The sequence below is a fragment of the Gigantopelta aegis genome, chromosome 15 (genome assembly GCF_016097555.1).
Source record: "Gigantopelta aegis isolate Gae_Host chromosome 15, Gae_host_genome, whole genome shotgun sequence".
Taxonomy (NCBI): Eukaryota; Metazoa; Mollusca; class Gastropoda; order Neomphalida; family Peltospiridae; genus Gigantopelta; species Gigantopelta aegis.
In genome coordinates, this window is record NC_054713.1 from 43,317,607 (window position 1) to 43,461,785 (window position 144,179).

Below are 144,179 nucleotides of genomic sequence, written 5' to 3' on the forward strand. Positions count from 1 at the left end.
TGCTGCAGTGCTAATCGAAAAGAGTAGCCCATGAAGTGGCGACAGCGGGTTTCCTCTCTCAATATCTGCGTGGTCCTTAACCATGTCTGACGATATAACCGTAAATAAAATGAGTTGAGTGCGTCGTTAAATAAAACATTTCCTTCCTTCCTCAGATCGTCCCATAATAGTCGTAGTTTGTGAGTCGACAAAATAGCGTGCCACAATAATTGCTTACATGATAGACTGGTTCACAATTGAATATACCCATAACGACGCATCATTCGTGTAACACATGTATCTTGTTAATTTCCGAATGCTGAAATTAATATTGAGCTTCTACGGAGACGAGCCAAATAATATCAGAGGGCGGGCTTCCAATAATGGTTTCGAATAAACTAGCGTTTAATACAGCCATCTGTTAGGGTAAACGTTAAAATACTTATAATAGGAAATAAAAAACATACATTTTGGGGCGGAACTCCCAATTCTCCCGTCGAACCCCCCCCCCCCCCCCCCCCCCCCCCCCGCCCAGCTACGGGCCTGCCAAGCTACATGCATTGGCGTAGCCACGATTTTATATTGGGTGCAGTAACCCACTATTATGGGGGTGGGGGCACACTATATATGGTTTTATAAAAACTAAATTAATACAGTAATTAAAAAACGTTTGATTGGGGGTATTGCCCCCGTGCACATACACACACCCGCCCAACCCCCCAACCCCGCTACGCCTCCCCCTCGCTACGTCAATGGCTATGTGGATATATCGCATTATTTTCCTCAATGGAGCGGTACTCTTTTACGCGGAGGATCCCACCTCCCCGGTTACGGGCCAGCAAACCACTCACGTAGCAAGGATTTTATACTGGGAGGCCAACATTTTATAAAATGTAATACAGTAATTTAAAAAAAGAAAAGAAAAAAAAGAGGTCTCATTGGGGCCCATTTCCCCTGTGTCCCCTCCCTCCCCTTGCTACGCCACTGCAGCAAACAACCCATGGTCCCTGACAGCATGGGCGTACATTGGGGGGGGGGGGTTCGATGGGTTCGACCGAACCCCCCTGAAATCGCTTTTTTATAATTTAATATATCTGACATTGATATCTGACATTATTATATTTACTCAACATAGAAATATATGCCCAATATCTCTGCAATCTATTTTGGAACCTTTTCAAAATCCTATGTACGCCCATGGACAGTCAGCCCAGATAGCTGAAGTGTGTGCCCAGAACAGCGTGCTGGAACTTTAATTGGATATAAGCCTGAAACAAAATTAAAAGAAAAGAAAGAAGAAAAAAAAAAAGAAAGAAGAAAAACAAATTGTAAATATAACAGTTTATTCTAATGCACGGGAAGTAATTCTTGTAACCGAATTCGGGGGAAACATGGGACGCAACTCTTGTTTGGTGCCAAAGACTTAAGAGTTGTCATATCTCTACAGAATATCGGTTCCAGAGAAGAAGGAAAAAATGGCGGACGAAAACAGCTTCTGGTTTCTAAGGAATGATAACCGTAAATGATGACATGTTCACGTCAGGCCGATAGCGTTGAGCTGTTTGCAGAACCCAGACCGCGATCCGCCCTTACTACATGGTAAGGCCAATTAAAGCAACTCTGTTGTGACGGTGGGGTTTTTTTACGGTTTTAACGTAGGCGTTTAGTTTAGTATCTGAAGTGCTGTGTAAACTTCGTTGTCTCAAGTTAAAGGTTAAAATCGGCTTCGTTGGTGTTGTTGTTAAGCCATCGAACATAAGGCTGGTAGGTACAGGGTTCGTAGCCCGGTACCGGCTCCCACCCAGAGCGAGTTTTAAAGACTCAATGGGTAGGTGTAAGACCTAACACCCTCTTCTTTCTCCCTTCTCTCTCCCTATTTTCTCTCAGTAACCAACTAATAACTAATCCACTGTCCTGGACAGACAGGCCATGCAGAAAGCTGAGATGTGTGCCCAGGACAGCGTGCTTGAACCTTAATTGGATGTAAGCACAAAAATAAGTAAAAGAAAACAAAAGGTTAAGTCATATGCTTGACAACTTTGAGTAAAAAGTAATTCAGCAATCAGGTCTGTAGGGACGGGGGATGGGGTTGGGGTGGTGGCACTGCACACATACACATACTTGAAGACAAAAATGTACGAGGCTGGTTTTTGGGGGGAGGGGATTATGGGGGAGTGTCTGCTGGGTTCATTTTCAAACACACACACACACACACACGCACACACATACCCGTAGTCCAGACCTAACTAATTTAGTCTACTGGTAAATGTAGTAGGCGAATGTCAGGCATGCCTGTAGGAATTTTCACAGAGCTGGTGAGCAAAGTTTATAGAGTTCATCAAGTTATTCTCGCTCAAATAATATATTGAACAAAAAATTTGCTTGTGCAACCCCAAAGCCCTCCCCATGCATATGTGCCTGAAAGCTCCTACTAACAATAGCTAAAGTGAAGTGCCTTATGGTTGTTATAAATAAAAGATCATCGGTAAATCGGTAATTGTTCCTCTAAGTGTATGTTCAGATTTATCATATTTTGTTTTTTATAGGGGTGGGGCATAGCCCAGTGGTAAAGCGCAAATGCCTGATGTGCAGTCGGTCTAGGATCGATCCTCGTCGGTGAGCCCATTTGGCTGTTTCTCGTTTCAGCCAGTGCATTACGATTGGTGTATCAAAGGCTTTGGTATGTGCTATCCTGTCAGTAGGATGGTACATATACTAATGGAAAAATGTAACAGATTTCCTCTCTATGACTGTCAAAATTACCATATGTTTGACATCCAATAGCCGATGATTAATAAATCAATGTGCTCTAGTGGTGTCATTAAATAAACGTTTTGTTTTTTATTTTGCTATTAAAATGATTTTAACACTCCTGCTGGTCATCTAATGTGTGTCTAATTCAATATTTGTCTTAGTAATGTTTCAACTGTTTATTTCCGCATTCCTCTGCTTGTCACTGGCCTCGGTGGTGTCGTGGTTAGGCCATCGGTCTACAGGCTGGTAGGTACTGGGTTCGGATCCCAGTCGAGGCATGGAATTTTTAATCCAGATACCGACTCCAAACCCTGAGTGAGTGCTACGCAAGGCTCAATGGGTAGGTGTAAACCACTTGCACCGACCAGTGATCCATAACTGGTTCAACAAAGGCCATGGTTTGTGCTATCCTGCCTGTGGGAAGCGCAAATAAAAGATCCCTTGCTGCTAATCGGAAAGAGTAGCCCATGTAGTGGCGAGAGCGGGTTTCCTCTCAAAATCTGTGTGGTCCTTAACCATATGTCTGACGCCATATAACCGTAAATAAAATGTGTTGAGTGCATCGTTAAATAAAACATTTCTTTCTTTCTTTTTCCTCTGCTTGTCCTACAACGTAATAGGATTATGTCCTATCATTAAATCTCATCATATAGCAGGAAAATATAAGCATTGGCTTATTTCGATTCTGACAAATAAAGCAGGAATGTACAAGTGTTATGGATGTTATTATGTAATAAAACAACATTTCAGGCAATATCAGGTTCTATGGACCGAAAAACATTGGTATTGATATAGTGTACATCTGACGCATGTCGTGTCATTCGCTGTGACTGGTCAAGCGTTGTTAATCCTCGGCCACGTTCATTCCAGTAATGCTAGAAATTACTCGTTATTACTTTCATTCTAATATAACAACATGTTATCAACTACTTAATAATATCACTATTCTAATAAACCATACAACTGTTTTGTTTAAATTTTATTACCAGAAGTAGTAGTAGTATATATCAAAATATTACGATTAGAACAGAGTGTATAATTCAGAATATTTCCGATTAAATGCAGAACATGTCAGAACATTAGGAAATAAACTGATAAATATTCATTTTGCCTATTTTTATGAAACTTCTCCCCTTTCTTCTAGGAAGGGAAAAGTCATTTCTCCTACTTTTTCAATTCTAGATTAAATTAGGGGCTGTATATTATAGAAATATTGCTTCATTTGGTGAAGAAGCATTTATTTGTTATATACATATACATGTATAATTTTATACCTGACTAACATTTATTAAATAGGTGGTGAAAAATCGCCAGCTTCCGCCTGTTGGTAACATCCCTGGTATAATATTTTTCAAGTGTTCAAAATCAGTCCATGTACCTTTAACTGACTGGATGTTCGAATTTAAAAAAAAAGAAGTTTGTTTTGTTTAATGACACCACTAAAGCACATTAATCTATTAATCATCAACAAACGGATGTCAAACATTTGGTAATTTTGACATTTAGTCTTATAGAGGAAACCCACTACAGTTTTTCATTAGTAGCAAGGGATCTTTTATATGCACCATCCCACAGACAGGATAACACATATCATGGCCTTTGATATACCAGTCATGGTGCACTGGCTGGAGCGAGAAATAGCCCAATGGGCCCACCAACAGGGATCAATTCCAGACCGACCATTCATCAAACGAACGCTTAACCATTGGGCTACGTCGTGCCCAAACTTTGAATTTAAATTTCTGTAACTGACAGGTGAACAGAACTACGATTCATATCACACACAGTGTGCCCTGTAATATGAAAGAAAGAAAGAAATGGTTTATTTAATGATGCACTCAACACATTTTATTTACGGTTATATGGCATCAGACATATGGTTAAGGACGACACAGATATTGAGACAGGAAACCCACAGTCGCCACTTCATGGGCTACTCTTTTTGATTAGCAGCAAGGGATCTTTTATATGCACCATCCCACAGACAGGGTAGTACATACTACGGTCTTTGATACACCAGTCGTGGTGCACTGGCTGGAACGAGAAATAGCCCAATGGGCTCACCGACATGGATTGATCCCAGACTGACCGTGCATCGAGCGAGCACTTAACCACTCGGCTACATCTCGCTCCCTTGATGCACTGTTTGTCTGGGATCAATCCCCATTGGTGGGCCCAATGCATCACAACTGGTATGTCAGATGCTGTGGTATAACCGTAAATAAAATGTGTTGAGTGCATTGTTAAATAAACCATTTCCATGTCCATTTCCATGTCTGTTGGCTTGAAATAGAGGCACTCAAAAAACTAAAATCATTCCATTTTTAATACATAGCAAGTGGAATAGAAATTCACCTGCCAAATCCACCAAAACAAATTGCAGGTTATTTTTGAAAAGACAGATGTATGCAACACCTGCAATTAAGAAAACGTCCACAGCTAAAAAGGTTCCGCGGAGAATGAAAAGGTCTATAGCAATCTCCACGGCATTGCCAATTGCCGCGGGCAATTTCAGGGGTTGTGTATGCATGTCCTACTATCTGATCTGCTATTTAGCTTGTGATTCTGTGACATTTTAATTCCATAATGCTATATGAATTACATCTCAGAGGTCCTAATCGTGCACACATCATCGCAAACCCTCCCCTCTTTTATTTCAGGAGGCCATAAATTATTTGTTTGTTTAAATTTTAACAGAACGTATTTCTTTTGACCTGCTATTTCTTTATACACCCGTCTTTGTCAGGTCTTGAAATTTAAAGATTTATTCTTCTTCCATACAACAGGGGGTGGGACGTAGCCCAGTGGTAAAGCGCTCGTTCGATGTGCGGTCAGTCTGCTATTAAGTATATATTCGAGAGCAGCCCAGTTGTCTGTAGGGGGTTCCTGTGTAGCTGTGGACAAATTGTTTCAATAACAGAATGCCAGACACCAAATAGCTGCTGTTTAAAATGTCACTGCCCCAATTACCTCGTGCCCCACGGTTCTTCACGCGACTGTAGACCAATCTCTGCCACTGAAATACATAGCTTTCCCCTTCTAATGATTGATTTCCTCCGAAACTCACTCACACTTCGATGTTCATTAACATAATAGTTGTCGGAAGTTGTTGGATACAACCGGCCTTGTTAGTGTAGTGGTTACGCCATTGGAGATATATGTAAGACTGGTAGGTACTGGGTTCGTATCCTGGCACCAGCTCCCACCCAGCTGGAGTGAACTTAACGACTTATTGGGTAGGCAGGGTACAAACTTCAGAATCTGTTACCTGTGACAATTTTAAAATGTTTTTGTCATGGGCAATTTTTAAATGTTTTTGCCACGTGCAATTTTTAAATGTTTTTGCCACGGGCAAAATACTCACCGATGGCTATGTTGAGCTTGGGTATGGCACTTTTAAATCGATCACTTTTGCAACAGATATAAAAACCAAAAACAGTCCCTTCAACCAATGGCAGTCATTTTTATCCATCGGCATAAAAGCTGCCACAGGTAAAGTGCCTGACCAACAGCAATTCATATTGTAACTACGGCAACTGCCGTCGGTGCCATTGTTAACTTTGAGCCTTGTGTAGGTGTAAGGTCACTACACTGACGTCTCTCTCACTAACCAACTAACAACTAATCCACTGTCCTGGACAGACAGGGCAGGATTTAGCTCAGTCGGTTGATAGCTCATTTGAGGTGCTTACGTCGCAGGATCGAACCACCTCAGTGGATCTATTCAGCTTTTTCTTCTTGTTCCAACCAGTGCACCACAACTGGACAATTAAGGCCATGGTATGTGTTTTCCTGTCTGTAGGAAAATGCATATAAAAGATCCCTTGCTGCATTAGAAAAAATGTAGCGGGTTTCCTCTGATGACTACAAGTCAGAATTACCAAATCAATTAATCAATGTGCTCCAGTGGTGTTGTTAAACAAAACAAAACTTTTTTTGGCACACAGGACAGATAGCTGAGGTATGTTTACAGAAAAGTGTGTTTTAACCTAATTGGATATATAAGCATGAAAATAACTTGATGAATGAATGTTTGGGGGGGGGGGGGGTTGTTTTGGTTTTTTAACCCACTTCCCCCTTTTCCTTTTTACTCCTTTGAATTCCATCTCATTTCATCCCGATCTGTCAACTCCTATCTTGAAATGAATTAAATTAATGTTAATTACTACATACCGGCCTCGGTGGTGTCGTGGCTAAGCCATCAGACATAAAGCTGGTAGGTACAGGGTTCATTTCCCAGTACCAGCTCCCACCCAGAGCGAGTTTTAATGATTCAATGGGTAGGTGTAAGACCACTACACCCTCATTTTTCTCACTAATAACTAACAACGATATTAAACCTGCTGTCCTATACAGACATGCCAGATAGCTGATGTGTGTTTCCCAGAAAAGGAAAAGAAAGAAGTGTTTTATTTAACAACGCACTCAACACATTTTATTTACGGTTATATGGCGTCAGACATATGGTTAAGAACCACACAGATTTTGAGAGGAAAGGATAGCACAAACCATGGCCTTTGTTGAACCAGTTATGGATCACTGGTCGATGCAAGTGGTTTACATCTACCCACTGAGCCTTGCGGAGCACTCACTCAGGGTTTGGAGTCGGTATCTGGATTAAAAATCCCATGCCTCGACTTGGATCCGAACCCAGTACTTACCAGCCTGTAGACAGATGGCCTGCCACGACGCCACCGAGGCCGGTCCCCAGAAAAGGGTGCTTCAATTTAATTGGATATTAGCACAAAAAAAACTTAATGTATAGATGATACTAAATGTAGCAGGTGTAATTTTTTGTGAATTTATAAATGTTATAAAATTTGTGACTGTTATACAATTGATAAATTCACCAAAAACAACAAACAATTCTTATAATAACTGTTTTAATGTAAGGTAAGTTTAAAAGAATTGATGTAAACATATTACAAATATAAATTTTAATTACATGTATTTAAATTGTATACAAAGAAGGAACTTGTTTGAAGGGGAAGATGTTGTGACAATTTTTTGCTGGCAGATTTTTACTCTTAGTTTGTTTTGTTTAATAACACCACTAGAGCACATTGATTTATTAAACATTGGCTGTTTTGACATATAATCTTAGAGAGAAAACCTGCTACATTTTTCCATTAGTAGCAAGGGATCCCACAGACAGGATAGTACATACCACGGCCTTTGATATACCAGTGGTAGTGCATTTGCTGGAACAAGAAATAGCCAAATGGGTCCACCAACGGGGATCGATCTCGGACCGACCGCGCATTAAATGAATGCTTTACTACTGGGCTACATCCCACCCTTATTATCCAGGTGCTTAAGGCCAGATCTCAATTTTTGAAAAATTTAAACAAGCGCTAGCTAAGGTGCGAAAACCCCCACAAGTTGCTATATTAATCCAGGTTTACGGCAGTGTACTTTAAAATTTTCAGAGCTGTCATTAGGCAAGTCATTGTTTCCTGTTGTTTTGGGGGGTTATGGGGGGGGGGGGGGGGGTCAGAAGGACTAAAGTTTTGTGAACTGATATCACTAAGTTTATTTGTTCACTGCTGTGGAAGGAAGGAAGGAAATGTTTTATTTAGCGATGCACTCAACACATTTTATTTATGGTTATATGGCGTCGGACATATGGTTAAGGACCACACAGATATTGAGAGAGGAAACCCGCTGTCACCACTTCATGGGCTATTCTTTTCGATTAACAGCAAGGGATCTTTTATGGGCACCATACCACAGACTTGATAGTACACACCAGCTGTGGAGCACTGGCTGGAACGAGAAATAACCCAATGGTTCCACCGATGGGGATCGAACTGCGCATCAAACGAACACTTTAGCACTGGGCTACATCCCACCCCCTATTTTAGAGGAAACCCATAACACATGTATCGTAATGTTATGGTTATGATCACTGTTTGTGGATTCCAATATGGATTTGTGTGATGTGACACAATATAAATATCATTAGTGGTATGTTACTAAATCACATGTATTATTTGGTTTGTAGTTCACTGTTGTGGTTTCAGCTATGAATTTACAGCATATATTATCACTGGTGTACAAAGAGGTGTGGGGTGGGGGGGGGGGGGGGGGGGGGGTGGCATGTGACCCTTTTTCTTGATCCAATAGCAGCAGCAATGCTTTATATATACATTTTATATATATGTATGTATGTATGTATGTATGTTTGTATAAACATGTATGTATGTATCATTATGTATGTATGTATGTATGTATGTATGTATGTATGTATGTATGTATGAATATCTATATATTGTATGTATGTCGAGGTTGACTGTTACATACATAGATATTAACTCACTGGCACAATGGATAATTAACTCCTGTCTGGCCTCACATGCTGTAGCTGGGACTCGAACCTGTGGCACTGAATCACCCGCAAATTGCAGACTAACCACGATGCACTCTGAGATATTCAGACTTTCATCCATATATATCCATGTGTGTTGTGTGTGTCTGTACGTACACGCACACACACACACAACACTTTTTTGCACCTTCATACATCACTGTATTATCATTATGTTACTGAAATGGATATATTATTTGGTTTCTAGTTGAAATTCACTGTGTGGATTAATTCAGCTATGGATTTGTGTGATGTCATATAATATGAATATCATTAGTGATATGTTACTAAATCAAATATATCATGTGGTTTGTAGTTTACTGTTGTGGATTCATGCAGCTATGATGTTTTTGTGTACCGATTGTGATGTTGTACGGTATAAATATCATCACTGATATGTTACTAAAATGGAGATATTAATTGTTGTTTGGTTTGTAGTTCACTGAACATGGATTCACTTATGAATTTTTGTGTACCAATTGTGATGTCACACAGCATAAATATCATCATATGTTACAAACAGTACCATATCAGTAAAAATGTTTTATTTGGTTCGTAGTTGAAATTCGCTGTTGTGGATTCAGATATGGATTTGTGTAATGTAGTACAGTATAAATATCATATGTTACAAACAGTACCATATCAGTAACAATGTATTATTTGGTTCGTAGTTGAAATTCATTGTTGTGGACTCAGATATGGATTTGTGTAATGTAGTACAGTATAAATATCATTACTGTTATGCTACTAAAGTGGATAATATTACAGTAAAGTACTTTTATAATGAACACGCTTACAACAAAATACAAGTTAGAATGAACTGATTGTAAAGTCCCGATCCCCCCCCCCCCCCCCCCATAGTATTAATACATTTTAATGTACAGAACGAACTATGTATAGCAAATTAACTGTTAAAACGAACCAATTTTTTGGGTCAAAATTGTGAATTTCAGTGTAAATTAGTACATGTACAGCGAACCAATCATAATTTTTTTGTATTTTATCAATCAGTAGCATTATAACAGCAATGCATCAGAAACGACTATACTGATAACATAAGTCAGATAACGTCCGCGTGTATGTACATGTATGTAACAGCATCCACAAAACACGGTAGTCGATATTGATGGTTTATTTTCCAGGGTTCAACATAAAAGCCCTATAAAAAATAAAATAGTATACAATATTAACATTGCAGAATAATAAACAATGTTTTAGTTTGTAACAATAACAAACATGTCATGGTACATAAATGAACTTACGTCCATTGTTATTGACCTTATTTCATTTATATAATATGGCATACATAATATAACATACATAAAAGAACATGCATATAATATATCCATTATAGTAATCTTTTGAAGAATGTTATCATGTGTTTTTCACCTACCAGGTATATGGACCTGGGCTTCCAATAAGTCAAGACGGTCAATTCTGTTAGCAATATTCTTTCTTTCACCTGCATATTAAAAATACATATCTTAAAATCAAATATCAAAACAATACTACAATACAATAAAAACCTGCAAGTACATTGGTTACAAAACCATGATAATTCAAACCACCGTAAATGTCGTCTAAATGAAAACACATTTCCTAACAATCCAAAACCCCAAAAATGGTTATTAAAATACCTACAGTACAGGTAAACAATGAAAATAGTGCATATCATAGATATTAAATAATTATAACCATGTTTTAGTTGATCGTTAAAGATAACCTACAGTAAACGTCAATACATACATACCAATACTAAATTTAATATTATACAAAAACTCATACCATGAACTATAAATACTATTAATTCAATCAAAACTCACCAACCTGACGACAACCCGATCCTCTAACACTCAGTGATAAGTGACAACATTTTCCCCAACACACCCGTCTATTTATTCAACTTTACACAACAGACAAATCGTGTGCATGCAACAAGCTGCAGTGCTACGTGTTTGTGCAGTTAGTGTTATCTATGTTGTACGCTTTTGTACCCGATAGTGCAATCAACAAATCGTATTTTCTAAATTTACATTATACTTTAGTTGCACTCAACATATTACTAAAACATTAAACAAAATAAAACTATGTACATATATAACCCTCCCCCATAATAAAACCATCTACCACATATATATTTACGTAGTAGATTGGCATCAATTAAGAGAGTAATGTATTGAACAATTAACCGTCTGTTCTCACTTCACTGCTGTTGTTCGCTGTTTAAGTCACTATAGCTTCTGTTACATTTCACCGGTATCCCACAAGAAGACTGACACATGCAACTCACCTGCATCTTATCAATCACCAGCATTAACAGCAATGCATCCAAAACAACTGCACTGATAAGTCCAATCAGATAACACCCGCTTGTCTTTTCGTAGGAGATTGGTATCTATTAATGGATTAATGTATTGAGCAATTATCCATCTGTTCTCACTTCACTGCTATTGTGTGCTTGTTTAAAGGTAGGGTCAACTCAAACAAGAGCCTTATGTGTTGGAAAGATGCATACCCGGACCACCAACACATACTGACACTTTAGCAAATGAAAAACGCGTAATTTTAGAGTTAATAAAAAAAAACCTTGATTATTCCTGCTAACTGGGGGCAGCCATTTTGTTTCGTTTTTGTGACGTCTGGTGGGATAGCTTGGGGCGAAGTGACGTCAGCTCCTGACGAACTCCTGTATGTAAAGTGTAAACAAAAGCAGTAATTTTCGACAAGGCGCTTCTCTTTGATTAACCTGACTTGTAAAACAGCATAAATGACGTAATAATATAGTAAACTATTTAACTAAATATATTTTAAGTTGCATTAATGGAACAAAATGGAGTTATAGTATTTTTCTCTGTTAAATAATCCAAAGAAAAATGTACACTATTAGACCTATTGATATGCTACGTTGGAGCAAAAACGACAACCCATGATACCCAAGTGATAATTTTCTTTTTCTTTGGGACTACGTAATTGGTCAGTTCTGTGGTTTTAGATGGAATAGTCTACTTAATCAATAGTTTTACAGAACTATTTACAGTAATACATTATAATTTTAGGGGCGACAGGTAATATTCCACAATACCGGTATGTATTTTTGTGTCTAGACAGCGTCAGTTAATTGGCTTGTCTGGTTACCAATCAAATACCAATTAGGAATCACAGGTAGAAGCGACTAACGGCATAGACCAATTAACTAAGAAAACACTCCGTGTATCATTTCAGTACGTATGTTAATGCATGGGCAAAACATTGTTAATTGTTTCGACTTGTTGTGTAGCCACTTTGACAATGGTATTTTATTTTGTATTGAAAAATAATATATGTATACATTGATATACTTATTGCTGGCTTACTGGGATGTGTATTATTACAGAACATTGCAATGCATGACTATTTATCATCCCACAAAAACCAGGTAGATTGTGTTTCTCTAGTTCTAAGGCTCATTCCTGATGTTACGCGTTAAGTATTACGTAACTACCAGCTCGCCAGAGGGCGTACTCACTGAGAAGGTACAAAATGGATGCGCCCGTTATATATAATAGCCATCACATTCAACCGTTTTATTAATTAACTATACGATTATACGTATTGATATTAAGCAATAATGTGCATTATATATCGTTGAATATGCATACCAGGCCAAATGCCTTAATTGTCCTCTCCTTTAAGTGTTGGTATCCAACAATAAGATTAACAAAGGCAACTCACTATATAGTCATTGTAATTAGCAGTAAATAATCGGATATTTTGTTTTTAAGGTAGGTAACACAAATATTATGAAATGTTGAACAATTTTCAGTCGGGCCAGGACATAGCCCAGTGGTACAGCGCTCGCTTGATGCGCAGTCGTTCTGGGATCGATCCCCGTCAGTGGGCCCATTGGGCTATTTTTCGTTCCAGCCAGTGCTCCACAACTGGTGTAGCAACGGCCGTGGTATGTACTATCCTGTCTGGGATGGTGCATATAAAAGATCCCTTGCTGCTAATCGAAAAGAGTAGCCCATGAAGTGGCGACAGCGGGTTTCCTCTCTCATTATCTGTATGGTCCTTAACCATATGTCTGACGCCATATAACCATAAATAAAATGTGTTGAGTGCGTCGTTAAATAAAACATACGCAATCATGACTGACAACAAATTATCACGCAATCATGACTGACAACAAATTATCACGTAAGAGAAAAGCACTTGATCTAGATACGCAATCATGACTGACAACAAATTATCACGTAAGAGAAAAGCACTTGATCTAGATACGCAATCATGACTGACAACAAATTATCACGATATGCAATCACGTAAATTATCACGTAAGAGAAAAGCACTTGATCTAGATACGCAATCATGACTGACAACAAATTATCACGTAAGAGAAAAGCACTTGATCTAGATACGCAATCATGACTGACAACAAACTATCACATAAGAGAAAAGCACTTGATCTAGATATGAAAAACCCACCCTACTAATTATTGTGTTTATGGTGTTTAAATTTGAAAAATCAAAAATGGCCGACTTCCTGAATGAAAATGGCGAACTTCTGTAAATGTGTACAACGAAGTACTGCTATAACGAACCGATGTTCCTGGTCCCTAGCAGTTCGCTATAAGAGTACTCTACTGCAGTTGGTTTGTATTTTCATTGTTGTGGATTCAGCTGTGGATTTGTGTAATGTTGTACAGTATAAATATCATTGCTATTATGTGACTAAAGGGGATGTATTCATTGGTTTGTATTTTCATTGTTGTCGATTCAGCTGTGGATTTTTGTAATGTTGTACAGTATAAATATCATTGCTGTTATGTGACTAAAGGGGATGTATTCATTGGTTTGTATTTTCATTGTTGTGGATTCAGCTGTGGATTTTTGTAATGTTGTACAGTATAAATATCATTGCTGTTATGTGACTAAAGGGGATGTATTCATTGGTTTGTATTTTCATTGTTGTCGATTCAGCTGTGGATTTGTGTAATGTTGTACAGTATAAATATCACTGCTGTTATGTGACTAAAGGGGATGAATTCATTGGTTTGTATTTTCACTGTTGTGGATTCAGCTGTGGATTTGTGTAATGTTGTACAGTATAAATATCATTGCTGTTATGTGACTAAAGGGGATGTATTCATTGGTTTGTATTTTCACTGTTGTGGATTCAGCTGTGGATTTGTGTAATGTTGTACAGTATAAATATCATTGCTGTTATGTGACTAAAGGGGATGTATTCATTGGTTTGTATTTTCATTGTTGTGGATTCAGCTGTGAATTTGTATATACCGAATGTGATGTCATACAGTATAAGTATTACACTGATAATGTAATACTAAAGTGGATGTCTTGTTTGGTTTCTAGTTCACTGTTGCGGATTCAGCTATGAATTTGTGTATACCGAATGTGATGTCATACAGTATAAATATCACACTGATAATGTAATACTAAAGTGGATGTCTTGTTTGGTTTCTAGTTCACTGTTGCGGATTCAGCTATGTTCGCTCTTCCCATGAAGCAGGTATGCAGTGTTGTCATATTTCTGTCAGTCGGTAGTCTGTGTGTACATCCGTCCAGACAAACATTTTTGCACCTTTACATGTACCTATGTCATCACCTGAGCATTGTCACCTATGTATTGTTACCTGAGCATTGTCACCTGAGCATTGTCACCTATGTATTGTTACCTGAGCATTGGTACCTATATATTGTTACCTGTACCCTGTTACCTGAGCATTGTTATCTATATATTGTCACCTGTACCCTGTTACCTGAGCATTGTTACCTATATATTGTCACCTGTACCCTGTTACCTGAGCATTGTTATCTATATATTGTCACCTGTACCCTGTTACCTGAGCATTGTTATCTATATATTGTCACCTGTACCCTGTTACCTGCGCATTGTTACCTATATATTGTCACCTGTACCCTGTTACCTGAGCATTGTTACCTATATATTGTCACCTGTACCCTGTTACCTGAGCATTGTTACCTATATATTGTCACCTGTACCCTGTTACCTGAGCATTGTTATCTATATATTGTCACCTGTACCCTGTTACCTGAGCATTGTTATCTATATATTGTCACCTGTACCCTGTTACCTGAGCATTGTTATCTATATATTGTCACCTGTACCCTGTTACCTGAGCATTGTTATCTATATATATTGTCACCTGTACCCTGATACCTGAGCATTGTTATCTATATATTGACACCTGTACCTTGTTACCTGAGCATTGTTATGTATATATTGTCACCTGTACCCTGTTACCTTAGCATTGTTATCTATATACTGTCACCTGTACCCTGTTACCTGCGCATTTTTACCTATATATTGTCACCTGTACCCTGTTACCTGAGCATTGTTATCTATATATTGTCACCTGTACCCTGTTACCTGCGCATTTTTACCTATATATTGTCACCTGTACCCTGTTACCTGAGCATTGTTATTTATATATATTGTCACCTGTACCCTGTTACCTGAGCATTGTTATCTATATATTGTCACCTGTACCCTGTTACCTGAGCATTATTACCTATATATAACGGCCTCGGTGGCGTCGTGGTTAGGCCATCGGTCTACATGCTGGTAGGTACTGGGTTCAGATCCCAGTCGAGACATGGGATTTTTAATCCAGATACCGACTCCAAAACCTGAGTGAATGTTCCGCAAGGCTTAATGGGTAGGTGTAAACCACTTGCATCGACCAGTGATCCATAACTGGTTCAACAAAGGCCATGGTTTGTACTATCCTGCCTGTGGTCCCCTGCTGCCTGTCATAAAAGGGTAGCCTATGTGGCGACAGCGGGTTTTCTCTAAAAAACAGTGTCAAAATGACCATATGTTTGACGTCCAATAGCCGATGATAAGATAAAAAAAATCAATGTGCTCTAGTGGCGTCGTTAAATAAAAACAAACTTTACAAACTTTTTTGTTACCTATATATTGTCACCTGTACCCTGTTACCTGCGCATTGTTATCTATATATTGTCACCTGTACCCTGTTACCTGCGCATTGTTACCTATATATTCTCACCTGTACCCTGTTACCTGAGCATTGTTATCTATATATTGTCACCTGTACCCTGTTACCTGAGCATTGTTATCTATATATTGTCACCTGTACCCTGTTACCTGAGCATTGTTATCTATATATTGTCACCTGTACCCTGTTACCTGAGCATTGTTATCTATATATTGTCACCTGTACCCTGTTACCTGCGCATTGTTACCTATATATTGTCACCTGTACCCTGTTACCTGAGCATTGTTATCTATATATTGTCACCTGTAACCTGTTACCTGAGCATTGTTATCTATATATTGTTACCTGAGCATTGTTACATATATATTGTCACCTGTACCTTGTTACCTGAGCATTGTTATCTATATATTGTCACCTGTACCCTGTTACCTGAGCATTGTTATCTATATATTGTCACCTGTACCCTGTTACCTGAGCATTGTTATCTATATATTGTCAGCTGTACCCTGTTATCTGAGCATTGTTATCTATATATTGTCAGCTGTACCCTGTTACCTGAGCATTGTTATCTATATATTGACACCTGTACCTTGTTACCTGAGCATTGTTACGTATATATTGTCACCTGTACCCTGTTACCTGAGCATTGTTATCTATATATTGTAACCTGTACCCTGTTACCTGCACATTGTTATCTATATATTGTCACCTGTAACCTGTTACCTGAGCATTGTTATCTATATATTGTCACCTGTACCGTGTTACCTGAGCATTGTTATCTATATATTGTCACCTGTACCCTGTTACCTGAGCATTGTTATCTATATATTGTCACCTGTACCTTGTTACCTGAGCATCGTTATCTATATATTGTCACCTGTACCCTGTTACCTGAGAATTGTTATATATATATATTGACACCTGTACCTTGTTACCTGAGCATTGTTATCTATATATTGTCACCTGTACCTTGTTACCTTAGCATTGTTTCCTATATATTGTCACCTGTACCCTGTTACCTGTGCATTGTTACCTATATATTGTCACCTGTACCCTGTTACCTGAGCATTGTTATCTATATATTGTCACCTGTACCCTGTTACCTGAGCATTGTTATCCATCTATTCCTAATCTATATTATACTGTTTTTATCTACCCACTAATCTATCCATCCATCCATCCATCCATCCATCCTTTAATTCATCCATCCATTCATCCATCCATCCATCCATCCATCCATCCATCCATCCACCCATTCATTCATTCATTCATTCATTCATCCATCCATCCATCCATCCATCCCATCTATCCATCCATCCATCCATCCATCCATCCATCCATCCATCCTTCCATCCATCCATCCATCCATCCATCCATCCATCCTTTAATTCATCCATCCATTCATTCATCCATCCCATCTATTATTCCATCTATCCCTATCTATATTATACTGTTTTTATCTACCCACTAATCCATCCATCCATCCATCCATCATTTGTCACTGCATCCATCCATCTATCTATCCATAGTCTATACTATTCTGTACCATTTCCATTCTTGCATCAATCCTACATTTATCCATCCATCCATTCATTTCATTCATCCATCCATCCATCCATCCATCCATCCATCCATCCTTTAATTCATTCATCCATTCATTCATCCATCCATCTATCCATTCATTCATTCATTCATCCATCCCATCCATCCATCCATCCATCCATCCTTCCATCCATCCATCCATCCATCTATCCTTTAATTCATCCATCCATTCATTCATCCATCCCATCTATCATTCCATCTATCCCTAATCTATATTATACTGTTTTCATCTACCCACTAATCCATCCATCCATCCATCCATCCATCCATCCATCCATCCATCCATCCATCCATCCATCCATCCATCCATCCATCCATCCATCCTTCCATCCATCCATCCATCCTTTAATTCATCCATCCATTCATTCATCCATCCCATCTATCATTCCATCTATCCCTAATCTATGTTATACTGTTTTTATCTACCCACTAATCCATCCATCCATCCATCCATCCATCATTCTGTCACTGCATCCATCCATCTATCTATCCATAGTCTATACTATTCTGTCTTGCATCCATCCTTTATCCATCCATCCATTCATTTCATTCATCCATCCATCCATCCATCCATCCATCCATCCTTTCCATCATCCATTCATTCATCCATCCATTCATTCATTCCATCTATCCATTCATTCATTCATTCATCCATCCCATCCATCCATCCATCCATCCATCCTTCCATCCATCCATCCATCCATCTATCCTTTAATTCATCCATCCATTCATTCATCCATCCCATCTATCATTCCATCTATCCCTAATCTATATTATACTGTTTTCATACCCACTAATCCATCCATCCATCCATTCATCCATCATCCATCCATCCATCCTCCATTCATCCATCCTTTAATTCATCCATCCATCCATTCATCCATCCATCTATCATTCCATCCTATGTTATACTGTTTTTTAATCCATCCATCCATCCATCCATCCATCCATCCATCCATCTATCTATCCAGTCTATACTATTCTGTACCATCCATCATCCATCCATCCATTCATCCATCATCCATCATCCATCTATTCATTAGTTCATCCTTCCATCAATCCTACATTTATCCATCCATCCATCCATCCATTTCATTCATCCATCCATCCATCCATCCATCCTTTAATTCATCCATCCATTCATTCATCCATCCATCCATCCATTCATTCATTCATCCATCCATCCATCCATCCATCCCTATCCATCCATATATTCCATCCATTCCTTTAATTCATCCATCCATTCATTTTTTATCATTCCACCCATCTATATTATATTGTTTTTATCTACCCACTAATCCATCCATCCATCCATCCATCCATCCATCCATCCATCCATCCATCTATCCATCCATCCATCCTTCCATCCATCCATCCATCCATCCTTTAATTCATCCATCCATTCATTCATCCATCCCATCTATCATTCCATCTATCCCTAATCTATGTTATACTGTTTTTATCTACCCACTAATCCATCCATCCATCCATCCATCATTCTGTCACTGCATCCATCCATCTATCTATCCATAGTCTATACTATTCTGTACCATTTCCATCTGTGTATCACTCATCCAGCCATCCATTCATCCATCATCCATCATCCATCTATTCATTAGTTCATCCTTCCATCAATCCTACATTTATCCATCCATCCATCCTTCCATCCATCCATCCATCCATCCTTTAATTCATCCATCCATTCATTCATCTATCCCATCTATCATTCCATCTATCCCTAATCTATATTATATTGTTTTTATCTACCCACTAATCCATCCATCCATCCATCCATCATTCTGTCACTGCATCCATCCATCTATATCCATAGTCTATACTATTCTGTACCATTTCCATCTGTGTATCACTCATCCATCCATCCATTCATCCATCATCCATCATCCATCTATTCATTAGTTCATCCTTCCATCAATCCTACATTTATCCATCCATTCATCCTTCCATCCATCCATCCATCCATCCATCCATCCTTTAATTCATCCATCCATTCATTCATCCATCCCATCTATCATTCCATCTATCTCTAATCTATATTATACTGTTTTTATCTACGCACTAATCCATCCATCCATCCTTCCATCCATACATCCATCCATCCTTTTAATTCATCCATCCATTCATTCATCCATCCCATCTATCATTCCATCTATCCCTAATCTATATTATAATGTTTTTATCTACCCACTAATCCATCCATCCATCCATCCATCCATCATTCTGTCACTGCATCCATCCATCTATCTATCCATAGTCTATACTATTCTGTACCATTTCCATCTGTGTATCACTCATCCATCCATCCATTCATCCATCATCCATCATACATCTATTCATTAGTTCATCCTTCCATCAATCCTACATTTATCCATCCATCCATCCATCTATCCATCCATCCATTTCATTCATCCATCCATCCATCCATCCATTCATCCATTCATCCATCATCCATCTATTCATTAGTTTATCCTTCCATCAATTCTACATTTATAAATCCATCCATCTATCCATCCATTCATCCAATCATCCATCAATCAATCCACCCATCCATCCCTCTATCCAATATCCCTCCCTCCTTCCACCTACCCTCCATCCATCCATCCATTCACCCACCCACCCTCCATCCATCCACCCACCCATCCATCCATCCATCAACCCATCCATCCATCCATCCTTTAATTCATCCATCCATCCATCCACACACCATCCGTCCATCCATCCATCCATCCATCCATCCATCCATCCATCCATCCATCCATCCATCCATCCATCCATCCACCATCCATCCATCCATCCATCCATCCAATCATCCATTCATCCATTAGTAAATGTATGTGACACATTTTCAACCAGGACAAATTAAATCAATACCAAGTGAACACTTTTAAGTGTTACTACATTGACACACTTCTCCTCCAAACAATTAGGACAATAATTATGTTCCTGTCGGTGCAGTGCACCCAGTCTGCGTAGATCATTTAGAGATGTGGGGCGACATTGTGTCACCACATCTCCCATTGATCCGTGGGGACGTGTCTGTGACAGGAGCTGGCTCAATGGTACATTGTGCTGGACACAAATCAATATTAGGTGATCAGGGACACGAATAGCAAATCGTCTTTTTAGCACGCTCTTATAACCTCTTTTTTTTCTTTCTCTTTCTCTTTCATAAAAAAAAGAAGAAATACCACCATGGGAATATATGGCTTCATTTAAAGTGACAGACTTTTTTTATAGAAATGTGTATTTTTCTCTATTTGCAGCATTTCTTATCAGTGAAATAAGACATTGCTTAGACATTTTCTTTCTCTCTCTCTCTGTCAGTAGACCAGTCATTTTAATGGTTAAAAAAGCTGTAATAATCAAAAATATCATTACACTGTGGTTTTACATAATTATATAAATAATATTTTCATATACTTACCTTTTATGACGCCCAATAGCCGATGTGTATTTTTGTGCTGGGATGTCGTTAAACATTCCTTCCTTCATTCATTCATTAATAATTGGGTCAGTGGTTTTAATGGTTAAAAAAAAAAAGCTGTAACTGCCAAAAATATTTTCGACTGTTTAATAAAGACCAATGGTTTTAATGGGGGGTTTTAATGGGTTGTGATTACGACGTCATCGATTCAAAACCAGTGTAACATTAGTGTGTGAAGCACCCACAAGCAGGGACAGATTCAGTAGAAAGAAAAAGAAAGAAATGTTTTATTTAACGACGCACTCAACACATTTTATTTACGGTTATATGACGTCAGACATATGGTTAAGGACCACACAGATTTTGAGAGGAAACCTGCTGTCGCCACTACATGGGCTACTCTTTCCGATTAGCAGCAAGGGATCTTTTATTTGCGCTTCCCACAGACAGGATAGCACAAACCATGGCCTTTGTTGAACCAGTTATGGATCACTGGTCTGTGCAAGTGGTTTACACCTACCCATTGAGCCTTGCGGAACACTCACTCAGTGTTTGGAGTCGGTATCTGGATTTAAAATCCCATGCCTCGAACTGGGATCCGAACCCAGTACCTACCAGCCTATAGACCGATGGCCTAACCACGACGCCACCAAGGCCAGTAGATTCGTGGGGGATTGTATGTCATTCACCTAACATGTTAAAGGATGTCAGTATAGCTGTAATAGTCAAAAATATTTTCCACTTCTTAATAACTAAGTCAGTGGTTTTATTGCTTTAAAAAAGGGGGGGGGGGGGGCCAGGACGAAAACACTCGCTTGATGCGCAGTCGGTTTGGGATCAATCCCTGTCAGTGGGCCCATTGGTATATTTTTCATTCCAGCCAGTGCACCACGATTGGTATATCAAAGGTCGTGGTATGTGCTGTCCTGTCTGTGGGTCCCTCGTTATTAATGGAAAGATTTAGTGGCTTTCCTCTAAGACTACATGTGTATACATCCAGTAGCCAATGATTAATAAATTAATCTGATCTAGTGGTGTCGTTAAACAAAACAAACTTTATTGGTAAAAAAAAAGCTGTGAAAACCAAAACTATTTTCCACTGCCTAGGGGATTGTATTTAAAAGCTGTTTGCAGACATTAATGGTATTTGACAGGTTATTATCTGCATTCACAAACTGGATTTGTCTGGCCGATCTATTGGGATTCGTAATTACAGAACGTGTGACTTCACATTTAATACTCACAGACACTGTCGGATTACGGGGGGGGGGGGGGATCTAGCTCAGTTGGTAACATATGCAAACGAGAGGGGGGGGGGGGGGAAGGTGGGACAAATGTACATCCATCCTTCCCAGTGCTGGAGCAGACCTTCAAATTCAGGCAAAAACGATAGAGATACATTGTATTCAGGTAAAATGAGCTGGCCTGAAACCTTATCACCATGTACATATGTATTAACCATGGTTCTACTTACAGTTATAGTAGTTGTAAATATCCATGTAAAAATGCACAGTGATTCATTTGCCTGTTTGGCAGTAAAGCTAATATGAATTAATGTTGTTATCCAGATTCAGGCATTTTTGTTTAATTTGGATAAAAATCAGCTTTCCACACCCTTTACCTCCCCCTTTACCCCTCCCCTTTTACTAGCCAAGTGCTTAAATGTCTAAACTACCATAAATATAAAATCAATAATTGTTTCTCCAATATACCAATTAGAAATGAAGTTCAGATATTTATATTAAATGATCAACCACGGTGGTTCTTTCTGAATATTTAATCCTCATGCAGATCAATGGTTTTTGTAGCAAATGTCTTATAAAACATGACAAAACAGCTGTGTCAACTGCTCATGCAGATCAATGGTTTTTGTAGCAAATGTCTTATAAAACATGACAAAACAGCTGTGTCAACTGCTCATGTAGGAGTTTTACAAATCAATAATTACATGTATATATACAGAGCTTGTTATCAGTCAATATTAAAGTTGGCTTTGTTTAACGACACACCACTAGAGCACATTGATTTAGTAATCATCAGCTATTGCAGGCATCGCAATAAGTCGAGAACGGTCAATCAGGTTACCGGGAGGTTACCATATGTAAGAAAAGTAGGAACTTAAACCAGGCAATGCATTTTGGATTTTTCGCTTTTCATTTTCTTGTAAGGAATTGCATCGACGTTCACGCGCACTTGTTCATTTACAAGCAATTTTGGCAATCTGCATTTAAGCAGCGCCCACTAGATAAATTTACTTACACATTTTGTTTTCTCGTACGAAATTGCACCGATGTTCGTGTGCACTTGCAAGTACTTTCGGCAATCCGCGTTTAAGCAGTGCCCACTAGCTAAATTTACTTCCGGATTTCGTTTTTCGTACCTATGTGGTAACCTACAGGTTACCAGGCTATATTTTGTGGTAATCTGTAAATGGGTTACCAGACACAATGCTTATTTCGATGCCTGCTATTGGATGTCAAACATTTGGTTGTTTCGATATATAGTCTTAGAGAAAAAACCAGCTACATTTTTCCATCAGTAGTAAGGGATTTTTTATATGCACCATCATATAGACAGGATAGCACACACCACGGCCTTTGATATACCAGTCGTGGTGCACTTGCTGGATTGAGCAGTCGATATTAAATTACATGTGCATATGACTGATATGAGCATATTATAATTTGAAACAATGACCATGACTGAATTTGTGTCAACTGCTCATGCAGGAATTTTTACAAATCAATAATTACATGTATGTATACATGGCTTGTTAACAATCAATAGTAAACTGCAGGGCAGTATGACTGAGTTTATTATAATGTGATACAAAAACCAGGATCGAATCTGTCAACTGCTCTTGTAAGAGTTTTACAAATCAATAATTACATGTATATATACATGCATAGCTTATTACCAATCTTTATTATCCATATCGTTCAACATAACCGAGTTAATAATAATCATATGAAGCACACGTGTAATAACAAGTGTAATGTCGTAATTTTTGGAAGCAACGTCATTAACATGACATTGCTTCTCCAGTCCTAGCTCAAACAGTGCATTTGAAATATGATGTCATTTGGTCGTCTCCTTGTAGTTGTGGCTGAAACATTTTGAGTTGGAACTTGTTATTCATAAAGAATATGGATAATAAAGAAATTATTACACTTGCGTATGAGTCGTACTGATTTTACGAAACTCGTGTCAGGATTCATGTATTACCTTCGCTTTCGCTCGGGCAATGCAAAAATCCTGACACTCGTTTCGTAAAATCAGTACGACACACAAGCTCGTATAATAATCTCTATATATTAACTTATATGTTTATATGACTGAGTGTATTATAATGTGATACAATGACCATGATTGAATCTGTGTCAACTGCTGTTGCGAGAGTTTTACAAATCAATAAATGCATATATAAAGCCAATATTACCAGTAAATGTAAAACTACGTTTGTATGACTGAGCTAATTTTAATTAAATACAATGATCATGACTGATAGATTTTACAAATCAACAGAGACAGTGTATCCTAGCAGCAGTAACATCAACACCAATGGCATATGGTGACCTGGGCTAAATGTTTTCAGGAACAAGGCAGATGTTGCCTTCAGGGTACTAGGTACTAAGTCAAGTTGGAGGGTCACGAAGGCAATTGGTGTCAAGCATGTTTGGTTACTAAAAATCAAGATAAAAAAAAACCTTTTGCAAATTGTTTTGCTTAATTGTTATATCTTTCACAAATGTTTCTTATTTTCTGATATTTAAGAAGACACATATACAACAAGGGAAGGGAATGTTTTATTTAACGATGCACTCCACACATTTTATTTACGGTTATATGGTGTCGGACATATGGTTAAGGACCACACAGATATTGAGGAGAGGAAACCTGCTGTTGCCACTTCATGGAATACTTTATTTGATTAGCAGCAAGGGATCGTTTATGTGCACCATCCCACAACAGGATAGTACATACCATGGCCTTTGTTACACTAGTTGTGGAACACTGGCTGGAAAGAGAAATAGCCCAATGGGTCCACTGACGGGGATCGATCCTAGACTGACTGCACATCAAGCGCGATATCGGATGTACAGAAATGGATAATCTAAACAATAAAATCTAAGTAATGTCTAATGTTGAATACAGCTTTAATAGCAAAAAATACACCATGTAGTGTTTAAAGACTAGGTTCTGCCACTGTGAAAACACACCATGTAGTGTTTAAAGACTAGGTTCTGCCACTGTGAAAACACACCATGTAGTGTTTAAAGACTAGGTTCTGTCACTTTGAAAACACACCATGTAGTGTTTAAAGAGTAGGTTCTGCCACTTTGAAAACACACCATGTAGTGTTTAAAGACTAGGTTCTGTCACTTTGAAAACACACCATGTAGTGTTTAAAGAGTAGGTTCTGCCACTTTGAAAACACACCATGTAGTGTTTAAAGACTAGGTTCTGTCACTTGCAAAACACACCATGTAGTGTTTAAAGACTAGGTTCTGTCACTTGCAAAACACACCATGTAGTGTTTAAAGACTAGGTTCTGCCACTTGCAAAACACACCATGTAGTGTTTAAAGACTAGGTTCTGCCACTTGGAAAACACACCATGTAGTGTTTAAAGACTAGGTTCTGTCACTTGCAAAACACACCATGTAGTGTTTAAAGACTAGGTTCTGTCACTTGCAAAACACACCATGTAGTGTTTAAAGACTAGGTTCTGCCACTTGGAAAACACACCATGTAGTGTTTAAAGACTAGGTTCTGCCACTGTGAAAACACACCATGTAGTGTTTAAAGACTAGGTTCTGTCACTTGCAAAACACACCATGTAGTGTTTAAAGACTAGGTTCTGTCACTTGCAAAACACACCATGTAGTGTTTAAAGACTAGGTTCTGTCACTTGCAAAACACACCATGTAGTGTTTAAAGAGTAGGTTCTGCCACTTGCAAAACACACCATGTAGTGTTTAAAGACTAGGTTCTGCCACTTGCAAAACACACCATGTAGTGTTTAAAGACTAGGTTCTGTCACTTCGAAAACACACCATGTAGTGTTTAAAGACTAGGTTCTGCCACTTCGAAAACACACCATGTAGTGTTTAAAGAGTAGGTTCTGCCACTTCGAAAACACACCATGTAGTGTTTAAAGAGTAGGTTCTGCCACTTCGAAAACACACCATGTAGTGTTTAAAGAGTAGGTTCTGCCACTTCGAAAACACACCATGTAGTGTTTAAAGACTAGGTTCTGCCACTTCGAAAACACACCATGTAGTGTTTAAAGAGTAGGTTCTGCCACTTTGAAAACACACCGACACCATATAACCATAAATAAAATTTGTTGAGTGCATCGTTAAATAAAACTGTTCCTTTAAAAACACCAGTATTCCAGGCTTATAGGAATGACATTAGGAGTGGTTGGGATTTTGTTATTGATGCCGTGGTAAAATTTAAACTCTGAGCAAAATAAAAATGTTATACAAATTAGTAGAAAAAGGTTGCCTTAGCAACACTAGCATCAGTGACACGTTTCAAAATTGTAGGTAACCGGACGACATTTCAGGTAAAGTTTACCTAGGTAACTGACTGCATGGCTACATGCATGTTTGCGACACCGCAGAGTTTCCTCTGGTTCATGAGATATATTCTGTCCTTCGTGTCCGAGTTGCTTGGGTCAAAGGATCGAACCCAATCAGTGCACCCATGTGCTATTGTGGTGTCATTAAAAAAAAAAACGTTTTAACTTTCGTTTTCATTGTACTCTGTTAGTGGCTGAACAGTGTGCTGGGGTGTCATTAAGCAAACATTCCTTTCCTTTTTTTTTAATTACATTGTCTTATGCTAGATAACGATACCTGATAACTTCTGGTTAAACAATGTGCTGGGGTGTCATTGAGCAAACATTCCTTTCCTTTCTTCTCTAACACAATGTTAGATACTGATACATATTAACTACTGGTTAAACAATGTGCTGGGGTGTCATTGAGCAAACATTCCTTTCCTTTCTTCTCTAACACAATGTTAGATACTGATACATATTAACTACTGGTTAAACAATGTGCTGGGGTGTCATTGAGCAAACATTCCTTTCCTTTCTTCTCTAACACAATGTTAAATACTGATACATATTAACTACTGGTTAAACAATGTGCTGGGGTGTCATTGAGCAAACATTCCTTTCCTTTCTTCTCTAATCATGTACCCTGTTTTTGACACCTATAAGCCATTGATTAAACATTGTGCTTGCTTGAGATGCTTGCATCGCAGGATCAAACCACCTGAGTAGATCCATTCCACTGATTGGGTTTTTTCTCGTTCCAACCAGTGTATCATAACTGGTCAAAGGTTGTGGTATGTGCTTTCCTGTCTGTAGGAAAGTGCATATAAAAGATCCCTTGCTGCATTAGGAAAAATGTAGCATGTTTCCTCTGATGACTACGTGTCAGAATTACCAAATGTTTGACATCCAATAGCCGATGATTAATATAATTAATCAATGTGCTCCAGTGGTATCGTTAAACAAAAATAAACCAACATTAAATTGTGTTCTTTTGTACAGTGGCAAATAACAGACAAATTGCTGTTGAAAGATTCTAAATTATTTTCTTCTTCTGACCGTGAATATTATAACATCTACTTGTACTAGAATCGAGAAACAAATATTGCTTTATTTTCCTTTTTCACATGCCCATTGGTGAGAACATTTTTGGTAACACATATGGTTAACACATATATGTGTGATACCAATTTCAAGACATACAACTGGCTGCACCTAGGCTAGTAGGTGATGACCAAGTCGCCAGTGCCATACCATCCAATGAAAAAAGTATGATTGAAATAGATTAATACACTGTGACTGATATAGTGAACCTGACATTAATTTATCTGTGACGTGTAAGTCAGCTACAAACAGAAAAGACATTTAAACTGGCTTAAAACCTGGGCTCAAGTTCACTAAAATCGTAAGCCTAGTTTTGCACGTAAACGTAAATCTACGACTAAACCACAATTCTTATTACGGTTATAGTACAACATAATATATAGTTAGAAGTACACATATTTCATTTCATTTCGTCTTTAAAATGCTCCATTTTCCTTAATGATGTAAGTTTCTTTGTGAAATAGATACCAAACACATGTAAATGTATGCCCAGTATAACTGCTAGTCGCAGACATAAACTTACGATGTTTAGTGAAACAGATACCAAACATGTGTAAACATATGCCCGGTATAACTGCTAGTCGCAGACGTAAACTTACGATGTTTAGTGAAACAGATACCAAACACTTGTAAATGTATGCCCAGTATAACTGCTAGTCGCAGACGTAAACTTACGATGTTTAGTGAAACAGATACCAAACACTTGTAAATGTATGCCCAGTATAACTGCTAGATGCAGACGTAAATTTACGATGTTTAGTGAAATAGATGCCAAACACATGTAAACGCATGACCGGTATAACTGCTAGATGCAGACGTAAACTTATGATGTTTAGTGAAATTGGCCCCTGGTCTGTTAGATACCATATGGTTAAAAATATCTTGGTACATATCAAATTTATACGCCCCACTAGAATGCCAAGTCATTGTGTGACATCATCAATTGGCACACTACAACATTACGGGAACATTCGCCAAACAAGATGAGTGATAAGATCGATTATGTGTAATATATAGGATATTAAACTCGCTACCATTTCTTATCATGTTTATGTCCCTCATGAAACAATTTTCATTGTCACTCGCTAAAGTTTATGACAATTAAAAATTAGTTCACTCGGGACATAAGCATGATACGAAATGGAAGCTTGTTTGATATCGGATATTACTATCCTATAAATCTTACAACTCGAGAATGTTAGCTCCGCTTACACAGTGAGGTCTACAAACAGACAGGACAGCACATACCATGGTCATGGTGCACTGTCTGGCATGAGAAATAGTCTAGTGTGTCTATAGTATGGACAGGATCGATCCTAGACTGACCTCGCGTCAGCCAAGCGCTTTACCTCTAAGCTATATAGATATCTCACCCAGTTCATGTGGACAGTGGCATCGTACTGACAAATGTGTACTGGAGTCTATTATGTAGTGGGGAATGTACGAGGAGGTGTAGATTGGTGAACAATAATCTTTCGTGAATATACAATTCCGAGTGCATTTTCCAACTTGATCCATTATTGAGTTTTAAAAATTTATGTGACTACTAAATTAACTTCTGTTTTACCTTTTCTTAATGCAAATTTTGCTTAAAATAGCCAAAAATATTTACCAAACTAATAACCCAAACCGATAGGATCCTTTCAGACTTAACCTGAATGATTCAGTTAGGAAATCCTCAGCAGTGTCTAGCTGATGCACGTGCTAAAGTTAAACATGTAATATCTGATTTCCGATTTAGTTTCCGACAATCTTCACTGTGTTCCACCAGAATATGTTGCTGTGATTAGTATTAGGTTTAAAAGGCTTAAATTACATGTTTATTTGATGATGCAGATGTTTAGCCTCCTGCGTTAAAACGTTGTACTTGTTTGCAATGTACAAGTTCTGTCAGTAATGGATTTGAATCCCTGACCTGAAAAGTTCAAATTCCATTGTTTCAAAGGTATTGTTGTTTGTTTGGGTTTTGTTTGTTTTTGTTGGGGGGGTTTTGGGGGGTGGGGGGTTCGTTGGGTTGTTTTGGGGTTTTTTTTAAAATGCCATAAACATTTAACACAGACAAAAACATTTTTAGTTTTTTTGGACATTACAAACATGGATGATGATGAGATGAATGGTGAAGTATGGGCCTACTTGACAGGTCCGTGCTCCACGCTTGCTGTCAGTTGAGCTATCTCGGTATCACCCGAGCCCGGGGTACATGGAACCTGCAGTGCATGCTGGGTAATTGTCCCCCATGTGGGGTCATACACTCGGGGGAGACACCCATAATCTCTCCCGTGAAATGGGTGAAACTCGGTGTATGTGGCCTTATACCTACCCATTGAGCCTAGCGGTTATTTCTTGTTCCAGCCAGTGCACCAAGACTGGTGGGTCAAAGGCCATGGTATGTACTGAAAAAAAAGACTACATGTCAAAACTACCAATTGTTTGACATCCACCAGCCTATGATTATAATTAATAAATCAATGTGCTCTAGTGGTGTCATTTAACAAAACAAACTGTAACTTTTTTGTCTTCATGAAAAGGTCAGGTCATAGGGTTTAATGTGCAGATACAGAACAAGCTGTTGTAGCGCACACCTGTCATGGGTGCAGGTGTCGACCTAAGCCAGCTCCTCCGTCCAGTACAGGAAAGGGTTGGGGTGGGTGGGAGAAGGGACAGCCTGCATTGGTAAATACAAGCGAGCACCAGCAGGCTGACCGGGGTCAGTATGGGCTCTGGGGCATTTTGGTGCTATTACATTTTCAATGTCCCATTGGATTAAGTCAAAAATTAAAGGATTGCACAGTTTTCATTAGGTAATTTTGGCACATAATTTGGAACGGTTCATAGCGAGAGAGAGAGAGAGAGAAAAAAAGAGGAGCTATTGAGTAATTTTGATTTAGTTTGCCGAATAGTAGTTCATACTGGAACCTTGCCTATTGTGGGTCGTCGTTGTTGGACTCCCGTTGTTGCCCCCTCATTTAGCTCTTCGAAGGGCTTGATCAGTTGGGTAATCAGCCAGATGAACATAATTTCTTTTCATTAATTATAATTATTTTCATGCTTATATTCAATTAAGATTGAGGCATGTTGACCTCAGAATACATCTCAGTCAGTGATTAATAAATCAGTGTGCTCAAACAAGGCCAGGTGTCATTTAACAAAACAAACTTCTACTTCATCTGAACAATGGCATGGTCCTGGGAAATGTGTGTTTACCGCCTCTAAGTTACTCCCATGATACTGACCACCTTGGTGTGTAGACAGAGGCATCAGAATCAGAGGGGGGAGGGGTATCATGTTGCAAGCTGGTGTGTTTCTACACTGACCAGCTGGCCTATTTCCCTATGTTTATTGAATTAATACAGTCATACCTGCTGATTCAGACATCTCTCTTTCATTTCATTTCAACTTATTTTCATGCTTATATCCAATTAAGGTTCAAGCACGCTGTTCTGGGCACACACCTCAGCTATCTGGGCTGTCTGTCCAGGACAGTGGGTTAATTATTGGTTGGTTAGTGGTTAGTGAGAAAGAAGAGGGTGTAGCTGTCTTACATCTACCCATTGAGCCCTTAAGAACTCACTCTGGGTTGGAGCTGGTATCCAGGCTGCGAACCCTGTACCTACCAGCCTGTAGTCTGATGGCTTAATCACGATGCCACTGAGGCCGGTAGTCAGTAGTTAATTGTGATTGGTAACTTTGAAATACTCCCAGATGTGTTGGGGTGGGCATAGCCCAATGGTAAAGTGCTGTCTTCATGCATGGTTGGTCTAGGATCGATCCCACGTCGGTGGGCACATTGGGCTATTTCTCGTTCCACCAAGTGCTCTACAACTGGTATATCAAAGGCCGTGGTATGTACTATCTTGTCTGTGGGATGGTGCATATAAAAGATCCCTTGCTGCTAATCGAAAAGAGTAGCCCATGAAGTGGCGACAGCGGGTTTCTTTTCTCATTATCTATAGTCCTTATAACCACATGTTCAACTCCATATAAGCCTCAATAAAATGTATTGAGTTGGTCACTGGCATAGAAAGTGTGGGGGGGGGGGGGGGCACTTTTCAGATATTTTGCTTTATATTTGCTTTATAATAGTTAAAAGTGTGTAAATATAGAAGTGTGGGCCCCCCCCCCCCCCCCCCCCACACACACACACTTTTTGGTACCTTCCTACGCCACTGGGGTTGGTCATCATTAAATAAAATCATTCTTTATTTCTTTCTCAGTCTGTCGGATGATGCATATAAAAGATCCCTTGTTACTAATGGAAAAATATAGCAGGTTTCCTCTCTAAGATGCTATGTCAAAATTACCAAATGTTTGACATACAGTGGTCAATAATTAATAAATCAGTGTGCTCTGGTGGTGTCTTTAAGCAAAACAAACTAACTGTTTCTCAGAGGTGTCTGTTTAATCCATGTTGAACTATATATACACATATGTATATGTGACGTATATGTGACGTATATGTGACGTATATGTGACGTGTAATATATTGAAATATTCCACCTCATGTTCATTCATCTTGTGAGAATTGTATGGATATACATACATACACATCAGTCTGCCAAGTGGGAAGTTCTTTGTGCTGTTTCTTTTATGTCACTTGTCACATACCAAGTGATTTTTTGTGATTTTAAAAAATAATGGATGATGTGACTTCTGATGGTAACAAGGTAGCGGTGGAGGTAATAGTTTATTTATTTTACAGGAATTATTTATTTTACAGGAAACTTTTTTTTACAGAATTTTTAGTTTTTTACAGGAATTATTTATTTTACAGGATTTTAATTTTTTTTACAGTAATTCTTTATTTTACAGGAATTTTTCTTTGCAGAAAAAAACTAAGAAATGTTTTATTTAATCATGATGCACTAAACACATTTTAATTACGGTTATGTGATGTCAAATATAATGGTTACGGACACCACATATATTGTGTATGTCCACAGTAGTGGAGGTAATAATTATTTTATTTCACAGGAATTTGTCTTTCTCTATAGAAAGAAACAAAGAAATGTTTCATTTAATGATGCATTAAACACATTTTAATTATGGTTATATGATGTCACAGGGGACAGTATTTTAAAATCTTAGGTAACCGGAAGTCAGTTCACATGAATTTTACTTAGGTAACTGATTGTTCGGTTACATGAATATAGTTCTTGATACCGATGAGTTAGGCCTACCTAATCTTAAAACACTTGAACTACGGTTCTGTGCTACACTGGTTGTTCAAATGTATTTAGAAACATATTTGATTTTCACTTTCATTACTGATATATGGTACTTTTAATTTTAGAATGTAATTGTTCACCATGTAACCGATTGGTAGTTCTTATGAATTTAAAGTTGTGTAACCGACACGTGAACAGAACAGCGGTTCTCGTGAAATATTGTGCCGTGCATCAATACAAATAATGAAAGAGGAAACCCATGCCACCACACCATGGGCCACTCTTTTCGATTAGCAACAACTCACACACAGGACAGGACATACCATGGCCTCTGTTGAACCAGTTATGGAGCACTGGCTGGAATAAGAAATAGCCCCAATGGGCCCACCAACAGGGATCGACCCCTAAACCAATTGCTCATCAAGCGAGTGCTTTACCACTGGGCTATGTCCTAAAATCATGTTTCCTAGGAATTTGGTTCTTTATTTTGCAGATCTGTATGATACGCGGGAATTTGTTATTTTTTGTTTTCAATCCATGATTATACTCTTTCTTAGGAATAGACGTGTATGTCTCTTTCTACAGATACACACCAGTTGGTCAGAACATCATTTGTTATTATTGATAACACATACTTGTTAACACATATAGGTGCACCTTGGTGATGACCAGGTCACCAATGTCGTACCATCTCATGAAAAACAAAAGGTGGTGGAATCGATTATTCTGTGACATACACGTTAACCTAAAATTGACTTGTCTGTGATGCACAAGTTAACTATAAGCATTAGGTTTTTGTTGGAAAAGGCATTTAATTTCTGTGAATTTTTGGTACTAGATATGCAGTCACATTTTACAAGAATGTTAGATTCTCTTAAAACGGTAATTTTGATACTTTTCATGGATTTGTTTTTCTTTATATAGCACATCTACATGTATGATACATTTTTACAGCAATTTGTTTCTTTTTATAATAGTTTCATAATCATATTTTACAGAAAAACTCTTTAATGGAATTTACTTTATAGTGAGATATAATCCTCTTTTTTGGGGCTAACAGAATTTGGTAGTTTATATAATAACATTTTATTAGAATTTGGTTATTTATAGTAAATCTACATGTATAATAATATTTTACAGGAATCTTTTTTATTACATAGAAGATCTATAATCATATTTTACAGGAATTTGGTTCTTTATACAAATACATGTATATATTTTTTTTACAGAAGGAAATGTTTTTATTAAACAACGCACTTAATACATTTCATTTACAGTTATATGGCGTCAGACATATGGTTAAGGACCACACAGATATTGAGAGAGGAAACTGACGCCATATAACCGTAAATAAAATGTGTTGAGTGCATCGTTAAACAAAACATTTCCTTCCTTCCTTCTGTCAGTAGTGAGCCCTGATAAATATATAAAATGACTGTTATTTAATGAGGCACCTTTTATCAGACAGGACAGCTGTACAGTCCACTTATATTAATTACTATAGGAGTGGTGTTCTTAGTACTGTGATGTGCAGTTAGAATGTGTAGAGCTGCTTGGCTAATATTCACTGGCGTTTGAAGTCGGGGACAGCAGCAATGGTTTTTATGTATTTATACATGTATTTGTATATATATATATATATATATGTGTGTGTGTATGTGTCCACCCACCTCCTCCCCCACTTTGTAGCAGCAGCAATGGTTTTTATATATTTATACATGTATTTATATATATATGTGTGTGTGTTTGTGTGTGTGTGTGTGTGTGTGTGTGTGTGACCACCCACCTCCTCTCCCACTTTGTAGCAGCAGCACTGGTTTTTATATATTTATACATGTATTTATATATATGTGTGTGTGTGTGTGACCACCCACCTCCTCCCCCACTTTGTAGCAGCAGCAATGGTTTTTATATATTTATACATGTATTTATATATATGTGTGTGTGTGTGTGTGTGTGACCACCCACCTCCTCCCCCACTTTGTAGCAGCAGCACTGGTTTTTATATATTTATACATGTATTTATATATATATATGTGTGTGTGTGTGTGACCACCCACCTCCTCCCCCACTTTGTAGCAGCAGCACTGGTTTTTATATATTTATACATGTATTTATATATATATGTGTGTGTGTGTGTGACCACCCACCTCCTCCCCCACTTTGTAGCAGCAGCAATGGTTTTTATATATTTATACATGTATTTATATATATATATGTGTGTGTGTGTGACCACCCACCTCCTCTCCCACTTTGTAGCAGCAGCACTGGTTTTTATATATTTATACATGTATTTATATATATGTGTGTGTGTGTGTGTGTGACCACCCACCTCCTCCCCCACTTTGTAGCAGCAGCACTGGTTTTTATATATTTATACATGTATTTATATATATGTGTGTGTGTGTGTGTGACCACCCACCTCCTCTCCCACTTTGTAGCAGCAGCACTGGTTTTTATATATTTATACATGTATTTATATATATATGTGTGTGTATGTGTGACCACCCACCTCCTCCCCCACTTTGTAGCAGCAGCAATGGTTTTTATATATTTATACATGTATTTATATATATATATGTGTGTGTGTGTGACCACCCACCTCCTCCCCCACTTTGTAGCAGCAGCACTGGTTTTTATATATTTATACATGTATTTATATATATGTGTGTGTGTGTGTGTGTGACCACCCACCTCCTCCCCCACTTTGTAGCAGCAGCACTGGTTTTTATATATTTATACATGTATTTATATATATGTGTGTGTGTGTATGTGTGACCACCCACCTCCTCTCCCACTTTGTAGCAGCAGCACTGGTTTTTATATATTTATACATGTATTTATTATATATATGTGTGTGTGTGTGTGACCACCCACCTCCTCCCCCACTTTGTAGCAGCAGCAATGGTTTTTATATATTTATACATGTATTTATATATATATATGTGTGTATGTGTGACCACCCACCTCCTCTCCCACTTTGTAGCAGCAGCAATGGTTTTTATATATTTATACATGTATTTATATATATGTGTGTGTGTGTGTGTGTGACCACCCACCTCCTCCCCCACTTTGTAGCAGCAGCAATGGTTTTTATATATTTATACATGTATTTATATATATGTGTGTGTGTGTATGTGTGACCACCCACCTCCTCCCCCACTTTGTAGCAGCAGCACTGGTTTTTATATATTTATACATGTATTTATATATATGTGTGTGTGTGTGTGTGACCACCCACCTCCTCCCCCACTTTGTAGCAGCAGCAATGGTTTTTATATATTTATACATGTATTTATATATATGTGTGTGTGTGTGTGTGACCACCCACCTCCTCCCCCACTTTGTAGCAGCAGCAATGGTTTTTATATATTTATACATGTATTTATATATATATATGTGTGTGTGTGTGTGTGTGACCACCCACCTCCTCCCCCACTTTGTAGCAGCAGCAATGGTTTTTATATATTTATACATGTATTTATATATATATGTGTGTGTGTGTGTGACCACCCACCTCCTCCCCCACTTTGTAGCAGCAGCAATGGTTTTTATATATTTATACATGTATTTATATATATATATGTGTGTGTATGTGACCACCCACCTCCTCCCCCACTTTGTAGCAGCAGCAATGGTTTTTATATATTTATACATGTATTTATATATATGTGTGTGTGTGTGTGTGTGACCACCCACCTCCTCCCCCACTTTGTAGCAGCAGCAATGGTTTTTATATATTTATACATGTATTTATATATATGTGTGTGTGTGTGTGTGACCACCCACCCCCTCCCCCACTTTGTGTGGTGTGTGTGTGTGTGTGTGTGTGTGTGTGTGTATGTGACCACCCACCCCCTCCCCCACTTTGTAGCAGCAGCGATGGTTTTTATATATTTATACATGTATTTATATATATACTAAACCCACCTCCTCCCCCAAAGAAACGCAGGTTCTCATTAAATTGGATATAAAATGTGTGACCAAAAAACAAAACGTTTTTAATATTTATACATGTATTTCAATATTGTGTGTTTGGTGACCACCCACCTCCTCCCCCACTTCGTAGCAGCACATTGGTTTTTATATATTTTTGATGTATTTATTTATATATGTGTTTGTGTGTCATAACCACCCACCTCCTCCCCCACTTTGTAGCAGCAGCAATGGTTTTTATATATTTATACATGTATTTATATGTATATAGTGTGTGTGTGTGTGTGTGACCACCCACCTCCTCCCCCACTTTGTAGCAGCAGCAATGGTTTTTATATATTTATACATGTATTTATATAATGTGTGTGGGTGTGTGTGACCATTCATGGACCAATGCTGCCTCCAGCGCCTGGCATATTCTGTATTTATGTCCGCGAGCCTGAAGGCGACCACCCACCTCATCCCCCACGTTTGTATAGCAGCAATGGCCATTTATACATGTATTTATATATATAATGTGTGTGTATGCCACGGCCACACCTCCTCTCCCACTTTGTAGCAGCAGCACTGTGTTGCCCTGGCATGTGTATATATATATGTGTGTGTGGACCACCCACCTCCTCCCCCACTTTGTAGCAGCAGCAATTGTTTTTATATATTTATACATGTGTGTGTGTATGTGTGACCATCCACCTCCTCCCCCACTTTGTAGCAGCAGCAATGGTTTTTATATATTTATACATGTATTTATATATATATATGTGTGTGTATGTGTGACCACCCACCTCCTCTCCCACTTTGTAGCAGCAGCACTGGTTTTTATATATTTATACATGTATTTATATATCATGTTTGTGTGACCACGGCTCCTCCCCCACTTTGTAGCAGCAGCAATGGTTTTTATATATTTATACATGTATTTATATATATGTGTGTGTGTGTGTGTGTGACCACCCACCTCCTCCCCCACTTTGTAGCAGCAGCAATGGTTTTTATATATTTATACATGTATTTATATATATATGTGTGTGTGTGTGTAACCACCCACCTCCTCCCCCACTTTGTAGCAGCAGCAATGGTTTTTATATATTTATACATGTATTTTATATATATATATGTGTGTGTGTGTAACCACCCACCTCCTCCCCCACTTTGTAGCAGCAGCAATGGTTTTTATATATTTATACATGTATTTATATATATATATATGTGTGTGTATGTGTGACCACCCACCTCCTCCCCCACTTTGTAGCAGCAGCAATGGTTTTTATATATTTATACATGTATTTATATATATATATATGTGTGTGTGTGTGTGTGACCACCCACCTCCTCCCCCACTTTGTAGCAGCAGCAATGGTTTTTATATATTTATACATGTATTTATATATATGTGTGTGTGTGTGTGTGTGACCACCCACCTCCTCCCCCACTTTGTAGCAGCAGCAATGGTTTTTATATATTTATACATGTATTTATATATATATATGTGTATGTGTGACCACCCACCTCCTCCCCCACTTTGTAGCAGCAGCAATGGTTTTTATATATTTATACATGTATTTATATATATATATGTGTGTGTATGTGTGACCACCCACCTCCTCTCCCACTTTGTAGCAGCAGCACTGGTTTTTATATATTTATACATGTATTTATATATATATGTGTGTGTGTGACCACCCACCTCCTCCCCCACTTTGTAGCAGCAGCAATGGTTTTTATATATTTATACATGTATTTATATATATATGTGTGTGTGTGACCACCCACCTCCTCCCCCACTTTGTAGCAGCAGCAATTGTTTTTATATATTTATACATGTATTTATATATATATGTGTGTGTATGTGTGACCATCCACCTCCTCCCCCACTTTGTAGCAGCAGCAATGGTTTTTATATATTTATACATGTATTTATATATATGTGTGTGTGTGTGTATGTGTGACCACCCACCTCCTCTCCCACTTTGTAGCAGCAGCACTGGTTTTTATATATTTATACATGTATTTATATATATGTGTGTGTGTGTGTGTGTGACCACCCACCTCCTCCCCCACTTTGTAGCAGCAGCAATGGTTTTTATATATTTATACATGTATTTATATATGTGTGTGTGTGTGTGTGTTTGTGTGTGTGTGTGTGTGTGTGTGTGTGTGTGTGTGTGTGTGTGTATGTGACCACCCACCCCCTCCCCCACTTTGTAGCAGCAGCAATGGTTTTTATATATTTATACATGTATTTATATATATATATATGTGTGTGTATGTGTGACCATCCACCTCCTCCCCCACTTTGTAGCAGCAGCAATGGTTTTTATATATTTATACATGTATTTATATATATATATGTGTGTGTATGTGTGACCACCCACCTCCTCCCCCACTTTGTAGCAGCAACAATGGTTTTTATATATTTATACATGTATTTATATATATATGTGTGTGTGTGACCACCCACCTCCTCTCCCACTTTGTAGCAGCAGCAATGGTTTTTATATATTTATACATGTATTTATATATATATGTGTGTGTGTGTATGTGTGACCACCCACCTCCTCTCCCACTTTGTAGCAGCAGCAATGGTTTTTATATATTTATACATGTATTTATATATATGTGTGTGTGTGTGTGTGTGACCACCCACCTCCTCTCCCACTTTGTAGCAGCAGCAATGGTTTTTATATATTTATACATGTATTTATATATATATGTGTGTGTGTGTATGTGTGACCACCCACCTCCTCTCCCACTTTGTAGCAGCAACAATGGTTTTTATATATTTATACATGTATTTATATATATATGTGTGTGTGTGTATGTGTGACCACCCACCTCCTCTCCCACTTTGTAGCAGCAGCAATGGTTTTTATATATTTATACATGTATTTATATATATATGTGTGTGTGTGTATGTGTGACCACCCACCTCCTCCCCCACTTTGTAGTAGCAGCAATGGTTTTTATATATTTATACATGTATTTATATATATGTGTGTGTGTGTGTGTGTGTGACCACCCACCTCCTCCCCCACTTTGTAGTAGCAGCAATGGTTTTTATATATTTATACATGTATTTATATATATGTGTGTGTGTGTGTTTGTGACCACCCACCTCCTCCCCCACTTTGTAGCAGCAACAATGGTTTTTATATATTTATACATGTATTTATATATATATATATGTGTGTGTGTGTGTGACCACCCACCTCCTCCCCCACTTTGTAGTAGCAGCAATGGTTTTTATATATTTATACATGTATTTATATATATGTTTGTGTTTGTGACCACCCACCTCCTCCCCCACTTTGTAGTAGCAGCAATGGTTTTTATATATTTATACATGTATTTATATATATGTGTGTGTGTGTGTGTGTGACCACCCACCTCCTCCCCCACTTTGTAGCAGCAGCAATGGTTTTTATATATTTATACATGTATTTATATATATATATATATCAGGGTTGAAAATTAGCAGTCGCCTGGTCTCCCATGGCGACCTTTATTGGCTATGGGTGTTTAAGAATTTTACAAAGGTAGTCCGTTAGGCGACCATTGATATTAGGGTCTGGCGAGTATGGTACCAGTTGAAAAACAAAGACACTGAAACTGAATTGAATGTGACAAAACACATCATGTCTGTTTTGGCGCGAACTACAGCAGCAGAAGACAGAACATGCTATATATTTTAACAGCACCAGCTTCTGTGGCTTTGGGCTGGGTCTTCTAAAAATAGAGCTCAAAACGTATTGAAGACATTGCATGCATTTTTTAAATCTAAAAGTCATCGGTTTATTAGAATGGACTAGAGCCAGCCACTATTTGACAATTGTTATTCAATGTTATGGTAAAAAGGAATCATATTTAATTAGCTTACATTATTCTGGGACAAAATCAAAATCTCTCTTTTAGTTTTAACTCACACTAACATGAGCTCATGCGCATATACACAAATAACAATGACCTTTCCACTACAGCCCAGAGATTATTCCAAAGGTCAATAGACCGCTTTCACATTCCCATTGCGCATGTGTGCGAAGGGTACCGTCGCTTGCCGAATTGGATGGTATCGAGATTATATACAAATTGGGGGGCATGATCGACAGTTGTCATGAGTGTCGTGAGTAGCTTCATAGGAGCTGTGAATCTCTAATGACTAATGTACATATTTCGTATAAGATGTTAAAATGGCTGCGAAAAACGGTCTACTAATGCAGTGAAACATTAACTTAGATGAAGTTTCTGGAGCTGCCTGTCAAGGGTATTTTAACAACACAAAATTAAAAGATTCATACAATAAAATTAACTTTAGTGGAATGTGTTTGCTACTTTTAACAATTAGAATTATAGTTAAATATTCACGCGGATTTATCAGTGATGTTTAATTCTCCATATGTATCAGTATTTAAAATTTAATAAAATATGCCTCCCCTTCCCCCTAAAAAACAACAACAAAACCCCTAACTCACATAGACCTTTATCACAGCTCTATTTTCCCCTTATCGTTTCATTAAAAAAAGACAGTCATACAACTACTAATTAAGGTTAGGCCTACATGTCTATCTACAAATTATTTATGTATTTATTTACATATTTATTTATCTTATTTTATTTATTATTTTATTTTATTTTATTTTCACTATCATTTATATCAGATACATACAACTTCACTTGAAATAATATCTGATATTTACAAAGTTTTAAAACATATATGAGCTGTCACACGCGAAAACCTACAACTTAGCATGACATCAGAAACCGAGTAAACGCAGCTCAAATTTGACGTCGCATGTAAATGCTGAAGTAAAAGTTGACATGCTGTTTGCGTTGTTTGTTTTGAAGAATTTAGAAGATGATATCTTCTTTACATGAAAATCAGTTTGAAGTAAACATATATATGTATATACAATAGTGTTTGGTTACTATTTTGTATTTTGTACCTGAGAACATTGGTCAAGATCGTTAGTGATACCATCAGTACTTTGATACACATTTACAAGAATAGGGTGAAGTCCTATATATCGATATGGCCCCGTTCCACGAAGCGATCTTAGCCCTAAGAAGATCGCTTCGTACATAAATAATTATTAGTAATCATGAAAGTAATCGCTGATTACGATTACATTAGCAATGTAATCAATTACGATTGCGACTACATGACATTCTCAAACAATGTAATCGATTACAATCAATTACGATTATTGATTACGATTACTCCATCTCTAATATATATATAGAACCCAACAATGAGATGATGCCGGTTACACTCGAGAATAATACACAAACTTTTGTTGCGAAATATATGTTAACAAGTTCCATTAAGTTGTGGTATGTATGTAAAATGGCCTGGTCACAGGGCCACGACAAGAAACGGTTTGTTTTCAGTCTTAACCAATGTATTTATAATAAATGATACATGGCATATTTCTCACATCCCACAAACAGGATAGCATACACGACGTCCTTTGATGGATCATTGGTTGGGACGGGAAATAATCAAACGGGCCCACTGAGGAGGATCGAACCTTCAGCAAATGGAACCTCAGACAGACATTCTTGCTACGTTATCCCGGTCATTTGGGGATAAGGACTTGTATATGTAAAATCCAATTTTTTTTTTCATTTGAGCGGAACTCTCAATCCTGCATGGGGGAATCGTCCGATACCCCAATCCCTTACTGGCTACGGACCTGACATGGTACTTATTATGTTTGCTTCAAACATTCAAACAAAGTACCTTATGACTGCGCAAAATAAACCCTCATGAGTTTATAATAAAGAGACCATCCTGAGTTTGTAGCTATATTATCAAGCTGTCTAATCTGTTATAAATAAAACTTACATCTTTCTTAGGTTAAATAATCTTGCTTCGAATTTAAATAGCTGTATATGCAATACAGTTACATTTTTGACCATTCTCGGGTCGGTAGCAACCGAGACGTCGGAGGGGGGGACTATAGCCCCACTTTTATAAACCCGGTTTAAAATATGAATTTTGCCCTCCCCCCCCCCCCCACCAACTAGACATGTGTCCCTCCACTACAAATTATGCCTCCTCCCCTCCCCTCCCCCAACTCCAGATATCGTTCCTACGGGCCTGATTCTAATGTTTTATATACCATAGCTCAAATTTCATATGTATCATTTAATTTTATTCCAAATACCGAACAAAATTTTAAATAACTTGGTGAAAAGAAATCCCGACAAGAATCCTGAATGTATTTATCTGTATAATGCTTTATAAATATTTAAATCATGTTAAATACAATAAAATATCTGCATACATACACACACGCACACATTAATATTATTTCAGCCTATATCCAATATTTATTGTGTATGAATCCGAACCGATGGTTTGTCGGGCGTTAACAACCAAATATTTTTTATTTCGTGATAAGCAATAATTCACAAATGTCTCCAATAAGTCTTGTTGGATGTCGACAGAATGTTCAGGTTCCCTACTAACAGAATAATTAATCGTGGAGATATTCACTTTCCTGTTGCATGGCCTCCCATTGTCTATGCCCCCCAACTTGTCCACAGGTCTATTTTTGTGAGATCTCACGTGGGTTCGCGGTTTGCTTCCTCAAGTTACCCCGCAATGGGCACATGCGCAGTGGAATGTGAAAGAGGTCTATTAACTGATTGTCGTTGTCGATATTGTTTTAAATTTAAGCGATTTGCATTAAATAAGAACATATCAGATCTAAAGTCTTGACACCAAGACTTACATAATGACATAACTGTCCAAATGTACCGGCCTCGGTGGCGTCGTGGTTAGGCCATCAGTCTACAGGCTGGTAGGTACTGGGTTCGGATCCCAGTCGAGGCATGGGATTTTTAATCCAGATACCGACTCCAAACCCTGAGTGAATGCTCCGCAAGGCTCAATGGGTAGGTGTAAACCACTTGCACCGACCAGTGATCCATAACTGGTTCAACAAAGGCCATGGTTTGTGCTATCCTGCCTGTGGGAAGCGCAAATAAAAGATCCCTGGCTGCTAATCGGAAAGAGTAGCCCGTGTAGTGGCAACAGCGGGTTTCCTCTCAAAGTCTGTGTGGTCCTTAACCATATGTCTGATGCCATATAACCGTAAATAAAATGTGTTGAGTGTGTTGTTAAATAAAACATTTCTTTCTTTCTTAACTGTCCAAATATTACTGCAATAAACAATAAGTACACCATTATGCTAAGTAATATAATAACTAAGTACATCGTATATTTTGGTAAAATATTGTTTTTGGTTTTTTTACAGATTTCTTTTTCTTATAATATTTATTTATCAGTAGCCTACTACTGTAGCATTTACAATATCCAGATTAAACGCACACGTGTGCGTGCTTCGTCCATTCCCGAGGAAATCCGACAATGGAGATTGTACCCCTTCTTGCATCGCCACAAAGAGGACTGCCACCCCAAGACTAGTTCTACCTTTATTCTCTTTGTAGTGCATTATTTGTTTTTACTTCAGAGACAATGCAAGTCAAACTATATACCTTGGCAGTTCCAGCATTTTGTTTTCACCCCTGTATTAAAAATGAGATTTAATCATCATAATTTAATGGTAATTTGTAAAGAATTATTTTTATTTATACTGGATTTCTTTCCTCTTTTTTCCCCAAAAATATTATTTGAATTGGTATGGGTTTAAAACTTAATAACCTATTTTTATATGAATTTTGCCCCCCCCCCCCCCCCCCACCAACTAGACATGTGTCCCTCCACTACAAATTATGCCTCCTCCCCTCCCCTCCCCCAACTCCAGATATCGTTCCTACGGGCCTGATTCTAATGTTTTATATACCATAGCTCAAATTTCATATGTATCATTTAATTTTATTCCAAATACCGAACAAAATTTTAAATAACTTGGTGAAAAGAAATCCCGACAAGAATCCTGAATGTATTTATCTGTATAATGCTTTATAAATATTTAAATCATGTTAAATACAATAAAATATCTGCATACATACACACACGCACACATTAATATTATTTCAGCCTATATCCAATATTTATTGTGTATGAATCCGAACCGATGGTTTGTCGGGCGTTAACAACCAAATATTTTTTATTTCGTGATAAGCAATAATTCACAAATGTCTCCAATAAGTCTTGTTGGATGTCGACAGAATGTTCAGGTTCCCTACTAACAGAATAATTAATCGTGGAGATATTCACTTTCCTGTTGCATGGCCTCCCATTGTCTATGCCCCCCAACTTGTCCACAGGTCTATTTTTGTGAGATCTCGCGTGGGTTCGCGGTTTGCTTCCTCAAGTTACCCCGCAATGGGCACATGCGCAGTGGAATGTGAAAGAGGTCTATTAACTGATTGTCGTTGTCGATATTGTTTTAAATTTAAGCGATTTGCATTAAATAAGAACATATCAGATCTAAAGTCTTGACACCAAGACTTACATAATGACATAACTGTCCAAATGTACCGGCCTCGGTGGCGTCGTGGTTAGGCCATCAGTCTACAGGCTGGTAGGTACTGGGTTCGGATCCCAGTCGAGGCATGGGATTTTTAATCCAGATACCGACTCCAAACCCTGAGTGAATGCTCCGCAAGGCTCAATGGGTAGGTGTAAACCACTTGCACCGACCAGTGATCCATAACTGGTTCAACAAAGGCCATGGTTTGTGCTATCCTGCCTGTGGGAAGCGCAAATAAAAGATCCCTGGCTGCTAATCGGAAAGAGTAGCCCGTGTAGTGGCAACAGCGGGTTTCCTCTCAAAGTCTGTGTGGTCCTTAACCATATGTCTGATGCCATATAACCGTAAATAAAATGTGTTGAGTGTGTTGTTAAATAAAACATTTCTTTCTTTCTTAACTGTCCAAATATTACTGCAATAAACAATAAGTACACCATTATGCTAAGTAATATAATAACTAAGTACATCGTATATTTTGGTAAAATATTGTTTTTGGGTTTTTTACAGATTTCTTTTTCTTATAATATTTATTTATCAGTAGCCTACTACTGTAGCATTTACAATATCCAGATTAAACGCACACGTGTGCGTGCTTCGTCCATTCCCGAGGAAATCCGACAATGGAGATTGTACCCCTTCTTGCATCGCCACAAAGAGGACTGCCACCCCAAGACTAGTTCTACCTTTATTCTCTTTGTAGTGCATTATTTGTTTTTACTTCAGAGACAATGCAAGTCAAACTATATACCTTGGCAGTTCCAGCATTTTGTTTTCACCCCTGTATTAAAAATGAGATTTAATCATCATAATTTAATGGTAATTTGTAAAGAATTATTTTTATTTATACTGGATTTCTTTCCTCTTTTTTCCCCAAAAATATTATTTGAATTGGTATGGGTTTAAAACTTAATAACCTATTTTTATATGAATTTTGCCCTCCCCCCCCCCCCACCAACTAGACATGTGTCCCTCCACTACAAATTATGCCTCCTCCCCTCCCCTCCCCCAACTCCAGATATCGTTCCTACGGGCCTGATTCTAATGTTTTATATACCATAGCTCAAATTTCATATGTATCATTTAATTTTATTCCAAATACCGAACAAAATTTTAAATAACTTGGTGAAAAGAAATCCCGACAAGAATCCTGAATGTATTTATCTGTATAATGCTTTATAAATATTTAAATCATGTTAAATACAATAAAATATCTGCATACATACACACACGCACACATTAATATTATTTCAGCCTATATCCAATATTTATTGTGTATGAATCCGAACCGATGGTTTGTCGGGCGTTAACAACCAAATATTTTTTATTTCGTGATAAGCAATAATTCACAAATGTCTCCAATAAGTCTTGTTGGATGTCGACAGAATGTTCAGGTTCCCTACTAACAGAATAATTAATCGTGGAGATATTCACTTTCCTGTTGCATGGCCTCCCATTGTCTATGCCCCCCAACTTGTCCACAGGTCTATTTTTGTGAGATCTCGCGTGGGTTCGCGGTTTGCTTCCTCAAGTTACCCCGCAATGGGCACATGCGCAGTGGAATGTGAAAGAGGTCTATTAACTGATTGTCGTTGTCGATATTGTTTTAAATTTAAGCGATTTGCATTAAATAAGAACATATCAGATCTAAAGTCTTGACACCAAGACTTACATAATGACATAACTGTCCAAATGTACCGGCCTCGGTGGCGTCGTGGTTAGGCCATCAGTCTACAGGCTGGTAGGTACTGGGTTCGGATCCCAGTCGAGGCATGGGATTTTTAATCCAGATACCGACTCCAAACCCTGAGTGAATGCTCCGCAAGGCTCAATGGGTAGGTGTAAACCACTTGCACCGACCAGTGATCCATAACTGGTTCAACAAAGGCCATGGTTTGTGCTATCCTGCCTGTGGGAAGCGCAAATAAAAGATCCCTGGCTGCTAATCGGAAAGAGTAGCCCGTGTAGTGGCAACAGCGGGTTTCCTCTCAAAGTCTGTGTGGTCCTTAACCATATGTCTGATGCCATATAACCGTAAATAAAATGTGTTGAGTGTGTTGTTAAATAAAACATTTCTTTCTTTCTTAACTGTCCAAATATTACTGCAATAAACAATAAGTACACCATTATGCTAAGTAATATAATAACTAAGTACATCGTATATTTTGGTAAAATATTGTTTTTGGTTTTTTTACAGATTTCTTTTTCTTATAATATTTATTTATCAGTAGCCTACTACTGTAGCATTTACAATATCCAGATTAAACGCACACGTGTGCGTGCTTCGTCCATTCCCGAGGAAATCCGACAATGGAGATTGTACCCCTTCTTGCATCGCCACAAAGAGGACTGCCACCCCAAGACTAGTTCTACCTTTATTCTCTTTGTAGTGCATTATTTGTTTTTACTTCAGAGACAATGCAAGTCAAACTATATACCTTGGCAGTTCCAGCATTTTGTTTTCACCCCTGTATTAAAAATGAGATTTAATCATCATAATTTAATGGTAATTTGTAAAGAATTATTTTTATTTATACTGGATTTCTTTCCTCTTTTTTCCCCAAAAATATTATTTGAATTGGTATGGGTTTAAAACTTAATAACCTATTTTTATATGAATTTTAACTGTATTCATTATGAAGTTGTATGCCAATTCACCGGTTTCCTTTTGAAGGAAACAGACTATATATGGTGAGCACATGATTATTATTCAACAAAGAATATTGTAGTTTTGATTTTGGCTGTGCATTATAATTACAATGTGATAATTGGAGGGCTAGTTGAATTTGAGAAGGGCCAGTAAGATTTTTCTTCAACTGGCCCTGCTGGCGAGCATATATATATATATATATATATATATATATATATATATATATATATATACACATATATATAATATATATATATACACACACACACACACACACATATATATATATATATATATATATATATATATATATATATACACACACACACACAAAATGTATATATATATATATATATATATATATATATATATACACACACACACAAAATGTATATATATATATATATATATATATATGTGTGTGTGTGTGTGTGTGCCCACCCACCCCCCACTTTGTAGCAGCAGTGATGGTTTTTATGTATTTATACATGTATTTATATATATATGTATGTGTGGATGTGCCCTCCCGGTCCACTTTTTGGCACCTTCCTACGCCCATGATATTTAATGAGCGTTCTTCATTTTATCAAACAGGGCAGCTAGTACATTCCATTTATATTAATTGCTGTTGGACTGGCAGATAATATAATCACCAGTTTTATTAATGTGCAATTTTAGAGTGTGTAGGGCTGTTTGACTATTATTCAATGATGCTTTTTCATTTTATCAGACAGGGCAGTGAATACCACTTACATTAATTGCTATAGAAGTGGTAAATATTCAGTCACCTGCAGTGTTATTGCTCTGTAGTCAGAGTGTGTAGGACTGCTTAATGAACTTTCTTCATTTTATCAGACAGGGCAGTACATACCACTTACATTAATTGCTATTTGAGTTGTAGATATTCAAAGTCGCGCATGTTATTAATGTGTAGTCAGAATGTAGAACTTCTTAATGAACATTTTATCAGACAGGGCAGCACATACCACTTACATTATAGTTAGAACGTGTAGGACTGCTTCACTACTATTTAATGAGCGTCCTTCATTTTATATGACAGGGCAGTACATACCAATTAAATTAATTGTTTTAGGAGTGGTGGATATTCAGTCACCTGCAGTGTTATTAATATGTAGTCAGAGTATGCAGGGCTGCTTAATGATCATATCCTTCATTTTATCGGACAGGGCAGTACATACCACATACATGAATTGCTATTTGAGTGGTAGATATTCAGTCACCAGTGTTCTTATCTCTGTGATGTGCAGTCTGGACATGTAGAGTGGCTAGACTACAATTTAATTATCATCCTTCTTTTTATCAGACAGGGCAGTACATACCACTTACATTAATTGTTATTAGAGTGGTTGATATTCAAAGTCACCCATGTTATTAGCTCTGTAATGTGCAGTCGCCATGTGTAGGGCTGCTTGACTGTTATTTAATGATCATCCTTCATTTTATCAGACAGGGCAGTACATACCACTTACATTAATTGCTATATTTGAGTTGTAGATATTCAAAGTCACCTGTGTTATTAGCTCTGTAATGTGCAGTCGCCATGTGTAGGGCTGCTTGACTGTTATTTAATGAGTTTCCTGCTATACGGACGACCATAGATTGAACGTATTGATTTTTCTACAAACTCCGCTCATTGTTTGAACTGTACTTCGCTCTAGTCCATCAACCCAGCCATACATACAAGCCGGCAGTCGCACCAGCGGACGATCGCAGGAAAAAAAACTGTTGATCTCGTTTGCCTCTCACTTTATCAGCGAATCATTTATTCTAAACAATGCTGTGTCTGCTAATATTCATTCTCCATCTTTCTGGACATCAGTAGAAGCTATAGGGCTTCATTTCACCATCATGTTCTGACCAGGGGTGAAGGTCGCTGAAGAGTTACTGTTTTGATGGAATTTCTGTGTGTTCCTGGTATGTAATTCTGTATGTGCTGCAGAAAGCAGAGACATCTGGTGGGAAGAATGGAATGAAGAGCGAGTAACTCGGTCAAGGTTTTTTTTTGTTTTTGTTTTTCTCCAAGAAAAACTACATAACAATTTTTAGCGTCCTTGATGTCTGTGCATGGATAGAGAGATATATCGGGGATGGTCTGATATTGGTTGATATCAGCATTCGATGTCAGATACGCAGATGATTTGGAAGTTATAAAGTGAAGCTGAAGTGTCGCTTTCTAGTCGTTCTATTTGTGGACACAGTTTCTATCTATTTTCACTGAACGGCTTTCTTACATCTGCACAAAATGGACATGCCGGTAATTAGGTTTATATATTTTTTAATATAATTTTATTTATTTATTTATTCGGTGTATGTGAATTGTATGTAATATTTGTTTGACTCCCAACAGTCGACCTTGTTTTGACAGCCAATAGTTAAAGGGACAGACCCTAGTTTTTAAACACTACGGCATATTTTTCACTATTAGAGCCGTTTATGATCACTGAAATCAAACATTACTTATATTTTATTGGTTAGATTATCCATTTCCATAGAACCGAAGTGTTTCTGGTCATCCTGTTTTTTTTAATATCACAACATGCATTTTTCATGTTTTTAAAACTGGACATGCGTCTAAGAAGTAGCGGTTATTGATTCGAGTTCTAGGTTATTTTTAAGGATATTTTCCGGTTTTAACGGTACAGACTCTTGTTTCACTCTGTTGTAACTTTAACCCAAGTGTGTTACAGGTTTGTAGAGATTAACTAAGCTTAGTATCCATTTTTACGAGTTGAGACTAGGCTCTGCATCTTTAATGTGCCTATATTGTAATGTGCTGAGGTCGATCTTGTTAAAGCGACCGACCCTAGATTTCAAACACTACAGTGTATTTGTCACTTTTACATCCATGTTTGATCATTGGAAATTAACATTCTATTATTTAGCTTATCCATTTCTGTACATCCAAAGTGTTTCTGGTCATTCTCATGTTTGTATTACCAAGAAACACATTTTCCATAATTCGAAAACCGCACATACATCTGAGAAGTAACTGGTATGGAAACAAGCGGGTATTTCACCATTTCAACGTCACAGACTCTTGTTTCTCTCTATTGTAACATTATCCAGATGTGTTACAGGTTTGTAGATTAACCAAACATGGTGTCTGGTTTCATGGGCTGAAACTAGAATCGGTGACTTTGAAGCTTCATTCATTCAATATTGATGGGCAAGATGTAGCCCAGTGGTAAAGCGCTCGCTTGATGCATGGTCGGTTTGAGATCAATCCCTGTCTGGGCTCATTGGGCTGTTTCTCGCTCCAGCCAGTGCATCACGACTGGTACATCAATGGTTATGGTATGTGCAATCCTGTCTGTGGGATGTTGCATATAAAAGATCCCTTGCTGCTAATCGAAAAGAGTAGCCCCTGAAGTGGCGACAGCGGGTTTCCTCCCTCAGTATCTGTGTGATCCTTAACCATATGTCCGATGCCATATAAGCGTAAATAAAATGTGTTGAGTGCGTCGTTAAATAACACATTTCCTTCATTCATTCTTGCCGGTCTGTATATGTTTTATGTTGATATTTTTACCATAACCCATAACCTGGTTTCTTGACTAACAGCACAGATAGCTATAATGAATGCACAGTGTTCTAGAACCAGCCTTGGTGGGTTGGTGCAAGGCAAATATGCTGATTTCTCTCACTAACAACTAACAGCTAACCCACTGTCCTGGACAGAACAAGAAGAAATTTATTTTGTTTAACGACACCACTAGAGCATATCGATTAATTAATCATCAGTTATTGGATGTCAAACATTTGGTAATTCTGACACATAGTCATCAGAGGAAACCTGCTACATGTTTCCTAATGAAGCAAAGGATCTTTTATATGCACTTTTCCACAGACAGGAAAACACATTCCATGGCCTTTGTCCAGTTGTGGTGCACTGGTTTGAATGAGAAAAAAACCAAGCAGCTGAATGGATCCACTGAGGTGGTTCGATCCTGCGACACAAGCACCTCAAGTGAGCACTCAACCGACTGAGCTAGATCCCGCCCATTAACAACTAACAACGAAGCCACTGTCTTGGACAGACAGCCCAAATAGCTGAGGTGTGTACCCAGGACTGCGTGCCTGAACCATAACTGGATATAAGCATGGAAATAAGTTGAAATGAATGAAATGATGCTTAAATCTCAAATGGAGAGAAGCCTGGAAATGAAGTTAACATGAATGAATGACTTTGTTAGCTTATTAGGGGCAAGATCTAACTCAGTCAGTAACCAGCCTCGGTGGTTTCGTGGTTAAGCCATCAGACATAAGGCTGGTAGGCCTCCCACCCAGAGCGAGTGTTAACGACCACTACACCCTCTTCTCTCTCACTAACAACTTACTACTAACAACTAACCCACTGTCCTGGACAGATAGCCCAGATAGCTGAGGTGTGTGCCCAGGAGAGCGTGCTTGAACCTTAATTGGAAATAAGTACGAAAATAAGTTGAAATAAAATGAAATGAAAATCAGTCGGTAGAGAGTTCATCTGAGTGAAACCATTCTCTTGGTGGGGTTTTTTCATCCCAACAAATATACACAATTCTGTGGTATGTGCTGTCCTGTCTGTTGGAAAGTACTCATAAAAGATCCCTTGCTATACTGATAAAACAAGAATTACTCAGTATGTCTGACATCCAATAACTGATGATTATACTAGATCAATATGCTCTTAGTGGTATCATTAAAGCAAACAAACTTTAACATTAACATTTTGTTGGTTATTGAGGAACACTCTTGTGTCTAAATGAAGCTCATCATTAGTTTAGGTTGGTTGGTAACACAGGTCTGTCGAGTACTCCAGGGAATTGGTTTTCACAACAAATATCAATTATTCAACACTGACATTTCCGCATCTATGCAATAAAATCTGTCACATTTGTAGGCAGTTTTCTTTCGGAGATTTTGTTTTTTTATTTATTTATTTAATTATATTTTTATTTATTTATTTATTTATCTATCTATTTTCCGTTTATTTATTTACTTATTTATTTACTTTCTGTTTATTTATTTATTCATTTATTTATTCATTTATTTTCTGTTTATTTATTTAGTTAGTTATTTAGTTATTTATATGTATTTATTTATTTTTATTATTATTTTTTTGTATTAATTTTTGCCTGTATCTAAGATATTTTTGTTTTACTTTTTTTTTTTTTTTCTTTTTTACCATTATGCAAAATAATATTTTAAATTAGCTAGAGCTTTGTTTTTGTTTAATGATAATTTTGACATATAGTCTTAGAGAAGAAACCAGCTGCATTTTTCCATTAGTAGCAAGTGATCTTTTATATGCACCATCCCACAGATGTATAACCATAAATAAAATGTGTTGAGTGCATCATTAAATAAAACATTTCCTTCCTTCCTAGTTAAAATGTCAAACACAGTGCTGTTTGTTAATTGTTTTGTCTGCCGAAAGTGTTTATAAAAGATTCCTTACGTATCGCACATGTGCCATGTTTCCATAGAGACGGAGGATTTAGCCCAGTCGGTAGAGCACTCGCCTGAAGTGCTTGGATTGTAGGACTGAACCTCGTCAGTGGACCCTTTGGGCTTTTTCCCATCCCAACCAAGGTCTCCGGAAAGATCCCTTGCTGACAAAATGTTGCAGATTTCCTCTGAAGACTATGTGAGCAGGACGTAGCACAGTGGTAAAATACTCGCTTGATGCACGGTTGGTTTAGGATCGATCCCCATCAGTGGGCCCATTGGGCTGTTTCTCATTCCAGTCAGTACACCACGACTGGTATATCAAAAGCCATGATATGTGCTGTCCTGTCTGTGGGATGGTGCATGTAAAAGATCCCTTGCTACTAATGGAAAAAAGTAGTGGGTTTCCTCTTTAAGATGATATGTCAAATCACCAAATGTTTGACATCTAATAGCCAATAAGGACATAAGGTTGGTAGGTACTGGATTCGTAGCTCGGTACCAGCTCCCACCCAGAGCAAGTTTTAACAACTCAGTGGGTAGGTGTAAGACCACTACACCCTCTTTTTTTCTCACTGACCATTAACAACTAACCCACTGTCCTGGACAAACAGCCCAGATAGCTGAGGTGTGTGTTCAGGACAGCGTGCTTGAATCTTAATTGGATATAAGCATGAAAAATAAGTTGAAATGAATTACACATACATGATGGCACCCCCACCCCACCCCACCCCTTGGTGTCTCAGACCAATACATTCCCCCAATAGTCCAATAGTGATGATTGATTAATAAATCAGTGTGCTCTAGTAAAACTGTGTCCTGGACAGACAGCCCAGATAGCTGAGTTGTGTGTGCCCAGGACAGCATGCTTGAACCTTAATTGGATATAAGTAAGTAAGTTGAAATGAAATGAAATGATTCTGACAATTTCCCTGAAGTCTGTCAGCAGTGTGTAGGTCTGAGTTGCCTGTGTGTTTGGACTTGGAAATATTGTCACACTTCTGTTGTGTAATATTGATTTATTGGCTTCAAATTAGGCTAGGAAAGAGTGTTCATTCTGTTACAGATCTGTAACGGTCATTGTCTCTTAAATAGTGCATAGCCTTATGTCAGAGAATGTTTGGTGTTTTCTTACACAAATGCTTGCTCTAGTGTTCGTGTGACTTAACTGAGAAAACAAAGTATCATGATGTATCCTTTTGCCTATCTTTCCATTCTTTTATCCATCCATCCAATGTATATTTATATGATTACACTTTTAAATGTACAAACTTTTTTCTGTCTGTCCATCCATCTGTCCATCCATCCATCCATTCATCCATTTATCCATTTATCCATTTAATGTATTTTTCTTATTTTTTTATACTTTCAAATATTATGACAAATGTACAGAGGACAGGTTCATCCATTCATCCATCCATCCATCAGTCCATCCATCTGTCCATCAGTCCATTCATCTATTCATCACTCCTTTCATTCATCTATCAGTCCAATCATCCATCCCATCCATCCTTCCATTTATTCATCCTTCTATCCATCCATCCTTCCATAAATCTATCCATCCTTCCATCTGTCCATCCATCCATCCATTCATTCAATCCACCCTTCCTCCAGCCATCTATCCATCCATCCATCCATCCATCCTTCCATAAATCTATCCATCCTTCCATCTATCCATCCATCCATCCATCCATCCATCCTTTCATTTATCCATCAGTCCACCTATCTTTCCAACCATCTATCCATCTTATCATTCCATCCATCCATCCATCCATCCATCCATCCATCCATTCATTCATCCATCCATCCATCCATCCATTCATTCCACCCATCCTCCAGCCATCTATCTATCCATCCATCCTTTTATTTATCCATCAGTCCACCCATCCTTCAAACCATCCATCCATCTATCCATTCATTCATCCATCCAATCCACCCATCCTTCTAACCATCCATCCATCCATCCATCTATCCATCCATCCACGTATCAATCCATCCATTCATCCATCCATCCATCTATCCATCCATCCATCCATCCATCCAATCCACCCATCCTCCAGCCATCTATCTATCCATCCATCCATCCATTCATCTATCCATCAGTCCACCCATCCTTCCAACCATCTATCCATCTATCCATCCATCTATCCATCCATTCATCCATCCAATCCACCCATCCTTCCAACCATCTATCCATTCATCCATTCATCCATCCATCCATCCATCCATCCATCCATTCATCCATCTATTCATCCTTCCATCCTATTTACTAATACCATTATATAATTCCACTTATATCCATGCGTCTATCTAGCCATTTATCCCTCTCTTCATCTATCCCTCCCTCCCTCCATCCGTCCCTCCATCCATAAGATATACTAATAATCTATAAATCTTATTCCAGATGTTAAACCAGTGTTATAAGCTCTGTCCAACCATCCCTCCATCCATCCTTCCATCCATCCATCCATCCTTGAGATATGCTAATAATCTATAACTCTACTTCCAGATGTCAGGCCAGTGTTATAAGCTCTGTCCCTCCATCCCTCCCTCCATCCCTCCATCCCTCCATCCATCCATCCATCCATGAGTTATACTAATAATCTATAAATCTACTTCCAGATGTCAGGCCAGCGTTATAAGCGGACGAATTTTGAGGATGACGACATGTCAAATGGCGGCACGCCCCCTCCCATCGACTTCAACCCCAGCATCATGTTCAAGGGGGGTCTGACGTCATGGCAACGCCGCACACTGCTGGAGCGAGCTCTCATCGTCGTCCTCATCATCGTCGGCATCTGTCTGATCGTCCTGGCAACACTCGTGGCTGTCAAGGAGAAGAAAACAGGTAGGGTGTCAGATCTAGCTGTAGGTGAGCCGAATAGGAGCTACCTTTCAACAGTCTAATTCACAATTTACCAGTAGCACCCCTTTCTCTTTCGAAGAACCGATAAAAAATGCACCAAAATTACTTCAAGAAATTTGCACACATTTTTAACCTTTTGACTCAATCTTACGGGATGTTCCACATTTAATAGCACCAAAAATGCCCCTCTTCCCACCCACCCCAAAACTGTCCTAGACGGAGGAGCCAGCCCAGGCCAATAACTGCACCCAGGACAGGCGTGCGCTACAACAGCTTGTTCTGTATCTGCATGTTAAACCCTATGTTCTGTGACCTGAAAACATTTCACCAAATTATTATCTATGAAAGTAAAAAACATTGCAGAAGCTAGCAATTATTTTTTACCAAAATATCAATAAAAAAGAAAGGAAAGTATAAAAACTGTCTGTTGCTTTTTTTTATGTTCATCAGGGTATGAAAAAAAAAAAAATTCATCCGCAAAGTGTGAATTGGCGAAGAATACTTACTTGGAAACATATACTAACAATGACACTAAAAGTTATTTTTAATTAATTTTTCTTTTTGGTTCTTAAACAATAACGCTCAGTGAGACAAACTACCAGTATAAAATGATGTCATCAGATATGACGTTCCCTGACAACGTTATTGTTATGCTCATCAAAAAATAAACAAACTCACATTGCTATGACTGGACCAATGGAATGACGTTAAATTGTAAGGAACGTAATGGAAATTTAATTACTTAACGATGCACAACAGATTTAATTGTGGTTATATGGTTAAGGACCACACAAATATTGAGAGAGGAAACCCACTGCCGTCGTGCTATGGGCTACTCTTTCCAATTACAGCAAGGGATCTTTTATTTGCAGCATCAGACAGGATAGTGCATACCACAGCCTTTGTTACACCACTCGCTCCAGCCAGTACACCATGACTGGTACATCAACGGCTGTGGTATGTGCTATCCTGTCTGTGGGATGGTGCATATAAAAGATCCCTTGCTGTTAATCAAAAAGAGTAGCCCATGAAGTGGTGACAGCGGGTTTCCTCCCTCAATATCTGTGTGGTCCTTAACCATGTGTTGTTAAATAAACTATTTCCTCCCTTTCTTCCTTGTTACACCAATTATGGGGATCGATCCTTGACTGTGCATGCATTAGGCGAGCTCTTTACCAATGGGCTATGTCAATCCATCCTTGACTGTGCATGCATTAGGCGAGCTCTTTACCAATGGGCTATGTCAATCCATCCTTGACTGTGCATGCATTAGGCGAGCTCTTTACCAATGGGCTATGTCAGTCCATCCTTGACTGTGCATGCATTAGGCGAGCTCTTTACCAATGGGCTATGTCAGTCCATCCTTGACTGTGCATGCATTAGGCGAGCTCTTTACCAATGGGCTATGTCAATTATAGGGATCGATCCTTGACTGTGCATGCATTAGGCGAGCTCTTTACCAATGGGCTATGTCAATTATGGGGATCGATCCTTGACTGTGCATGCATTAGGTGAGCTCTTTACCAATGGGCTATGTCAATTATGGGGATCCATCCTTGACTGTGCATGCATTAGGCGAGCTCTTTACCAATGGGCTATGTCAATCCATCCTTGACTGTGCATGCATTAGGCAAGCTCTTTACCAATGGGCTATGTCAATCCATCCTTGACTGTGCATGCATTAGGCGAGCTCTTTACCAATGGACTATGTCAATTATGGGGATCGATCCTTGACTGTGCATCATACGGCGAGCTCTTTACCAATGGGCTATGTCAATTATGGGGATCGATCCTTGACTGTGCATCATACGGCGAGCTCTTTACCAATGGGCTATGTCAATTATGGGGATCGATCCTTGACTGTGCATCATACGGCGAGCTCTTTACCAATGGGCTATGTCAATTATGGGGATCGATCCTTGACTGTGCATCATACGGCGAGCTCTTTACCAATGGGCTATGTCAATTATGGGGATCGATCCTTGACTGTGCATCATACGGCGAGCTCTTTACCAATGGGCTATGTCAATTATGGGGATCGATCCTTGACTGTGCATCATACGGCGAGCTCTTTACCAATGGGCTATGTCAATTATGGGGATCGATCATTGACTGTGCATGCATTAGGCGAGCTCTTTACCAATGGGCTATGTCAATTATGGGGATCGATCCTTGACTGTGCATCATACGGCGAGCTCTTTACCAATGGGCTATGTCAATTATGGGGATCGATCCTTGACTGTGCATCATACGGCGAGCTCTTTACCAATGGGCTATGTCAATTATGGGGATCGATCCTTGACTGTGCATCATACGGCGAGCTCTTTACCAATGGGCTATGTCAATTATGGGGATCGATCCTTGACTGTGCATCATACGGCGAGCTCTTTACCAATGGGCTATGTCAATTATGGGGATCGATCCTTGACTGTGCATCATACGGCGAGCTCTTTACCAATGGGCTATGTCTATTATGGGGATCGATCATTGACTGTGCATCATACGGCGAGCTCTTTACCAATGGGCTATGTCAATTATGGGGATCGATCCTTGACTGTGCATCATACGGCGAGCTCTTTACCAATGGGCTATGTCAATTATGGGGATCGATCCTTGACTGTGCATCATACGGCGAGCTCTTTACCAATGGGCTATGTCAATTATGGGGATCGATCCTTGACTGTGCATCATACGGCGAGCTCTTTACCAATGGGCTATGTCAATTATGGGGATCGATCCTTGACTGTGCATCATACGGCGAGCTCTTTACCAATGGGCTATGTCAATTATGGGGATCGATCCTTGACTGTGCATCATACGGCGAGCTCTTTACCAATGGGCTATGTCAATTATGGGGATCGATCCTTGACTGTGCATCATACGGCGAGCTCTTTACCAATGGGCTATGTCAATTATGGGGATCGATCCTTGACTGTGCATCATACGGCGAGCTCTTTACCAATGGGCTATGTCAATTATGGGGATCGATCCTTGACTGTGCATCATACGGCGAGCTCTTTACCAATGGGCTATGTCAATTATGGGGATCGATCCTTGACTGTGCATCATACGGCGAGCTCTTTACCAATGGGCTATGTCAATTATGGGGATCGATCCTTGACTGTGCATCATACGGCGAGCTCTTTACCAATGGGCTATGTCAATTATGGGGATCGATCCTTGACTGTGCATCATACGGCGAGCTCTTTACCAATGGGCTATGTCAATTATGGGGATCGATCCTTGACTGTGCATCATACGGCGAGCTCTTTACCAATGGGCTATGTCAATTATGGGGATCGATCCTTGACTGTGCATCATACGGCGAGCTCTTTACCAATGGGCTATGTCAATTATGGGGATCGATCCTTGACTGTGCATCATACGGCGAGCTCTTTACCAATGGGCTATGTCAATTATGGGGATCGATCCTTGACTGTGCATCATACGGCGAGCTCTTTACCAATGGGCTATGTCAATTATGGGGATCGATCCTTGACTGTGCATCATACGGCGAGCTCTTTACCAATGGGCTATGTCAATTATGGGGATCGATCCTTGACTGTGCATCATACGGCGAGCTCTTTACCAATGGGCTATGTCAATTATGGGGATCGATCCTTGACTGTGCATCATACGGCGAGCTCTTTACCAATGGGCTATGTCAATTATGGGGATCGATCCTTGACTGTGCATCATACGGCGAGCTCTTTACCAATGGGCTATGTCAATTATGGGGATCGATCCTTGACTGTGCATCATACGGCGAGCTCTTTACCAATGGGCTATGTCAATTATGGGGATCGATCCTTGACTGTGCATCATACGGCGAGCTCTTTACCAATGGGCTATGTCAATTATGGGGATCGATCCTTGACTGTGCATCATACGGCGAGCTCTTTACCAATGGGCTATGTCAATTATGGGGATCGATCCTTGACTGTGCATCATACGGCGAGCTCTTTACCAATGGGCTATGTCAATTATGGGGATCGATCCTTGACTGTGCATCATACGGCGAGCTCTTTACCAATGGGCTATGTCAATTATGGGGATCGATCCTTGACTGTGCATGCATTAGGCGAGCTCTTTACCAATGGGCTATGTCAATTATGGGGATCGATCCTTGACTGTGCATCATACGGCGAGCTCTTTACCAATGGGCTATGTCAATTATGGGGATCGATCCTTGACTGTGCATCATACGGCGAGCTCTTTACCAATGGGCTATGTCAATTATGGGGATCGATCCTTGACTGTGCATCATACGGCGAGCTCTTTACCAATGGGCTATGTCAATTATGGGGATCGATCCTTGACTGTGCATCATACGGCGAGCTCTTTACCAATGGGCTATGTCAATTATGGGGATCGATCCTTGACTGTGCATCATACGGCGAGCTCTTTACCAATGGGCTATGTCAATTATGGGGATCGATCCTTGACTGTGCATCATACGGCGAGCTCTTTACCAATGGGCTATGTCAATTATGGGGATCGATCCTTGACTGTGCATCATACGGCGAGCTCTTTACCAATGGGCTATGTCAATTATGGGGATCGATCCTTGACTGTGCATCATACGGCGAGCTCTTTACCAATGGGCTATGTCAATTATGGGGATCGATCCTTGACTGTGCATCATACGGCGAGCTCTTTACCAATGGGCTATGTCAATTATGGGGATCGATCCTTGACTGTGCATCATACGGCGAGCTCTTTACCAATGGGCTATGTCAATTATGGGGATCGATCCTTGACTGTGCATCATACGGCGAGCTCTTTACCAATGGGCTATGTCAATTATGGGGATCGATCCTTGACTGTGCATCATACGGCGAGCTCTTTACCAATGGGCTATGTCAATTATGGGGATCGATCCTTGACTGTGCATCATACGGCGAGCTCTTTACCAATGGGCTATGTCAATTATGGGGATCGATCCTTGACTGTGCATCATACGGCGAGCTCTTTACCAATGGGCTATGTCAATTATGGGGATCGATCCTTGACTGTGCATCATACGGCGAGCTCTTTCAATCCATCCTTTGAATAGGAAGGAACTGTTTTATTTAACGACGCACTCAACACATTTTAGTTACGGTTATATGGCGTCGGACATATGGTTAAGGACCACACAGATATTTAGGGAGGAAACCCATTCTGTCACCACTTCATGAGCTATTCTTTTCGATTAGCAGCAAGGGATCTTTTATATCACCATCTCATAAACAGGATAGCACATACCACGGCCTTTGAATAAGACAGTACAGTGGTAATACCTCTACAATGTGCCAAATTCACCAACTGCAAAGTGTAAAAACAATTGGCAAACTTTATTTTAATTTTACAAAATAATTGCATGTATTGATATTATTGGGTGGGACGTATATTGGTGTGCCCAGTGGTAAAGCACTCACTTGATCGCGACCAACCGTAATATGCTACATCTCAGTACAGTTAAAGGGACATACCCTAGTCTTTAAACACTAAGGCATATTTTTCACTATTAGAGCCATTTATGATCACTGAAATCAAACATTGCTTATATTTTATTATTTAGATTATCCATTTCCATACAACAGAAGTGTTTCTGGTCATCCTGGTGTTTCTAATATCACAAAATGCATTTTTCATATTTTTTAAAATGCACGTGCGGCTGAGAAGTAATGATCATTGAATCGCATTTTATGATTTCATAGTGCTAAGATTGCTTCAAAAATCCCTAGCCACATTTCTTTAATTTTCTTAGGGGCATATATATATATATATATGTATGTATATATATATATATATATATATATATATATATATATATATATATATATATATATATATATATATATATATATATATATATATATATATATATATATCCCAGTGGTTAGCACTCTACTGATGTGTGAACAGTCTAGGATTGACATCTGTTATGGGGCCCTTTGAGTTTTAGCTATTTCGTGTTCCAGCTAGTGCTCCACAACTGCTATAAAAAAGAAATGGCATGTACCATATTTTTTTGCAGCACTCTCATTGGTCCAATCCAGCCAATCAGGGATCAAGAACCCCACTACACCTAACTGTAAATAAACTGCACGAATTTGTCTTTGCACCCGCACCATGTTTTTTTTGTTGTTTTTTAATTTATTACTGATGCATTCCATCCTAGCTAACTAAGGTAAGTCAGCTAGGGTTCCAAAAGCAAAGACATGCAGGAAAATCGATACCCAACTATCCAGATAGCCTGAAGACAAACCAAGTAAGCCTACTAAAATCCTATATTTAGGGGGCGGGAATCAAAATTCTTCAAACTAAGTACCTAGATCGGTGCTTATATGTATACAATTGCTACTTGCCACTGTTAGTTTCGTTTTATTGCATTGGTAATAAAGTTAAGTATGCCAAGCACTAGGCTTTTAAACCAATACCTACACTATAAGGGTTTAACCCTTCAAATTACATAGCTAGGCTAGTTTAACTGCCCCTCCGTCATTGTATTCAATGCTATAGAAGGACGGAGGGGGATGGGTGGTCATGAATGACTGTTGAACTCACTAGAATAGGGACTTAAGACAATAGGTACAACCGTAACACAAAACTAGGATTCACACACAGACTACACGCTCACTGCATCAGTACACAGGGTGCATTGACTAATGATAACAATGCACCCGCCCCCATTTAATGGTCCAGCACGTACTCTAATAAGGAACCGAACAAAAGAATACCGTTCTGAGTACACAATTGCAATGCACCCGGGGGAAGCTGAACAAAAGAATATCGGCCTCCCCCACCCAAACCCCCAATACTTGCTGCTGGTAATAATTTGGTACTTGGTGATACCTCGACCAGAAGCAGTCAGGCCCTTTATAAGGGCCCTATGGTCAACCTAGGGAGACACCACAGCATCGTAAAGGTCTAAAATTAACGAGCTACTCTCGATTCACTAATATCAAAACCTATATTAGCTCGGCCATTTACCTTTCGACCGACCGTTCAAAATTGCGCCAAATTCCCTCAATCAAAATTGCGCACCCTTTTCTCTTTGGCATTTAACTGCTCCATTCAAATTCCATAGCACCACCACCCACCCCCCCCCCCCCCCACCCGCCTGCTACCGATTTGATCAGGCTGCTGGTGCTCCCTTGCGCCTGCCAGTGCAAGCGGTCCCTCCTCTCCCCTCCCCCCACCTTTCCTGTCATAGACGGAGGAGCCGGCCAAGGCTGGCTCTTGTGCCCATGACAGGCGTGCACTACAACAGCTTGTTCTGAATGTGCACGTAAAACCCTATGACATGACATGACATACCATCCTGTCTGGAAAAGTGCATATAAAAGATCCACTTAGACTTACGTGTTAGAATTATTAAATGTTTGGCATCCAATAACCAACAATTAATAAATCAGTGTGCTCTAGTAGTGTCTTTAAACAAAACAAACTTTTAACTGAAGACTATCAGAATTATATCCATAACCAATGACTGACTAATCAGTGTGCTCTAATGATGTCACTTTTGACATTCTAAAACCTTTAAAAGTTGTTTTTGTATTTTGTATTTTTCTCCCCAGATTACTGCCTCACCCCGGAATGCATCACAATCTCCAGTGCCATCCTGAGCGCCATGGACTCGACCGCAGACCCGTGCCAGGACTTCTTCACATACGCATGCGGGGGGTGGATCAAGACCCACCCCATCCCCTCCGGACACTCGCGGTGGGGCACCTTCAGCGTCCTGTGGCAGCAGAACCAACTTGTTATGAAGAACTCCATTGGTTAGTTTATAATATAATGATGTTATGAAGAACACCATTGGTTAGTTTATAATGATGTTATGAAGAACACCATTGGTTAGTTTGTGTAATGATGTTACGAAGAACACCATTGGTTAGTTTAAATAATGATGTTTTGAAGAACACCATTGGTTAGGTTGTATAATGATGTTATGAAGAACACCATTGGTTAGTTTACTTAATGATGTTATCAAGAACACCATTGGTTAGTTTACGTAATGATGTTATCAAGAACACCATTGGTTAGTTTACGTAATGATGTTGGCAAGAACACCATTGGTTAGTTTACGTAATGATGTTGGCAAGAACACCACTGGTTAGTTTACATAATGATGTTGGCAAGAACACCATTGGTTAGTTTACGTAATGATGTTGGCAAGAACACCATTGGTTAGTTTACGTAATGATGTTGGCAAGAACACCATTGGTTAGTTTACGTAATGATGTTGGCAAGAACACCACTGGTTAGTTTATAATATGATGTTATGAAGAAATAAAAATATATTACTGTCGTAATATGTATGTATTATGGAGAAGGCCTAGTAAGTTGTATAATTTGTGCCTAATCCATTTGTTCTTTAAAAAGCAATAAAATATGTTTCAATCAATGTTATGAAGAACACCATTGGTTAGTTTATAATGATGTTATAATAATGTTATGAAGAACACTATTGGTTAGTTTATATAATAATGTTATGAAGAACACCATTGGTTAGTTTATATAATGATGTTATAAAGAACACCATTGGTTAGTTTATATAGTGATGTTATGAAGAACACCATTGGTTAGTTTATATAGTGATGTTATGAAGAACACCATTGGTTAGTTTATATAGTGATGTTATGAAGAACACCATTGGTTAGTTTATATAGTGATGTTATGAAGAACACCATTGGTTAGTTTATATAGTGATGTTATGAAGAACACCATTGGTTAGTTTATATAGTGATGTTATGAAGAACACCATTGGTTAGTTTATATAACGATGTTATGAAGAACACCATTGGTTAGTTTATATAGTGATGTTATGAAGAACACCATTGGTTAGTTTATATAGTGATGTTATGAAGAACACCATTGGTTAGTTTATATAGTGATGTTATGAAGAACACCATTGGTTAGTTTATATAGTGATGTTATGAAGAACACCATTGGTTAGTTTATATAGTGATGTTATGAAGAACACCATTGGTTAGTTTATATAACGATGTTATGAAGAACACCATTGGTTAGTTTATATAACGATGTTATGAAGAACACCATTGGTTAGTTTATATAGTGATGTTATGAAGAACACCATTGGTTAGTTTATATAGTGATGTTATGAAGAACACCATTGGTTAGTTTATATAGTGATGTTATGAAGAACACCATTGGTTAGTTTATATAGTGATGTTATGAAGAACACCATTGGTTAGTTTATATAGTGATGTTATGAAGAACACCATTGGTTAGTTTATATAGTGATGTTATGAAGAACACCATTGGTTAGTTTATATAACGATGTTATGAAGAACACCATTGGTTAGTTTATATAGTGATGTTATGAAGAACACCATTGGTTAGTTTATATAGTGATGTTATGAAGAACACCATTGGTTAGTTTATATAGTGATGTTATGAAGAACACCATTGGTTAGTTTATATAGTGATGTTATGAAGAACACCATTGGTTAGTTTATATAGTGATGTTATGAAGAACACTATTGGTTAGTTTATATAGTGATGTTATGAAGAACACCATTGGTTAGTTTATATAACGATGTTATGAAGAACACTATTGGTTAGTTTATATAGTGATGTTATGAAGAACACCATTGGTTAGTTTATATAGTGATGTTATGAAGAACACCATTGGTTAGTTTATATAACGATGTTATGAAGAACACCATTGGTTAGTTTATATAACGATGTTATGAAGAACACCATTGGTTAGTTTATATAACGATGTTATGAAGAACACCATTGGTTAGTTTATATAACGATGTTATGAAGAACACTATTGGTTAGTTTATATAGCGATGTTATGAAGAACACCATTGGTTAGTTTATATAGTGATGTTATGAAGAACACTATTGGTTAGTATATAACGATGTTATGAAGAACACTATTGGTTAGTTTATATAGTGATGTTATGAAGAACACCATTGGTTAGTTTATATAGTGATGTTACGAAGAACACCATTGGTTAGTTTATATAGTGATGTTACGAAGAACACCATTGGTTAGTTTATATAGTGATGTTACGAAGAACACCATTGGTTAGTTTATATAACGATGTTACGAAGAACACCATTGGTTAATTTATATAACGATGTTACGAAGAACACCATTGGTTATAAAGTTCAAACACGCACAAACAGACTATATACCCAAAACAAGAAGGGGGAAGGTGGGGGAGTGAGGTTTGTGGTGGGACATAGACAATTTTGAATAATACTTAGAGAAAACTTATAAGTCTCCAACCGGTCCAACTGGAACGGACTATAGGCTTCGTTTCCGTCCATCTGTCTGTCTGTCCATTTGTCTCACATGTACTTTTCAACATATGGAGCTGAACATTTTGTGTATAGCCGTATCATGTACCTTTACATATCAGGTTTCACTTTGATGGCCCTTGAACTTAAACAAGAAACGAAAATTTGTTGGACCATGTCATATCATCTCACACTCATGTGTAATAACTTTGATATATAACCACATGCGTATTCTATGTACATGTTTACTCTAAATGTATTCCATATCCTCTGTCTTATATTCACAGAAGGACCTGAATCGTCTTTCCGCTGCGAGGCCGAACGTAAGAGCAAGCGTTACTACGACTCCTGCATCGACAAGAATAAAACTATTGAGAAGGTGGGCAGTAAGCCCCTCCTCCAAATCCTGACGGACATCGGGGGATGGAGCCTGTCGAACACGTCGGGGGTGTGGAATATCACGGACTGGGACTTCGAGGAAACTCTACAGCAGATTCACCTGCTGGATATAAATCCACTGTTTAATGCGTGGGTCAGCGGAGACGATCGCAATTCTTCTAGGAATATTCTACAGGTAACACAGTAATCGTATTGTTTTCGTGCTTAGGCCATCGGTCTACAGGCTGGTAGGTACTGGGTTTGGATCCCAGTCAAGGCATGGGATTTTTAATCCAGATACCAACTCCAAACCCTGAGTGAGTGCTCCGCAAGGCTCAATGGGTAGGTGTAAACCACTTGCACCGACCAGTGATCCATAACTGGTTCAACAAAGGCCATGGTCTGTGCTATCCTGCCTGTGGGAAGCGCAAATAAAAGATCTCTTGCTGCTAATCGGAAAGAGTAGCCCATGTAGTGGCAACAGCGGGTTTCCTCTCAAAATCTGTGTGGTCCTTAATCATATGTCTGACGCCATATAACCATAAATAAAATGTGTTGAGTGCGTCGTTAAATAAAACATTTCCTTCCTTTCTTTCATATTGTTTTCACCTGTACGGAAGGAAAGAAGGAAGGAAATGTTTTATTTAACGACACACTCAATACATTTTATTTACGGTTATATGGCGTCAGACATATGGTTAAGGACCACACAGATATTGAGAGAGGAAACTCACTGTCGCCACTTCATGAGCTACTCTTTTTGATTAGCAGCAAGGGATCTTTTATATGCACCATCCCACAGACAGGGTAGTACATACCATGGCCTTTAATATACCAGTCGTGGAGCACTGGTTGGAGCAAGAAATAACACAATGACCCACTGACGGGGATCGATCCCAAACCAACCACGCATCGAGCAAGCGCTTTACCACTGGGCTACATCCCGCCCCTCACATCCAGAAGCCATGAGTAACTTTGTCTGGAATAGAAGCCTGCAGTATGAAGTTATCAAATATAAATTCACATACAGAAGCCATGAGTAATTTTGTCTGGAATAGAAGCCTGCAGTATGAAGTTATCAAATATAAATTCACGTCCAGAAGCCATGAGTAATTTTGTCTGGAATAGAAGCCTGCAGTATGAAGTTATCAAATATAAATTCACATACAGAAGCCATGAGTAATTTTGTCTGGAATAGAAGCCTGCAGTATGAAGTTATCAAATATAAATTCACATCCAGAAGCCATGAGTAAGTTTGTCTGGAATAGAAGCCATGAGTAATTTTGTCTGGAATAGAAGCCTGCAGTATGAAGTTATCAAATATAAATTCACATCCAGAAGCCATGAGTAATTTTGTCTGGAATAGAAGCCATGAGTAATTTTGTCTGGAATAGAAGCCTGCAGTATGAAGTTATCAAATATAAATTTACATACAGAAGCCATGAGTAATTTTATCTAACATTCCCTCCTTTCATTCAGTCAATTATTATTAATATTAAGATAGAATCATGTGATACAAAGTATTTCAGTTAATTTTACTTATATATACCTTTCTTTCAATCTAATTATTCCCAGCGGAATCATGTCCTGATACAAAGTATTTAAGTTAATTTTACTTATATTCCTTTCTTTCAATCTAATTATTCCCAACAGAATCATGTCCTGATACAAAGTATTTAAGTTAATTTTACCAACATTCCTTTGTTTCAATCTAATTATTCCCAACGGAATCATGTCCTGATGCAAAGTATTTAAGTTAATTTTACTAACATTCCTTTCTTTCAATCTAATTATTCACAACGGAATCATGTCCTGATACAAAGTATTTAAGTTTTATCTAACATGCCTTCCTTTCTTTCAATCTAATTATTTCCAATGGAATTATGTCCTGATACAAAGTATTTAAGTTAATTTTACCTCTTGATGACTACCGACAGCTTTCATCATTATATCTTACCGAGCCTTTCTGCTGGGTTGGATTACTATAGCAACAGGAGATTTCCTTTAATTCATGGTTTTGTTGCCTGATGTAAAGGATGATCATGTGTAATTACTGCGATGTTATTGTTACATTCATCTTTCCTTTAAGTCTCAGAGGACAGTGTTTTGCAATTTAGAACCAGCCTCGGTGGTGTCGTGGTAAAGCCATCGGATATAAGGCTGGTAGGTTCAGGGTTCGCAGCCCAGTACTGGCTCCCACGCAAAGCGAGTTCTTAAGGGCTCAATGGGTAGGTGTTAGGCCATTACACTCTCTTCTTTCTCACTAACCACTAACCAACTAACAACTAACCCACTGTCGTGGACAGACAGCCCATATAGCTGATGTGTGTGCCCAGGAGAGCCTGCTTGAACCTTAATTGAACATAAGCATGAAAATATGTTGAAATGAAATTAATGCAATTTAGAAAAGTGGTTTGTAGTCCAGTGGTATGGCACTCACCTTAGGTGCAGTGGGTTGCAGGAACGGTTGCCCTTAATGGACTACGGTTTTTTCCCCATTCCAGCAAATCTCCATGAGTAATATGTGTGTATGTGGGGGGGGGGGGGGGAGAGTACATTGCTTTGGGTGCAATGGGTTACAGGTTTAATTGCCGTCAATGGACCAAGTGGTTTTTTCCCCCATCTTTACAAGTGCTCCGTGACTAGTACATGAAAGGCTGTGGTCTGTACTGTCCTGTCCCGGCTGTGACTGCTATAAGGGTGTGGTGTAGCTCAGAGATGGAGCACTTGCCTGTTGTATAATGGGTGGCAGGTTCAGTTGTCCTTAATTATTTTCATTTCATTTCAATGATTTCTACTCTGATATCCTCCTTCTTCTGCGTTCAAGCTATAGTTGATCATGCTTTACATTTGGAGTCTGGTTGTGGTGATAAAAAATGCTGTCTCTGTCAAGTCTCCTTTGGAACCCCAAAGCTTGACAGCCAATGTTGCTCCGTTCGGCCAGTGATTTATCCTGGCTTTGTTGTAGAGGGGGCAGAAATGCAGGATGTGCTCTGGGGACTGTGGTCCTGTTTGACATGGATATTCATCAGTGCCACTTTCAGGTCATACATATGTGATCTGAGATGGCAGTGACCAGTTGTTAGCCTGAAAATGGTTGGCTGATATCCAATTAACGTTCAAACACACTGACCTGGGTACACACACCTCATCTATCTGGGCTCTCTGTCCAGGACAGTGTGTTAGTTTTTAGTGGTTACAGTGGTTAGTGAGAGATAGAAAAGGGTGTAGTGGTCTTACACCTACCCACAAAGTTGTTAAAACTTGCTCTGGGTGGGAGTTGGTACCGGGCTGCGAACCCAGTACCTACATGTACCAGCCTTATGTCCCATGGCTTAACCATGATACCACCAAGGCCAGTTTGTCCTTAATGGACTAAAGTTTTTTGGGTATTTTCACCATCCCAATCGGTGCCCCATGACTAGTATGTTCATAAAATGCTATGGTATGTGCTGTCCTGTTCTAGTGAGCATCCCATGACTGGTATGGGGGCAGGATGTAGCTCAATGGTAGAGCACCTGCCAGAGGTGTGAGGGGTCACAAGTTCAATTGCCCTCGGTGGACCAAGTTTTCCCCCTCCCATCCCGGGACATAGCCCAGTGGTAAAGCGCTTGCTCGATGCGCGGCCGATCTGGGATCGATCCCCGTCGGTAGGCCCACTGGGCTATTTCCCGTTCCAGCCAGTGCACCACGACTGGTATATCAAAAGCAGTGGTATGTACTACCCTGTCTGTGGGATGGTGCATATAAAAGAACCCTTGCTGCTAATCGAAAAGAGTAGCCTATGACGTGTCGACATCGGGTTCCTTCTCTCAATATCTGTGTGGTCCTAAACCATATGTCTGATGCCGTATAACCGTAAATAAAATGTGTTGAGTGCGTCGTTAAATAAAACATTTCTTTCTTTTCTTTCCCCCATCCCAACCAATGCCCCATGACTGGGACATAAAAAGGCCATGGTATGTACTGTCCCTCCAAGTCTCCCTTAATTGGTATGGGGAGGGGGATGCATGTAGCTCAATGGTAGAACTCCTGTCTGAGGTGTTATGGGTTACAGGTTCAATTCCCCTCAGTGGACCAAGTTTTTTTTCCCGTTTTCTTATTTTTGCAAGTGCTACATGACAGGTACATAAATGACCATTGTGTGTACTGTCCTGTCCCAGCTGTGACTGAGACATAGTTCAGTCATAGAGCATTAAGCAGAGGTGTGATAGGTGATGATCATAAAGCTTGATGCATGTACAGACATTTCCTTTCAGTTTCCACACTAATTCTGATGCATAGCTTCTGTACTCTGACTTCAGTACCGGCCTCGGTGGCGTCGTGGCAGGCCATCGGTCTAAAGGCTGGTAGGTACTGGGTTCAGATCCCAGTCGAGGCATGGGATTTTTAATCCAGATACCGACTCCAAACCCTGAGTGAGTGCTCCGCAAGGCTCAATGGGTAGGTGTAAACCACTTGCACCAACCAGTGATCCATAACTGGTTCAACAAAGGCCATGGTTTGTGCTATCCTGCCTGTGGGAAGCGCAAATAAAAGATCCCTTGCTGCCTGTCATAAAAAGAGTAGCCTATGTGGCGACAGCGGGTTTCCTCTAAAAACAGTGTCAGAATGACCATATGTTTGACATCCAATAGCCGATGATAAGATAAAAAATCAATGTGCTCTAGCGGCGTCGTTAAATAAAACAAACTTTACTTTACTTTCTGACTTCAGTGGACTTGGTTTGAGTTTGGAGTTTTTCTTCTCCTAGGAGAGTTTTCTTACTAGGATTCTGAGCCTCTCCAGCCCAGTTTTGATTTTGGAGTTTGCTTCTCCAAGACAGTTGTCATTCTTGACTCACGTCCTCTGTCTGTCCGGTCCATATTAGTCTAGTCTCTACCCTTTGACCACTCCAGCTTGGGTGACCCTACCAGGAGCTAATGCTCCAGCTGGCATAGCTCACCGAGTCATTGAGACATGCAAGCTACCTCACCACATCAAGGAATGGACCATGATATAGGGTGGCTCCATCAATTGCCTTTAATTGTTAAGCTAAAAACAAACTTGAACTTCAGTTACAACCAGTGGTATAACCCCTACACCACCAATGCCAATCATTCCTTTCATTTAATCTGTTATTGAAGTCAACCCTATGTAGAAATCAGACTTACTGGTAAGCAGTATTTAATCTGTTATTGAAGTCAACCCTATGTAGAAATCAGACTTACTGGTAAGCAGTATTTAATCTGTTATTGAAGGCAACACTATGTAGAAATCAGACTTACTGGTAAGCAGTATTTAATCTGTTCTTGAAGTCAACCCTATGTAGAAATCAGACTTACTGGTAAGCTGTATTTAATCTGTTCTTGAAGTCAACACTATGTAGAAATCAGACTTACTAGTAAGCTGTATTTAATCTGTTCTTGAAGTCAACACTATGTAGAAACCAGACTTACTAGTAAGCTGTATTTAATCTGTTCTTGAAGTCAACCCTATGTAGAAATCAGACTTGCTAGTAAGCTGTATTTAATCTGTTCTTGAAGTCAACCCTATGTAGAAATCAGACTTGCTAGTAAGCTGTATTTAATCTGTTCTTGAAGTCAACACTATGTAGAAATCAGACTTGCTAGTAAGCTGTATTTAATCTGTTCTTGAAGTCAACACTATGTAGAAATCAGACTTGCTAGTAAGCTGTATTTAATCTGTTCTTGAAGTCAACCCTATGTAGAAATCAGACTTGCTAGTAAGCTGTATTTAATCTGTTCTTGAAGTCAACACTATGTAGAAATCAGACTTGCTAGTAAGCTGTATTTAATCTGTTCTTGAAGTCAACACTATGTAGAAATCAGACTTGCTAGTAAGCTGTATTTAATCTGTTCTTGAAGTCAACACTATGTAGAAATCAGACTTGCTAGTAAGCTGTATTTAATCTGTTCTTGAAGTCAACCCTATGTAGAAATCAGACTTACTAGTAAGCTGTATTTAATCTGTTCTTGAAGTCAACCCTATGTAGAAATCAGACTTACTAGTAAGCTGTATTTAATCTGTTCTTGAAGTCAACCCTATGTAGAAATCAGACTTACTAGTAAGCTGTATTTAATCTGTTCTTGAAGTCAACCCTATGTAGAAATCAGACTTGCTAGTAAGCTGTATTTAATCTGTTCTTGAAGTCAACACTATGTAGAAATCAGACTTGCTAGTAAGCTGTATTTAATCTGTTCTTGAAGTCAACACTATGTAGAAATCAGACTTACTAGTAAGCTGTATTTAATCTGTTCTTGAAGTCAACCCTATGTAGAAATCAGACTTACTAGTAAGCTGTATTTAATCTTTTCTTGAAGACAACCCTATGTAGAAATCAGACTTACTAGTAAGCTGTATTTAATCTGTTCTTGAAGTCAACCCTATGTAGAAATCAGACTTACTAGTAAGCTGTATTTAATCTGTTCTTGAAGTCAACCCTATGTAGAAATCAGACTTACTAGTAAGCTTATTTAATCTGTTCTTGAAGTCAACACTATGTAGAAATCAGACTTACTAGTAAGCTGTATTTAATCTGTTCTTGAAGTCAACACTATGTAGAAATCAGACTTACTAGTAAGCTTATTTAATCTGTTCTTGAAGTCAACCCTATGTAGAAATCAGACTTACTAGTAAGCTATATTTATATCCACAAGATTACAGACATTCATCCATCTCTGGTCAACCTTCTTTTTTTTCCTTCCCTTTCCCTTTCCTTGGGCGTAATTATTACTGTAGTGTACTGAATCGGTTTATCACAGCGGGTTTGTGGCTCGTAAATCAATACAATTTGCCAATTATTTCACCATTAAATGCAGCCCCGAAATGCTTGTCATCTAGGCAACAAGACCGTACAATAATACCGTTCTTAATGCCAAGACGGCCGTAAGAACAGAAGGTCAACACTTGAAAGACTGCTAGTGATAATGGGCAAATAGACGTAATGGTGCTTATAATGCTTAATAGGGAAGTTATAGTACAGTGCCAATAAAACGAGCAACAAGCAAGTGGAATTATTGAGCCAATTGTTTTCTGTGTTGTTTATGTGCAGACCAATGGGGCATGGAGGGGATTGCCCACCCACCTTGAAAATTGAGTGCCTATCCTTCCCCCCACCCCCCACCCCCCCCCCCCCACCTCAATCTACTGGGCCCCGTTTTTACAAAGCAGACTTAGTGCTAAGATCACCTTAAATGCATACATGTAGCTACCATATTAGGTCTAGGTGGAAGATGGCTTTCCATTAACCTCTGTATTAGGTCTAGGTGGAAGATGGTTTCTGTTAACCTCCGTATTAGGTCTAGGTGGAAGTAGGTTTCTGTTAACCTCTGTATTAGGTCTAAGTGGAAGATGGTTTCTGTTAACCTCTGTATTAGGTCTAGGTGGAAGATGGTTTCTATTAACCTGTGTATTAAGTCTAAGTGGAAGATGGTTTTTGTTAACCTCTGTATTAGGTCTAGGTGGAAATGGGTTTCCATTAACCTCAGTATTAGGTCTAGGTGGAAATGGGTTTCCATTAACCTCTGTATTACGTCTAGATGGAAATGGGTTTCCATTAACCTCTGTATTAGGTCTAGGTGGAAATGGGTTTCCATTAACCTCTGTATTAGGTCTAGGTGGAAATGGGTTTCCATTAACCTCTGTATTAGGTCTAGGTGGAAGTGGGTTTCTGTTAACCTCAGTAATAGGTCTAGGTGGAAGTGGGTTTCTGTTAACCTCTGTATTAGGTCTACGTGGAAGATGGTTTCTATTAACCTGTGTATTAGGTCTAGGTGGAAGATGGTTTCTATTAACCTGTGTATTAGGTCTAGGTGGAAGTGGGCTTCTGTTAACCTCTGTATTAGGTCTAGGTGCAAGATGGTTTCTATTAACCTGTGTATTAGGTCTAGGTGGAAGTGGGTTTCTGTTAACCTCTGTATTAGGTCTAGGTGGAAGATGGTTTCTATTAACCTGTGTATTAGGTCTAGGTCTAGGTGGAAGTAGGTTTCTATTAACCTCTGTATTAGGTCTAGGTGGAAGTGGGTTTCTGTTAACCTCTGTATTAGGTCTAGGTGGAAGATGGGTTTCTGTTAACCTCTGTATTAGGTCTAGGTGGAAGTGGGTTTCTGTTAACCTCTGTATTAGGTCTAGTTGGAAGTGGGGTCTAGGTGGAAGTAGGTTTCTGTTAACCTCTGTATTAGGTCTAGGTGGAAGTGGGTTTCTTTTAACCTGTGTATTAGGTCTAGGTGGAAGATGGTTTCTATTAACCTGTGTATTAGGTCTAGGTGGAAGATGGTTTCTGTTAACCTCTGTATTAGGTCTAGGTGGAAGTGGGTTTCTGTTAACCTCTGTAATAGGTCTAGGTGGAAGATGGTTTCTATTAACCTGTGTATTAGGTCTAGGTGGAAGTAGGTTTCTGTTAACCTTTGTATTAGGTCTAGGTTGAAGTAGGTTTCTGTTAACCTCAGTATTAGGTCTAGGTGGAAGATGGTTTCTATTAACCTGTGTATTAGGTCTAGGTGGAAGTAGGTTTCTGTTAACCTTTGTATTAGGTTAGGTTTCTGTTAACCTCAGTATTAGGTCTAGGTGGAAGATGGTTTCTATTAACCTGTGTATTAGGTCTAGGTGGAAGACGGTTTCTGTTAACCTGTGTATTAGGTCTAGGTGGAAGATGGTTTCTATTAACCTGTGTATTAGGTCTAGGTGGAAGATGGTTTCTATTAACCTGTGTATTAGGTCTAGGTGGAAGATGGTTTCTATTAACCTGTGTAGGTCTAGGTAGGTCTACCTGGTAGGTCTAGGTGGAAGTAGGTTTCTGTTAACCTTTGTATTAGGTCTAGGTTGAAGTAGGTTTCTGTTAACCTCAGTATTAGGTCTAGGTGGAAGACGGTTTCTGTTAACCTGTGTATTAGGTCTAGGTGCAAGATGGTTTCTATTAACCTGTGTATTAGGTCTAGGTGGAAGATGGTTTCTGTTAACCTGTGTATTAGGTCTAGGTGGAAGATGGTTTCTATTAACCTGTGTATTAGGTCTAGGTGGAAGATGGTTTCTGTTAACCTCTGTATTAGGTCTAGGTGGAAGATGGTTTCTATTAACCTGTGTATTACGTCTAGGTAGAAGATGGTTTCTATTAACCTGTGTATTAGGTCTAGGTGGAAGATGGTTTCTGTCAACCTGTGTATTAGGTCTAGGTGCAAGATGGTTTTTGTTAACCTCTGTATTAGGTCTAGGTGCAAGATGGTTTCTATTAACCTCTGTATTAGGTCTAGGCGGAAGATGGTTTCTGTTAACCTCTGTATTAGGTCTAGGTGGAAGATGGTTTCTGTTAACCTGTGTATTAGGTCTAGGTGCAAGATGGTTTTTGTTAACCTCTGTATTAGGTCTAGGTGGAAGATGGTTTCTGTTAACCTCTGTATTAGGTCTAGGTGGAAGATGGTTTCTGTTAACCTCTGTATTAGGTCTAGGTGGAAGATGGTTTCTGTTAACCTGTGTATTAGGTCTAGGTGGAAGATGGTTTCTGTTAACCTGTGTATTAGGTCTAGGTGGAAGACGGTTTCTGTTAACCTGTGTATTAGGTCTAGGTGCAAGATGGTTTCTGTTAACCTCTGTATTAGGTCCAGGTAGGTGGAATATGGTCTAGGTGGAAGTAATTTTCTGTTAACCTGTGTATTAGGTCTAGGTGCAAGATGGTTTTTGTTAACCTCTGTATTAGGTCTAGGTGGAAGATGGTTTCTATTAACCTCTGTATTAGGTCTAGGCCGAAGATGGTTTCTGTTAACCTCTGTATTAGGTCTAGGTGGAAGTGGGTTTCCATTAACCTCTGTATTAGGTCTAGGTGGAAGTAGGTTTCTGTTAACCTCTGTATTAGGTCTAGGTGGAAGTGGGTTTCCATTAACCTCTGTATTAGGTCTAGGTGGAACTAGGTTTCTGTTAACCTCTGTATTAGGTCTAGGTGGAAGTAGGTTTCTGTTAACCTCTGTATTAGGTCTAGGTGGAAGTAGGTTTCTGTTAACCTCTGTATTAGGTCTAGGTGGAAGTAGGTTTCTGTTAACCTCTGTATTAGGACTAGGTGGAAGTGGGTTTCTTTTAACCTCTGTATTAGGACTAGGTGGAAGATGGTTTCTGTTAACCTGTGTTACAGTGCAAGCTCCTTTTTCTTCTCTGTCACCAGCTACAGGAGTGGTCGTGTCCGACATCCTTGCAGATCACCTTGAGTCATTACATGCTTGTCTGGGGCATGGCCCAAGCCGACAATATAGTTCATTATCATTATTTTCATCACCATTTTTGTAGCGCGGTTTCTGATACTTCATCACCAATTATTTGCTTCACTGATTCTGTTATTGAGGAATACTGAGTCAGCAATTTTATTGCAGGAAAAAGTATCTAAATCGATTGCAGGGTTATTTACAAGTAGACGACTTGAAAACAAATTCTGTGTACCATAATTTCTTGCATATTGCTCCCGGGTTAAAACACATAAAAATAACCCCTGGTGCAGTCTATGTGACATATGTCACATATGTCACATATGTCACATATATAACACAATTCACATTCAAAGATTAAACAAACATTGCATTTTATTTTTCTCTAACTGAATGCCTCAGCCAAAAGACATTCATGTACGATACACATATATATAACACAAGTACGATACACATATATTGATTATGTGTCATTGTGCAATAACAAACATTCTTTTCTATTTTCATGTAACTGAATGCCTCAGCCAAAAGACATTCAAATACGATAAACATATATATAACACAAGTACGATACACATAGATTGATTATGTGTCATTGTGCTATAACAAATATTCCTTAATTCTTTTCTTTTCTGTCTAATTGACCACCATAGCCACAATGCACGTATATCACACACACACACTCGATGCTCAGTCTAGCATGGGAGAATAAATAAGGACAGGCCACATGCTGGTACGGCTTATAAAACGCGACGGAGATGTTCTTTGATGTTAATCAATAATGAGTCCTGCGGTGAGAGTGTTCCGAGAAAAAAGCTTTTCACGTCATCGGCTTCAGCGCGGTCGCCGATGAGACGCGGGTCGATATCCACTGACAGCTGTCGATAATCGTCGTCTGTAACTCAGCTGACAGATCAGCTGCAAAACGCATTAGCTCATTACATGGCATTGTAGTCGAGTGTTGAGATTGAGGCGTGTTGACACACGAGAGTTGGTGAGAGTCTTGGAGAGTGTGGTCAAGTATTCCACCAGTCTTAACTGTATTTTTAAAAATATATTTCAACTAAAACATTATGTAAAAATGTCATGTAGATGCATTTAGCTTATTGTAGGACCTGTCTTTTTCAAGTATTAGGGGTGGGATGTAGCCCAGTGGTAACGTGCTCGTCTAATGCGTGGTTGGTCTAGGATCGATCCCCATTGGTAGACCAGTTGGGCTATTTGTCATTCCAACCAGTGTACCATGACTGGTATATTAAAATCCAGTTAGTGCACCATGACTGGTACACTGTATATTAAAGGCTGTGGTATGTGTTATCCTGTCTGTGGGATGATACATATAAAAGATCCTTTGCTACTAATGGAAAAATGTAGTGGGTACCCAGTGGTAAAGCACACGGCTATTTCTCGTTCCAGCCAGTGCACCACGACTGGTATATCAAGGGCCGTGGTATGTACAGTTCTGTCTGTGGGATGGATGATGCATATAAAAGATCCCTTGCTACTAATGGAAAAATATAGCAGGTTCCTCTGCATGACTGTGTCTTAATGACCATATGTTTAACATTCAATAGCCGATGATTAATAAATTAATGTGCTCTAGTGGTGTCGTTAAACATATCGTTAAGTTTAATTTTAACTGTAGACATATGACAGCCATTGAATCTTGTGAGGCATGCACACATTCTAGCAATCTAAATAATCATTACATATTTCAACTAAAACTATATACATGTGTATGTTAATTAAAAACCTAAAGTGTGTATTGTTTAGCAACAGCACTAGAGCACATTGATTTATTAATCATCGGCAATTGGATGTCAAACAATCTGACATATAGTTTTGGAGAGGAAACCTGCTACATTTTTCCATTACCAGCAAGGAATTTTTTTATATGCCCGTTCCCATAGACAGGATAGCACATACCATGGCCTTTGATATACCAGTCCTGGTGCACTGGCTGGAACGAGATTATATCCCAATGGACCCAGTTAAGGGGATCGATCCTAGACTGATCATGTATCGAGTGAGTGCTTTACCACTGGGCTGGGTGCCTGCCCCGACTCACCTCACCCATCCCGACTCACCTCACCCATCCCTCCCACCCCCGACTCGCCTCACCCATCCCTCCACTCCCGACTCACCTCACCCATCCCTCCCATCCCGACTCACCTCACCCATCCCTCCCATCCCACCCATCCCTCCCACCCCCGACTCGCCTCACCCATCCCTCCACTCCTGACTCACATCACCCATCCCTCCCACCCCCAACTCGCCTCACCCATCCCTCCACTCCCGACTCACCTCACTGATCCCTCCCATCCCGACTCACCTCACCTATCCCTCCCATCCCGACTCACCTAACCCATCCCTCCCATCCCGACTCACCTCACCCATCCCTCCCACCCCCGACTCACCTCACCCATCCCTCCACTCCCGACTCACCTCACCCATCCCTCCCACCCCCCGACTCACCTCACCCATCCCTCCTATCCGGACTCACCTCACCCATCCCTCCCACCCCCGACTCACCTCACCCATCCCTCCACTCCCGACTCACCTCACCCATCCCTCCCACCCCCCGACTCACCTCACCCATCCCTCCTATCCGGACTCACCTCACCCATCCCTCCCACCCCCGACTCACCTCACCCATCCCTCCACTCCCGACTCACCTCACCCATCCCTCCCCCCCCCCCACTCACCTCACCCATCCCTCCCATCCCGACTCACCTCACCCATCCCTCCCATCCCGACTCACCTCACCCATCCCCCCAAACCCGATTCACCTCACCCATCCCTCCCACCCCCGCTACACATTAGATGCAATAAGCTTATTGTGTAGTGTTTTCAAGAAGAATTAAGTGTGAAATTGGCTGGCATGTTGATATAATACAATCAATCAATCTAAATATCTTTCAAACAAAATTATTATGCCAGGATTTGTGCCAGAAAATAACTAGAGGGTATGTAATGAAAGCAAAAATGAATGAATGAAATGTTAAACGACACCCCAGCACGAAAATAAATGGGCTATTGGATGTCAAACTGTGGTAAATGCAAAACTAAATGTAATGACAGTAGAACAGATTATACAGTGACCCTACTACATGTAGATGATTATGGGTTTGAAATCGTCTGAAATCTGAAAATGGGCATTGCATTTCGTGTACTTTAGACACATTTTAAACAGCAGGCTATAATCTTTGTAAACATTATAAAATCCAGTGTATCCATTAATTTCCAAGATTACTTTCATCCTTTGTTTTCTTTGACAGAAGCTCTGTATGCATAAGATGCATAAACTGAAGTTTTATTCAAGAAAGGAAAGGAAATGTTTTATTTAATGACGCACTCAACACATTTTATTTATGGTTATATGGCGTCAGACATTTGGTTAAGGACCACACAGATATTGAGAGAGGAAACCCACTGTCGCCACTTCATGGCCTACTCTTTTTTGTTATTAGCAGCAAGGGATCTTTTATATGCACCATCCCACTGACAGGATAGTACATACCATGGCCTTTGTTAACCAGTTGTGGAGCACTGGCTGGAACAAGAAATAGCCCAATGGGTCCACTGACGGGGATCGATCTTAGACCAACCACACATCAAGCGAGCGCTTTACCACTGGGCTACACCCCACCCCTCTGTATACATAAGATGCATAAACTGAAGTTTTATTCAAGAATGCTCAGAATTACAATTACTATTTTAGCCAACTTCTGACTTGAAATTAGCGTCCAAAACACTCAAATTTCTGATGTATAAGCTCATAACAAAAAAAAAGCTACCTGAGTGATCTTCATAACACTTAATTGTTTGAGAGTGATTTTATTTCCGCACTGTCACAAGCATGTTTCTATAGTAATGACAGTGTAATGAAAACATGTGTGCGATAACACTGTTATATCACATGTGCTTGTGTAGTAATCACTGTGAAAATAAAGCAATTGTTTGTCCTACAGGAAAAACTTCTTTTTTTCATACTATGAAATTTAATACTAGTTACTTATTTCTGAGCCGATTGTTTTCTAAATTGCACACACAAATAGTATATTTTTGTTATTTCTAAAATACTTTTACTTGTCTTCTTACAACAAACTAACTTGAAATTATTTACAAAAAACATTTTTATAGGAGGATGGGATGGACTATAGAATATATATTTTGTTTTTCAGGCTGACCAAAGTGGCCTTGGACTTCCAGAAAGAGACTACTATCTAAACAAATCCATTACAGATGACAAGGTAAGACAAATTCAACACATTTCTCTTTAAATAATATTCATGTAAGATTATTCTTTCTCTTTTTCTAATAATATATTTTTTGAATGTATTTACTCATTGTATCCCTTGAATTCTTCATTCTGTTGCCTATATATGTATGTAACCATAGGTATGTGTGATATCATTTTATTGGGAAGTTGCCTTGAAATTGTTTAAGGTACTTGCTTCACTTTCTGCATTACCACTATATTTAACATAAATAATGTATTTGTTAGAAAAATCACGTGCTACCTGTAATTAATCCACCTCAAGCACTACCATGGTTAGATGTATCATGTGTTACCTGTAATTAATCCACCTCCAGCACTACCATGGTTAGATGTATCATGCACTACCTGTAGTTAATCCACCTCAAACGCTACCATGGTTAGATGTATCATGTGTTACCTGTAATTAATCCACCTCAAGCACTACCATGGTTAGATGTATCATGTGTTACCTGTAATTAATCCACCTCCAGCACTACCATGGTTAGATGTATCATGTACTACCTGTAATTAATCCACCTCAAGCACTACCATGGTTAGATGTATCATGTGCTACCTGTAATTAATCCACCTCAAACGCTACCATGGTTAGATGTATCATGTGTTACCTGTAATTAATCCACCTCAAACACTACCATGGTTAGATGTATCACGGGCTACCTGTAATTAATCCACCTCAAACACTACCATGGTTAGATGTATCACGGGCTACCTGTAATTAATCCACCTCAAACACTACCATGGTTAGATGTATCACGGGCTACCTGTAATTAATCCACCTCAAGCACTACCATGGTTAGATGTATCACGGGCTACCTGTAATTAATCCACCTCAAGCACTACCATGGTTAGATGTATCACGGGCTACCTGTAATTAATCCACCTCAAGCACTACCATGGTTAGATGTATCATGTGTTACCTGTAATTAATCCACCTCAAGGACTACCATGGTTAGATGTATCATGTGCTACCTGTAATTAATCCACCTCCAACACTACCATGGTTAGATGTATTAGGTGCTACCTGTAATTAATCCACCTCCAACACTACCATGGTTAGATGTATCATGTGCTACCTGTAATTAATCCACCTCAAACACTACCATGGTTAGATGTATCATATGTTACCTGTAATTAATCCACCTCAAACACTACCATGATTAGATGTATCATGTGTTACCTGTAATTAATCCACCTCAAGCACTACCATGGTTAGATGTATCATGTACTACCTGTAATTAATCCACCTCAAGCACTACCATGGTTAGATGTATCATGCACTACCTGTAATTAATCCACCTCAAGCACTACCATGGTTAGATGTATCACGTACTACCTGTAATTAATCCACCTCCAGCACTACCATGGTTAGATGTATCACGTGTTACCTGTAATTAATCCACCTCAAACACTACCATGGTTAGATGTATCACGTGTTACCTGTAATTAATCCACCTCAAGCACTACCATGGTTAGATGTATCACGTGTTACCTGTAATTAATCCACCTCAAGCACTACCATGGTTAGATGTATCACGGGCTACCTGTAATTAATCCACCTCAAGCACTACCATGGTTAGATGTATCATGTGCTACCTGTAATTTATCCACCTCAAACACTACCATGGTTAGATGTATCATGCACTACCTGTAATTAATCCACCTCAAACACTACCATGGTTAGATGTATCATGCACTACCTGTAATTAATCCACCTCAAACACTACCATGGTTAGATGTATCATGGGCTACCTGTAATTAATCCACCTCAAACACTACCATGGTTAGATGTATCATGTGCTACCTGTAATTAATCCACCTCAAGCACTACCATGGTTAGATGTATCATGTCTTACCTGTAATTAATCCACCTCAAACACTACCATGGTTAGATGTATCATGGGCTACCTGTAATTAATCCACCTCAAGCACTACCATGGTTAGATGTATCACGTGTTACCTGTAATTAATCCACCTCAAACACTACCATGGTTAGATGTATCATGTACTACCTGTAATTAATCCACCTCAAACACTACCATGGTTAGATGTATCATGTGTTACCTGTAATTAATCCACCTCAAACACTACCATGGTTAGATGTATCATGTACTACCTGTAATTAATCCACCTCAAACACTACCATGGTTAGATGTATCATGTACTACCTGTAATTAATCCACCTCCAGCACTACCATGGTTAGATGTATCATGGGCTACCTGTAATTAATCCACCTCCAGCACTACCATGGTTAGATGTATCATGGGCTACCTGTAATTAATCCACCTCAAACACTACCATGGTTAGATGTATCACGTGTTACCTGTAATTAATCCACCTCAAGCACTACCATGGTTAGATGTATCATGCACTACCTGTAATTAATCCACCTCAAACACTACCATGGTTAGATGTATCATGCACTACCTGTAATTAATCCACCTCAAACACTACCATGGTTAGATGTATCATGGGCTACCTGTAATTAATCCACCTCAAGCACTACCATGGTTAGATGTATCATGCACTACCTGTAATTAATCCACCTCAAGAACTACCATGGTTAGATGTATCATGCACTACCTGTAATTAATCCACCTCAAACACTACCATGGTTAGATGTATCATGCACTACCTGTAATTAATCCACCTCAAACACTACCATGGTTAGATGTATCATGGGCTACCTGTAATTAATCCACCTCAAGCACTACCATGGTTAGATGTATCATGCACTACCTGTAATTAATCCACCTCAAGAACTACCATGGTTAGATGTATCATGCACTACCTGTAATTAATCCACCTCAAACACTACCATGGTTAGATGTATCATGCACTACCTGTAATTAATCCACCTCAAACACTACCATGGTTAGATGTATCATGCGCTACCTGTAATTAATCCACCTCAAGCACTACCATGGTTAGATGTATCATGGGCTACCTGTAATTAATCCACCTCAAGCACTACCATGGTTAGATGTATCATGGGCTACCTGTAATTAATCCACCTCAAGCACTACCATGGGTAGATGTATCATGGGCTACCTGTAATTAATCCACCTCAAGCACTACCATGGTTAGATGTATCATGGGCCACCTGTAATTAATCCACCTCAAACACTACCATGGTTAGATGTATCATGTGTTACCTGTAATTAATCCACCTCAAGCACTACCATGGTTAGATGTATCATGTACTACCTGTAATTAATCCACCTCAAGCACTACCATGGTTAGATGTATCATGCACTACCTGTAATTAATCCACCTCAAGCACTACCATGGTTAGATGTATCACGTACTACCTGTAATTAATCCACCTCCAGCACTACCATGGTTAGATGTATCACGTGTTACCTGTAATTAATCCACCTCAAACACTACCATGGTTAGATGTATCACGTGTTACCTGTAATTAATCCACCTCAAGCACTACCATGGTTAGATGTATCACGTGTTACCTGTAATTAATCCACCTCAAGCACTACCATGGTTAGATGTATCACGGGCTACCTGTAATTAATCCACCTCAAGCACTACCATGGTTAGATGTATCATGTGCTACCTGTAATTTATCCACCTCAAACACTACCATGGTTAGATGTATCATGTGCTACCTGTAATTAATCCACCTCAAACACTACCATGGTTAGATGTATCACGTGCTACCTGTAATTAATCCACCTCAAGCACTACCATGGTTAGATGTATCATGTGTTACCTGTAATTAATCCGCCTCAAGCACTACCATGGTTAGATGTATCATGTACTACCTGTAATTAATCCGCCTCAAACACTACCATGGTTAGATGTATCATGTACTACCTGTAATTAATCCACCTCAAACACTACCATGGTTAGATGTATCATGCACTACCTGTAATTAATCCACCTCAAGAACTACCATGGTTAGATGTATCATGCACTACCTGTAATTAATTCACCTCAAACACTACCATGGTTAGATGTATCATGGGCTACCTGTAATTAATCCACCTCAAGCACTACCATGGTTAGATGTATCATGGGCTACCTGTAATTAATCCACCTCAAACACTACCATGGTTAGATGTATCATGCACTACCTGTAATTAATCCACCTCAAACACTACCATGGTTAGATGTATCATGCGCTACCTGTAATTAATCCACCTCAAACACTACCATGGTTAGATGTATCATGCGCTACCTGTAATTAATCCACCTCAAACACTACCATGGTTAGATGTATCACGGGCTACCTGTAATTAATCCACCTCAAGCACTACCATGGTTAGATGTATCACGTGCTACCTGTAATTAATCCACCTCAAGCACTACCATGGTTAGATGTATCATGTCTTACCTGTAATTAATCCACCTCAAACACTACCATGGTTAGATGTATCATGGGCTACCTGTAATTAATCCACCTCAAACACTACCATGGTTAGATGTATCATGCACTACCTGTAATTAATCCACCTCAAACACTACCATGGTTAGATGTATCATGCACTACCTGTAATTAATCCACCTCAAACACTACCATGGTTAGATGTATCATGCACTACCTGTAATTAATCCACCTCAAACACTACCATGGTTAGATGTATCATGGGCTACCTGTAATTAATCCACCTCAAACACTACCATGGTTAGATGTATCATGTGCTACCTGTAATTAATCCACCTCAAGCACTACCATGGTTAGATGTATCATGTCTTACCTGTAATTAATCCACCTCAAACACTACCATGGTTAGATGTATCATGGGCTACCTGTAATTAATCCACCTCAAGCACTACCATGGTTAGATGTATCACGTGTTACCTGTAATTAATCCACCTCAAACACTACCATGGTTAGATGTATCACGTACTACCTGTAATTAATCCACCTCAAACACTACCATGGTTAGATGTATCATGTACTACCTGTAATTAATCCACCTCAAACACTACCATGGTTAGATGTATCATGTACTACCTGTAATTAATCCACCTCAAACACTACCATGGTTAGATGTATCATGTACTACCTGTAATTAATCCACCTCCAGCACTACCATGGTTAGATGTATCATGGGCTACCTGTAATTAATCCTCCACCTCCAGCACTACCATGGTTAGATGTATCATGGGCTACCTGTAATTAATCCACCTCAAACACTACCATGGTTAGATGTATCACGTGTTACCTGTAATTAATCCACCTCAAGCACTACCATGGTTAGATGTATCATGCACTACCTGTAATTAATCCACCTCAAACACTACCATGGTTAGATGTATCATGCACTACCTGTAATTAATCCACCTCAAACACTACCATGGTTAGATGTATCATGGGCTACCTGTAATTAATCCACCTCAAGCACTACCATGGTTAGATGTATCATGCACTACCTGTAATTAATCCACCTCAAGAACTACCATGGTTAGATGTATCATGCACTACCTGTAATTAATCCACCTCAAACACTACCATGGTTAGATGTATCATGCACTACCTGTAATTAATCCACCTCAAACACTACCATGGTTAGATGTATCATGGGCTACCTGTAATTAATCCACCTCAAGCACTACCATGGTTAGATGTATCATGCACTACCTGTAATTAATCCACCTCAAGAACTACCATGGTTAGATGTATCATGCACTACCTGTAATTAATCCACCTCAAACACTACCATGGTTAGATGTATCATGCACTACCTGTAATTAATCCACCTCAAACACTACCATGGTTAGATGTATCATGCACTACCTGTAATTAATCCACCTCAAGCACTACCATGGTTAGATGTATCATGGGCTACCTGTAATTAATCCACCTCAAGCACTACCATGGTTAGATGTATCATGGGCTACCTGTAATTAATCCACCTCAAGCACTACCATGGTTAGATGTATCATGGGCTACCTGTAATTAATCCACCTCAAGCACTACCATGGTTAGATGTATCATGGGCTACCTGTAATTAATCCACCTCAAACACTACCATGGTTAGATGTATCATGTGTTACCTGTAATTAATCCACCTCAAACACTACCATGGTTAGATGTATCATGTGCTACCTGTAATTAATCCACCTCAAACACTACCATGGTTAGATGTATCATGTGTTACCTGTAATTAATCCACCTCAAGCACTACCATGGTTAGATGTATCACGTGTTACCTGTAATTAATCCACCTCAAGCACTACCATGGTTAGATGTATCACGTGTTACCTGTAATTAATCCACCTCAAACACTACCATGGTTAGATGTATCATGCACTACCTGTAATTAATCCACCTCAAGCACTACCATGGTTAGATGTATCACGTGTTACCTGTAATTAATCCACCTCAAGCACTACCATGGTTAGATGTATCACGTACTACCTGTAATTAATCCACCTCAAGCACTACCATGGTTAGATGTATCACGTACTACCTGTAATTAATCCACCTCAAGCACTACCATGGTTAGATGTATCACGTACTACCTGTAATTAATCCACCTCCAGCACTACCATGGTTAGATGTATCACGTGTTACCTGTAATTATTCCACCTCAAGCACTACCATGGTTAGATGTATCACGTGCTACCTGTAATTAATCCACCTCAAGCACTACCATGGTTAGATGTATCACGTGCTACCTGTAATTAATCCACCTCAAGCACTACCATGGTTAGATGTATCACGTGTTACCTGTAATTAATCCACATCAAGCACTACCATGGTTAGATGTATCACGTGTTACCTGTAATTAATCCACCTCAAGCACTACCATGTTTAGATGTATCACGTGTTACCTGTAATTAATCCACCTCAAGCACTACCATGTTTAGATGTATCATGGGCTACCTGTAATTAATCCACCTCAAGCACTACCATGTTTAGATGTATCACGTGTTACCTGTAATTAATCCACCTCAAACACTACCATGGTTAGATGTATCATGTGTTACCTGTAATTAATCCACCTCAAGCACTACCATGGTTAGATGTATCACGGGCTACCTGTAATTAATCCACCTCAAACACTACCATGGTTAGATGTATCACGTGTTACCTGTAATTAATCCACCTCAAGCACTACCATGTTTAGATGTATCACGTGTTACCTGTAATTAATCCACCTCAAGCACTACCATGTTTAGATGTATCATGGGCTACCTGTAATTAATCCACCTCAAGCACTACCATGTTTAGATGTATCACGTGTTACCTGTAATTAATCCACCTCAAGCACTACCATGTTTAGATGTATCACGTGTTACCTGTAATTAATCCACCTCAAACACTACCATGGTTAGATGTATCATGTGTTACCTGTAATTAATCCACCTCAAGCACTACCATGGTTATGATGGGCTACCTGTAATTAATCCACCTCAAGCACTACCATGGTTAGATGTATCACGTGCTACCTGTAATTAATCCACCTGAAGCACTACCATGGTTAGATGTATCACGGGCTACCTGTAATTAATCCACCTCAAGCACTACCATGGTTAGATGGATCACGGGCTGCCTGTAATTAATCCACCTCAAGCACTACCATGGTTAGATGTATCACGTACTACCTGTAATTAATCCACCTCCAGCACTACCATGGTTAGATGTATCACGTACTACCTGTAATTAATCCACCTCCAGCACTACCATGGTTAGATGTATCACGTACTACCTGTAATTAATCCACCTCAAACACTACCATGGTTAGATGTATCACGTGTTACCTGTAATTAATCCACCTCAAGCACTACCATGGTTAGATGTATCACGTGCTACCCGTAATTAATCCACCTCAAGCACTACCATGGTTAGATGTATCACGGGCTACCTGTAATTAATCCACCTCAAACACTACCATGGTTAGATGTATCACGTGTTACCTGTAATTAATCCACCTCAAGCACTACCATGGTTAGATGTATCACGTGTTACCTGTAATTAATCCACCTCAAGCACTACCATGGTTAGATGTATCATGGGCTACCTGTAATTAATCAACCTCAAACACTACCATGGTTAGATGTATCATGTCTTACCTGTAATTAATCCACCTCAAGCACTACCATGGTTAGATGTATCATGTGCTACCTGTAATTTATCCACCTCAAACACTACCATGGTTAGATGTATGATGGGCTACCTGTAATTAATCCACCTCAAGCACTACCATGGTTAGATGTATCACGTGCTACCTGTAATTAATCCACCTCAAGCACTACCATGGTTAGATGTATCACGTGTTACCTGTAATTAATCCACCTCAAGCACTACCATGGTTAGATGTATCACGTGCTACCTGTAATTAATCCACCTCAAGCACTACCATGGTTAGATGTATCACGGGCTACCTGTAATTAATCCACCTCAAACACTAGCATGGTTAGATGTATCACGTACTACCTGTAATTAATCCACCTCAAGCACTACCATGGTTAGATGTATCATGTGTTACCTGTAATTAATCCACCTCAAGCACTACCATGGTTAGATGTATCACGTGTTACCTGTAATTAATCCACCTCAAGCACTACCATGGTTAGATGTATCATGGGCTACCTGTAATTAATCTACCTCCAGCACTACCATGGTTAGATGTATCATGGGCTACCTGTAATTAATCCACCTCAAAGACTACCATGGTTAGATGTATCATGTGTTACCTGTAATTAATCCACCTCAAGCACTACCATGGTTAGATGTATCATGTGCTACCTGTAATTTATCCACCTCAAACACTACCATGGTTAGATGTATGATGGGCTACCTGTAATTAATCCACCTCCAGCACTACCATGGTTAGATGTATCATGGGCTACCTGTAATTAATCCACCTCAAGCACTACCATGGTTAGATGTATCATGGGCTACCTGTAATTAATCCACCTCAAGCAATTTTTTTAAAATAAAATAAAATAATACAATGTAAGCTCATTAATAAAAAAATGTTTTAGATGGATTTGCCTTTAAAATGTGCTGCCATTGCCCTTAAACTTGTTCAGTTTCATAGCCAGGGTTTGGGATGGATGGGATGGGAACTTGTTTAACGTGCCCATATCCATTAAGGTTCAGGCACGCCCACCACGGGTTTGGCTTCTGGCATCGCCAGTGACCAACCTCTGGGCGGGGTCAGGGGTTGTATCCCCAGACCCACCATCTCCCTATATATAACCCTAATCTCATATACTTAAGTACGCAAGTACTCTACGACTCCAACATTACTTCCACAAAACCTACTTAATGATCAACATGAGACAGGCTTATACCTTCACTGTGTACATCTCTGCTACATATTTATGCCGTGATTAAAGTCAAACAGGAAAGTCTCACATTGATCAATACTGAAATAGCGTTGATTTCTCTATCTTCATTATTCACGGTAGCCATCTTTAATTGCCTGCAGGCTTCCGCCTCTGTGATGGGGAAACAATCCATTTGTTTGTGAAAAGAGCGAAATCAGCATCAATCAATGCGAGATTTGTTAGTTTAACCTGGTCGCCGTGATTTTGCAAATGGTGCTGCAGATGTTTCTGTCTGATCCTTTGTCGCACCAACATTAACACTGAGATATTGGCTTCAGAAAGTGGGACAGGGGGGTGGGGGGTACACTGCCCTTGGCTTGCCTTCTGAACAATACAGTAAATTAATATTAGTATTAATAATGTATAAGAAATCATTAAAAGAGAGAACATTTTGTTCAGTATCGCTGTCGCGATTCGCTACGCAAGTTACAGAGATTGCTACACAGTTTTAAAACATTAAAAAGAATGTCTATAACTGTACTCAGACCTAAATGACTGTAAAACATTGTCTATAACTGTACTCAGACCTACATGACTGTAAAAAATGTCTATAACTGTACTCAGACCTACATGACTGTAAAAAAATGTCTATAACTGTACTCAGACCTACATGACTGTAAAACATTGTCTATAACTGTACTCAGACCTACATGACTGTAACAAAATGTCTATAACTGTACTCAGACCTACATGACTGTAACAAAATGTTCTATAACTGTACTCAGACCTACATGACTGTAAAAAAATGTCTATAACTGTACTCAGACCTACATGACTGTAAAAAAATGTCTATAACTGTACTCAGACCTACATGACTGTAACAAAATGTCTATAACTGTACTCAGACCTACATGACTGTAACAAAATTTCTATATCTGTACTCAGACCTACATGACTGTACAAATATGTCTATAACTGTTCTGTAATTTTGGAACTCAGAATTGTGTTCTGTATTTGTATGTTTCAGGTGCTGTCAGCGTATCTCGAGTATATGACGACCATCAGCGTTCTGTTGGGAGCCCCAGACAAGGAGATTGCAAGAGAGGAGATGACACAAGTCATTGAATTTGAAACATTGCTCGCAAATGTAAATATTTCACAGGCCTATAGAAACAATAAATTCAGTCTCTAGTGGGAAACAGAACAAACTGTTAATCATCTTTGCCCGAATGGGAAGATTTCGTCTAACACTTACAATCTCTACAATTAAAAAATGTCCACGGTAAAAAAAAAAACATGCCTTGAAAAACATTTATAATAGTCCACAGAAAAAAAACAGTGCCCTGGAGAATGAAAAACGCCACGGCATTGCCAATTGCTGTGGGCAATTGCAAGGGTTGACATAAGACAAATCCAGCCACACATGCATGTGAACCAACCCCATTAAAAAATGTTCTAATGTGTCCTTTTATTTATTTGTTTTATGGCCAGTCTTATAGCCAGTCTGTTTTTAACTTCATTTCATTTGTGTTTTATTTCCCCTGAGGAAGTTTAAACTTTTTAAATGTAATGTTGGGATTTTAAGATGATTTTTAAGACAATTTTAATACAATGAAACCCCTCAAAACCAGACCCTCTCAAAACCTGACGTTTTTAAATATCTGTACATAAGAGAACCTCTCTAAACTGAGTACCTCTTAAAACAGGACATCTTACTTGGTCCCGAGGTTGTCCGGTTTAGGGAGGTTTCACTGTATATATTTAGTACCATTTATTTTCTTTTTTATAATTTATTTTTTGTTTTCCTGTTATAGATAACAATTCCTGCCCAGGATCGTCGTGATGAAGAAAAGTTATACCACAAGATAACAATCCAAGATATGCAGTCGAGATTTCCATTCGTAAGTAGCCAAGATAAATAATAGATCTTCATTACAAACAAAATGAAGGGTTTTTTGTAGCTCAATTTATCAGCTAAGTTTGTTTTGGAAAAACTTCTTTTTATTTATTTCAACTTATTTTCATGCTTATATCCAATTAAGGTTCAAGCATGCTGTCCTGGGCACGCACCTCAGCTATCTGGGCTGTCTGTTCAGAACAGTGGATTAGTTGTTAGTGGTTAGTGTGAGAGAAGAGAGTGTTATAGTGGTCTTACACCTACCCACTGAGTCGTTAAAACTTGCTCTGGGTAGGAGCTAGTACCGGGCTGCGAACCCTGTACCTACGACACCATCGAGGCCAGTGGAAAAACTTGTTTGGGCTTTCCACTATGAAAAAAAGACAATTGTTGTTTCCCCTTTATGGAGTCAAAATGTGAGATATAGGCATCACTTTTCCGTCGATGGTTCGTTTGTTTGTTTTGTTTAACGATACCATCGGCTAATAGATGTCAAACATTTGGTAATTCTGACTCGTAGTCATTAGAGGAAACCTGCTACATTTTTCCTAATGCAGCAAGGGATCTTTTGTATGCACTTTTCCACAGACAGGAAAGCACATACCACAGACAGTTGTGCTGCACTGTTTGGAACAAGAAAAAAAACAATCAGCTGAATGGATCCACCAAGGTGGTTCGGTCCTGTGACGCAAGCACCTCAAGCGAGCACTCAACTGACTGAGCTAAATCCCGGCCCTTTTCCATCAATGGCGTCAACTTTTGCGTCAAAGTTTAACATTAAAGTTTGGTGTTTAGATTTCTCACAAACTACAGTTCCTGTACATGTAGGTCAATGAAGCTTGGTTTATAGTTGTATCTATGGGTGTTCATCACAATGTAACTATTCTGTGGTTGGCGAGATACTTTATTCTGCAGAATTCTTGTTTTATATTTTAGCTTAAAATATTATCTCATTTACACAGTTTATTTATTTCAACTTATTTTCGTCCTTATATCCAATTAAGGTTCAAGCACGCTGTCCTGGGCACACACCTCAGCTATCTGGGCTGTCTGTCCAGGACAGTGGGTTAGTTGTTAGTTGGTTAGTGAGAGAGTAGAGAGTGTAGTGGCCTTACACCTACCCATTGAGTCCTTAAGAACTCACTCTAGGTTAGAGCCGGTACCGGGCTGCGAACCCTGTACCTACCAGCCTGTAGTCCGATGGCTTAACCACTGTGCCACCGAGGCTGGTTTTATACAGTTAAAAAAATTGCTGTTAATCCTCACTACATGCATTTCCAACATCACCACAAACACATTTCTATGAAGTATTCCCTTTGCTGCTTATAGACTGACTGTAAAATCCCATTAATTATGTCCATGTATTTAATTACTTGTACTTAATGGAAATAGATAAAAATTGCTAATATTTCATTACCTTGAGGTTGACTTCCTAGAGAAATACGTATGAAATATTGCAGATTTAATTGCATGGAGGCTGATACAGAAATAAGAAACCAGGTGTATTTAATTACTCAGGGTTGTTATGGATCTCGTCAAGAAATATGAATGAGATATATATTTAATTATGTGGCAGTATCAGAGTATCTGGCCATTCCAGAATGTAACATCGGTTAGTAATTTAAACAGAGACACCGGATGTAGCTCAGTCAGTTGTATCAGAGTTTATTATCCATATTGTTCAACCTAACCAAGTTAATAATAATCGTATGAAGCACACGTGTAATAACAAGTGTAATAACAAGTGTAATAACAAGTGCAATGACGTAATTTTGGGAAGCGACATCATAACATGACATTGCTTCTCCAGTCCTAGCTCAGACTGTGCATTTGAAATATGATGTAATTTCATCGTCTCCTTCTAGTTGTGGCAGAAACATTTTGAGTTGGATCTTGTTATATATTCATAAAGAAAACAACAATAATAATATGGATAATAAAGAAATTATTACACTCACGTGTGAATCGTACTGATTTTACGAAACTGCTGTCAGGATTCATGTATTACCTTCACTCTCGCTTGGGCAATACAAAAATCCTGACACATGTATCTTAAAACCAGTACGACTCACAAGCTTGTATAATAATGTCTATATCTGGCCATTCTAGAATGTAACATTGGTTAGTAATTTAAACAGAGACACAGGATGTAGCTCAGTAGGTTGAGTGCTCGTTTGAGGTGCTTGCGTTACAGAATCGAACCACCTCGGTGGATCCATTCAACTGATTGGGGTTTTTCTTTTTCCAAACAGCTAATGTACCACAACTGGTTAAAGGTTGTGGTATGTGTTTTCCTGTTTGTGGGATGGTCCATATAAAATATCTCTTGCTTCTAATGGAAAAATGTAGTGGGTTTCCTTTCTAAGATTGTCAAAATCATCACATATTTGACATCCAATAGCCAATGATTACTAAATGAATGTGCTCTAGTGGTGTCGTTAAACAAAACAAACTTTAACTCTTATTAATGTACAAACTTAGCTTCAAGTTTAATCAAATTCATTTTTCCATTGTCAACAAATTTGTATTGCAACAACTGCTTAAAATACTGAAATACCAAAACGAAAGTTTAAATTCATATAAATTGGTTGATTTATTTCATATTTTTCCTTCAGATAAATTGGCTGAAATATTTAAATATTATATTCTTTTATCCTGCAGCCAGTACTTCTAATGGACGATTACTGTATGATAACTGACTAAAACAAAGTCATAAACGTATACTAGCAGATATGACTTTTGACGTCACTCATATGACTTCACAGCATAGAGCTCTACATGTACATTTCAAAATCACTCATTTTACCTCAAGGTCATCGTACAATGTATCTGAAATAACAGAAATTATAGTTTTTTGCACTTAATAGTTATGGTCAGCAGGATAAAAAATAATAACTAGTTAATGACGCAGAATATCGGCTTTATCCTGTATAGAATTTTCCCATTCTTACCTTCACAGGATAAAGCCGATATATTATGTTTACCTTCACAGGATAAAGCCGATATATTATGTTTACCTTCACAGGATAAAGCCGATATATTATGTTTACCTTCACAGGATAAAGCCGATATATTATGTTTACCTTCACAGGATAAAGTCGATATATTATGTTTACCTTCACAGGATAAAGCCGATATATTATGTTTACCTTCACAGGATAAAGCCGATATATTATCTTTACCTTCACAGGATAAAGCCGATATATTATGTTTACCTTCACAGGATAAAGCCAATATATTATGTTTACCTTCACAGGATAAAGCTGATATATTATGTTTACCTTCACAGGATAAAGCAGATATCCTACATTATTAACTATAGGCCTTTTTTCATACTATGAAATTTTTCCACAAGTTATTTATTTGTGAGCTGATTTATTTGTAAACTGTACACAAAAATATTCTCTTTTTCTGTTATTTCCAAAACACTTTTACTTTTCTTCTTACGTGAAACCAAACTGAAATTATTAAAAAAAACATCCAGTTTTATAGAATTGTGAGATGGTCTATAGTTAAATTAAATTGGCTGAGAACGTTGTTTTTGTGTTAAACGTTTCCTCACCTTTTTTTTTCATTAAAATATTTCATCATATTGTATTTTTAATTCAGATAAATATCTTTAAAATGTTTTCCAGGTAAATTGGTTGACATTGATTTCTTTATTCATATAAAGTAGTTGATTTACTTCAACACAGTGTTGTTTTAATTGAAATAAATAGCTTTCATTTAGATGAGGGGTGGGATGTAGCCCAGTGGTCAAGCGCTCGTTTGGTGTGTGGTCATTTTAAGATTGATCCTTGTCAGTGGGCCCATTGGGCTATTTCTCGTTCCAGCCAGTGCACCACGACTGGTATATCAAAGGCTGTGGTATATGCAATCTTGCCTGTGGGATAGTGCATATAAAAGATCCCTTGCTACTAATGGAAAAATATAGCGGGTTTCCTCTCTAAGACGATAGCCGATGATTAATAATCAATGTGCTCTAATGGTGTTGTTAAACAAAACAAACTCATTTAGATGAACTGGTGGAAATATTTCAGCACAATCTTGTTTTTAACTGAGATAAATAAATAAAAATTACTTAGATGAACTGGTGGAAGTATTTCAGCACAATGTTGTTTTTAACTGAGATAAATAAATAAAAATTATTTAGATGAACTGATTAACATATTTCAATACAATGTTGTTTTTAACTGAGATAAGTAATATTTTTATGTAGCTGAACTGGTTGAATTATTTCAACACAATGCTTGGCCTTGTGAAGATTTCGGTGAAGAGTACCGAGTCGGTTGTCGTGTACGCCCCCAAGTATTTGAAAAATCTCAACACCATTCTCGAACAGAGCTTACAAACAGAAAACAAAAAAAGGTAAAGTGTGAGTTAATTGAGGGGTTTTGTGTGTGTGTGTGTGTGTGTGTGTGTGTGTGTGTGTGTGTGTGTGTGTGTGTGTGTGTGTGTGTCTGTGTGTGTGTGTGTGTGTACATGTGTGTGTGTTTGTGTGTGTCTGTGTGTGTATATGTGTGTTTGTGTGTGTATATGTGTGTGTGTGTGTGTGTGTGTGTCTGTGTGTGTGTCTGTGTGTGTGTGTGTTTGTGCGTGTGTGTGTGTTTCAGAGAGAAAAAAAGAGATACAAAAATAGAGGAGAAAGACAGAAGATAGGAATGAGAGAGAATCGGACAGACAAAGTGGGAGGAGAAAGGGAGATACATATTGAGGAAGATAAGGGCAAGAGAAAGGCGAGGAAAGAGAGAGAATCGGACAGACAAAGTGGGAGGAGAAAGGGAGATACATATTGAGGAAGATAAGGGCAAGAGAAAGGCGAGGAAAGAGAGAGAATCGGACAGACAAAGTGGGAGGAGAAAGGGAGATACATATTGAGGAAGATAAGGGCAAGAGAAAGGCGGGGAAAGAGAGAGAATCGGACAGACAAAGTGGGAGGAGAAAGGGAGATACATATTGAGGAAGATAAGGGCAAGAGAAAGGCGAGGAAAGAGAGAGAATCGGACAGACAAAGTGGGAGGAGAAAGGGAGATACATATTGAGGAAGATAAGGGCAAGAGAAAGGCGAGGAAAGAGAGAGAATCGGACAGACAAAGTGGGAGGAGAAAGGGAGATACATATTGAGGAAGATAAGGGCAAGAGAAAGGCGAGGAAAGAGAGAGAATCGGACAGACAAAGTGGGAGGAGAAAGGGAGATACATATTGAGGAAGATAAGGGCAAGAGAAAGGCGAGGAAAGAGAGAGAATCGGACAGACAAAGTGGGAGGAGAAAGGGAGATACATATTGAGGAAGATAAGGGCAAGAGAAAGGCGGGGAAAGAGAGAGAATCGGACAGACAAAGTGGGAGGAGAAAGGGAGATACATATTGAGGAAGATAAGGGCAAGAGAAAGGCGAGGAAAGAGAGAGAATCGGACAGACAAAGTGGGAGGAGAAAGGGAGATACATATTGAGGAAGATAAGGGCAAGAGAAAGGCGAGGAAAGAGAGAGAATCGGACAGACAAAGTGGGAGGAGAAAGGGAGATACATATTGAGGAAGATAAGGGCAAGAGAAAGGCGAGGAAAGAGAGAGAATCGGACAGACAAAGTGGGAGGAGAAAGGGAGATACATATTGAGGAAGATAAGGGCAAGAGAAAGGCGAGGAAAGAGAGAGAATCGGACAGACAAAGTGGGAGGAGAAAGGGAGATACATATTGAGGAAGATAAGGGCAAGAGAAAGGCGGGAAAGAGAGAGAATCGGACAGACAAAGTGGGAGGAGAAAGGGAGATACATATTGAGGAAGATAAGGGCAAGAGAAAGGCGGGGAAAGAGAGAGAATCGGACAGACAAAGTGGGAGGAGAAAGGGAGATACATATTGAGGAAGATAAGGGCAAGAGAAAGGCGGGGAAAGAGAGAGAATCGGACAGACAAAGTGGGAGGAGAAAGGGAGATACATATTGAGGAAGATAAGGGCAAGAGAAAGGCGGGGAAAGAGAGAGAATCGGACAGACAAAGTGGGAGGAGAAAGGGAGATACATATTGAGGAAGATAAGGGCAAGAGAAAGGCGGGGAAAGAGAGAGAATCGGACAGACAAAGTGGGAGGAGAAAGGGAGATACATATTGAGGAAGATAAGGGCAAGAGAAAGGCGAGGAAAGAGAGAGAATCGGACAGACAAAGTGGGAGGAGAAAGGGAGATACATATTGAGGAAGATAAGGGCAAGAGAAAGGCGGGGAAAGAGAGAGAATCGGACAGACAAAGTGGGAGGAGAAAGGGAGATACATATTGAGGAAGATAAGGGCAAGAGAAAGGCGGGGAAAGAGAGAGAATTGGACAGACAAAGTGGAGGAGAAAGGGAGATACATATTGAGGAAGATAAGGGCAAGAGAAAGGCGGGGAAAGAGAGAGATAGGAAGGAGAGAGAATCGCACAGACAAAGTGGGAGGAGAAAGGGAGATACATATTGAGGAAGATAAGGGCAAGAGAAAGGCGGGGAAAGAGAGAGATAGGAAAGAGAGAGAATCGGACAAACAAAGTGGGAGGAGAAAGGGAGATACATATTGAGGAACATAAGGGCAAGAGAAAGGCGGGGAAAGAGAGAGATAGGGAGGGGTTTAGAGAGACACAGAGAGAGAGAGATAAACAGAGGGAGATGGAGGGAAGAGACACAGGGAGAAAGAAAGAGAGAGAGGGAGGGAGGGGAGACAGTTAGTGAGAGAGCGAGGAAGAGGGAGGGAGGGGGAGAGAGAGAGAAATAGAGGCGGACAGATAGAGAGGTTGAGAGTTTTTAAAGTGATTGCTGGCAACTGTAAAGTTTTATGCTATTTTCAGCCTATCAGTGTTTCACTTTCAGTTGACTTGAAATACAGTGGGGTTTTTCTTTGTTTCAGAGTTCTCAACAATTACTTGGTGTGGCATGTTGTGAAGGCGCTGACCCCGTACCTCTCCAAACCTTTCAGACAGGCCAAGAGAACATTTAGAGAGGCAATGACAGGTACATACTCACAGTTATCTCCCTCTACACACTAGCCACAGGCACACAGTATATTAGGGTTATGTAATGGAGAATACATGGTTAACTGTTAACTCACGAGCCCCGTAGGGATGAATGGGTTATTTTCAAGAATCGATAGTTAGCCATGTATTCTCCAACTTCATCCATTATTCATTTTAAAAAATTACATGACTGCTAAATTAACTTCTATGTGGTCTTTTTTAATGAAAATATTGGTTAAAATGGCAAAGAAAATTTACAAAACTAGTAACCCTAAACGGTAGGATCCTTTCGGACCTAACCTGAATGATTCGGTCAAGAAAACCTCAGCAGTGGATAGCTGGCATTATAAGCGTGATGCACGTGCTAATCGTGTAACCTGTGATTTCCGATTTAGTTTCCAACAATCTTCGTTGTGTTCTGCCAGAATACATTAATTACTATCACTAGTATCAGGTTTATGTGGCTTAAGTTACATGTTCATTTGATGATGCAGGTGCTTGGCCCCGTGGGCTAATGCATTGTACTGTTTACAATGTACAAGTTCTGTCGGTAGTGGGTTCAAATTCCTGCTTTTACTAAGGTCAGATTTGCAATGTACTGGAGTTATCTCCTCATACAAACTTCATTTCATTTCAACTTATTTTCATGCTTATATTCAATTAAGGTTCAAGCACACTGTCCTGGGTATCTCAGCTATCTGGGCTGACTGTCCAGGACAGTGGGTTAGTTGTTAGTTGGTTAGTGGTTAGAGAGAGAGAAGAGGGTGTAGTGGTCTTACACCTACCCATTGATCCCTTAAGAACTCACTCTGGGTTGGAGCCAGTACTGATCTGTGAACCCTGTACCTACCAGCCTGTAGTCCGATGGCTAAACCACTGCACCACTGAGGCCGATCATACAAACTAATGACAGGTACACAATATTCTAGAGTTATCTGCTCTTACAAACTAATGACAGATATGCAATGTACTAGAGTTATCTCCTCTTACAAACTAAGGACAGGTACGCACTGCACTTGAGTTATTTCCACTTACAAATTGGTCTGGTGTGAAGAAAAAAAAAGTATGTAATAAAAATACAATTAAGAATGGCGGGATGTAGCACAGTTGTTCAGCACATGACTGAGGTGCGATGGATCCCAGGATCGATCACCCTCGATAGACTCCTTGTTTTTCCCCAACCTAACTAGTGCTCCATCATTGATACATCAAAGACCATGGTAAGTACTGTCATGTCAGAGGGAAAGTGATTATTTAGAGATCAACGGCCATTGTAAGTACTGTCGTGTTAGAGGAAAAGTGATTATTTAAAGATCAGCGGCTGTGGTAAGTACTGTCCTGTCAGAGGGAAAGTGAATATTTAAAAGATCCCTTGCTGCTGTATCGCTAGAAGTAGCTTGTGTGGTAACAGCAGTTTTCTGTATGTTCTCACTTGACCACATGTTGAAATACCCACAGCGCAGTACATCAAATAGCTGTAGTTTATGATGTTCTCTGGCTCTGTATTCATAAATATACTTTCAACATATAATACTAATCTATATTGTTAAAATATTATGTTGGTATCCAGTGGCCGATGTGTATTTTTCACATTTTGAATGAAGAAATCTGGTGTACATTTATTTTGTTTCTATTTGTGACATTGACAGGTGTGTCGGGGAATGAAGAAGTCTGGCATGTGTTTATTTGTTTTCTATTTTTGACATTGACAGGTGTTTCGGGGAATGAAGAAATCTGACGTGTGTTTATTTGTTTTCTATTTTTGACATTGACAGGTGTGTCGGGGTATGAAGAAATCTGGCATGTGTTTATTTGTTTTCTATTTTTGACATTGACAGGTGTGTCTGGGAATGAAGAAATTTGGCGCACATGTATAACAGACACCGATGCGGTACTGGGCTTTGCCTTGGGAGCGATGTTTGTCCGAGAAGCTTTCCACGGGGACAGTAAGGCAAAGGTTAATGAACCACCCAGTGGTACAATGTTAAAACTACTACAGGTGACATGTAGAGAATAAATTGTGTAGCATAGCCAAGCAATTTTTTTTTTTTAAATCTGTGACAATTATATATAAGTAAATTCTCAAAAAAAAAAAAAAAAACCATTTACAGTTGAGTCTTGTTGGCTCGAACCCCGTTGGTGCTCTAGAAAGTGTTCAACCCATCATGTAGTTCGACCCAACCATTCGGTCAATAACGTATAAGTGTAACTCGGGACTTCGTTCTTGGTCCGAGCGTTGCGGTATATTCGACACTTCCGAGTTCAACCCAACGAGATTCTACTGTATTATAATTACAAACACAACTTTTATAGTCTGAAGTCAGCATAAGTTGGTTTCTTAAGGCTTATTTCATCCCTTTTATGTAATTATGATCCATGTTTCGCAATAACAATTTTTAGCATTTATCAAAGGATAACTTTTATTCTTAGTGACATCATTCAATCAGAATAGAGTAAATTGTATGGCAGCAAAACATCTGTAATTACCGTAAATCTTTGAATAAATGCCTAGCTTCTGTTTTTTCATGAAGTTTATTAACCTGACAAAGCTACACTAGCAGAAGTTAGCCTTTACCGAAGTCTGGCTTTTATTCAAGACAGGCCTTTGTTCAAGGATTTATGGCATGTTAAATTGTATTCACTGACAGTAAACAATGTCATTTACAGAGGTAAACAATAATAAGTTTACTCTCAGAGTTACTTGGAAAACAGTTTGTGTATATAGGTAAACATCTATTTCTGGGGTAAATGTAAAGTAGCATGTAAACAGTTGAAAAGAGTAACATGTTTCATCATGTTACTATTGTAAACATTGACAGTTACATGCTTGCGGACATGGTCATGGCTAAACAATGACATTTACAAGTGTGTTCACATATTATTCACTGAGGTAAACATTGACATAAGTAGTAATATTAACATGATTAATTATATATGTCCTCACTGGTTAAACAATATCATGTTTACAGATATGTTCACTTTGGTAAACAATTACCTTTACAGATTAGTTCACTTGTAAACAATATTATTTACAGATGTTTATTTGGTAAACAGTGTTCATAGAAGTAAACAACTTCTTTCTATATTTGTTCAAATATTCATTGGAGTAAACAATAACATGTTTACACACCGATATGTTCATTGTGGTAAACCATGACATTTATTGATATGTCACATGTTCATTGGTATAAACAATAACATGTTTACACACTGATATGTTCATTGTGGTAAACCATGACATTTATTGATATGTCACATTTTCATTGGTGTAAACAATAACATGTTTACACAATCATACATGTATGTTCATTGTGGTAAATCTTGACATTTACTGATGTCACATGTTCATTGGTATAAACAATAACATCATGTTTATACAATCATATGTTCATTGTGGTAACCCTTGACATTTCCTGATATGTTCATTGTCATAAACATTGACATCATATTATAAGGAAAAATAACTATAGAAATGTTCACTGGGGTAGCTGATTATATAATGACTGTGAACATTTCTATAGTTATTTTTCCTTATAATATGATGTCAATGTTTACGACAGTGAACATATCAGGAAATGTCAAGGGTTACCACAATGAACATATGATTGTGTAAACACGATGTTATTGTGACTTAGTAATTGTTTGCTTAATTGTAATACTTAGTAATTGTTCTCCTTTGTCGAATGAGATATATAATCAGTTTAGGTCAGTTAACTGATGAAACAGTAAAACTCTGACTGTCTGTTTAGTAATTGTCGTCCTGTGTGTGTTGTATAGGCCGAGGAGATGATGAGAGAGATGAAATAACTGACTGTGTTAAAACTCTGACTGTCTGTTTAGTAATTGTCGTCCTGTGTGTGTTGTGTAGGCCGAGGAGATGATGAGAGAGATGAAATAACTGACTGTGTTAAAACTCTGACTGTCTGTTTAGTAATTGTCATCCTGTGTGTGTTGTGTAGGCCGAGGAGATGATAAGAGAGATGAAATAACTGACTGTGTTAAAACTCTGACTGTCTGTTTAGTAATTGTCGTCCTGTGTGTGTTGTGTAGGCCGAGGAGATGATACGGGAGGTTAAGACGGCCTTCAAGAAGAACTTGCCAAACCTCAAGTGGATGGATGAAGACACGAGGAAGGCCGCAGTAGACAAGGTTTGTAAGAACTAACTGTGTGTGTGTTTGTTTGTGTTTGTGTGTGTTGTTTGTGTGTGTGTGTCTATTTGTGTGAGCACTAGCTCTCTTCCTCTCTCTCTCTCTCTCTCTCTCTCTCTCTCTCTCTCTCTCTCTCTCTCTCTCTCTCTCTCTCTCTCATTCTCTTTCTCTTTCTCTCTCCCTCCCTCTGTCTATCTTTTCCACTCTTTACCTCTCTGTCTTTCTTTCCCCCTCCATCTTTCTATCTTTCCATCTCCTTCCCTCTCTCTCCCTCCCTTTTTCTCTCCCTCTCTCTCCCTCTCTATCTCTCTCCCTCTGTGTGTGTGTGTGTGTCTCTCCCTCTCTCTCTCTCTGTGTGTGTCTCTCTCCCCTTCCCTCTCTCTCTTCCTCTCTGTCTCTTTCTCTCTCCCTCCCTCTGTCTATCTTTTCCACTCTTTACCTCTCTGTCTTTCTTTCCCCCTCCATCTTTCTATCTTTCCATCTCCTTCCCTCTCTCTCCCTCCCTTTTTCTCTCCCTCTCTCTCCCTCCCTCTCTATCTCTCTCCCTCTGTGTGTGTGTGTGTGTGTCTCTCCCTCTCTCTCTCTCTCTGTGTGTCTCTCTCCCCTTCCCTCTCTCTCTTCCTCTCTGTCTCTGTCTCACTCTCTCTCTCTCTCCCCCTCTCTGTGTCTCTCTCTCTCTCTCTCTCTCTCTCTCTCTCTCTCTCTCTCTCTGTGTGTGTCTCTCTCTCTCTCTCTCTCTCTCCTCTCTCTCTCCATCTCTCTCTATATATCTCCATCTCCCTCCCTCCCCTCCCTCCCCTCCCTCCCTCCCTCCCTCCCTCCCTCCCTCCCTCTCTCTCTCTCTCTCTCTCTCTCTCTCCTCTCTCTCTCTCTCTCTCTCTCTCTCTCTCTCTCTCTCTCTCTCTCTCTCTCTCTCTCTCTCTCTCTCTCTCTCTCTCCATCTCTCTTTCTCTCTCCCATTCTCCCTCTTTTTCGCTAGCTTGTTGGTAAAGTGCTTACTTGAGGTGCTTGGGTCCCTACTAATACCACACCACTGACGTATCAGAGGCTATGGCATTCTTGAGGTGCTTGGGTCCCTACCATTGCCACACCACTGATGTATCAGAGGCTATGGTATTCTTGAGGTGCTTGGGTCCCTACCATTGCCACACCACTGATGTATCAGAGGCTATGGCATTCTTGAGGTGCTTGGGTCCCTACCAATGCCACACCACTGATGTATCAGAGGCTATGGCATTCTTGAGGTGCTTGGGTCCCTACCAATGCCACACCACTGATGTATCAGAGGCTATGGCATTCTTGAGGTGCTTGGGTCCCTACCAATGCCACACCACTGATGTATCAGAGGCTATGGCATTCTTGAGGTGCTTGGGTCCCTACCAATGCCACACCACTGATGTATCAGAGGCTATGGCATTCTTGAGGTGCTTGGGTCCCTACCATTGCCACACCACTGATGTATCAGAGGCTATGGCATTCTTGAGGTGCTTGGGTCCCTACCATTGCCACACCACTGATGTATCAGAGGCTATGGCATTCTTGAGGTGCTTGGGTCCCTACCAATGCCACACCACTGATGTATCAGAGGCTATGGCATTCTTGAGGTGCTTGGGTCCCTACCATTGCCACACCACTGATGTATCAGAGGCTATGGCATTCTTGAGGTGCTTGGGTCCCTACTAATACCACACCACTGATGTATCAGAGGCTATGGCATTCTTGCTACTGATGGAAAACATGTAGAGGGTTTCTTCTAAGACTGTCAGAATTATCAAATATTTGACATCCAATAACTTATGACTAACAAACCAATGTGCTCCATTGTTGTTGTTAAACAAAACAATATGTACCTTTTCATGATATTAATTTGGTTTGACATTTCAGGCCAATGCTGTGGTGGACATGATTGGTTTTCCAGAATATATTCTCAATGCTACACAACTTGACAAAGAGTATGACAGGGTAAGTGGTAGATGTTATTGGTTTTATAGAATATATTCTCAATGCTACACAACTTGACAAAGAGTATGACAGGGTAAGTGGTAGATGTTATTGGTTGTATAGAATATATTCTCAATGCTACACAACTTGACAAAGAGTATGACAGGGTAAGTGGTAGATGTTATTGGTTTTATAGAATATATTCTCAATGCTACACAACTTGACAAAGAGTACGACAGGGTAAGTGGAAGACATGATTGGTTTTCCAGAATATATTCTCAATGCTACACTACTTGACAAAGAGTATGACAGGGTAAGTGGTAGACATGATTGGTTTTACAGAATATATTATCCATGCTACACAGCTTGACAAAGCGTATGACAGGGTAAGTAGAAGACATGATTGGTTTTACAGAATATATTATCCATGCTACACAGCTTGACAAAGCGTATGACAGGGTAAGTAGAAGACATGATTGGTTTTACAGAATATATTATCCATGCTACACATCTTGACAAAGAGTATGACAGGGTAAGTGGTAGACATGATTGGTTTTACAGAATATATTATCCATGCTACACATCTTGACAAAGAGTATGACAGGGTAAGTAGAAGACATGATTGGTTTTACAGAATATATTATCCATGCTACACAGCTTGACAAAGCGTATGACAGGGTAAGTAGAAGACATGATTGGTTTTACAGAATATATTATCCATGCTACATAGCTTGACAAAGCGTATGACAGGGTAAGTAGAAGACATGATTGGTTTTACAGAATATATTATCCATGCTACACAGCTTGACAAAGAGTATGACAGGGTAAGTAGAAGACATGATTGGTTTTACAGAATATATTATCCATGCTACACTACTTGACAAAGGGTATGACAATGTAAGATCTACTAAAAGGAAAAATTACGCCAATTTCATGATCTCAAATTACTTGACCATTTCAAACCCAATTTTGTCAGAAGCTTCCTTGGCACATAAATAAATAAGTTTGTGAATTTGGTAATTCTGACCGCCGCCACCCCATGGTGTTCAAAAAGGAAACATTAAGCCAGTTTTTAAAAGTCGTCTTAGGAAATGCTATAATGAAAAGTCTTCTAATATTTAAAGATCAATAGATGTTTTATCTAATGGGTGAATGTCATTAATGCTGGGTTCCTTGTTTATCTCTGAGGGTAGTACTATACCAAATAACTTCCAGCTGGGTCAAAGTTCAAGGTGCACCCAACTTTTGATAGAGAAGTGAACACCACAATGTTTATTTATTGGTGATAAATGTGAGTGTGTTGGTTGTAAAAAAAAATAGTTTCATCTTGGCAAAACATGTATGCAGTTTTATTTCATCTAGTACCACTATGTCAAGTAGCCATGTGCTTGAAACATGTATGGGGTACTTGTAAAAAAAAAGAAGAACTCAAATTTTGTGCGGAACTAGGGTAGTCATAGACGCTACCCATTATCTCAGAAATGAGCAGCTTGACCCCCATTTCTTTCTGATTCACTTTAAGGGTGAGGGGTGGTAGTATTTATATCCATGGTGTTTATGTCGATTGGAGTTTTAGCCACATATGTTACTATTGTCGTCTATGGGATTTGATTTGGTGGTACACACCCTATAAGGAGGGATTGACGTTTATTATAGTTATATAGAGAAATTCATTTGAACTATAATTTCTTCAGGTCTACTGGACCATTTCTGATTAAATTTGGTGGGAAGCTTCTTTGACCTATGAAGAAAAAAAATCATGAATTTCGTCATTCTAAACTCCCCTCCCCTCCCCCCCTGGAAAATGGGTGTCATGCAATACATGAGTAGTTGGAGTCGCCAGTTTACTGACAATTATTTCACAGAATCTAAAATTTTCTCTGCTCTCATTGAAATCAGCTGTATCCAAAATGGGTTCCCATGACTTGTTTTCAGGGAACCGAATATTTTCATTGGGTTCCGTCGAAACAAAAAAAATTATTCATTCAGTTGACATTTTTTTCACTATATACAGTGAAAGGCCTCTGTAAACTGGACACTCATGGGAAAAGTCAAAAGTACAGTTATAAGGGGTGTCCAATTTAGAGAGGTTCTGTAGGACTGTGAAAAATATCCTATTGTTACTAAGTCCAGTGTACAGAGGTCCCGTTTTGAGGGGTTTCACTGTATTTCACCTTTTTTTTTCTCTTCTTTTTTTTTCAGCTTAAGATAAATTCTTCGGAATACTTTCAAAACAACATGAGGAATCTGAAATTTGCTCTCATAAGAAACATGGAGAAGTTGCGCCAGTCACCAAAGAAAAATGTGTAAGCAATGTGTTTTAAAAAAAATCAGTAACTTTACTTTTGGCACAAGAAACACCCAACTAGGGCCTCCACGAGTCCAGAATATTGGACTCAAGTACTCGAGGGTCAAACTCAGCCTGTACCAGAGTACCCGACACTTACACTAGATGATGATGACGAGATTAAGGAATAAAGTAAAATAGTATTATGCATTTTAATTCCAGAGCTGAACATGGATGCCAAATCATACCATGTGTTGCAATTAGAAACCAGTATCAATATATTTAGTATTTGTGACGGATGACCAGTTCGAAAAGAAAAAACTAGCACATGATCATATAATTATTGTGTAACTTATATAGTTGATTATCTACTGCTGAAAATAATTGTCCTACATTGTCTAAATTGTATTATAGTTGATCATTGTATTCCACCTTGTACGGGTACTCAAGTCCTGTGAATGAACTAGAGTCTTGTTAGACTCGACCTGTGCCCGAGTACTCGAGTACTCGTGGAGACCCTACACCCATCTATGTTTTTGTTGTGATGCTTCATCAATAGTGTTATGCTTCAGTGCAAATCGATGCTCACTGAGTTCTCATGGAGACCCTACACCCATCTATGTTTTTGTTGTGATGCTTCATCAATAGTGTTATGCTTCAGTGCAAATCGATGCTCACTGAGTTCTCATGGAGACCCTACACCCATCTATGTTTTGTTGTGATGCTTCATCAATAGTGTTATGCTTCAGTGCAAATCGATGCTCACTGAGTTCTCATGGAGACCCTACACCCATCTATGTTTTTGTTGTGATGCTTCATCAATAGTGTTATGCTTCAGTGCAAATCGATGCTCACTGAGTTCTCATGGAGACCCTACACCCATCTATGTTTTTGTTGTGATGCTTCATCAATAGTGTTATGCTTCAGTGCAAATCGATGCTCACTGAGTTCGGTTACTTCCAGTTGTTACTACACTAACTTCGGTTACGAAGTGCTATGGTGCACGTCAACTTATCCCACGTCCACATGTGGAAATTCCAATTCTGTTCAGTTGTATTTTTTGTGTCATTGATCAAAGACAAAATACGGTTCAGTTCGGTTCCATTTATGACGTGATGTTGTACAAAGTCAATGATACAGATTTAATGATATAAATATCTTGCTTATTTTACAGATGGGGAATGACTCCGCCCACTGTGAATGCATACTACACACCTACCAAAAACGAAATCGTCTTTCCTGCAGGAATTTTGCAGGCTCCATTTTATGACCGAAACTTTCCCAAGTAAGTCTGTCTTTAACCAGTGCTATCTGAAACTTCATTGTATGTCATTCCCTTGATCAACTTCATGTAAACAGTACTTTGTGTAATATACTACGACATTTACTTGATCAACTTCATGTAAACAGTACTTTGTATAATATACTACGACATTTACTTAATCAACTTTATGTAAACAGCACTTTGTGTAATATACTACGACATTTACTTGATCAACTTTATGTAAACAGCACTTTGTGTAATATACTACGACATTTACTTGATCAACTTTATATTCTGATGGAAAGAAATAAGAGATCACTATAATCAAACAGGACATTTTATTTGGCCCCGTGGTCGTCCAGTTTGGAGGAGTTTCAGTGTGATAGGTTTGGAAGTATCAGACTCATCTTCAGTTCCTGTTTTTGGCGGAAAATAAATCCTGCAATTAACGTCTTGCAGAAGTTATTCATCCCATTAAGATATTGTAAAATACTTTTATTTTCGCGGGATTAAATTTTTGCGATTTAATTAAAATGAGTCAATTCGCAAGCATTTATTGTTGCAAATTCCCAATTCCCCTAATAAAAAAAAGAATCAATAAATAAAATAATTTGGAATTTATTTTCACAAATGTTATTCACACACAAAAAAAAATAAATAATAATTCCATGCAAAAATAAAATATTTTACTGTATTGCTAATGACTTTAGTCTGGATTTTAAAGTTTTGTAAGTACAGGTAGACAAGATCCTGATTATATAATATAATTATTCTGGTGGTCTTTTTAATCTTTTTTCAGCTTAGGGTCATACCTACCCTAAAATAACTAGGATGGTGGGAAGCCGGGGGGGGGGGGGGGGGTGGTAAAATATTCAAGGCTCATTAAAATAGGGTTTTCTTCATCTACACATAAAGGCATTTTTAAACCAAAAAGGCACCTTTTATCTCACCTTTATGAAGTAGTTGTTTGCACCCATTTCTCATAAACTGTAAGTTCTAGGTCAATAAAATTTGGTTTATAGCTGCACCTTTGGATGTTCATCACAATGCATGTGAGAGAGAAAAAACTGGGTTATTTTTTAACATGCATTGAGATGAATTTAGTGGGTGCAGTTGTCGACAGTGGTGTAACGTGGGCGGGACCACCGGGGCGGTTGCCCTGGGTGCAAACTTCTGGACTGGTGGAAGGGGAGTGCTAGCGGTCCACTGGTTAGGGGGCACAATACTTGCCTTGTCCAGGGCCCTGGCAACCCATGCTACATCACTGATTATCGACAACATCAAATAAGTTTATGGTAGGCAAGATATATTTAATTCCATGGAAGTCTTGTGTTTTATCCACCTACATCTCTTTTCATCTTTTCACTAGTACAGCTACATGCTGCATGGCCTGACTAATGTAATATATATTCTAGTGTGTAATATCCTTGACTAATGTAATATAACTATTCTGTTGTGCAATATCCTTGACTAATGTAATATAATTATTCTGTTGTGCAATATCCTTGACTAATGTAATATATATTCTGTTGTGCAATATCCTTGACTAATGTAATATAATTATTCTATTGTGTAATGTCCTTCACTAAAGTAATATAACTATTCTATTGTGTAATATCCTTGACTAATGTAATATATATTCTATTGTGTAATATCCTTGACTAATGTAATATAACTATTCTGTTGTGTAATATCCTTGACTAATGTAATATAACTATTCTGTTGTGTAATATCCTTGACTAATGTAATATAACTATTCTATTGTGTACTATCCGAATGTAATATAACTATTCTATTGTGTAATATCCTTGACTAATGTAATATAACTATTCTATTGTATAATGTCCTTGACTAATGTATTATAACTATTCTATTATGTAATATCCTTGACTAATGTAATATATATTCTATTGTGTAATATCCTTGACTAATGTAACATAATTATTCTGTTGTGGAAATATAAAGATTATTATGCGAGCTTGTGTGTCGTACTGATTTTACGAAACGAATGGCAGGATTTTTGTATTACCCGAGCAAAAGAGAGGGTAATACATGAATTGTGACACAAGTTTCGTAAAATCAGTACAACTCACACGCAAGTGTAATAATTTCTTTATTATCCATATTATTATTGTTGTTTTCTTTATGAATAACAAGACCCAACTCAAAATGTTTTAGCCACAACTAAAAGGAGATGACGAAATGACGTCATATTTCAAATGCATAGTCTGAGCAAGGACTGGAGAAAATTACATCATCACCCTTGTTATTACATGTGTGCTTCATATGATTATTATTAACTCGGTTATGTTGAACCATATGGATAATAACCTTGACTAATGTAATATAACTATTCTATTGTGTAATATCCTTGACTAATGTAATATAATTATTCTATTGTGTAATATCCTTGACTAATGTAATATAACTATTCTATTGTGTACTGTCATGTTTCAGATCTTTAAATTTTGGTGCTATGGGCGTGGTGATGGGCCATGAATTAACACATGGGTTTGATGACCAAGGTGCAGCATGCTCTTTAAATGTGTACTTTTTGCATGCTTTTTGTGTACTCTTTGCATGCTTTTTGTGTACTTTTTGCATGCTTTTCATATTCTTTTAACATACTTTTTTTTAAGTTTTAAGCTGGACCCCCAAAAATATTTTTAAATTGGCAAATCATATGATAAAATCAGTAGCGAAATTCAAGTTTCATTTGACCTAACTGTAAAAATGGAGATACCTTTACATATGACACACACTTCTTTAATTAGTTTTTTTGGCAGATTAGTAAATTAGTCAATAATTCTCCAAATTCATCTTCAATCCACATTGGCAATTTGGTGAAAAAGCAGCAAAAATCCAGTTTTTTTCTTGACTTTACTTCTTCAAGGTTTTAACATATTTTTGCAATGGTTTTTCCACACTTGTTTGCAAAGTTTTCATGTGCTTTTTTCTGCTTTCATGCATGCTTTGGGGGAGGACATAGCCCAGTGGTAAAGTGTTCGCTTGACACACGGTCGGTTTGGGATCGATCCCCATCAGTGGGCCCATTGGGCTATTTATCGATGCAGCCAGTGCACCATGACTGGTATATCAAAGGCCGTGGAATGTGCTATCCTGTCTGTGGGATGGTGGATATAAAAGATCCCTTGCTGCTAATCGAAAAGAGTAGTCCATGAAGTGGCAACAGCGGGTTTCCTCTCTCAATATCTGTGTGGTCCTTAAAAATATGTCTGACGCCATATAACCGTAAATAAAATGTGTTGAGTGTGTTGTTAAATAAAACATTTCCTTCTTCTTCATTTCCTTCGTTTTCTTCAAAGGTCATGGCATGTACTGTCCTGTCTGTGGAAAGGTTTATATATATATATATAGTGGGTTTCTTCTAAAAAAATTAAATAAACCATTTCCTTCCTTCATGCATGCTTTCTGCATGCATTTTATGTGCTTTTTAACACACTGTTGTACACAATTTGTTATGCACATATTTTACAGACTTCAGCTTCATTAGCTTTCATGAATGTATGTCCTCACAGCTGTACTTATTCCAGTGAGTCCGTCTGATGCTAGTTCTGACTTACCGGTAGTATTGATAGTAAGCTAGTCTAGGAGTGGCAGTCTTCTTTTAAGCAGTGCAAGAAGGATGAAAACTTAACAACAACACCACCGAGGCCGGCGCTTGGTTAGAAGGATCCCGCAGTGGATCCATTATCTAACTGGGTGGGGTTTTCTCATCCCAGTCAGGGCCCCACATTTGAGTGATGAAATCTAGTTATAAGGGTCCTTTTTTGATGACAGAAAAATTTACAGGTTTTCTTTATGTGTCGCAATGCTTGGCATCCAATAGCCGATGACTAATAAATGAATCTGCTCTAGTGGTGTTATTAAGTATTTATGCTAATGTTTTGTTATCCCCTGTGTTTGTTACTGTGTTCTGTTTACTGTTGCTTGGCATTGTTGTGCTGTGATTTTTCTTGTGCTTTGAATAAAAAAAATCATTCTAAATAGCTTAAAAGTTATAAATAAATGAATAATAAATTTTAAAAATATATATATATATATATATATCTTTTAATTTTAAAAATTAAAAAAAATAATAAATACATTTTGTAAATAAATAATAATAAAAATTATAAATTAAAAAAAAAAAAAATGTAAAAAAAAAAAAAAAAATAGTGCTAATTTATTTCATCCCAGCTACATGTAACTCAACATGAATTGCTTCTTAACAATAACAACCTATAATACTGCTTCCTCACTGTTGTAGTCTCATGTGTTTTACTATTACTTCCATACATCATTAGCTGATGATTTTCTTTCAGGTCGCGAGTACGACAAGTTTGGAAATCTTGTTCCGTGGTGGAATAAAGAATCCGTGGAGAGATTTAAACAGAGAACAAAGTGCATGATCAATCAGTACAGTCAATACAAGTCAAATGGAGAAAACGTGAGTTCATTTCAGTCTCTAGCTAACCATTGCTTCTCATCCACTGCACCCTAGCTTCTGTCCCATGCTCAGTCACTGACAGTCAGTACAAGTCAAACGGAGAAAACGTGAGTTCATTTCACTCTCTAGCTAACCATTGCTTCTCACCCACTGCACCCTAGCTTCTGTCCCATGCTCAGTCACTGACAGTCAGTACAAGTCAAACGGAGAAAACGTGAGTTCATTTCACTCTCTAGCTAACCATTGCTTCTCACCCACTGCACCCTAGCTTCTGTCCCATGCTCAGTCACTGACAGTCAGTACAAGTCAAACGGAGAAAACGTGAGTTCATTTCACTCTCTAGCTAACCATTGCTTCTCACCCACTGCACCCTAGCTTCTGTCCCATGCTCAGTCACTGACAGTCAGTACAAGTCAAACGGAGAAAACGTGAGTTCATTTCACTCTCTAGCTAACCATTGCTTCTCACCCACTGCACCCTAGCTTCTGTCCCATGCTCAGTCACTGACAGTCAGTACAAGTCAAACGGAGAAAACGTGAGTTCATTTCACTCTCTAGCTAACCATTGCTTCTCACCCACTGCACCCTAGCTTCTGTCCCATGCTCAGTCACTGACAGTCAGTACAAGTCAAACGGAGAAAACGTGAGTTCATTTCACTCTCTAGCTAACCATTGCTTCTCACCCACTGCACCCTAGCTTCTGTCCCATGCTCAGTCACTGACAGTCAGTACAAGTCAAACGGAGAAAACGTGAGTTCATTTCACTCTCTAGCTAACCATTGCTTCTCACCCACTGCACCCTAGCTTCTGTCCCATGCTCAGTCACTGACAGTCAGTACAAGTCAAACGGAGAAAACGTGAGTTCATTTCACTCTCTAGCTAACCATTGCTTCTCACCCACTGCACCCTAGCTTCTGTCCCATGCTCAGTCACTGACAGTCAGTACAAGTCAAACGGAGAAAACATGAGTTCATTTCACTCTCTAGCTAACCATTGCTTCTCACCCACGTAGCTCAGTGGTACAGCGCTTGCCTGATGTGTGATCGATCTAGCTAGATCGATTCCCGTCGATGGGCCCATTCGGCTATTTCTCATTCCAGCCAGTACTCCACAACTGGTACATCAAAGTCTGTGGTATGTACTAACCTGTCTGTGGGATGGTGCATATAAAAGATCCCTTGCTGCTAATCGAAAAGAGTAGCCCATGAAGTGGCAACAGCGGGTTTCCTCTCTAAATATATGTGTGGTCCTTAACCATATGTCTGACACCATATAACCATAAATAAAATGTTTTGAGTGCATCGCTAAATAAAACATTTCAAATGGTTGGAAGGATGGGTTACGGGACCCCAATGACTAAGGTAGAATGGGGGGGGGGGGGTTGTGGGTTTTTTTTGCATAAACATTGATTGAAATATATTTGATTGTAATTGAAATGTTATTTACATTGTGTTTTATTTGTAGGTGCGAGGGAAGCAGACACTGGGAGAAAACATAGCAGACAATGGTGGACTTAAATCTGCTTATAATGTGAGTATGGATGTGAGCAGAATGTGAGTAGGTATTTCAGCAGAATGTGAGTAGATATTTCAGCAGAATGTGAGTAGATATTTCAGCAGAATGTGAGTAGGTATTTCAGCAGAATGTGAGTAGATATTTCAGCAGAATGTGAGTAGTTATTTCAGCAGAATGTGAGTAGTTATTTCAGCAGTAGTATGTGAGTAGATATCTGAGGACGTTGAGAGTCGACATTTGAGTCAGTAAAGTTTGAGTATAAAGTGAGTAGATATTTGAGTACACTGTTATTAAATTTGAGTGTAATGTGAGTACGGGATTGAGTATAATGTGAGTAAGGATTGAGTATAATGTGAGTAGATTTTAGTCTACTTTGAATAGAGATTTGAATACATTGTGAGTAGAGATGTAAATAGGACAAATTATATCAAATAGCTATTTATTGTCATGTTTATGTCCATGTGTCTGTCCTGCTAGATAAAATCTGCTCAAAGTTTGTCTAAATATTTTATTAACTCGTTTGTTCCATTGCTATTATCTAGTGTTTTAATTTTTGCACTTGCAAATGAAAGATTTAAAATATTTCTAAAATATAATTGACACATTCATGTTTTCATTTTTGTCACAGTCATACCGGACTTGGGTTCAGAAACATGGAGCAGAGAGAGAGTTACCTGCCCTTAATATGACTCATAACCAGTTGTTTTTCCTCGGATTCTCACAGGTAAGATTCAGTTGTTAACTCTCTTCCCTGAAAATAACAGTCAAAATATAAGAAAGTTAGCTACCTGTAGCTAAGCTAAAGATATTTTTATCTGGGGTTTTTACTTGCCTTTACGAAGTAAAACAGCAAGATATAGGTATTCTTTTTTCTGCAGTGGTGACAGCATCTGCATCAACTTTTGCATTTAGCTCAACATTATAGTTTCATATTTTAAATGGCTCCCCATAACCTAAGCTAGGGGAGCAATTAGTCACTCCCCTCAATTTTGCTGGTGGTGAGGTCTGAAAACCAATTGGAAAAGAGATGCTGTACCCATTCTAATGAGCTCGGTCCAGTGTTAGATTTGATTTAGTCAACTGGTCTGGGAGTGGCAGTCCTCTTTGTGGCAGTCCTCTGGTTATGCAAGAGGGATGAAATGTCCAGTAAAGGATCGCTTCGGGAGGGGCTGTCCTATAGATGAGGCACTAGATAAAGACTCATGGAATCATCCACTATTCTATTTCATGGTCCATTCCTTGATGTGGTGAGGTAGCTTGCATGTCTCAATGACTCGGTGAGCTATGCCAGCTGGAGCATCAGCTCCTGGTAGGGTCACCCAAGCTGGAGTGGTCAAAGGGTAGAGACTAGAATAATATGGACCGGACAGACAGAGGACGCGTGAGTCAAGAAAGACAACTGTCTAGGAGAAGCAAACTCCAAAATCAAAACTGGGCTGGAGAGGCTCAGAATCCTAGTAAGGAAACTCTCCTAGGAGAAGGAAAACTCCAAACTCAAACCAAGTCCACTTAAGTCAAGAGTACAGAAGCTATGCATCAGTATTAGTGTGGAAACCGAAAGGAAATGTTTGTACATGCACCAAACTCTGTGATCATCATCATCCACTATTTTCCCAAATGCCCATTCGACTCTGCCTTGTGTGGAGATGCGGTCTTGATCATGTGTTACGGTTTTGTCATTCAGATTTAAGTACTAGAGAGTTCTGTCGTTTCAGGTTTGGTGTTCATTGAGTACGAAGGAAGCAGACCATCTACAGCTGCTGAGTGACCCGCACAGTCCAGCCAAATTCAGGTAATCTTTCACAGACATCTATTTGTGGTTTGACATCCAATAGCCGATGATTAATAAATCAATGTGCTCTAGTGGTGTCGTTAAATAAAACAAACTTCTATTTGTGGTACACCTCCACATTCCAGTCCTTGTCTCTCCAAACACTTGATGTGTGGTCAGTCTGTTGTCAGATGAAATACTTGCTGAAAACCACTTTTTAAACTCATAATTCTAAGGTATTTTCCATTGAAAAATGAAAACTAAAGCAGCCATTGTGTAAAGTAATGTTTACAGGAAACTATAATTCATTTCCAGTGAGTGTCGTGTGCAAAACAGCATGAAGTATGAATTGTATACAGTCTACAGTATGTCGACTGGTGTGACGTCGGGCGAGATGATCTCGCTTGCAGTAGTCAGAAGGTTAAAAACTCAACGGCAATGCCAATTGCTATGGGCAATTGTACGGGTTGATATAAAAGAACAGTCGCTATTGTACTAATTACCAAATGTTTTACATCCAGTAGCCGATGATTAATAAAGTGGTCACTTCTGACATTGTTAATGATACTAAAACATTTAGAGGTATTTTATTTAATGTATGTTATTAACTGATGTTAATTTAAAATCTTTTATTATTATTTTTCAGAGTGATTGGGACACTATCAAACTCACACGAGTTTGCAAGGGAGTATAACTGCCCTGTAAACTCCCCCATGAACCCCAAGAAAAAGTGTGAAGTGTGGTGAAGTGTAACTATTGTTTAGCACATTGTCTGAACTAACAGATGAGGTTTAAATGAATAAATCAATCTACTTGAGAATGAGAGGTAACTCTTGTTGAATTGTTATCAAAATGTTATGTTTACCACATTATTAATATACTGACAAGGTTTATGCGGAATTCTAGTAGTAAGTCAGTTTATTCAAGGATGGGAGATAACTCTGTTGAACTGTGATGAACAAGAAATGATGTTTAGCACATTGTTAATACCTTGATAAATGTGCAGAAAAGATTTAAAATGGAATTGGTGTAAATTGATAAAGCAGACTACACAAGAATGGGAGATAACTCTTGTTGAAGTGTGATGAACAAGGAGTGATGTTTACGACATTGTCAGTATACTGATAAACTAGCTTACAAACAAGATTTAAGGTGAAATTGGTGTAAATTGATAAACCAGTATATACAAGAATGGGAGATAACTATTGTTGAAATGTGATGAATTACAACTCAATTTTTTGCACATCGTCAATACACTGATAAACTTGCAGACAAGATTTAAAGTGAAATCCTAGCAATGAACCAGTCTGTTCAAGAATGGGAGGTAACTTTTGTTGGGAAAAGTTCACTTTTTCTGTTTTGTTTTGCATTTTAAAAGTTGTTCATGTTATTTTTTTGGTTTAATTAGAAATATGTCACATTGATGATAGGTTTCTTAAATACATGTTTCATTTGGATTGACAAACATTACAAAGATCTATGATTGTTTCATTTGGATTGACAAACATTACAAAGATCTATGATTGTTTCATTTGGATTGACAAACATTACAAAGATCTATGATTGTTTCATGTGGGGCTGAAATCAGTACATTCTCTGATTGGTGTTTTTTAAACTACAGAAATAATGTTCTCTGATAAAAGTACAGAATTAATGTTCTGTGATTAGTGTGTTTAAAACTACAAAACTAGTGTTCTCCAATTCAAATTAAAAACATTATGTGCTGTGATCAGTTTGTTTTAAAATTATAAAAATTACATGTTGTGATTGGTTTGTTTAAAACTATATAAAAATAATGTATTCCGATTGGTTTGTTTAAAACTACTAAAAGTATGTATTCTGATTGGTTGTGTGAAACTACAAAAATAATGCATTTTGATTGGTTTGTTTAAAACTACTGATATGATGTTTTTGATTGGTTTGTTTAAAACTACAACAATTATGTACTGTTGTTTGATGTTTGAAACAAGAAAGATACTTTATCTTTTGTACTATAATAGTCTGTTTAAAAAAAGAGATTAGCTTCATGTTGTTAATTCAAACTGACAGTTCTCAAGATAATAACAATGTGATATTTACTGGACAGAAATGAAAACAAAATGACTCATGAAAGGTAATTATTTTACTGACCATATTAGACTTGTGTCAGGGCTAGCTCTGGCACTCGCCAAATTCGACAATTGTGAATTTCAAAAACAATTGGCAAATTTTATTTTCATTTGCCGAAATAATTTCATGTAATAATTGATATTTTGATACAAAAGAACTGGGTTTTCATGTAATAATTGATATTTTGATACAAAAGAACTGGGTTTTAATGTAATAATAGATATTTTGATACAAAAGAACTGGGTTTTAATGTAATAATAGATATTTTGATACAAAAGAACTGGGTTTTAATGTAATAATTGATATTTTGATACAAAACAACTGGGTTTTAATGTAATAATTGATATTTTGATACAAAACAACTGGGTTTTAATGTAATAATTGATATTTTGATACAAAAGAACTGGGTTTTAATGTAATAATTGATATTTTGATACAAAAGAACTGGGTTTTAATGTAATAATAGATATTTTGATACAAAAGAACTGGGTTTTAATGTAATAATAGATATTTTGATACAAAAGAACTGGGTTTTAATGTAATAATTGATATTTTGATACAAAAGAACTGGGTTTTCATGTAATAATTGATATTTTGATACAAAATAACTGGGTTTCTGCCATTTTTGAAGTTTAATATATAATATGGTGAAAAGTGCTGCTGACCCTGAGTTAGGCCTGTTTTTGTGTTTATTGTCATTTTGTTTATATGATATCTTCTTGTTAAAATCATTGTGATTTGGTTTCATTTTGATCCAGAAATCATAACATGCATGGAAGAGGCAATATTTTTTAATATTCAACACCAATAAAATTAAATAATATACCCCCTTTTTGGGGGGCATTCGCTACTTTTTTCTTCTTCTTTTTTCTATGCCATATAAACGTAAATAAAATGTGTTGAGTGCATCGTTCAATAAAACATTTCCTTCTTTCACTCCTTTTTACAAAAATTTATTTCTTGAATTGCCACATTTAAAATTAAACTGCAATAATCGAAGAAAAAAATTATGTAAGAAAATAAAGCAATAAATAAATAAAACCCTATAAGAATAGACTACAATAAACAAAACAAAATGTGGGTTTTTTATGAGTATATACTGTAGTAGAATATAAAAAGGACAATAATACACTGCAAGGTTATTCACAGAATAATTATAAGATCTAAAAAGGGATGGAGTCTGAGGATAATATGACTGTAAATGGAGGAACGAATTATAGTGCATAAGTTTAACCTGAAAAGTTGTGTCTTATTATCAGTGATGATGTGTTGTATAAGCTCAGAGCATTGTGATAAGTTTGTTTTTTTATGACAATTAATAATTATTCTGGCCACTCTGGTCCATCTTCTCCACATATCAAAAGTTCTTGAATGCATGGACCTCAAGATTATTCACGTACCGTACGCCGACACTTGGATAAACCTAGTGACATGTAGATTTTTGTGACAATTGTAGCTACTGTAATGTTGATATAGAGCGTTTCTATTGGCAGTACGTACTTAGCTAGTGAGAATTTCCCTAATAGCTCATTTTGTAGCGAGCGCTGAACTTGTATACAGAGAGTAACTGGTTCGAATCCCATAGTTGAAAGCTGATTTTATTTGTTACATTTGGAGTACAAAAAAATACAATTATAACCCAGTCAGGATCTGTATCAGTTCCACTGCCCGTGGCCCACAGCTCCAGGACGTAGCTTCACTTGTGGGGGGAGTATGTAGTAGTGATGGTATAAAGTGTTCCTACTGGCAGTAAAATGGGAATTTCCCTATTAGCTCATTTGGAAGAGTAGCTGGTTCGAATCCCATAATTGGAAGTTGATTTATTTGTTACATTTGAAGCTGATGTAGGGACTGGGTGTGTTCAAAATACAAGAATAACATTACAACCCAGTCAGAACCCGTAATAGTTCAATTGACCGTAGTCCACAGCAGGACGTAGCTTCACTTGAGGGGGTAGTATGTAGTAAGGGGGAACTATGTAGTAGTGTTGGTATAATGGGCTCCTACTGGCAGTAGCTGGTGAGAATTTCACTGTTAGCTCATTTGGTACAGAGCTGAACTTTTATATACACAGAGTAGCTGGTTCGAATCCCATCACTGGAAGTTGGTTTATTTGTTACATGTTGGAGCTAACGTAGGGACTAGGTGTGTGTTCATAACACAATAATACAATTACAACGCAGTCGGGACCTGTAAACGTTTCAGGACGTAGCTTCACTTGATGGAAGAGTTTGTAGAAGTGTTGCTTTGAAGTACCCCTACTGACAGTATGTATAGAATTTCCTTTCTAGCTCAGATATCAGCCTCAGTGGTGGCGTGGTTAAGTCATCAGACTTAAGGCTGGTAGGTACTGGGTTCGCAGCCCAGTACTGACTCCCGCCCAGATTGAGTTATAATGACTCAGTGGGTATTTGTCAGACCACTACACCAACTTCTCTTTCACTAACCACTAACCAGCCCCAAGTTCAGCCAGCAAATGTTTCACTAACCACTAACCAGCCCCAAGTTCAGCCAGCAAATGTTTCGCTAACCACTAACTAGCCCCAAGTTCAGCCAGCAAATGTTTCGCTAATCACTAACCAGCCCCAAGTTCAGCCAGCAAATGTTTCACTAACCACTAACTAGCCCCAAGTTCAGCCAGCAAATGTTTCGCTAACCACTAACTAGCCCCAAGTTCAGCCAGCAAATGTTTCGCTAACCACTAACCAGCCCCAAGTTCAGCCAGCAAATGTTTCGCTAACCACTAACCAGCCCCAAGTTCAGCCAGCAAATGTTTCGCTAACATTCGCAATGTATTTGATTGAATCCTGACGTCAGGGCTTGAACTTAACGACGGCACCGACGGCAATTGCTGTCATTCAGATATAAATTGCCATAGGTAGAGAGCATTACCGATGACACTTTTGTGCCGTCGGTAAAACTCCTCAACAATGGCAAAATATATACACCTGGTGTACATAATCTGCCAATATTTGACACTTTCACTTGAAATATGTCTTACATACAGCAAAATAACCTTTCATTCATATTTATGTTCTGCAGGCTCAAAATTGCCGTCCGTGAGTTGTTTCACCCATGGCAATTCTTTTATAAATTGCCATGGGAGACAAATTCTTAAGTTCGAGCCCGGCAACATGGCCATTTGGGTTACTGTGAATCGCATAAAGCAGTCTAGTGGATGTTTTTCAGCTCGGTCTGGCTGAACTCGAGCCTGATGTCCTATTCCACATATCTGAGGTGTGTACCAAGCACAAAAATAACTACAAATGAAATAAAATAGCTCAGATGGCCGTCCTTAGAATCGTATATGGAGATTGTGACTGGTTTCATAATTGGAAGCTGATTTATCTGTCATGTACTGATAATTACCTATGTGACTAATGATGATGATGATAAAAATAATTATAACAGTTCATAATGTTGATCATAAAATAATGTTGATATCTGATAATCATGGTGATAATGGTTTACAGCAATGCTGATTAAAATGATGATTTTGTGACACGGTTGTGAATCATTCAGTGCTCATTAGCGTGAATGATCATGTGTACATTGTATTGATTGCAACCTACATGTTTTAATAGTGAAGTGACATTATATAATTGATGAACAAGAAACTCGTATTGATTGTGACCTACATGTTTTAATAGTGAAGTGACATTATATTATAATTGATGAACATGAAACTCATTGTATTGATTGCGACCTACATGTTTTAATAGTGAAGTGACATTATATAATTGATGAACATGAAACTCGTTGTTTAATAAATTATGTACAAACTGTTGTAATTCATAATCTGATTGTAGTTGTTCATGCATACAGATGTTTGTTCATGTCTCATATATGATATGCTTTTAATTCACCAGGGAGTTTAGTTTAAGGAACATACTTGTTTAAGTTTTTGTATTTAATATCAGATACATTAAGATACAAACATGTTTAAGGGGTTTTTTTTGTATTTAATACCAGATACATTAAGACACAAAAACACAAGTTTCTAGAATAAGTTTGCAAATAAATGGATGAACGTAGCTCATAATGTTCATATATATATATATATATATATATATATATATATATATATATATATATATATATATATATATATATATATATATACATACATACATACATATACATACATACATATATGCATATATGCATATACACATACACATACACATACACATACACATACACATACACATACACATACATATATACATATATAGAGAGAGAGAGTAGTATTTGTGAAAAATACTATTTTCTTTCATTTACTGTTCTATTTTAAGGTAAGTGGGTTATATTTTCCAATTTGATATAGTTATTTTCTTCCTACAGTTCCTATATAAAGCAATAATTTATTTTATAGGAATTTAATTCAGCTAGAAATTAGGCTAAGTCTTGTACTTGACCTTGACCTTGACCTTTGACCAGCTGATGATGATTACAGTAGATGACATTTATCCCAGCAATAGTTTAAATTCTAAAGTGATTAGTTGTCTAATTTTATCATTTTGGTTAAAATTAACTTGGAGAATTTTTTTTTAAACATTGGTATTTAAAAACAGTAATAATAAATAAAAAAAAGTGTTTGATTTTTAAGGCTGTGGTTACATTCCAGTGTAATTGTGTTATCTCACCTCTTAATTCAGGTTGATACAGAATTGTTCCGGGATGGGATAAAACGTTTTAAAGATATCTACAGACTTTTAAAGTACATTGATTTTATATATAAACAAGATATTACATTTATGAAAAAAAATGAATAAATTCAGTAAATTCTTACGTTAAACACTATTTTTGGAGCACTTCGAGGTTTGGGTAACGTGTTACTAGTCCAGGGTTTTATATTTTACAGCTCAGGAATATAAGCCACGACATTAGTTTACATTGTGTTTACCAATACTTTCTTTAGCTCAGGGATAATACATATTCTGGTGATTTCAACATTGATCTTTATTTTATTGACCTTTATTTTATTGACCTTTTATTGATTATATGTAAACCTTTGACCTACTGACCTTACCTTTATTGACCTTTATTTTATTGACCTTTTCTTTATTATATTTGACCATGAAATAACATTTGTCATACTACTTTTGAGATACATATACAGATATTTTTCTTAAAGTATCATTGTTTATAATATTATACCCAAATTTGTTCATCTAATCCTAGTATTTTTTACTTTTATTTTGTGGGGGGTTTTAATATTTGACTTTGAAATTTGACAGGACATCTGTAACCTTGTAAAATATGGCTTTTAAGTCTACCAGCTTGCAATATTTAATTTTTTAATCTTGCTGATAAAAATAGACAAAATATTCTTGAAATTTTTATAAATATTATTTATAGTTACCTTGACTTTTGACTGATTAAAAAATTTAATTTACATCATTTATATAATACCTTACAACTCTCATATAAATGTTAGGTTCTATTCATCCATAGCAGACATACATTCATTGTACCTTTAAAGAGGTTATCTCCCCTTTTTAGCAGTTGTCTCCCCTTTGAAATGGTTATCTCCCTTGTTCATTTGTAATGATGTGTCACATTATGAATATAATTTAGAGGCCTAATTCACATGCAGAGGTCTGTTAATCAACATCTCATCATTGCAAATCATTTTGCATTGTACTGTGAGATCGCAAAGTTATGAGAGTTTAGTAAGTTAGGCCACAGGCTTGCTGCCAGCTACATGTGTATATGTAAATAGTAAATTTACAATTTTTTTTATCCATTCCCCCCCCCCCCCCCCCCCCCCGAAAATAAATTCACTTTATGTGTACACAAATTTTATTGTTGGCAGTGGACCTGATAATATTAAAAGTAATTAATACATTCTGTATCATTGTGTATGAATACTTATTGATGTATCTGTATACAGATGCATGTGCAAAGGGAGATTTGGGAGGTAAAAAAAAAAAAAAAAACCCCACCCACCCATCTCTAAGCAAATTTTAATTTTTTTTTAAATGTATTTTCCATGAGAGCATAACCTGATCCCACTAAAATCTTTGCTCATTTAAGTTTATAGCCACACACCACCCCCACCTTCCCACATCCATCAGGCCACCACCCTCACTCCCCCTACCCCACTCCCCTTACCCCGACCAAACCCCCAACCCCCGCACAATTTTCTTCATACATGCCTGGTTTACACATTGTATATGATATTGTACCAGGTATTTCTGGTACGAACACTCAAATGCATGTTATTCTATGTGTATGTAAATGTTTATAGTGTTCAGTGAATATCTGTCGCAGTGAGCTATGATACTACGTCTCAGTGTTTAGTTGTATATAAATCATGTGTGTCGTTAAATACATGTATTATTAGGCCATTGTTTTTAAAAAAATGTGTTATTTGTGCAGAAAATATGAGTAAAATTATACTGAGGGAAAATAACAAAGAAAACAAAAATAAAATAATAAAAACATTCTGTCTTTGATTGTTTTGCAGTGTAATTTTGTATGTGCATAAAATGGTGAGAAATTGATCCCTCTCTTCCCTTGTGTGCATAGCATACACATCAGGTCTGACCCCAACACCTATATTTCAGAATGTCATTCATGTTAAGACAAGTCAGTGGGCCCATTGGGCTATTTCTCATTCCAGTCAGTGCACCACGACTGGCATATCAAAGGCCATGGTATGTGCTGTCCTGTGCGGGAAAGTGCATATAAAATAATGGGAAAATGTAGCAGGTTTCCTCTCTAAGACTTCATCAGAATTACAGAGAGTAACAGAGAGTAGCTGAGATGTTTAAATGGGTAAATATCATCTAAAAATAGACTAGAGCTTACCTTGATAACCATTACTTCTCAGACGAACATGCGTTTTTAGAATTATGAACATAATGCATTTCGGAGTATTACAAAAACCTAGATGACCAGAACCACTTCAGGTGTACGAAAATGAATATAACTCTATACTGTTACTCTTTTATTATTGGGTCTACCGACGGAGATCGATCCCAGATGATTACCAACTCCTTTGATTTGTATGTACATGTAACTCTAATCTCATCATGCTGTTGATTACTGTTATAGTCATTGTGGTTTGAGGCGAGCAATTGCTCTCACTCGCGTGTCCTTGCATAAAATTATTTTTATGTGAGCGAAAAACTGCTCACCTCATCACATACTGATATCAGTAACTTGTTAGGCTCAAAATTACTGTCAATATAAAACTGAAAGTGAGTGAGTGAACTCGTTTTACGTGGGCATATACCACGAAGGTTTCGCACACGCCTGTCACGGGCTTAACGTCTGACAACGCCAGTGACTAAGTCCGGGCCAGGAGGGAAAGTAATTGCTCTCAAGGTTAATTTCAGGAGAGCTGTTTAATGCTCATCATGGATTTTCATACCATAAGCACTGCTGCTGCTTTGCTGGGTGTTGTTAAACATTCATTCATTCATTCATTCATCCATTCATCCATTCATCCATTCATCCATCCATGCATCCATTCATTCATTCATTCATTCATCCATTCATTCATTCATTCATTCATTCATTCATTCATTCATAAACAGGGGCAGGATTTAGCTCAGTCAGTTGAGTGCTCGCTGGAGGTGCTTTCATCACAGGATCGAATCATCTCGGTGGATCCATTCAGCTGTTTGGGGTTTTCCTCATTCCAACCAGTGCACCACAACTGGACAAAGGCATGGGTATGTGCTTTCCTGTCTGTGGGAAAGTGCATATGAAAGATCCCTTGCTGCATTAGAAACAAATGTAGCGGGTTTCCTCTGATAACTACGTGTCAGAATTACCAAATGTTTGACATCCAATAGCTGATGATTAATGAATCAATGTGCTCTAGCGGTGTCGATAAAGAAAACATTGAAGGAAGTGATCAATTGCTCCCTTAAATTACATCATGGCGAGCCTATTAAGATATTACCATATTTCCCATTGAGTATTATTATGCAAATAGTTGCCCTCGTGTGTCATAATGATTTCACGTGCACACTGAATGACGTCATTTTGTGTTAATGTGGCTTTCACAGTGTAACTGCTTACCAAAATGACGTCACTCAGGAAAATTACGTCGTTTCGTCATCTCTTTTTAGTTACGTTTGAAATGTTTTGACATGGTCCTAGCTTGCTATTCATGAAAATAATATTTTGGATAATATGGATAATAAAGAAATTATTACACTCGCTTGTGAGTCGTACTGATTTTACGAAACTCGTGTCAGGATTCATGTTTTACCTTCGCTCTCGCTCGGGTAATACAAAAATCCTGACACATGTTTCGTAAAATCAGTACGACACACAAGCTCATATAATAATCTCTATTTAACATGTAATACTGGTTTTTTTATTTATTTACACGCTTAAAATCATCTCCTTAATTAACCTAGTCTCAGAGGAGTGATGGGGGAGCCAGAGTGACCCCCCCCCCACCCCTTTAAACAGTGAGGGGTGTTGAAATTCCAAATTTAAAAATGGAAACAGATAGATAAATGCCAACTCTTTATAAACTCTATGATGATATTTTGTGTGTTTGCCAAATCATGATGGTGTCACATTTAATACAAAACAAGGTCACTGCTTAGTAAGCACTAATCACCTCAAAACTGTTTTTATCCATTGAATTTAATCTCATCTCTTCATGATCTATAGTCGCCTCCTGTCTTTGAACTTCTTGTGCTGTCCACCTCTACACCCCAGTCCTTGTCTCTCCAACCGTGAAGTGATTTTCTCATGTGGCCATCATCCTGGTTGCTATTTCTGTTCTGTCAAATTTTCCAATCTGTTGGTAATTCTGATATGTTACATCAAAGAGTAATACTTACTCAATGAAAAAAAATAGATAACAAATATTTTCCCTATTATTAATGGCTGTTTAGATAATAAGTGTATGCATTTTTGTTCATGCGGCCATAGATAGTTGTTTATTAAATATAGCTTGTGTGTATATATTGATTTAAAAACATGCACAGGCATATACCTGTAGATGTCTGTTTTTAGTCTTTGTGTATATATTACACACGGGCACAGGTAAATGTTGTACATAATCATCCAGTAATATCTTCATCAATCTCATTTACATATCATGTAATGGCTCATTGTATATTATTCTGTATAATACATATATTAACATATTTTTGGTAGTATGCTGTACACAAGATGTAATATATTGCAATATAGTTCATGTCTTACCATTGTTTTTCTAGATAATATATTATCTTCAGTTAGTTATGTACGTATACTTGTGTTGTGGAGCATTTTATTTAATTATTATTTATCTGTGTACAAAAAAAATTGCAATCGTAATACATGGGAGATAACTTTCTTTGAATTAAATTTTGTATTGAGGAAAATATGGGGAGTAATTTCCCCTTTCATAAAATGAAAAATTCTTAACTGACAAGACCAAATGATTCGCTATTTACTTCATCCACCAATCATCTACATCACCAGGTCCAAGGGTGGGGGGGAGGTAGGGGTTTAACCCCTGTTAGCTGCCAAGTAAAATTTAGTCTGCCCTCAGCCGACACCAACACATGGTCAAACAAACATGTTGTATAATGGCACTGGCCTCAGTGGCGCAGTGGTTAAACCATCAGACTACAGACTGGTAGGTACAGGGTTCGCAGCCCTGTACCAGCTCCAATCCAGAGCGACTTCTTAAGGGCTCAATGGATAGGTGTAAGGCCACTACACCCTCTTCTCTCTCACTGACCACTAACCAACTAACAACTAACACACTATCCTGGACAGATAGTTGAGGTGTGTGCCCAGGACAGCATGCTTGAACCTTAATTGGATATAAGCACAAAAATAAGTTGATATGTATGTATAAAGGCAATTAAAGATAGCCAATGATAGCGTTAACGTACATGTACAAGATGGTTAAAACTAGTATAGTAATTAGTGTTATAACATGGTGGGGCGAGAATGTAAGTTTATTAAAACTACAGTTGTTAGTAAATGGTGGTGTTATGTGGTGAACTGAGATTGTGAGTTACTATATTAGTTGTGTTTGTATTTTGTATTAGGAAACGATGTCTTAAAGTGAGGCAAGATTGCAAGTTTATTAAACTTATAATTGGCAGTAGTAAATATAATGTGATGCAAGGTAGTGTGTTTATTATAACTGTAGTTGTGTTTGTATTTTGTATTAGTAAATAATTTCACGGAATGGTAAGGGGAGACTGTACCTATAAATTAAAGGGTTAATATGATGCTCACGGTATAAAGGGTAATATATTGGTGACAGTATAAGGGGTTATTATGTTGCTCACAGTATGCAGGGTTAATATGTTGGTTACAGTATAAAGGGTTAATATATTGGTTACAGTTTAAAGGGTTAATATGTTGGTGACAGTATAAAGGGTTAATATTTTGGTGACAGTATAAAGGATTAATATGTTTGTGATGGTATAAAGATGACTATTTTGGTAGCAGTATAAAGTGGTAACATGTTGGTAACAGTATAAAGGGTTAATATGTTGGTGACAATTTAATGACAACAGCTGTTTGTTGTGTATGGGCATTTTTCTGAATCCTGTGACAAACCTCACATAGATATCTGTAGGTGTACAGACAGATATCCACATATCCACATATCCACATATCCATATATGAACAAGTTTTCTCATCTGTCAGGTTAACACTGAAAACTACTAGTACCTGGTGCTCATCACATACACTGCTCATTTGTGCCATACCATTCAGAAGGTCAAGGTCATTATATTCTGTCCATTCTGAGTACACCAATTTATTGAAAATATTGTTTGGATGGAAAAAGAAAGGAATGTTTGTTTATCAACATCTGAGCCAAATTTGAATTATACCTCATGACTAATACCGGTATATATATCAAAGGTTCTGGTATGTGTTGTCCAGCCTGTGGGAAAGTGTTTATAAAATATCCTTGCTGCTAATAAAAAAATGTAGCAGGTTTCTTGAAAACTATGTCATAGTGATCAAATGTTTGACATCCAGTAACCGTAGATAAACATAAATGAGTGTGTTTTAGTGGTGTTGTTAAACAAAACAAGAAACTGGACGGCACATACCACCAGGAGTGTATAGGAACTAATACTCACAGCCAGGCAGGTACAATTTGATAGGAGTGAGTAGTTTAAATAACACTACAGTCCACTGGGTGAGTAGGTATTTTCCAGTGTGGATTTCATTTTCACTTCATTTCATAATTTCGTGACCAATAATGGAGGGGGTTAGTGATTTTTCCTGGGAAATAAAATAATGTTTCTATGTTGCTATAGTTATCCAGGGCCCCAATCCAAACCATGAGATATGTTAACAATAAGACCATAAGTTCATAACTACCTGGTACACTTACAGTGATGTTAGCACTAAGATCACGTCACAGAATGGGGCTCAGGCCAGTGGATATACATGTGTTACTCATACCAGTCACGGGCGGGATGTAGCCCAGTGTTAAAGTGCACACCTGATGTGCTGTAGGTCTAGGAACGAACCCTGTTGGTGGACCCATTGGGCTATTTCTCGTTCCAGCCAGTGCACCACGACTGATATATCAAAGACTGTGGTATGTGTTGTCTGTGAGATGGTGCATATACATGTAAAAGATCCCTTGCTACTAACGAAAAAATGTAGCGGGTTTTCTAACACAAAATGTAAAAATTACAAAATAATCCAGTCGATTGCAGTGAAATTAGTTGTGGTCTGAAGTTTGAAACATTTTATTTCAGAATGTGTAACCGCATGATGAATGTGAATTTAAACTTGCGTAACCAACACACAAACAGAACAACTGTTCCCTTAAAATACTGTGCCCTGCATCTACCAAGATGTTACTTTTATGTTCTGTTAGTAAAAAACCTGTGAATACTGTAGATCCTAAAACTAATGCGTCAAACACATAGATAAAACATAGAAATAAATGTGTCATATTATTAATGCAAATAACACGAGCTTGCATTTTTCACATTAATATCATGAATGCATTAATTTCAGGATCTACAGTATATATACCGCCAGCATCGGTAACCAACATATATATATATTAATTATCATTACATGTCTTTTCGTTAGTTGAGTGATGCAAGTGTGACTACATATGTCAAGATAATACTGTTATTTTGTGCTTTTGTTGGTTTTCATCTTTGTTTAAGGACATATTTCTGTTTTATGTTCATTTGTTTGATGTGTTCATTAATAAACAGTGTGATGTCCTTTTCACTTTGTGTGTGTTTCTGTGATATTAAGTGGCTGGAGCAAGCTGTAGCCCCATGAGTCCACTGACTGGGATCGATCCCAGACCTACTGTGCATTAAGTGAGTGCTTTACCACTGGGCTACATCCACCCCCTGAGGTGCTTTGGTCAGTGGATAGAACATTATTGGTTGACTAATTTCCTCCATTCCAACCAATACTCCACCATGGATATCAAAGGCCATGGTATGTGCTGTCCTGGAAATTGCATTTAAAAGACTCCTTCTAATGGAAAAAGGAAGAAAGGAATATTTTATTTAACGACACACTCAACACACTTTATTTAACTTTATATGGTTAAGTACAACACATACTGACAGGGGAAATTTGCCCTCCACTACTCCATGAAAAGGTCATGGTATGTGCTGTCCAGTCTTTGGAAAAGTGCATTTCAAAGTTCACTTGTTGCTAATGAAAAAATATAGCAGGTTTCTCTGAAGACGACATTTCATAATTACCAAATGTTGGACATCCAACAGTCACTGATTAATAGTCTAGCCATGAAGTTTCATAAGCACAGGGTCAGTTCAAAACTATTAGAATTCACAGCATTTGTGTCATAAATCTAGTGCATTTCATACATAACGTATATTACTATCCTTATATCAGTCTCGCAGGCTCGTATATTACACTAAACGCCCGAGAAATAAATCAAAATGTTCGTGCATAGCCACAATCGGCTTATAATGTACTGGAAACACTACACGGTGGAGCCGCAGACATGACTATAACATCCAGCATAATCCTCGAACAAAGGCACAAGGTTTAACCACAGAATTGAAAAATTTATCAATAATTCACAAACGTCGGTCCCAAGGGAGGCAATTTCAATCTGATTTGCACAGAGTGGAAGTACGAAGAGGAGAGGGTAACAAACTATCAGTTGTTTTGACAGTAAGCCTCTCGTCTGAGATCGGCCAATCTTTTATAGCTCCCATTTATCAGCTTGTCTCGCATTTCCCACAGGGCTCATTGCGTTTACTGGGAGAGAAAAACCCTAGTTTGAGCTTTCCGTATTAGATGTTTTATCTCTTTCAGAAATCATCTGTTTTTCTATTTGCATCTCCATTTACCGGTCTAGGATAATTGTTATATAGCAGACTTGTCTGTTGATGTACACAATGTATTTTAGTGGTTATCTCGTTTTTTCTTCTTTTTTTTTTCTTCTTTTTTAAAATTTATTTCTGTATGTACTGTATGGATTGATTGATTGATTGATTGATTTACTTACTTACTTACTTACTTACTTACTTACTTACATATTTACTTACTTATTTACTTGCTTGCTTACTTACTTACTTAAGTTTGTTTTGTTTAACGACACCAGTAGAGCACATTGAGTAATTAATCATTGACTACTAGGATGTCAAACATTTGTGAATGTTAACACATAGTCTCAATATGTGTTATCCTACTAAAAAAATAATTTAGGGCCAAATTTACGAGGCCTGTTTTTGTTAAACACGTGTGTTTAAACATTGTAAATGTATGTAGTTACACACGTGTAAGATATACACAGGTGTTTAAACATTGTAAATGTATGTAGTTACACACGTGTAAGACATAAACAGGTGTTTAAACATTGTCTCTATGTGTCTTTTTCTGTGTCTGTCTCTCTTTCGTTCTCTCTGTCCCTATTTTTTTTCTCTCTCTCCTCTCCCTCCTTCTATCGATCTCTATTTCTCTCTCTCTCAATCTCTCTCTCTCTCTCTCTCTCTCTCTCTCTCTCTCTCTCTCTCTCTCTCTCTCTCTCTCTCTCTCTCTCTCTCTCTCGCTCTCTCTCTCTCTCTCTGTGTCTCTCTCCCCTCTCTCTCTCTGTCTCTCTGTCTATATATATATATATATATATATCTGTCCCTCTCTCTGTTTCTCCCTCTCTCCCTCCCTTCCTCCCTCCATCCTAATAAATTGTCAAAATAGCTTCTTATATCTAATGGGAATCGTCTGCGTTCTGCTTGCAGCTCCGGTTACTGATCCGGATCACTGTTTATTGATGAGCTCCATGTATTTTAGTGCTGAGCATTCATTATTTATTCATATCGCTTTATCTCACTGTAAACAGTATTCATTTAAGAATTGTCTGTTGTTTCTTTTACGTTCATCGGGGTATAAATAAAAAAAATAATCATCTGCAAACTGTGTAAATCGGCGAAGCTGTTCTCACATAAGTTTGCGGATGATTTTTTGTCCATACCCAGATGAACATAAAAGAAATAACAGACAATACTTATAATTAAATTTGAATCATACTTGCTAATAATAACACTAACTCGTCATACTTTATTTTGATTTTTTTTTTTATCCATATACAATAACACTCAATAAGACAACTTTCCCATATAAAATTACGTCATCAGATACAACGCTCCCTGACGACGTAATTTCTATGTTCATCGAAAAATAAACAAACTACCGTTGCTACGTCTGGACCAATGGGATGACGTTATATTGTAATGAATGTAACAGATAGTTAATTATTTTAAATAATTTATAACAATTCTTTGTAACATTTAAGGGACGGGACGTAGCTCAGTGATAAAGTGCTAGCTTGATGCGCGGTCAGTTTGGGATCATGACTTGTATATCAAAGGCTATGGTATGTGCTATCCTGTCTGTCTGTGGGATGGTGCATATAAAAGATTCCTTGCTACTAATGAAAAATGTAGCAGACATCCAATAACCAATGATTAATAAATCAATGTGCACTAGTGGTGTCGTTAAACTAACTTGTAACATTTGTGAATTCATCACTGTATAGGTAACAGTCACAAATTGAAATTGTATGAAATGTAGTGGAAAGGAAAACAATTTTCTAAATCAATATACTGATACGCATAGGGGGAGAAACATAGCCCAGTGGTACAATGTTCGCTTGATGCGCGGTCGGTCTAGGATCAATCCCCGATGGTGGATCCATTGGGCTATTTCTCATTCCAGCCAGTGCTCTACAACTGGTGTAACAAAGGCTGTGGTATGTACTATCCTGTATGTGGGATGGTGCATATAAAAGATCCCTTGCTGTTAATCGAAAAGAGTAGCCCATGAAGTGGCGATAGCAGGTTTCCTTTCTCAATATTTGTGTGGTCCTGGACATAACCATATATGTCTGATGCCATATAACTGTAAATAAAATGTGTTGAGTGTATTGTTAAATAAAACATTTCTTTCTTTGATACACATACTTCAAAACACACACCAATCCCTGTCTCCATTTGGTTTCTTTAATGATGTCCCAATTTAAAGTTTGTTTTGTTTAATGACACTACTAGAGCACATTGATTTATTAATCATCAGCTATTGGCTGTCAAAGCCTAAAGCCAAAACCAATATATGGTCTCTGGTAAGCATGTGTGTTGATTTTGACCCTTAGTTGCCCATCAGTTGTTTTTCAGACTTCCTACGGTGTGCTGTCTCAAATATACTGTGATGCACCATCATATTTTGGGTCTAAATGAGGTCATGGTATGTACTGTCCTGTCTCAGCTGTGATTGCTATAAGGGCAAGATTTAGCTCAGAGATGAAGCACTTGCCTGTTGTATAATGGGTGGCAGGTTCAATTGTCCTTAATTATTTTCATTTCATCTCAATGATTTCCACGCTGATATCCTCCTTCTTCTTCTTTTTCTTCTTCTGTGTTCAGCTATAGTCGATTATGCTTTACATTTGGAGTCCGGTTGTCATGATATAAAACGCTGTCTCTGTCAAGTCTCCTTTGGAACCCCAAAGCTTGACAGCCAATGTTGCTCCGTTCAGCCAGTGATTTATCCTGGCTTCGTTGTAGAGGGGGCAAAATTGCAGGATGTGCTCTGGATTTTGGGTCTAAATGAGGTCATTTGGGGGCAAAGTCAAAGTCATAAGGTTAACAGAGAGAGAGGCAACAAACCTGGCTTGTGAGTACTACGATGGATGCCAAGCTGTGGGGCTCTGCAAAAGATCTACGCCTGACAACCCTTTTTACGACTCTCACGGAACAAAGGATATAATACAACACTGAAGAAGAACCTTGCCTATATGGAAAATGTGATGGAAAGCATTTAGGGTGCCAAGGCAATTGAGGGGTCACCATGGCCAATAAGGGACCAAAGAAAGAAATGTTTTATTTAACGACGCTCTCAACACATTTTATTTACAGGATATATGGCGTCAGACATATGGTTAAGGACAACACAGATATTGAGAGAGGAAACCCACTGTCGCCACTTCATTGGCTACTCTTTTCGATTAGCAGCAAGGGACCTTTTATATGCACCATCCCACAGACAGGATAGTACATACCACGGCATTTATTACACCAGTTGTGGAGCACTGGCTGGAATGAGAAATAGCCCAATGGGCCTGCCAACAGGGATCGATCCCAGACTGATGGCGCATCGAGTGAATACTGTACCACTGGGCTACACCCCACCCTTAGGGTATCAAGGCAATTGAGGGGGCACCATGGCCAATAAGGGACCAAGACAGATGAGGACGACACATCAATCAATCAATCCACCATTTCACTCATGCTTATATCTTCTGAAGGTTCAAGCATGACTGTCTTGGGCACATTCTCCAAGATTCCCCAGTGGATATGTCAAAGACAGATGGACAACATAATAAATAAATAAAAATTATCCTGCAGCCACTATTTCTATTGGCTGATTATGTTGATCAATTAAAGCAAAGTCTGCACACAAGCAGATTATAATGTTTTGGTAAAGTGATCTCGTAGTATATATATTTATCCTGCAGCCACTGTAAAGCAAAGTCTGCACACAAGCAGATTATAATGTTTTGGTAAAGCGATCTCGTAGTGTATATTCTTGCACAACTCTGTGAGTAAATTGTCATGAAAGTCAAACTTGATTTGTAACACAAAATAAACGTGTGTAATAAATAGGAAGCGAAAACAATGTATGTGAAGTGCTGTATATGTATAACTGACCTCGGTGGCACAGTGGTTAAGCCGTAGGTAAAGGGTTCGCAGCCCGGTACCGGCTCCAACCCAGAGAGTTCTTAAGGGCTCAGTGGGTAGGTGTAAGGCCACTACACCCTCTTCTCTCTCACTAACTACTAACCAACTAACAACTAACCCACTGTCCTGGAGAGACAGCCCAGATAGCTGAGGTGTGTGCCCAGGACAGCATGCTTGAACCTTAATTGGATATAAACACGAAAATAAATTGAAATGAATGTATATGTATTGTATTTATTACAGGGCCTTTTGTCATGTAACATAAAATAAACTCGTGCAATAAATAGGGAGCGAAAACAACGTATGTGAAGTTCTGTATATGTATTGTATTGTATTTATTACAGGGTGTATTGTCATGTCATGTGATACAATGTTTTCTACATCATCTTTCCTCATTAAATAAAAGATGGTCCCTGTAGTCCGAGTTCTGGTTGTGTGTGAACCCTGGGTCTGACTGCTTCATGTACACAAATGGTATTGCTGGCGACAGGCTTCATAGAACTGAAAGTAATTAATATGTCCTGTATTACTGTGTATAATGTACTCATAATGTATACTCATAATGTATAGTCATAATGTATACTCATTATGTATAATCACAATGTATGATCACAATGTATAATCACAATGTATACTCATGTATACTCATAATGTATACTCATTATGTATAATCACAATGTATAATCACAATGTATACTCATTATGTATACTCATAATGTATACTCATTATGTATACTCATAATGTATACTCATTATGTATACTCACAATGTATACTCACTATGTATACTCATAATGTATACTCATAATGTATACTCATGTATACTCATAATGTACATGTATACTCATAATGTATACTCATAATGTATACTCATAATGTATACTCATAATGTATATATATACTCATCATGTATACTCATAATGTATACTCATAATGTACATGTATACTCATAATGTCTACTCATAATGTCTACTCATAATGTATACTCATTATGTATACTCACAATGTATACTCACAATGTATACTCACAATGTATACTCATAATGTATATGTATAATCATAATGTATTCACTGTATGTGTAACCGGCCTTGGTGGTGTAGTGGTTAAACCATCAGATATAAGGCTGGTAGGTACTGGGTTCGCAGCCCGGTACTGGCTCGAACCCAGAGCGAGTTCTAAGGGCTCAGTGGGTAGGTGTAAGGCCACTACACCCTCTTGTCTCTCACTAACCACTAACAAACTAACCACTAACCCACTGTCCTGGACAGACAGCCCAGGTAGCTGAGGTGTGTGTACCTAGGACAGCATGCCTGAATCTTTATTGGATATATAAGCATGGAAAATAAGCATGCACAAACAAACCAATTGCAAAAGCTGTGGGAGTTAGTGAATTAGGCCCCAGATGTTACTTGGTATAGAGTGCTACCTTTAGTTTTCCTTCCATTAAGAATCATTATAGTTTTCACAGCACCATCTGTTATCCTCTATCGAATCGTGATTAAGGAGTAATTCACATTGCGCCAAGGCTGGGACATGACGTAGCCCAGTGGTAAAGTGCTTGCGCGGTAGGTCGGAGATCGATCCCCATTAGTGAGCCTATTGGGCTATTTCTCGTTCTAGCCCGTGATATATCAATGTTCTATCCTGACCACAGCACCTCAGGGAGTGGCACGTAGCCCAGTGGTAAAGTGCTTGCCTGATGCACGGTAGGTCGGAGATCGATCCCCATTAGTGAGCCTATTGGGCTATTTCTCGTTCTAGCCCGTGATATATCAATGTTCTATCCTGACCACAGCACCTCAGGGAGTGGCACGTAGCCCAGTGGTAAAGTGCTCGCCTGATGCGCGGTAGGTCGGAGATCGATCCCCATTAGTGAGCCCATTGGGCTATTTCTCGTTCTAGCCCGTGATATATCAATGTTCTATCCTGACCACAGCACCTCAGGGAGTGGCACGTAGCCCAGTGGTAAAGTGCTCGCCTGATGCGCGGTTGGTCGGAGATCGATCCCCATTAGTGAGCCCATTGGGCTATTTCTCGTTCTAGCCCGTGATATATCAATGTTCTATCCTGACCACAGCACCTCAGGGAGTGGCACATAGCCCAGTGGTAAAGTGCTCGCCTGATGTGGGGTTGGTCGGAGATCGATCCCCATTAGTGAGCCCATTGGGCTATTTCTCGTTCTAGCCCGTGATATATCAATGTTCTATCCTGACCACAGCACCTCAGGGAGTGGCACGTAGCCCAGTGGTAAAGTGCTCGCTGATGCGCGGTAGGTCGGAGATCGATCCCCATTAGTGAGCCCATTGGGCTATTTCTCGTTCTAGCCCGTGATATATCAATGTTCTATCCTGACCACAGCACCTCAGGGAGTGGCACGTAGCCCAGTGGTAAAGTGCTCGCCTGATGCGCGGTTGGTCGGAGATCGATCCCCATTAGTGAGCCCATTGGGCTATTTCTCGTTCTAGCCCGTGATATATCAATGTTCTATCCTGACCACAGCACCTCAGGGAGTGGCACATAGCCCAGTGGTAAAGTGCTCGCCTGATGCGGGGTTGGTCGGAGATCGATCCCCATTAGTGAGCCCATTGGGCTATTTCTCGTTCTAGCCCGTGATATATCAATGTTCTATCCTGACCACAGCACCTCAGGGAGTGGCACGTAGCCCAGTGGTAAAGTGCTCGCTGATGCGCGGTAGGTCGGAGATCGATCCCCATTAGTGAGCCCATTGGGCTATTTCTCGTTCTAGCCCGTGATATATCAATGTTCTATCCTGACCACAGCACCTCAGGGAGTGGCACGTAGCCCAGTGGTAAAGTGCTCGCCTGATGCGGGGTTGGTCGGAGATCGATCCCCATTAGTGAGCCCATTGGGCTATTTCTCGTTCTAGCCCGTGATATATCAATGTTCTATCCTGACCACAGCACCTCAGGGAGTGGCACGTAGCCCAGTGGTAAAGTGCTCGCTGATGCGCGGTAGGTCGGAGATCGATCCCCATTAGTGAGCCCATTGGGCTATTTCTCGTTCTAGCCCGTGATATATCAATGTTCTATCCTGACCACAGCACCTCAGGGAGTGGCACGTAGCCCAGTGGTAAAGTGCTTGCCTGATGCGCGGTTGGTCGGAGATCGATCCCCATTAGTGAGCCCATTGGGCTATTTCTCGTTCTAGCCCGTGATATATCAATGTTCTATCCTGACCACAGCACCTCAGGGAGTGGCACATAGCCCAGTGGTAAAGTGCTCGCCTGATGCGGGGTTTGTCGGAGATCGATCCCCATTAGTGAGCCCATTGGGCTATTTTTCGTTCTAGCCCGTGATATATCAATGTTCTATCCTGACCACAGCACCTCAGGGAGTGGCACGTAGCCCAGTGGTAAAGTGCTCGCTGATGCGCGGTAGGTCGGAGATCGATCCCCATTAGTGAGCCCATTGGGCTATTTCTCGTTCTAGCCCGTGATATATCAATGTTCTATCCTGACCACAGCACCTCAGGGAGTGGCACGTAGCCCAGTGGTAAAGTGCTCGCCTGATGCGCGGTTGGTCGGAGATCGATCCCCATTAGTGAGCCCATTGGGCTATTTCTCGTTCTAGCCCGTGATATATCAATGTTCTATCCTGACCACAGCACCTCAGGGAGTGGCACATAGCCCAGTGGTAAAGTGCTCGCCTGATGCGGGGTTGGTCGGAGATCGATCCCCATTAGTGAGCCCATTGGGCTATTTCTCGTTCTAGCCTGTGATATATCAATGTTCTATCCTGACCACAGCACCTCAGGGAGTGGCACGTAGCCCAGTGGTAAAGTGCTCGCCTGATGCACGGTTGGTCGGAGATCGATCCCCATTAGTGAGCCCATTGGGCTATTTCTCGTTCTAGCCTGTGATATATCAATGTTCTATCCTGACCACAGCACCTCAGGGAGTGGCACATAGCCCAGTGGTAAAGTGCTCGCCTGATGCGGGGTTGGTCGGAGATCGATCCACATTAGTGAGCCCATTGGGCTATTTCTCGTTCTAGCCCGTGATATATCAATGTTCTATCCTGACCACAGCACCTCAGGGAGTGGCACGTAGCCCAGTGGTAAAGTGCTCGCCTGATGCACGGTTGGTCGGAGATCGATCCCCATTAGTGAGCCCATTGGGCTATTTCTCGTTCTAGCCCGTGATATATCAATGTTCTATCCTGACCACAGCACCTCAGGGAGTGGCACGTAGCCCAGTGGTAAAGTGCTCGCCTGATGCACGGTTGGTCGGAGATCGATCCCCATTAGTGAGCCCATTGGGCTATTTCTCGTTCTAGCCCGTGATATATCAATGTTCTATCCTGACCACAGCACCTCAGGGAGTGGCACATAGCCCAGTGGTAAAGTGCTCGCCTGATGCGGGGTAGGTCGGAGATCGATCCCCATTAGTGAGCCCATTGGGCTATTTCTCGTTCTAGCCTGTGATATATCAATGTTCTATCCTGACCACAGCACCTCAGGGAGTGGCACGTAGCCCAGTGGTAAAGTGCTCGCCTGATGCGCGGTAGGTCGGAGATCGATCCCCATTAGTGAGCCCATTGGGCTATTTCTCGTTCTAGCCCGTGATATATCAATGTTCTATCCTGACCACAGCACCTCAGGGAGTGGCACGTAGCCCAGTGGTAAAGTGCTCGCCTGATGCACGGTTGGTCGGAGATCGATCCCCATTAGTGAGCCCATTGGGCTATTTCTCGTTCTAGCCCGTGATATATCAATGTTCTATCCTGACCACAGCACCTCAGGGAGTGGCACGTAGCCCAGTGGTAAAGTGCTCGCCTGATGCGCGGTTGGTCGGAGATCGATCCCCATTAGTGAGCCCATTGGGCTATTTCTCGTTCTAGCCCGTGATATATCAATGTTCTATCCTGACCACAGCACCTCAGGGAGTGGCACATAGCCCAGTGGCAAAGCACTCACCTGATGTGAGGTCGGTCTAGGATCAATCCCCATCGGTGGGCCTATTTGGGCTATTTTGCATTCCAGCCAGTGCTCCATGACTGGTATATCAAAGGATGTGATACATGTGCTGTCCTGTCTGTGGGGTGGTGCATATAAAAGATCCCTTGCTACTAATAAAAAAACTGTTACAGGTTTCCTCTCTAAAAATTACCAAATGTTTGATATCCAATAGCTGATGATATATAAATCATAGTGCTCTAGTGATATTTAGTTTTTTCTGTTTATCACACTCGAGCACACTAATTTATTAATCATCAATTGGCTGTTGGATATCAGACATTTGGTAATGCTGACATATTGTCTCAGAAAGGAAACTCGCCAGAGTTTTCCATTAGTAGCAAGGGATCTTTTATAATGCACCATCCTACAGACAGGATAGCACAAACCACGGTCTTTGATTTATCAGTAGTGGTGCACTGGCTGGAACAAGAAATAGCCCAATGGGCCCATCATCGGGGATCGATCCTAGACTGACCACACATCAGGCAAACACTTTACCACTGAACTACGTCCCACCCCAAAGATAAAAGTAATAAAATGTAGTGAAATCAAAACAGCATTAAAGTCCGTATTATTGTATAAACATAGACACTCACATCATGTAACAGTCAAATCAACATAGTACTAAAAAAACCAGTTCCAGGAGTTCTTTTCAAAACATCCGACATCGGCGTGATGGTGAAGACGGCATTTACAGTACAAACATCCTGATATTAAAGTCAGTATCGGCATCAAAGGTTATACCAGCATTCAGTCAAAAACTCTCCAGCAGGCCAAATGTGTAAATAACAGTATTTCACAGAAACAATAAAACATGAATAACAGTAAAACCAATGTAAACAGACAGTAGGTGGAACACGTTAGTGCTACTTGTTATACACACCTGGCGTTTTACCTGTATATACACACCTGGTGTTTCTGTTTTCGGATGGAACTTCCTGTGCAAGATTGCGATGTGTTGTGTCGGAATTGGCCGTGTTTTTATGGATCATTAAGCAAACCGTGTTCACTCTACTCATTACCCAAGTTGATGAAGACTATGAGCTGAATTTACAAGGAAGGAAGGAAGGAAGGAAGGAAGGAAATGTTTTATTTAACGATGCACTCAACACATTTTATTTACGGTTATATGGCATCGGACATATGGTTAAGAACCACACAGATATTCAGAGAGGAATCCTGCTGTCACCACTTAGTGGGCTACTCTTTTCAGTTAGCAGCAGCAGCACCATCCCACAGACAGGATAACACATACCATGGCCTTTGATATGCCAGTCGTGGTGCACTGGCTGGAGCGAGAAATAGCCCAATGGGCCCACCGATGGGAATCAACCCCAGACCAACTGCGCATCAAAGCGAATGCTTTACCACTAGGCTACGTCTGTCTGCCCCACCCCCCACCCACCCCCCCCCCCCCAATTTACTAAGCCAGTTTATGTCTTATATGCGTTTAACTACATACATTTACAATGCTGAAATACCTGTGTCTAAGAAAAACCAGCTTCATTAGATCCTGTTGATTTATTCATTTATTCTTTTTAAGTTATTTCTGTGCTCATATCCAATTATATCCAATTAAGGTTCAAGCACACTGTCCTGGGCACACATCACAGATATCTGGGCTGTCTGTCCAGGACAGTGAGTTATTGGTTAGTGGTTAGTGAGAAAGAAGAGGGTGTAGTGGTCTTACACCTACCCATTGAGTTGTTAAAACTCGCTCTGAGTTGTAGCCGGTACTGGGCTGCGAACCCCAGTACTTACCAGCCTGGGGACACACCTCGCTTATCTGGGTTGTCTGTCCAGGACAGTGTGTTAGTTGTTATTGAGAGAGACACCTACCCACTGAGTGGTTGAAATTCGCTTTGGCTGGGAGCCGGTGTCTGGAAGTGAATCCAGTACCTACCAGCATTATATCCAATGGCTTAACCACTACATCACTGAGGCCGGTGTGTTGTCTTAAAGGCATATTGTCACAGACCACTGACTGATTAAATAGCCTAACAAAGTATTGCCTGAAAAACATATATTTGATTTGTCCCTAAACATACTTCATTCAACCATCTTCTTAGCCATCCTACTCCACTTATTAAGAACATTTTGAAAAAGTAATTGAATTATGGCAATGGTCCATAATTCAAAAATTAATATTGCCAAGATGGTTGATATGGATTTCACTCCATCATGGTTCAGTTAAGGTGATGCAATAATAAGATTTGGTTTCTAAACATTAATGTAATTTTCATTTATTATCCATTTTTAAAGAAATAAGGTCCTTAAATCTGTGAAAGTATGCCTTTAAAGTCCCGGTCAAAATTAAAGGTTTGTTTTCTTTAACAACACCACTAGAGCACACACCTCAGCTACCTGCATTCCGTGGTATCAGAAACAGCAGAATAAACAGATGTACAGAAATGGATAATCTAAACGATAAACTCTGAGTAATGTGTGATTTCAATTATCAGAAATGGCTTTAATAGTGAAAAGTATGTATAGTGAAACCTCTCTAAACCGGACACCCTTGTTACCAATAAAAATGTCCGGTATTTCGAGGGATCCAGTTTAGAGAGATAAAGTTCTGTACTGGTTTTTAGAAAGGGACTCTGTGAAAAATCCTGTTTTGAGGGAATTCCTGTTTACAGAGGTCAAGTTCTGTTCTGGTTTTTAGAAAGGGACTCTGTGAAACGTCCGGTTTTGAGGGAATTCCCGTTATAGAGGTCAAGTTCTGTTCTGGTTTTTAGAAAGGGACTCTGTGAAACGTCCGGTTTTGAGGGAATTCCCGTTTACAGAGGTCAAGTTCTGTTCTGGTTTTTAGAAAGGGACTCTGTGAAACGTCCGGTTTTGAGGGAATTCCCATTTACAGAGGTCAAGTTCTGTTCTGGTTTTCAGAAAGGGACTCTGTGAAACGTCCGGTTTTGAGGGAATTCCCGTTTACAGAGGTCAAGTTCTGTTCTGTTTTTTAGAAAGGGACTCTGTGAAACGTCCGGTTTTGAGGGAATTCCCATT

At 38.8% G+C, this 144,179-nt stretch overlaps 1 protein-coding gene across 5 annotated transcripts; it reads left to right on the forward strand.

Annotated features, from left to right (window-relative positions):
• Positions 1 to 1,251: 1,251 nt before the first annotated feature.
• LOC121390751 (endothelin-converting enzyme homolog) lies at positions 1,252 to 119,149 on the forward strand. Of its 5 annotated transcripts, none has more exons than XM_041522657.1 (20): positions 1,252 to 1,578; positions 56,056 to 56,281; positions 63,865 to 64,068; positions 66,853 to 67,139; positions 81,318 to 81,386; positions 91,684 to 91,803; positions 92,471 to 92,557; positions 96,773 to 96,921; positions 99,426 to 99,529; positions 101,370 to 101,530; positions 103,582 to 103,680; positions 105,565 to 105,642; positions 107,824 to 107,927; positions 109,083 to 109,193; positions 111,630 to 111,697; positions 113,498 to 113,622; positions 115,086 to 115,151; positions 115,765 to 115,860; positions 116,852 to 116,928; positions 117,554 to 119,149. In XM_041522657.1, the coding sequence occupies exons 1-20, from the start codon at positions 1,576 to 1,578 to the stop codon at positions 117,651 to 117,653; spliced, it is 2,334 nt and encodes a 777-aa protein (XP_041378591.1). In that variant the 5' UTR covers positions 1,252 to 1,575; the 3' UTR covers positions 117,654 to 119,149. The 5 variants fall into 5 exon arrangements, with proteins under 5 accessions (XP_041378591.1, XP_041378588.1, XP_041378592.1 ...); XM_041522654.1 differs by lacking the exon at positions 1,252 to 1,578 and adding an exon at positions 32,353 to 32,472; XM_041522658.1 differs by lacking the exon at positions 1,252 to 1,578 and adding an exon at positions 32,353 to 32,472 and having other exon boundaries at positions 101,370 to 101,488.
• Positions 119,150 to 144,179: the final 25,030 nt, after the last annotated feature.

Bases quoted from the DNA above. Each gene is read 5' to 3' on its own strand.
- LOC121390751 (XM_041522654.1), top strand. From the start codon at position 32,431: ATGGATGATGTGACTTCTGATGGTAACAAGGTAGCGGTGGAG. The intron at 99,530-101,369 runs GTACATACTCAC...TGACATTGACAG, and splicing joins ATTTAGAGAGGCAATGACAG to GTGTGTCTGGGAATGAAGAA. The intron at 101,531-103,581 runs GTGACATGTAGA...TGTGTTGTGTAG, and splicing joins CAATGTTAAAACTACTACAG to GCCGAGGAGATGATACGGGA.